The sequence below is a fragment of the Nelumbo lutea genome, chromosome 6, assembly GCF_056320005.1.
Source record: "Nelumbo lutea isolate HS-2025 chromosome 6, American lotus-T2T, whole genome shotgun sequence".
In the NCBI taxonomy this organism is placed as follows: Eukaryota; Viridiplantae; Streptophyta; class Magnoliopsida; order Proteales; family Nelumbonaceae; genus Nelumbo; species Nelumbo lutea.
The window spans coordinates 15,606,600-15,750,778 of record NC_142689.1 but is presented as its reverse complement, the minus strand read 5'-3'; the positions used below and the strand labels follow the sequence as shown (position 1 = coordinate 15,750,778).

Genomic DNA, 144,179 nt, shown 5'->3' with positions numbered 1-144,179 from the left:
TCCCCATTGGAATGAGAAAAATTGCCATCCCTATACCCATCGTCGTTCATCGTTCAAGTGACATTGATCTAGGTTACGGGACTGAGGGCGAATTGTAGTTTTATTATGTAGAAAGATGCTCAGATGCCCACTTCGGTAATGAGGTACATCCTAAGTAAATATGAAGGTTGAACTCCCTGTGTTTGAACCATTGGTTTAGAATCTTTATCCAATTCACGTTTGCTGCGTCTTGAATCAGATGTATATGGGCTTTAGGCCTATGACATCACATAACAGAAATCTAGTTTTTTTTTTAATAAAAAGTTATGTTATATCTTATTTGATGCATAATACATGAAATAAAATGCTACATGGGGCTGTCTGGGCCAGACTTTGCTTAGCTTTTGGCTTATAACTAAAAAAATAGTGTATGGGCTCTTGCCATCATCTATATAAGAATAAACAACTACTAGAGAACAAGTAATTCTTTTTTACTCAGTTGACTCATGTGTCAACTCATGAATACATATAATATATTATATTGAACATTTTATATAAAATGTTTAATATAAAATATAGAATATATAATTAAACATATTAATAGATATATGATATGTATAATACAAGCCGGATTACGGGATTAGGCTTAAAGTTTGGGCCCAATCTCGGCCCAAAAATGTGTGGGCTGAGGACAAACTGGGCCTAAACACAAAAACTTAGTTCCAGGCCTGAAAGTTTGCAGGTTGGGCCAGACCATGTTTCTGGGTTGGTGTAAGAAGGATCATCCCTACCTTTAACCAAAAGTTTATGGGCCGGTCAGTTTCGAACTCTGGAAAGAAATAAAATGCCCATTAAATGCTCATTTATATTCTTTTTCATTGTGAAGGTATCGTCTGTTTTCTGATTTTCTCTCGTCAAGATGCACAAAAAGGCTGAAACATGTAAAAATGATACTTCGCTTGTGTACTCAAGGCTGAGTTTGGAAGGAGCACAAATGCAAAAAGATAGAGTGCAAAACCTTATATTTTGTATGTATTTCTACTGTATATGTTTGTATTTGTACTCCTAAACTGAACCTAAATTACTATTAATGAATTCTTAACAATTGGCTCATAACAAGTGCACATAAATTACTATAAAGTAACTTTTAGGTTGACTTAAAATATTATGATCCAAGTTGACATTATAAAAAGTCAAACTAGAACTAAGAAATCAGACCTTCCAAAATTAGGTTAAGTTCGTTTGATAAAAACTATAATAACACACTAAAGTGCCATGATTAAGCAAGGTTTATTTTGCTTGAATATCATAATACACATTCATACTTATCTATTAAAAAAACTTGAAATGGATGATGCATGGAGAATCCACAAATGAAAACAACTATTTTTGTTGCACTAGTGCAAAAGCATGCGACTGCAAGATGAGTTTGATTTCAAATTTTGGTTTAATTTTAGTATGGGTTTTACTTTGTTTTGTTTATTCACAACGAAGACAAGGGTTCGAATGAATGGAAATTATTGCGATTTAATTACCATTTTAAACTACTTTGATTGCAAAATAGAGCCTGGAGCAAAACAAAATAAATTAAACCCGAAACAAAAATGAACCAAATTTTACATTTTTTTTTTTCTGTTGCACTTTCATGCATTTATAAATAGTAAAAAAATATTGCACTATGTTTACCAAAAGGAAAAAAAATGCACTATAAACAAATAGAGACATGCTAATTATTTATTTATATATTTTTGGAACACGGATTGAATGAATGGGATTGACTTGCAAAAGTAGAAGCAGGCGTGCACGCACATACACACACCACACACATATACAATATTCTTTTTCTTGACATTATCATTTCCAATTTTCCATCTAATGGAGGACATGACGATCACTATGGAATATTGTTTTAAAAAGGCTTAAGCCTTGAGACATGAGTTATACACCTTATAGATTTTGCCTTGAGCCTTAAGCCTTACAACTTTAGTGTGAGGTTTAGGACGTTGTTATAAAGGATCATACACTTTAAATTTCAAGTGTAAAAGGTGTAAATTGTAAGAATTAATGACTATTTAGTGATCTAATACAAAAAATATATTTTATAGTTCAAAATATATAAGAAAAATGCTTTGATAATTATGGGCGAGATAAACAGTAAAATGAAAAACCAATAAAGCAAATCAAACTCTGAGTTAATCTGGTGTTTTAGGGGAGTCCAATGCATAGAACCAATGAATTTCTTATTACTCTAAATCTAACATCCCAAGTTTGTTTGTTTCTCATTTTTCTTTCCAATGGATTTATTTTCTTTTCTTTATAAATTAAATCAACGAAATTCCTTCCTTTATTCTAAATTGTTTGGTGACCATAAATCTAATATCAATTACATGGATAATCATACAATTTTGATAATGGTGAAAAATTTTTGATAATCTAAACCATTATGACCGGTTACTTGAATAACTCGAGAACTTTGGAATTAAATAAAGAGTCTATGACTGTTAGTTAGTTACTTACTTACTTATTAAGTTATGTAACACTTGAAAAGGCTAAAACTTATTGATTATAAACTTATGTATAGACCTGTTCATGGGGCGTGTTTTTACTTTGTATTAATAGATTTTTCTAAGGCCCAGGACCATCAGGCCTACAACTTGGGCCCAAGCCTAGCCCTCATAAAAAGCCCGAAGCCCGAGCTTGGGCCTGAACCCGAAATTTAGCCCATGCTATTACTACTACTGAAGCAGCTGAATAGAGATAGAGATAGAGAGAGAGAGAGAGAAATTATAAAGAAAAATAAAAAATGTATGTATTAAACTATAAATATATATATATATATATATCAATAAATATTATATTATTTATATATTTTTATATAATATATAAAATACACATATTATGTATTTTATAAAATATATAATGCTGAGTCGGGTCGGGCTTTTTTGACAAATCCCAAACCTGTCCCGAAACACAATCGAGCTTACTGCGTTAGGCCCAAGGTCAGGCCCATGGGCATAATTACATGACCAAGCCCGACCGGGGTGCGGGTCGGGCCATTGGGCTACCCGGCCCATGGACAAGTCTACTTATATATCTTCTATATCGTTTTGATTTGGTATATTACATCTTATTTTCTTCATTTATAAATTTTGATTAAAATTGCATTATGTCTCAAATCTTTGGATCATTACACCTCAACTACGAGACTGGATCTGCACTTCACATAGGACATCTCACAGGCACATCCTGGAACATCTCCCGTATTTATAAGTTATTTTTCACCAGAGATATTCCTAATGCACGATGAATGTGCATGTGAGGCGCGCCCAAGTGTGAGGAGCAGATCCCGTTCCCTCAACTACTGACTTTAAAACCAAACGAAAAAAAGAAGTAAATAATGTACTTCAATTGGTTATTCATTAGCTATTGACTTATTGGGCTTTTGTTTTGGATTGAATACAAAAGATTAGTTATATTTTTCCATGCTATAGCCTATAGAGAGAATAACAGGTTTTTCGTTCTCTTCGAAGGTCCACCGAGACCTTGCCATTATTCCAACCACTCCAACCAAGCAGCAAGGAATGAGTTATCGGATAGTGAGCTGTCGATTTGATTGCTGCTTGCTGGATTGATCCTTTGAGTTCGCCGCGGTCATTCTCAGATTCTCATCCGACGGTTGAAAGCTGGTCACTGTTTCATAAAGGTCTCATGAAGTACTAAAATGCTTTATACATGTAACACCAATCCATCCCTTCCGTATTTCCATTTTCCTTGCTAACGAAGTAATTGGAGCCTATAGGTTGATGAGACTTTAAGACACATGGGCCCAACCACTAACATGGATCAGTCGTTCATCTCTTATATCTTCTATTTTCGAAACATTGGATCCCAATTCCCAACCCAATGTTTTTGTTGCACTAGTGGAATGGCATGGGACCCTGAATAGTTCGATTTCAAAAGTTGGTTTACGGATTTTACATTGTTTTATCTGTTCAAAATAAAGTCAAAAGCAAAATAAAATAAATTAAACCCGAAACAAAAGTGAACCAAAATTTACAAATTTTTAAGTTGCACTTTCATTCATTTATACATATGCAACCATAAACAAATTGAGACATTAACTATTTATTTGTGTTTTTCTCTGAGAAAGGATTTGAATGAATTGGGTATGACTTGTACAAGTACTCACAAACATCTTTTCTTTGCATTATCATTTGTTTAGTTTTAGTGGAGGATATGGCAATCAACGAGGAGCATTGCTTTCAAAGGCTTAAGCCCCGTGACAAGGCATGAGCTGTATGTCTTTAGCTAGGTGAGGTTTAAGCCCTTACCTCAAATCTCATAAAAGGCAAAAGCTTTAAGAATTAATGACAAAATCAAAATATATGAGATGAGCACTTTAGTAATTACGGGCTGAATACAAAGAATAAAACTGAAAAACCAATAAGACACATATCTCATATCTCTTTATGTTTTATGAGAGTTAAATGCATAGAACCAACTGATTTCTTAGTTTCTTTTTCTGGTTAAATCAAATGGGATTTTTGTTTCTTAATATTCTAAATCCAACACCCCAACTTTGTTATTGCCTTGTTTTTGTTTTGGATGGATTTATTTTTATTTTCTTCTTCTTATTATTATTTTTGACGTAGATAAAAGTGACTAAGTTGTGTCATTTTTCTAAATTATTGCGTGGTCATAAATATAATATCAATCATATGAATGATTTATCAAACGATCCTATTTGTGAAAACAGTTTTTATAATGGAGAATCTTTGATAACCTAAAACATTATGATTGGTCACTTAAATAATTTCACAACTTTGGGTTTTAAAACTTGCAATATATAAGGTTTACAATTGTTAGTTGAATGGTTATTATTATTTTTCAAAGTGTAAATACTAGAACTTATTGCTTATAAATTTCTATTTTATGGGTACTGAAAAGTAAAGTAAGGTCATGTGCTAAATATATAGATTGACATGTATAATCACATTTAGCTTCTTATTAGCTGAACCAAAAACAAGACAAATATATATCTTATAATAATATAGATTTATATTTTATATTGTTCTAACTCAATATATTATATATTATTCGTATTATTTATATATTTCAATTAACTTTTTCTTTAATTTGGATGCTTCTGCCTATAAATTTACTCTCACCTTTTAGGGCCATTAAGCCTTTTTCTTGCTTTCTTTTTAAAGGGCTACACTAGGGGGTAACCCCTCTAACCCAGGTGCAGGTAGGATTTGATCCTAAATCTCCACTACGACCAATAGGAGACATTACTATTCAACTGCTTGGCACCTTGCAATAAATAATTATTTTAAAAGAATAAAAGAACTAGATGTTTCATAAATATAAATAAAAAAAATATAGATTATAAAATCTTATATTTTGTATTATTTTGCATGAATTTGTAGTGTGTATATTTGTATTTATACTTCTTTTAAAATAAGCCAAAAGAACAAAAGAATAGAAGCCGGAGATGGGGTAAAATCAGACTTGAGAGAAAGAGAGAAAAGAAAGGACCTGTGGTGTTGTTCATTAGCCATTGTGCTTTTGTTTTTGAATTGAATACAAAAAAGTAGTTATTTTCCATGTCATAAAGAGAATAAGAACAGCCTTTTCCTTCTTTAGGTGCTTTGGGTTGAGCCCTACTCTTTAAAAAAGCTACATGTACGTGTGAAAGCAGATTTTTTAGGTCGAAGGTCCACTGTATCGAGACCGAATGTGTTTCTCACACAGGGCGCCTCACACCGATTTCACATACACATCCCACCGTATATTGAAAATATTTCCGATGCTTAATACATTATTATTCACGGGAGATATTTTCAATGTATGTTGAGATGCGTATGTGAGATCGGTGTAAAGCGCCCTGTGTGTGTGAGGAAAAGATCCCAATTCCGAATTCCATTGATATCTATTATTGACTGTTCCTCAAGCCTTTCCCAATTACCATCAGAATTCACATCTGCGCCGATTTCACATCTCCGCCCCACATGCGTGCATTGGAAATTTACCGTATTTATCATTCAGAGATATTCACAATACACGGTTTGAATGTACTTTAGAGCGCTCGTGGGGTGCGTTCTGTGGGCGGCTGGGCGCAGATGTGAAATCGTCGAGCAGATCTGCAATAAACGAATTGTCGAAGATTGAGCCGTCGATTTGATAGTTTGAGTGCGCCACGAACTTTCTCCGATTCTCATCCAACGGCTGAAAGCTCGTCATTATTCCATAAAGGTCTCATGAATCAGTAACGTCTTATCAAGTTCTACCCGGTAAAACCATCCATGTGTTCTTTGTTCTCTCTACTGCTGTTGAGAACCTGAGGCTCGAGACCACGGGTCCCACCACTGACACTGATGACCCATTTGATCCAACGCGATCAATCCAAGCCGATTCTCTCGTCTACTACTCCTCGCCGCTGTTCGTTCTGGATTGAAGTTTTGTATCAAAGAACCGTGCACTTGATTGAAGAAAAAAAGGAAACAAAATCATTTCGATTTTGAACCTCGAGAAGCGGGAGGCGGCGAAAGAGATCGACGAAGTCGAGAAGCATCTGCTATGCACGTATAAACCTCGTCAGTGGCTCAGTGTTCGTTCTGAACAGCTAGTAGCAAGGAGCAACCGAACAACTTGATCAGAATTCACAAGGGAGAGATAGAGAGAGAGAAGGGAGAGCTGGTACCTGCTGGTAGAGGGAACTAATGGGGGTTCCATCGTTCTACAGATGGCTGGTTCATAAGTATCCCAGCACTGTGGTGAACGCAGTAGAGGAAAGAGGACACGAAATTGATTCCAGCAAACCGAACCCAAATGGAATCGAGTTCGATAATCTTTATCTGGACATGAATGGAATCATACATCCCTGCTTCCATCCCGAAGATGAAGTTCGTTAATCATCTTGCCTCTTTTGATTTAGTTCCTTCCTTTGCTTGCTTAAATATGATTTTCTTGTTCATCTTATCTTAGGCGTTTAGAGAACAACCGATTTTTCAAAATTTTATAAGAGAGATTGCTTTTTAGTTTCTTCATCACACAGGCAATCGTAAGAAGTAACCCAGAAATTCCTCTTCTTAGTTACTGTTTCTCCGCTGATGTCAGTGGAAATTAGATGTTGGGCACGGTTCACTTTGCGTTTTGTGTAGATGTTACGAATACTTGCGTGAATATTTCAACACATTAGTGTAGTGTAGTTTAACTCAAACTGGCAATCTGTAATTCTTTGTGCTTTACCCTTACTTGGATTTTGATTTGGTGTAAATTTAATTAATGCAGTTATTTCCACCCACAACCTTCCAAGAAGTATTCGAGAGGATATTTGAATACATTGATCGGCTTTTTGGTATCGTAAGACCCAGAAAGCTACTTTACATGGCAGTTGGTGGGTGGACCCCCTTCTTCTTCTTCTTCTTCTTCTTCTTCTTCTTCTTCTCTGCATGAATTCTCTCTCTCCTTTCCTCTTGTCCTTTTTCTTTGCCTGTATTTCTCTCGCTCTCGTATGGAATAATTGAACATGAGCAGTCCCAGTGTCCGTGTGGACTGCAGTAAGACAGTTGACCTGTTTAAACTCGGCGATTCTACCCGTAACTCGGACGGGGTCGGTTCGGCTCGGGGACAGGAGGAGAAAACTCAGGGCTCATTTGACGTACCCAGAGTTTGAGAGCTCGAAAATCGATTCAAATTAGTGAGAGTTTTCCTTGGTCTACCGTAAGATTGGTGATTTAGGTGTGCCGAGTTGTTGGCCTCAGATGAAATCCAAGGCTCCACTTCTAACGTAACAATGCACGTAGTATATATATATACTCTTTAGTTCTTGATTCAAGTTTCTGGTTCTATATATATATATCTTTAGTTCTTGATTCAAGTTTCTGGTTCATGGTTCCTGACGTTATTATTCTTCGTTGTGTTGAAATGATTCTGGTACGTGATGTTTCAAATAGATGGCGTCGCTCCAAGAGCTAAAATGAATCAGCAGAGAAGTCGCCGCTTCCGAGCTGCTAAAGATGCTGAAATGGCGGTCAGTTTTGTTCACCTCAGTCTGTTATGTAGATTCGTGGCATTACTTGATGTGCTCGGTTTTGTTTCTTTTAGGAGGCTGAGGAGGAAAGACTCCGTCAAGAATTTGAACTGCAAGGGAAGCTTGTTCTTCCAAAGCAAGAGTCTGAGGTTTCAGACTCTAACATCATAACCCCAGGAACCGAATTCATGTTTAAATTGTCAGAGGCTCTGCAATCTTATATCCGTTCAAGGCTGAAGAATGATCCTGGTTGGAATCAGATAAAGGTTTGGATTCTTAACCAAAGTAATTGGTCTTTTTCCCAATAGGCTTCTTCTGCTCTAAACAGGAAATTCAGTTTAAGGTGATTCTACATTTGTTTATGCGTCTATATGTAATTCTCAATATCTAGCATCTAATTTTCCCATATTTTCTTGTTTTGAAGGTTATTCTATCTGATGCAAATGTTCCTGGAGAGGGTGAACATAAGATAATGTCATTTATCCGCTTACAGCGCAATCTTCCAGGATATAATCCAAACACCCGCCATTGCTTGCATGGTTTGGTATGACAAAACTTCTTTCTGCTTCATGATTTTCAATTTGTCAAAATGAAAATTACATTTTTTTTGGGTTTAATAACTGCATTTATAGTTTTGCTTTGTTCACCTTTAGGATGCTGATCTGATAGTGCTAGCATTGGCAACACATGAAGTGCATTTCTCTATATTGAGAGAGGTACATGATGAAGATTATCTTTATAGATTTGGGACTTACACATGGTAAATTTTGATCTTATCTCCTACAATCTCGAGATTCTATTGATTCAGTATGCTATCTATTACCTTCTGTTTTTAGGATCTTGTGACTCAAGAAAAGCAACCAATCTGCTGCATGAAATACTTGGAATCCAGCATTGGTATGTCTGAATCTGGATTAGTGAAGCAAAGTGGATGCTTTCGAAATATTAATGCAATGGAAGGGTGTCGGTTGACTCAAAAAAAGCCTTATCAGGTGCTTTATTACTTTAACCTTCAAATAATCTCAAGGCAATGCCTTTATATCTGCACCTTTTAATGGTTTATACTTTATTTTTCATTATTGTAGTTTTTAAATATATGGTCACTAAGAGAGTATTTGGAGCTTGACATGCAAATATCTGATCCTCCTTTCGAAGTTGATCTTGAGCGCCTTATTGATGATTTCATCTTCATATGCTTTTTTACGGGAAATGATTTTTTACCTCACTTGCCTACCCTAGAAATCCATGAGGTATTTATCATGTCTTTGTTTTATTTATTTTTTCTGTTTCTTGGCTTTATATCTAATTCAAATCATTAGGCTGTGTTTGGTAGCAATGCAAATAAATTTGTACTGATGCAAAATTATGGCAGTGCAAATGATTTGTGTGTAAATCCTGACCTATTTCTGTTTTAAATTTTAGCTTATTTTATTTGATTATTGCAGTGCAAATGAAGATAATTAAGACATGAAACAGAATAAAGTAAAACACAAAACAAAATTAAATGAGAATTTGCATTTTTTTTCATTTGCACTTCCATGCATTTGCACTAGTGCAAATAAAATTGCACTGCAACCAAACGTAGCCTTATGGGAAAACAATTTAAATTGTATGGGATTGAATGGTTTCACCTTTGTTCTTCAATAGGGTTCAATTAACTTGATGATGAGCGTATACAAGGAAGAGTTCAAGAACCTGGGGGGCTATCTTGTTGATATGAGCAGAGTAATTCCTTATCTGTTACATTTACATTTACATTTCAGACCAAAGTAGAGGCACTCATGCAATTTTCTGCTGTTTTAATGCTAAACAGGTAGAGGACAGGAAATGTGGATATGTAAAGTCAAAAAGGGTGGAGAAATTTATCCTTAAAGTTGGGACTTATGAAGAAAAAATATTTAAGAAAAGATCTGAACTACGTGAGCGCAAGATTAAGAAACTCATGCGTGAGAATGCACAAAATGAGGTGAGAACCAAAATATAGTAGGTGCATATACACGTGTTCTTTGATCTTTGAACAAGTGTTTTTAGATGAGTTGGATTCTGCAGCTGGAAGACTCAGTTCAGTTTGCCTCTAGCAAAAATTTAAGGCTCGATGCAAGGAATGACTCTTTGGGAGTTACAAATGAAGCAACCTCATCTCTTGAGGCATTGGGGAATCGTGACGAGGTACTTTTCATCTGGGAAAACAAATTTCAGCAAAGATTTAGCTGTAATGTTTGTACCTTTTGGGGCAAAGATTTCCTTTTTGTTACTTTCTACATTTTAGATGTGGCTTATCATAGATGATGATACACTTCTTTGATGTGCAACAATGGTTGAAATTACTTTCTGACACATCTGATTATTGATTTGTGATAAGTTTTGGAATCAACGGATACATCTGATCAAGTGTACTATTAGGATTCTGCTTTTCCTTTGTCATGTTCTACTGCTCCTTCATGTGATGGTCCATGAATTGAAATATGGAATCGGTCTAATAGTTTTCAACATGCATGACAGTATTTGGAGCACAAATATTAGACAAAATTTATCCCTCACTAACAGAAGAAGTAACATGTTTAAATATTTTTGGTAGAGAAGTATAATATTGTAAGCTATAGTCCAGAATGTTTATTGAAGGACAAGCTACTTTTTGGTTGGTGGCAGTTGAAACTAATTAGTTTTTCTTGCAGGTTGTGCAAAACACCAAGGAGTTAAAACAAAAGTTGAAAGATTATACTCGTGAGAAATCAGACCTATTTAAACAGGGTGGCTTTGAAAAGGACAGGGTTTGTGCTATTTATTGACAATTTTTGGTTTTAAAATGATTTAGGTTTAGATTGACTTTTCCTATTGTTCAGTAAAGATTACAGTGTTGCTGAATTAATTAACTAGATGATATTTTATCGTTGCTTGTTTTTTTCTTGCTTTCTTTAATTAAGTAGATGATTTTTTACAATTGTGTCTTTCTTGTTTTCCTTGTGCCTATTTATAGGTGAAATTGGGCACAGAAGGTTGGAAGCAGCGATATTATAAAGAGAAATTTTCCATGGAGGGTGAAGCTGATTTAGAAAGCAAGAGGAAAGAGATAGTATGTATTGTTGCTTCACATTCATTGACCTCTGGATACTTCGATTTTATTTCTTGTGCCAATCTATTTTCTTTTGTTTCATCATTTATCTAACACTTTCTGTTGATTTAATTTCTCATGTACCAATAATCTGTACTTGATAATTCCATGGAACATCTCTTTGTTAGACATTTCTATGCATTAGATTTTAAAGCTTTGCTCTGTATTTGTTTGCTGTGCAAAACTGAACCAAATGCAAATTTTGCACCCGTTCAGTGTTGCATCTGTTTGTTTATGACTTAAGGTTTGGACCCCCACCTGATGTAAAATTTGCATTCTGAAAAATTGATACAAAATTTTCACCTCTTTCTTCCTACCTTATCCCTATGGGGACAACATCGTTTTGTTTTCCACCTTACTCCTAAATAAATAACATCACTCTTGTCTCCATTATTTTTCAAATAAAGTGGGGACTACATTTTACTTTCTATTTTACACCAATGTAAGTGAACTGGCCTCAAAAGTAAATTGGAATTTACACACAACCCATTTGCATTCCCATGCATTTACACCATTGCAAGTGAAAATTGCACTAAAATCAAGCCATCAAGTTCGTATATTCTTCATTGTTGTTTTTACAGATTGAGAAAAACAAATGCAAATTGGATGGAGCGCAATCCGGTTGGTCCTAACTGTCAATGATCTTGCTTCTGACTGGAGCTAAAGGTGCCTGAAGCGGGGAAGAAAGCGAGTAGTCTCCGGGGAGGAACCCGGTGAGAGTGCTCCGAAGCTCAAGTTAGTATTTTCTCAAAGGCAAGATAAAAAATCAGATGGCGCAAAGTTATCACATACCTCCATTCTTGGGGGGAAGAGGGCCTTTTATAACCACTTTGCGTACTCACTCCCAAGCTCATGTCAGGTCGGGTATCATTACCTCTTCACTTCTGCCTGTTCGGGTGTCATCACCTCTGCTGGGGGAGACAACCGCCACTGCTCTCTTTGTCGGAGCCGTCTCATGTAACTGGAGGTGACGGTGACAGGTGGCCGTTGAAGTGCGGTTGTCAAGCGTCAGATCCTAAGTCAGTCAGGCGCGCCGCCTTGGGATACGGACTCCTTTGGTGTCAGGTACGGTTGTTCAGTTCGGCGGCCTGGAGACGAAGTGCCGGAGTGGTGTGCGAGGTGAAGTCTTGAGCTCGGATAAAAGTGTGGCCCGAACTGCCCTGGGGTGGGCCAGTTCGGGTTGTTGTCCTTTGCGCTTCTTGTAAGGCTCGGGGTCAAAGGGAGAGTTCGGGCTCCTTTTGGGGAGCTCGGACCGCTGGTTCCTCCTCTCGGAGCTCGTGCCTTGAGCGCACTGCCATGCCGAGCTGTCGCTCCTGCTAGGTCACCCTCGGTTGCTTCCACGTGTTGGGTGGCCAAGAGGTCGGGCCAAATCTTCCTCCATCAATTGCCCCCCACTCCTCGCGCTAAGGGTCTTGTCGTAGTGCGGGGAGTTCGCGAGGTAACGGGTGGATTTGACCCGTACTTCAAACCGGTTGAGTGATGGCGTGAAGTGTGCGTACGTCAGGAGATTTTCGGATTCCTCGAGTGCCAAAAAGTCGGAAAACGCGCCAATCTATCTTTAAATGCTGGGAGACGTGACGACGCGCGTTATTTCAAATTCAAAAAATGCGCCATGTTGCCTTCAATGCTGGGAGACGTGCGCCGACGTCGCTTCGTTTTCCAAAGATGTGTGGCCAGTCACGTCTCGGTCTTAGGAAGCGTGCGGTCAGCTTTATTGTCAGCCATTGGATCTGCCTTGATCAGTGCCGTCGATTTTTGGTCATTGTCGGTATAAATAGTGGGGGACCCCCTGTCGCTTTCCATCGCCATTTTCCTGCGTTTGCTTCTTGAGCTCGCGTCCAAGTTTTAGTTGGTGTCAACCTTCCGTAGTCCGTTAGCTTTTTCCGGGTGAGTCAGTACTTTGTTCTTGGTTTTCCTTTCCTCCCGATGTCTACCTTGGACAGCTTAGACAACTTCTTGAGGGGGTCAGATGCAGGTTCTACGAACCGAGCTGCATCCCCCAACAACCTTAGTGAGCTCGAGGTAGAGCTCGAGGGGGAGCTCGAGGAAGAGTTTGAACCCGTAGGCCGAGTCGCCTCGGGTAGTTTGGCATCCTCCTCCCGTTGAGGTCGGACATTAGACAAGTTCGGGCCCTCAACCTTGACGCCTGGGGGGCTTTACTCCCTTGTCACCCAGTTCAATCTACCCGAGGTGTATACTTACTTTATACCCTCGGGCGACTTCCCTTGGGAACACGGTCCTGACGAGATTGTGATATTCTAGGAGCAGCTCGTCGCCGGGCTACGCCTACCTTTCCACCCTCTTATCGTCGAGGTTATGAACCACTTCGGCGTTATCGTCAGTCAGCTCCACCCGAATTTTATTCGCAATTTGGTTGGGACTATCTCCCTCTTTTGCGAACACATTCTGCCTTTATACCTAGAGATTTTTTCTTCTATTCTCATGCTTAAGAAGCAAGCGGGTCCCCTTCCCGAGCGTAGGCGGGTGTCCCCTTCCCGGGCGTACTACTTGTCTCCTCGCCCGGGGTTCAAGCTTTTACATGATCTTCCCAACAAGGTCCTGGCATGGAAACGAGACTACTTCGGGGTACGAAGTGCAATGGGGTGGCCTTTCCAAATCGGGTGGGGGTTGACTGTCCCTGACCCCGGTGTTACTCTAGATAGGGAGACGGCGAAGGGCCTCTGGGACTGGGCCCGACTCGGGCTAAAATGCCACCATTATCTGACGGAGGCCAAGCTCATCCAGGCCGACTTGAGTTCGGGCAGGTCCCTTTGCTCAGAGGCTTGCCTTTGTTTTGCTTTCCATTCTTTCGTTTTCATGATGCCGAGCTCTTTTTGCAAGTGCGATGGACGCAGAAAAGACTCGCGGTGGGAACCTGTTTCATGCCATGAAGAGGAGGAAGCGAGTTGCCAAACGGACTCGTGCCGAACTGCCCCGAGATGCGGAGCCCGAGGTACCGAGCTCTCCGCCAATGGATCCGCCCAGGGAGCCCGGGATGGCCACTCCAGTACAAGCGGCAGGGGCCCCTTACGTCGAGGTTGCTTATATGGGGGCCCCTTACGCTGAGGCTGCTTATACTCGGGCTGGGCCTTTAGGCTCGGGAGGCCAAGGCGAGTTCAGGAGTGTGCTGTTGCCGAACCACGCTCTTCACAAAAGTAGGGAGGCCGTTTACCCTAAGGAGGTCGCGGCGTGGGCCGAGCTTCCTTTAAACCACGTAGTCGGGCGTGCTGCCTCTTATGCCATGGAGGTAAGTCAGCGACTTCTTGTCGGGCTCCTTGTTATTACTTTTCTTGTTATTACTCTTTTAACATTGTCGTTATTTTTCTTTTTGGCAGGTGAACTCCTCCATCCATGCTTTAGCTGCCCAAGCGGAAAGGAGCTCGAGGCGGGCACGAGCTGTCGAAGAGGATTCCCAGGCCGCTGAAGCGGCTTCTCGTGCTGCACAGGCCATACTGGCGAGGTCTCAGAGAGACACCGAGGCCATGGGAGTGGTGGTGAAGCACATGGCGGACCTGAGGCTGGACTTGCATCATCAGGTTGAATACCTTTAGGAGGATATTAGGGAGAAGACTGAGATCTTTTCTTAGGGCATTGAGGATGCCATAAAGAAGGCTATCGATGACTATATCGCCTCGCCACGCTTTGACGACTTGATGGTGGGCCCGTACAGGATGGGTTTTAAACTGAGCCGGTGGATGATCAGGAACACATACCCCGAGCTTGACATCAGCGCCATAACCACTTCGCGCATTACTCAAGAGATGGCCAACGCGGCTGACGGTGAACCGGATTCTGAGGACGAGGCAGGACCCTCAGGTATCGTTGAAGTGCCTTCCGTGGGTGAGGAAGATGTACCTATGGGCTTGTGAGCTCGCTTCTGTTTTTTTTTTTTTTTTTGAAATTAGGCAGAGTATGCTGTAATGAAATGTCCTCCTTGGTTAAGTGTTGTTCTGTCACCGTCTTTTTTCCGAAATGACTATATTGCCGAACTGACTATATTGATGAACTGACTATATGCCTCTGATGATGAGATGCCGAGGTCCTTATCGGCTCGTTGTAAGCACTTTGTCTGTCAGCTTGGTGTTAGCATTTTGCCTTTGTGTGCCCATGAAGAGGTGACTAAGTCTTATGGTGCCGAGGTCCTTGTTAGCTCGACATTCTAGCCCTTAGGCTTTGGTAGCGACTCCTAGTCCACTTCGCTTGGTGATTTATAGGTAGTATCGTCTTAAATTGACGACGTTCCATGCCCGGGGTACTTGTTTGCCCTCTAGGGTTTCGGGCTCGTATGCTCCCCCGAGTGTTCTCTTTACTCGGTAGGGTCCTTCCTAGTTTGGTCCGAGTTTGCCAACGCCGGGCTCGGGTGCCATGATCTTATGGTGGACCAGGTCGCCGACGTGGAAGTTCTGCTTTTCTACTTTGGCATTGTAGTACCGAGCTACTGTTTGTGGTAAGCTGCGGTCCGGATGTACGCAAGGTCTCTTACCTCGTCGAGTAAATCGAGGTTGGTATGTAGCTCATCTCCGTTTGTCTGATCGTCGTATGCTACTAGTCGCAGTGTGGGTACTTTGATCTCCGCCGGTATTACTGCCTCAGTGCCGTAGGTGAGGTTAAAGGGGGTTTCTCCCGTGGCGGTTTTTTCCGTAGTTCGGTGAGCCCATAGAACACTTGGTAGTTCTTCTGCTCATAACCCTTTAGCTCGGTCTAGTCGCGCTTTCAGCCCGCGGAGGATGGCTCTGTTCATAACTTCTGCTTGACCGTTTGCCTGTGGGTGCGCGACCGATGTGAAGTTCTGCCGAATCCCCATATCTTGGCACCATTCCTGAAATTTGATGTCCTCGAACTGCTTGCCATTGTCGGAGATCAGTACCCGAGGTAACCCGAAGCGACATACTATGTTCTTCTAACATAAGTTCTGTACGTTTCGAGCTGTTACTGTTGCGAGAGGTTCAACTTCTACCCACTTTGTGAAGTAATCTATCGCCACCACTAAGAACTTCCTCCCACCTGTTGTTGGCGGGAATGGCCCTAGGAGGTCGATGCCCCATTGCGTAAAGGGCCATGGACTAGTGAGATACTTGAGATCGGCGACAGGCTGATGGTGGATATTGGCATGCTTCTGACACTTGTCGCATTTTCTAACGTGCTCGATGGCCTCTGCCTTAATCGTTGGACAGTAGTACCCTTGTCGAAGTGCCTTCTGGGCGAGGGCCCTGCCCCCCAAGTGTCCGCGGAGTACGAGCTCGGCTTCGGCAGGTCGCAAGCAACGCAGGTAGGGGAGCGTGTAGGATTGTCGGTACAGCCGTTTGTCTATTATGACATATTTGGCTGCCTGGAATTGCACCCTTCTGGCTGCATTGCGATCTATAGGGAGGGTCCCATCAAGCAAGAAGCTCGTGAGTGGGTCGATCCAGCTTGGCTCTGCTTCAAGGACGGGAGCGACCTCCTCTGCCCCCCCGAGAATGCTAGGCCGAGGCAAGTTCTCTATGTACACGGTTCTCATGCCATTGTGACTGGTGCTGGCTAACCAGGACAGGCGTCGGCCTCAGTGTTCTCTGACCTCGGGATTTGCTTGATGAAGTATGACTGGAAGTTGAGCAGAGCCTCTATTACCTTTGCCAAGTAGGCGACCATAGTTAGCTCGCGTGCTTCGTATTCGCCCGTAACCTGATTGACCACAAGCTGGCTGCAGATAACTGTGTTTCGTTCTTACCTCTTGCGCTAGGGCCAGCCCAACTATCAATGCCTCGTACTCCGCCTCGTTGTTGAATGCCGCAAACTCAAAGCGTAGCGCGTATTCCAGTTTCGTTTCACCCGGGCCGCGCAAGACTATTCCAGCCCCGTTGCCCTATTGGTTCGAGGAGCCATCTACGTGAAGGATCCAGGGCTCCTCATCCTAGTTCGCGTTTGGCCTAACTAGGAGAGATGCCACCCTAGCTGCTACCTCACGGGGTTCAGACTCTATTGGCTTGGGAGCTCCGGGCTCACCCGAACTGGGGGTCTTAGGCCCAATTGGCCTGGGGACTTTGGAGCTGAACGTGCACTCGGCGATGAAATCTGCTAAGGCTTGGGCCTTAATAGCACTTCATGGATTATACTGGAGGTTGTACTCGGTGAGCTCGATGGCCCACTTCGTCAGCCGACCGGAAACCTCGGGCTTGAGTAAGACTTGCCTCAGAGGTTTGTCAGTCAAGACGATGACAGTGTGAGCCTGGAAATATGGGCGGAGTTTCCGAGCTGCAATTATCAGTGCGTATGCCAACTTTTCTATCTGCGAGTATCTCATCTCTGCTCCCTGCAAAATTTTACTAACATAATAGATGGGTCGTTGGACCCGATCTACTTCTTTTATTAGTACCGAACTGACCACCTCGTCGCTTGCCGAGAGGTACAGTTCTAAGACATCGCCCTCCTTGGGCCTGGTTAAGACTAGCACACTAGCGAGGTATTTCTTTAGCTCGTCGAACGCGAGCTGGCAGTCTCGGGTCCACTCGAACCCTTTGCCTTTACTTGCCTTAAAGAAAGGCAGGCAACGGTCTGCCGACTTGGATATAAAACGGCTCAGGGCGGCTATGCGGCCATTTAGCCTCTAAACCTCTTTTACTTTTCAAGGTGGTCTCATATCTAGGATGGCCTTTATTTTGTCCAGGTTGGCCTCAATACCGCGCCAGTTGACGATGTACCCTAGGAACTTACCCGAGGTGACACCGAAGACACTTGTTTGGGTTTAGTTTCATGCTAAATTGACGCAGAATTTGGAAGACAGAGTGCAAGTCTTGTATTAATTCATGCGAAAACTGTCTTGACGACCATGTCGTCTACATAACATTCTATTTTCGTGCCAATTAATGGCTGAAACAGCTTATTCACGAGTCTTTGGAAGGTCGTCCCAGCATTTTTCAGTCCGAAGGGCATGACCTTGTAGCAGTACAGGCCGAACTCGGTTATGAAGGTGGTTTTTTCCTCGTCGGACTGGTCTATTCTGATTTGGTTGTAGCCTGAGTAGGCATCCAAGAAGCTTAGCAACTCATGTCCCGAGGTTGCGCCACTTGCCGTTTGCCTTTTTTACCAAAATTGGGTTGGCTACCCAGCTTGGGTAATGAACTTCCCTTATGAAGTCCGTTGCGAGGAGCTTTTCGACCTCCTCATTGACCGCCCTCCAGCGTTCTGGGGCTAAGTTGCGTTTCTTCTGTCTAATGGGTCTGACTACAGGGTCAATATTAAGTTTGTGAGTTATAAGGCTGGGGTCAATACCGGGCATATCGGTCGTGGACCATGCAAAAATATCTAAATTTTGAAGTAAGAAACTTACCAGTTCGGATCGTAGAGGTTCTTGGACGGAGGCACCGATATGTAGCGTTCGAGTTGGGTCCGTAGCTGAAGTTGGGATCATGACCGTTTCTTCTGTGGGCATAGCTCGTTCTTTGCCTTGCTTCGTAGGTTGCTCCAGTTCGAGCTCGTTGGCTACCTTGGTTTTTCCCTTCAGGGCGGCAACATAGCACTTGCGGGACTCAAGCTGGTCGCCCTGCGCTACTCCCACACCGAAGTCTGTAGGAAACTTCATTGCCAAGTAGTAGGTGGAGACCATTGCCCGTAGGACATGAGTGAACGGCCGCACTATTATGGCATTGTATGGGGAGGGGGTCGCGACCACCAGGAAATCGTGGTTGAGTCTGACCGCACAGGGCCATGCGCCGACTTCCACAGGTATTGCTATTTTCCCGAGGGGCCTGACTTCCTCTTCGCTGAAGCCCACCAGAGGAGTGTTTGCGGGTTTCAACTCGCTTCTCTGCAACTGAAGTTGTTTCAACGCCAACTTGAAGAGAATGTCCGCCGAGCTGCCTGAATCAACAAGCACACGCCTGACATCGAAGCCGTTGATCCTTAGTTTTATGACAAGCGTATCATCGTGGGGGTAGTGGGCCCCTTGCGCATTGTCTTCTGTGAAGAAAATCGGTTCCTCCGTCTTCGGCCTCTTCGAAGGGTGCTGCTCTTCTCGGGCAGCTTCGCGAACTGACGCCCGGGCCGTTGCCGAAGTACAACCCGCTACTACCACCGAACCAACCACTATCACGTGGATGGTTCCCCGAACTGGCCTCTCTTCCGGAGGTTGTCTTTGCGATTGTTCGGCCGGCCTGCTGCTGGACTCGGAAGCATCCTTACCGTGCTCCCCTTGCCGACTTGTCTTATTATTATTATTATTATTATTATGCTGTGCAAAATTTCTAAAGTACCCACGACGGATGAGTCCCTCTATCTCGTCGCGGAGATTATTACAATGTTCGGTACTATGACCGTGGTATCTATGGAAACTGCAGTACAAGTTTTTGTTCCTCTCGTTTGGGTTCCCTTTTAGGCGATGCGACCACTTTACGAACGGGCGTCTTTGATCGTCATCAAGATCTCAGCCCGCTTCCTGTTCAAGGTCATGTAGTCTGTCCGACCTGCCATGGGAGCTTGGAACGACTGGCTTGGTTTCGGCGCTCGAGCTGGATCCTTCCGACTGTCTCCTTGATTGGGGAGTTCTTCTCTCTTTCTTTTTTCAAACCCATCCCCAATCTTTTGGTTGATCTCCTCCTCCGTTCGCATGAACTTTTCTGCGAGCTTAAGGAACTCAGCAATTGTCGCAGGCTGGTTGGCCACTATGTGCTACTTGAACTCCTTGTGTGTCACCCCCATCTTGGTCGCCGCGAGCTGAACTGCGGGGTCTAGGCGTGGAATTTGTAGGCATGTGTCGTTAAATCGCTTGGCGTAGCTGTGGATGGGCTCCCCTTCCTTCTGGACCATGCCGAGGAGGTTCTCCTCGGTTCGGGGGCACCGCTTGCTGGTGACGAAGTGCGTGGTGAAGACCTGCACGAACTGGGCCCAACTCCTTATTGACCCGGGGGCCAGGTTCCTGTACCAGGTGCGAGCCACTCCTCTGAAGGTGGTAGTGAAGGCTACGCACATACAGGACTCACTAGCCCTAGTCAGGTGCATCTGGGATTGGAAGGCATCGACATGGTTGCTGGGGTCAAAGGACCCATCATACTTGTCGAGTGGGGGGAGTTTGAAGTCTTTGGGCATAGGAACTGCAAGGAGTTCTGATGACAGGGGGGAAGGGACTGAGAGGATAGGGGCAGCCTTTACCTCGTCCAAGCTCGCTTCTTCACCTAGGAGCTCGGGCAGGACGTGGGTTGCAGTTCGGCGGCTTCGTCGGCGGCGCCTCTGCTGCTTGGAAGGCCCGACGTTGGCGCTACTTGCTTCGGTGTTCCCGAGCTCGATGGGCCTGGACTGTGGGAGGTAGTCTGCGGCTAAGGCGCTAAACCGGTTTTCGGTGTGCAGGGGTCCGTCCTGAGAGCGCCGAGGTGATGCTGACTTGATGGATCGGGTTCCCCGTCCGCCGGCGCGTGGCGAGGCGGGGGCAGCCGCTCTCTCTCTCCTGCCGGGGGATGAAGCCTGGCTTCTAGAGGGGCTTCGAGCCTGGGAGGCTCGAGCTTGGGAAGACTCCTGGTGGGGGCGCCCGCCTTGAGGGGAGGGCTTGGCTCGCCTAACGGCGGGGTGCCGAGGTGGGAGCTGACTTTGAGGCAGTTGAGGGAATTGCTGCTGGTAGTGGTATTGGGATACATGGTGCAGCATCTGCTGTTGGTAGATTTGATGTTGTTGAAGCTGCTGCATTTGGGCTTAGATGGCCCGCATGCCATGTACCAGGTCATCAATCTGGTTCTGGCTGGTTGCCAGGGGAACAATGGTTGGTTCAGCAAAGGTGGTTCCAACAGAGGGAGGAAGGGGGACGTTTATGGCGGGAAGATTCACGGGCGCCACTGTTCGTGGCGCATTCAGGCTGGGGATCCCATCCACCGGAAGGGGGATGGTGAACTGTCTGATGCACACCACGGGGACTTGAAGTTGTTCTCTGGTGGCGTTCATTTCTGTGCTACATCTGGCATTGCTGGAAGAAGCCATGGGTGTTGGGGTTTCTTGGAGAAAAGGTGCTATGAAAGTTTTAGAGGGATCTTTTAGAAGCGTTCCCACAGACGACACCAATTGATGGAGCGCAATCCGGTCGGTCCTAACTGTCAACGATCTTGCCTCTGACTGGAGAAAAGGTACCTGCAATGGAGAAGAAAGCGAGTAGTCTCCGGGGAGGAACTCGATGAGAGTGCTCCGAAGCTCAAGTTAGTATTTTCTCAAAGGCAAGATAAAAAACCAGATGGCGCAAAGTTATCGCGTACCTCCATTCTTGGGGGGAAGAGGGCCTTTTATAACCACCTTGCGTACTCACTCCCAAGCTCCTGTCAGGTCGGGTATCATTACCTCTGCACTTCTGTCAGTTCGGGTGTCATCACCTCTGCTGGGGGAGACAACCGCCACTGCTCTCTTTGTCGGAGCCATCTCTGTAACTGGAGGTGACGGTGACAGGTGGCCGTTGAAGTGCGGTTGTCAAGCGTCAGATCCTAAGTCGGTCAGGCGCGCCGCCTCAGGATACAAACTCCTTTGGTGTCAGGTACGGTTGTTCAGTTCGGCGGCCTGGAGACGAAGTGCCGGAGTGGTGTGCGAGGTGAAGTCTTGAGCTCGGATAGAAGTGTGGCCCGAACTGCCCTGGGGTGGGCCAGTTCTGGTTGTTGCCCTTTGCGCTCCTTGTAAGGCTCGGGGTCAAAGGGAGAGTTCGGGCTCCTTTTGGGGAGCTCGGACCGCTGGTTCCTCCTCTTAGAGCTCGCGCCTTGAGCGCATTGCCATGCCGAGCTGTCGCTCCTGCTAGGTCACCCTCGGTTGCTTCCACGTGTTGGGTGGCCAAGAGGTCGGGCCAAATCTTCCTCCATCACAAATACTTGATAAATTCCTTGAATTTGTTTATTTTCGATTTTGACGAGTGCTAATTTATTCATTAGCCACTGTGGTTTCTCTAATTGATTCATATCTGTTACAATGCTTTCTCCAACAAATTTGTCTAGGCATTTGTATGTAGTTGCTAATTGTGTTTTGCTTGACACTCTTTGGATGTACAGGTAGAGAAGTACACTGAGGGCCTATTCTGGGTGTTGCGATATTATTTTTCAGGAGTCTCATCTTGGACATGGTAAAGTTTCTTTTATGCAGAACTGAACTGGGGATTCATTTTGAGAAGTTCCTGCTTACTAAGACAAGTTTGAAATTCGACTGTTTCATCAGGTTTTATCCTTTCCACTATGGTCCATTTGCTTCAGACCTGAAGGGTTTTGCTCATGTCCACCCAAAATTTAAAATGGATTGTCCTTTTAAACCTTTTGATCAACTGATGGGTGTTCTTCCACCTAGAAGGTTAGACTTTGTTGTTTATTTGTTGTTCAGTAGTGAATTTTTGTTCGAACAGAAGTGACTGAAATTCCCTCCATTAGTTCTTCTGCCCTTCCTAGAGCTTATCGGGAGCTGATGATCTCTGAGGAATCCAACATCAGGGATTTCTACCCCCAGGGTAACTCATTTTATAATATAGTCAATGTCATTCTGTAATTTTGTGAATTTAACTTATTCTTGTGATTTTGATCAGATTTTGAAGTCGATACGGATGGAAAACGGTACATGTGGCAGGTGTTTTTCTGTGTGTGGAAATAATTTTTTTTTTTAATGTAAATTTTTTTATTTTAGTATTCTTAATTGTCCATTTGTCCTTGTTTTGCTGAAGGGAATTACAAAACTCGATTTTATTAATGAACACCGCCTTGTAAAGGAAACGAAAAAACTAGAAGCGGAACTGGAGGTATGTGGTATTTGATAAAGATGCTCAGGCCGGGAAAATCTTCACTTTGGTCAAATTTCTATTGTGGAAAATTACACTCCACTAATTACAGTTTGGAATACATTTGTAGGCAGAGGAAGCCAAGAGGAACAAGGAATCTATTGCTAAGTTGTTTCTCAGGTGTATTGCTGACTTGGGATTGCAAGCCTTGTCACTTTATTTTGAGCAGCAGACGTCATTGAAGAAACTGATAAAATTGAGGAAACCCATTGATATCGTTTCCAGGTATGCAGATCATAGCATTTCTACAGTTTGACATTTTTTTTTTAATTTTCTCGTATAAATTAACCTAATTTCTAAACTGTTATTTGTTTTCATTCAAAATGCATTTCTTAGTTGATAAAGGGTAAAAAGAATGCAATGACAAGTTACTTTGAAATATATGTATATATATATATATATATATTAATTTTTTGTTGCAGTGGTGGGTTAAATGGCTTTATCTGCCCTTGTGAAGAGGCTTCTTTGACAATTAGTTCTTGTTCTATGGAGGAGCTACAAGAAAATTTAGGGGAAGATGTCTTGTAAGTTTTGCACATAATTATACCATGTTGTGATTATTTTTCTTCATTAATCTTTGGTTAATTAGCCAGAGTCTGGTAGGTCTGTGTAGATGTTAATCTAGGTATAATAACCTTCTGGAGTACTAACATCTTACTCATTGTTTTCTCTCACAACTGATTCAGATGTGTTCTATATGAATGCCCGGAAAACCATCCACATATTCCTCGTCTTCTTGAGGGAGTGACAATTCTGGATAAGGTACACCCTTGCCTAATTAAAACTGTTTTTATTTTAATGTTTTCAAAATTGGTGACAAAGGGATCTAATTTATTTATTTATTTTTTGAACACAAGAAAATCAACTGAATTCACCAGCATTTCATGACAATAGATGAAGTCTTTCCATCGGGAAAGAGTTAAAAAGAATGCTTTGGTTTGAAAGGTGGTTAAAACAGTTTCCTTGTTAACTTTCGAATGTCTAATTTGGTAACTAAAACCAAATATTGCTGGTTTTGGTTTCTTCTGTTAAGATCCAGCTGCTCAAAATGCAGTGCAAGTAACATATGGCAAGTCATTGAATTGTAATTGACAATTGTCTCGTTAAGTTTGAGTTACAAAATAGATACTATCTACCTTGCCCATCCTAACAGGATTGATATACAGGAGAATAGCTGTAGAGACCTATCATGGACACTCTTTTGATATTCTTTAATTTTATTTGGTAAATTCCACAAGAATGTATTTCACTATGTGATGACTGGAACTGGAGTCTTGTTCTGCTAGCAACAAACACTAAGCACATCTTCAGTTTGTTCCACCTCCACAACACTTCAGAATTTTCAAATATTAATAAGAATAAATGTATATCCTGACATCCTGTTCAAGTGTTTTGTTAAGATGGCACAAACCTGTGATGTTATTAGCACTCCTGGAACTGTGTGCTGTCACTGGCCCAGTCTACGATTTACTCCAGGATCGAATCGTCATCTTACACAATTGTGCCTGATTTTACTGTTGTTTATGTCCATTGGGTACTGTTAAATAGTATAATGAAGACATTGTGTTCAACTGTTCATCATATATTTGGTTTCTGGTTGGTGATGGTAGAGGTGACTTGTATTCTGATGGATCCTTTATTAAAAAAATGTTTCAAGGGGGCTTTAGAGGTGTGCTTCGGTGTTTGTTTTATATATCTTGGTTGGAGTCAAAGTAGGAATTTGGAACTAGTTCATTGGTAAACTAGCTTGTGTGCTAAGGTTGTATTGGATTTCGATGAATTGAGAATGTGAAATTTTCTAGGGGTTCATCATTGGACATTGGCACAAATTGCTGAACCACGTTAAATTTCTTGTGTTTCTTTCGATGTGTGTTTTAGTGATTCCTTGGTTTTAGGCATGAATTGCAATAATCTAGAACAATGTTTTATAAAAGTAAATGTGAAATTTTCTTATAGAGCTTTTAGCCTTCTATCTCTTACCTGCTTAAGTTCAATGGTGTTTGCAGACAATAACTGAAGATGATATTGTGAAGGAACCTCTTTGGCATGAATACGAGGGTGCAAGACCGCCTTATAGGTGATCCTTTCACTTTAACTACTCACTCTTTGTTTTGCACCTTTTTATCTAACGATTTGTCACCATAACAAACAAAAATGTATTATATCCAGACTGCAGGCTTCAAGGAGATATGGGAAAGAAGTAAACAATACTAGTTGTACTCCAGATTCTTCATCACCAAAAGAAATATTCAAGGCAGCAGGTTCGGGCAGGGGTTTTGGAAGGGAAAGGGGAAGGGAGCGGATTGACTCATTGGATTCTGGCCAAAGATTTGAGCCTCATAGAGGAACTCGATCTAGTGGAAACAGAATTCACTCATTTGGGTCTGCTTCAGTAACAAGAGAATCTGGAGAGACATTCTTGGTTTCTGGTAGGGGGAGTGGCCATAACAGAGCATCAAACTATGACAAGAATTTTGGATGTGGGGGATTAATTAATGTTGGCAACCCTTCAGCTGATCCTTATCTGGCCAACAGAAGTTGGAAGGCTATGGGTACTGGACCTCCAGCCAGAGGCATAGGGAGAGGCAATGGTCCTTCAGGAACCTGGCAACCCAGCCATAGGGACTCGGGTATTGGGTATCATACTGCAGTTGGTGGCAATTCTTCTTCATCTAGTCCATCTTGGCCTTCAGGAACCTGGCAACCTAGACATAGGGACCCGGGTTTTGGGTATCATGGACCTGTTGGTGGCAATTCTTCTTCATCTAGTCCATCTTGGCCTTCTGGAACCTGGCAACCCAGCCACTGGGACTCGGCAGTTGGTGGCCAACCTTCATCTAGTCCATCTTTTGCCAACAAAAGTTGGAAAGCTGTTGGCTCTGAATCCTCAGGCGGAGGCACACGGAGAGACAGAGGAAGTGGGCCTTTGGATATCTGTAAGCCCAACCAGCGGGACTCTGGTTTTGTGTCTCATGAAGCAATTGGCGGCAAGCTGGGCTCTGGACCTTCAGCCGGAGGCGTTGGCAGAGGCAATGGGCCTTCAGAAGTTGGGAAACCTAACCAACGGGACTCTGGTTTCTCGTTGCCGAGAAATAGCTCCCAAACCTCTGGGAGGAAATCTGTTCCACAATTGTCAAGAGGAGCTTCAACTGGTCGGGGGCAACAGTAGTTTTGAGAACCGGCGTTGGTAGTTAAAAACCGTTAAATCTTTACTAGTTACTACCATGGGAAGTGTCTATATTTGGTCTTTTTGCACATTGGGCCATCTACATTTAGTATAAATATCAAATGCCCCGCCTCGTTTTTGTTATTTTGCTTTTTGCTACCTACCATACCAGTTTCTTGTGTTAATACGTAATACAGCCCCACTCCAATGAAGGGGAAAAATGTATACACAATCTCGTTTTTGGCTTCAAATGACTAAAGAGTACACTCTCGGTGAGGTGACTGTTCAGAAGATGCATTGCATATTAATAATTAAAGAGCATTTCTTTATTCGCCTGCCATTCTAAAACTGGTCATCGAAGTATTATTTGTTTTTTCTATTTTTGTGGGTAAAAGAATTAAAGATACCTTTAATTTTCATAAATTGATTTAATAGCCTAAGGGTGTTGGTTCGCAGTCGGAATTGGAATCAGGCATTCCCATATGTTTGATTCAGACAGAAATGAAAATGAGAATTGCAATAAGCAGGAATGGGATTTCATTCGTAAGGGATGGGGTTCCAATTATACCTAACCAAATAGTTGAAATCGGAATAGTCTATTCTCATTTTGATTCCAGACCCCTATTCCCCGAACCAAATGGGCCCAAGTTTTTCAAATAGATGTAAAGATGTTTTATGGGCTGATCCCATTGGACTTGAAGATACCTTCCATCAACATGTGAACTCATTTAAAATTCTACTTGTCCCTTACAGGTAGAAGTTAGCATCAGACACATGGAACAGAAAGAGGTTCTTTCTCCCACCATGGTATTCAGAACAATTTTGGCCTTCGTTAAATCAGTGGCTGTACATTCGATGAAGACATTCTTTGTTTTCAGACTAATTGCAGAATGAGCACCATTGATGATTGGAGGTAAGGACAAAACCGTCCTGCAGAAAGAAAATTTGGTTGTTTCACACTCCAAGGAGAAAAAAGGTTAAAATGTGACAAGAACTATATAATCGGGTAGTTACATAAACAATTTGCCAGAAAGCAAGAGCAGGGAAAGGAATTACAAAATTTCAATATTTCCTACAGTTCTAACAAAGCAAACAAAAGTGTGCACTCAGTATTTTCAGAGGAACAGGTATTTCCTGACAAGAGCGAGGAAAGGAATTACAAAATTTCAATATTTCCTACAGTTCTAACAAAGCAAACAAAAGTGTACACTCAATATTTTCAGAGGAACAGGTATTTCCTGACCCCCCCCCCCCCAATGTCCATAATGCAATGCAACAGAAAGTTAATAAAAAAAAGTATGGAAATAATTGCATCAGCAAGTCAATGAGCAACAAAACTCAATTCATTAAGGTAGGACATTGTTTAGGTAAAAAAAAAAAGAAAGAAAAAAAAAGCATCATACCTGTTGCAATCATATATAACAGGAAATACTGGTGAGCTCTCAATTATGTGCAAGAATTTCTTCAATTTCAGATCTGACTGCAAAAAAATGTTTGGAATTATAGATGTGTCAAGAAATATGTTATTATTAAATCAAGAAGTCCCAAAAGAATATGCTGTTTTCTTGTATGAGGAGAATTTCACAATATAGTCATGCAACTGAAATTATCACAATGCACTTGTAAAGCACTAAAAGTAAGACAGTGTAATTCTCATCCTTGGAACTTGATGTATGACTCATGCATATGAAACCAGAAAATTAGGACTCACTTTGTAAAATTCCATTAGTTGATCAGATCTGAAGCTTTTCACCTACAAAAAAGATGATCAAGTTAAGATTTTCTTTTTCCAGTGGAAAGATGATAAATTGAATAACATTGTGGCATAGTTATAACCAAGGATCAAAATTTCGCAATGTATCACCCCATATTGACCAATAAATATCGTATCGTCAGGGTACCAAAATGCTGTTTTTAGGGTACTTTTAAAAAGTGTTGCTTTAAACGTTAAGAAACATTAAATGCAGCTTCTCTTTAAACGTTAGCAATACACCCCTTCCTCTGTATCTAAGTGTATTGATACTTTGATCCTTGGTTATAACCATAGTCAAATTGGAATAATTGGCAAGGGTGACTCTACCAAGGCAGAATTATTGGTTGTTTTGCAAGGTATAAGAATAACTAAATCCCTAGGTTTTAATGAGCTACTGGTGGAAGGGGACTTTATGTAATTGTGAATTGTTTAAAAAGAACAGGATGGGATCTCGGAAGTATAGATACATACTCTAAGTACAAGTAATAGCTGGGTTTCAAGGTCTGCGAATAGCATGGCAGATGGGTTAGTTCAACAAGAAGTAAACAAGAGCCAATTGTTCTATGGAATGATCCTACAGGAGGAGAATTTATAGAAGAAAACCAGGGAAGGCTAAGGAGGATAGGCTCTAAGTGCAAATTCTGTCCTCCCTTCTTTTCTACCACATATCAGGTATATAATCCATGTTTTAGAAACCTTGTTAAATTTTGGGAACATGTTTGGATGGGCAATTCTCCTTTGAAGGAACAGTTTCCACTCTAATATACTCTTTCTGCAAGGATGAGCCTATTTCCTTTTTCTTGTTTCCATCTAATTCAAGGTCTAGATTTGATAGGGACCTGGAATTTAGAAGGGATTTTTGTGAACTTGAATTAAACAGTGTCTTGTCTTTGCTTCAAATTCTGGAAGGGGTTTTTCTTGATCCTTCAAAAGGGGTCAGTCAGATTTGGACTCCTTCTAGCTCCTTATCTTGTGCCTCCTTTTTTCTGACCTTAATTCAATATCGTGACAGTCAAGGTAGGCCTTTTCCTATCAAAGAGGTTTGGAGTAAACCAATTCCTACTAGAGTTAGAGGTTTTTGCTAGGAAGCCTTTTTTGGAAAGAATTAACACCTGTGATTTAATTCAGAGAAAAGGAGGAAACTGGTGCTTATCCCCTCACCAGTGTTATCTTTGCAAAGTTAATGGCGAGTCTTTCTACCACTTATTAATCTCTTGCCCGTTTGCTTCTTTTATATGGGATTGGTTTTTCTCTTTGTCTGGGTGTAGGTGGACCCCCCCCCAACCAAATTTACAAAGTTTGTTTGCTTCTACTTTGAGACTCTTCTCAAAGAAGGATAGAAGCAGAGAATCCTTAATTGAAGTTAAGGCCATCAGAGTGGTACATTGGGTCAAATCCTTGCCCATTTTTTAGGACATCTCTACTAATGATCTACATAGGAAGTGGAAGCAAGTGGCATACTCAGCTCCTCGTGCTGTTGTTATAGGGGGGTCTTGGTCCCCACTGGCTGAAGGTTTCATAAAGCTGAATTTTGATAGTAGTAGTGAAGGAAATCCTAGTCCTTCAGGCATTTGAGGAGTTTTCAGGACTGATGGAGGAAGAATCCTTGCCTTTTTTCAGGTCCAATTGGTGTTGGTGACTCATTGAGGGCAGAAATCTTGGCTGTAATGGAAGGTGTTATAAGGGCCAAGGAGTTGAATGTCCAGAAGATGATTATTGAAGCATAAGCTGGCTGCAAAGGGATGTAGTAGGATGGTGGAATTATGTTAATGAGAAAAGCAAATTTAAGCGGGTGACACCTGGAATGGAAGTTAGATTACAATGGATTAAAAGAGACGCCAACTCCTTTCCTGAGATCATTTATTTTGGGCTGTGTTGTAATCTGTTTTTCTTTGGGAGAGATAAGAGAGTTTTCATTGGATTAAAAGAGATGACAATTCGTATGGGGTGATAGATATAATGATCAGAAGGTCCTTGAGAACAATCCTAATGCAGCTAAATAGTTCAGAAATCGGAGTTATCATTGGTAAATTCAAAATTCAAAAGTCTTTGCTAGCTTGAAAGGGGGTCTATTTGGAGTTCAGTTTTTTCCTGCTGGTGATGTGAAGTAATTGAGGATCGCTTAGCATGGGGGCTCATTGAAGTTTGGTGCTTTTGGTTTTTGATTGTCTTTGGTTTGTCAGTGTGTTCTGCTAATGGCTTTTGCTGTTGGGTTATTGTTGGGTTGCTTCTTTGAGATTGGGATTGCTTTTTTCTTCTTTTAGGTGACTTCTAGTCACCTTTCTCGCATCTTTCTTCTTCCTTTTAATAAATTTTATTTTATTACCAAAAAATATTGTATGGGGTGCTAGGCACGATAGTGTTGTATGAAATGCAAGATGTATCAATGGTGTATACCATTCTTTTATACACAGTTATGGAATGGGGAAACAAACACGTCAAGATGTAATGTGGTAGGATAGGCAAGATAAAAAGAATATTCTAGAAATAGTGAGTATAGGAGAAGTTAGTGATGCATAGAAACCTCAGCAGTCAGCACATCATAAGTAGTAAAAACTAAAAGTGATGAAATAAATAAAGAGCCCAACTAAGCAAGCGGAGATGCTTGTTGAGTAGACTAACCCAATCTTCCTTCAAGAAATCTAAACCAGAACTCAAAAATCGAGGTTATTCAAGGATCGTGCTGAAGAAGACTAACCCAAGGGCTTCTTACGACAGGAGTCTAGAAGACATAAGCAGTGTTGCACTGACTCTTATAAATGGATTACGTATCCACATCAGATGCACATCAGAATCCAACTCCACAGACTCTTGAGTCTTGAGAACACTTCTATGTAACATTTCCCTTTTTAACTCCTAGCTTATTTGACATAACCAACCGTTAATGTACAAGATGAATCATGAATGTCATTTTGCATATCATATGTTACTTAGTAACAAGAGAACATTTTTTGCAGGTATATAATGTTAGAATTCAAAAAATATTAACTACTTTAATAGCATATACTTTTCCATTGGAGTATCCAGGAGTCAATGTTTTCTCATCTTGCTAAATCAAACTCATGGACACGCATCAGATTCCAATTCCTGCGCCTGTGTCTGTGCAACACTGCATATAAGCCGCTACTTGCCTTTTGGAATTCCGAACAATGAGTGTTGGAGGACAGTTTTGGTGGTAGTCTATGTGACCAGGAGACATTAAAATCTATTGCAAGCCCATGCCAGATACAACCAATTTCAGAATAAATCTCATATACATATTGTATATACAGTATCCTTGAAAAATCTGGGCAACATAAGGGTGATAGCAGTGATTTAAACATGTAGCAGTATGACCAATGCAAGGGGTAACATTGAATGTCAGAAGATGTGGATAATAAAAAACACCTACACAGATGAAGATCAAATTTCTTAAACACGGAAAGTCATAACCGGGAAAGAAATGTTGGAAGGACAAGAGAAGGTAACAATAGCAAAATATTTCTGTCAACAGATAATAGTTATGTACTAGAAATCTGAAAGTAAAAAGTTACCTGTTTCAATGGCACAAAGTTTATTTCATGGGGGGGCAAAGCCTGTAAATAGATAAAATGTGATGGAACAATGTAAGCAGAAATCCAGAAGGTGAGGTAGTCAATACGTGTTTGTGGAAACACCCAACCAACTTAGAATAGAAATGTGATATACAAGATTAAGTGCCACAAAAGAAATCCAACGAAAATACAAGGGTTAGGTAGCAAGGGCTAGCCTATTAAAAGGGGTGCTAGGCACAATTCTGCTTCAAATTTCTGTAACGTTGTTTCAAGTTTTCAGTTCAAGAATTTCAGGAGTTGTGTAAGTATCAAGTTTGAAGTCAAATTGAATGTACATAAATTTGCAAAATAGTTAAACAAAATACAGAAGAGATACAAAGAATAACTTAAGAATTTGCAAAATGTTCTTTGGTAACTAACTTGCAAAAAAGCACATCAATTTGCTTTTGAATATTCAGTGCACTAATAGTTGGCAAATCCACCCCCAGCCCTTTCCCTATCGCAACTCCACCCTGCTTATAATGCTTGAGCGCCATTCAATATTTTCAAAGCCCACAAAAATTCTCTTTTTTCCACAACTATGAATTCAGGATATGTAAGGAAAAGCATTTAATTGTCATAGAGGGGGATTCAAAGGTTGTAATTGAGTGGCTGCAACAAAACAAGCAAGGGCCCTGGCAGTATTGGAACGACTTAACAGAGATGAGAAATATTGCAACAAAATTGGAAGCAGATTTTTCTTGGACCAACAGATCAGAAAATGGGTTGGTCAATGCTTTGGCTAGACAAGGGGTGAATAGGGCACAGTTGTATTGGAATTCCTTACAATAAGGGAACAAATATAGGGTAAGGGGAGGAACATTAGCCAGCCTCCTGGAAAGACTGAACATGTAAATCCCCCCTCCCCCCCACTATGGTCCAGAAATCCCCACTTGTAATACACTCTTCCATGTAAATCCCCCCCCAATTCACTTTAGGTTTTGGCCCCCCTCATAAAAATTCCCTGGCTCCGCCCCTGAATGTGGAATGCAGGAAGGAAAGTCACCAGCACATTTAGGGATGTAATTGGGTCAGATTAGGATCAGACCCAGTTATATCCAAATCTGATCCGACTCTGATCCAAAACCCTATGTGTTAGACTCAAATCAGATCAGATTTAATCCAAACCCATTTGACTATTTGACACAAATAGTCAAACAGAAAAGTAAATCCACCTCAAGTGGTCTGGAATTAATTGCTGCTGAAGCATAAGGAGTCAATATCCAGAACAAGGTAAAAGCCACTACCCTAGGCAAAAGTGCAAATTCTTCAATGCTAAAATGCTATTTAATGTCTTACAATGAACTTATGTATCAAAGAAAAAAAATAGACAAGCTCAAATCATCTGGAATTGATTGTTATTGAAGCATAAAGAGTCAATACCTAGAACAAGGTAAAAACAACTATCCTAAGCAAAAAGAGCAAATTCTTTGCTACAATGCTATTGAGTGTAGTATGACTCATATCATCAATGAATGTACCAAAAAACACAATGAAAATAAGCTTTACCACAAAACCACATAAAGATGGAGAGGTGCTATTAGTGGATAGCTTACCTCATATGTAAAGGGACCTTGTATTGTATCCAAATCATGAGTTCCAATAGCAACCAGGGTTCTCCGCCTAAAACAAAATTTAGAAATAGCATTTCCATTTGAGCAATCATATGACAACAACAACATCGAAAATATTCAAACTCTATAAATACAAGTCACACAGGTGACAAAAATAAAGCAATTATGAACAATTAATGGTACTGATAAGTAACCCCAGCAAAGCATCCAATATGTACAAAAAGATGGATTTGGTCCAATCCGATCTAGAAAATATTTTGTACCAATTCAATTTAATGTTTGGATTGTCCAATCTATTCAAATTCGTTTTAATTTAGATGGTTTTCAACCCAAACCCAGTCGATTGACACCTATATTCTTATCTTATACCAATGAACCAGATATTGACTTAATCCAACCCAATCCAATATAAATTTATTACGAATGGACCTGGTCCAATCCAATCTAATAACTATTTTGGACTGGATTGATCCAATCCATTGACACCCTTACTACTACCTTTTCACTGTTTGGGTGACACCTTAGCTGGCCAAAGCTACCACGTGATCTGTCTCTGTGGCCAGTGACTTCGGACCACGTTGGCACACGTCACCACAACTGTGTCATGAAGAGGCCTCATGAGGAAGCAAAGTCTCACACGGAAAAGGAGATGTAGCCTATCGGGGAGAGTAGGACCTCCTGAGAACCTCGGTGGGTGACCTCATCCCGACAACCCCGTGAACCTCATTCAACTACAACACAGGTGTTCGGTCTATATAAAGGCATCTACCCCTCAAGATAAGCTCACTAGGATCTAGCACACATTACTCTCCTCGACTTGGACCAATTTTCTACTTGCTCAGCCCAACTGATCTCTTTCTCTCTCTCTCTCTCTCTCTCTCTCTCTCTCTCTCTCTTTATTATTGATTTGAGCATCGAAGTGCCTGCCTAGGGATAAATTCCTCGGGCCTCTAATTCTCTCTGTTCTTGCAGACTATGGTGCACGACCTCATCCTTCCACCTTGACCTCGCCCAATTGGCAGGACTATGTGCTGCGTGTTTGATTCGATACAACTCTGATCAAACAACATCATTCACCTCATTCAATTATCTTTATTTAAATCTTACATTTATTTGATAAATGAACAAAAAAAGAAGATACACCAAAAAGATAAAACATTACAAAAAAAAAAAAAAGAATCTAGCCAAGCAGGTAGGTCTATCTATGATACTTGAAGCTTCACAACTTGATTTGATGATATTTGGATGGGGTTTTTTATGTAATCAGATTTGGATTTTGCAATCTGCATCCTATTAATAATTAAATTAAAAGAAAAATAAAAACAAACAATAAAAATATATATTAATATAATTTTTTGATACATTATTACTACCATTATCATCATATAGAATTGATACATGCAAAGTACGTGCATGCTTACTAGTTATATATAAAAGTTTGATTGTAGTATGAAACTTTTTTTTGGACTAAAATACCCTCTATTTCATTGTTTGAGAAAGGGTATAAAAGTCTTTTTTTTATAACTTTAATGTCAGCTTTAATGACAACTATAATGGCCATATTTTTGTATTTAATCCATGTCTAAGTGTAAGGGTTGAAAAAATGCAACTTCAATTATTACTTTCTACCTCATATAATCCTCTCTCATTAAGCCTTATATTTAAGGTTTTAAATCCTATATTTTAAAGTTATTTTCACTAATAAATGCTATTAATTAGATCTATGTCAATATTTTTAACAATATAAATCAATATATTTTAAAACTTACTCAAAAACAAAATCATTCTTTATCCAATCTGTGGCTAAGCAATTCAACCATTCAAATCAAATTGATCAATCTATGAAGCCATAGTTAGGTAATAAAATTTTTAAAATAGAATTAAATATATAAATTTACAAAAAATATACACCTTTATGATAATTTTATTAATCAAATTAAAAGAATAAATGTAATAAACAATAATTATTTTTATTGATAATGAAAATGAAATACATAATTTAGAATTGACAAAAAATGAAATATAAAAAATAATAATAAATTGTTCAACTTTTGAGTTAAATGTGTTAAACTTTAATGCCATAAATAAATTCAATAAAATATAAAAATATAGAAATAAAAAAAGACATAAAATTTGCAAAAAAAAAGCATTTAAGCACATGTATAATATCGTGTATTTATCATATTAAACAAAAAGTAAGTGTGACATATCAGAATTATTTTTACACACGAAAATACAAAAAGATTTTTAAAAAATTTGAACACATCTATAATTCTATAGTTACACTACTGTTAAAAATATGAATAAGATTGTGAACTTTTTTGACTAAAAAAAGATTTTAAAAACCGACCCAGAAACAAAATTGCTTTGGCTTCCGATTTTTGGGTCAATGGTTCAACCATCCAATTTGAGCTGGTTAAACTGATAAGATATAAAATATAAAATGACTTTTTTTTTACCATTAGGTTAGGATTATGTTAAATTCTACTACATATATACCTTATTATGAGGGGAGTGTGGGGCTTTGAGAAGGAGGCGGTTGGTTAAAGTTGAGAAGTGAGAAAGAAGAAGAAGAAGAAGAAGAAGAAGAAGAAGAAGAAGAAGAAGAAGAAGAAGAAGAAGAAAAAGAAGAAGAAGAAGGAACCGCCATCAATGGCTATCTCCATATTCATCATTTCCCCCATCATAACATTGTTTGCCCTCTTCGTACATCTCTTTAAATCTCTCTCAAATCCCAAATCGTTTACTTTATTGGTGTATTTTAGATTTTAATATAAGACTAGTGTTTAATCTCTCATCTCTTGCATCATTTTTTTTCGATTTCTTCATTAGAGTTGCAATTTTTTTTTTGTAGTTACAACTTAAAAAGAATCACAAAAATGAGAAAACTCAAAATCAAAATGGAAAAACTAAAAACTTTCACTAATTTTGGCTATTGGGAAGAATTGAACAAGATTATGAGATATGAAATTTTCATTTTCAAATTTTTTATTTTATAATTTCTATTTTAAAATAAATAAAAAATTTGGAATTAATTTGAAAGCAACCCGAGAATCATTAATCAGGTTACATTTTAATGGTTAAACCATCTTGGTTAGTGATTCTCTAACCATTTCAACTGGTTTTTGTAAAGTAGCAGTTTAGGGCCAAAACGAAACCGGTGACCTAACCGGTTCTTGGGTCAAACAGTTCGACCTTTGGTTTGGTCCAACTTTTAAAACATTGAGTAAAATACTCATTTTTGAATTTATTCCCTATTTAATTATAAGATTTAAATTGTAAATTGAAATACTACTTTTCACTTCATTCAATTCCCTCTATTTAAATCTTACATTTTTTTGATAAATAAACAAAAGAAAAAAAACACAAAAAAGACAAAACGTTACAAAAAGAAGAGTCTAGCCAAGCAAGTAGGCTTGTCAATGATACTTGAAACTTCACAATTCGATATGAGTATCACATATTTGGATGAAGTTTTTTATGTAGTCAGATTTGGATTTTGTAATTTTTATTTGATTAATATTAAATATAAAAAATATAAAAGCAAAAAATAAAAAATACATAAAGTTTATAAAAAAATTTGGATATATTATTACTATAATTATCATCATCTAGAATTGCCACGTGCAAGGCACATGCCCACTTACTAGTGTTTAAAAAACGTGGAACCAAAATTCTATTGCCACCAGGATTGGGGAGGGGGCATGGGTATTAGGGAATGGGCTACCCTTGTTGTGTAAGGCCCATGAGCCATGAAACAAAAAATTAGTTTCCTAAAACTCATTAAATTATAAGAATTATTATAAATGGGAATATGCAGTTATATTAATATGTACTAGGCCCAAGAGGTAAATTTTATTATTATTAATTTAATATTATTTCCCCAATTCATTGTGATATAATAATTCATTAATAAAGTATTATATCGGTGAAATTCCAACATATATACTTCAAGATAAATCCACTTAATCCTTATCAACATTCACTCATCAAATATTCCCTGGCTCATCAAAGAATATTTCCCCAATAATATCCATGTGGATAGATCATAACAATAAGTTCATTTAAATCTAACTACAACCATGCATGTGTTTGGTATAGCTTTTGTTTATTAAATAAACATTTGTATTTGATTTGTCTTCAAAACCAAGAAAAGTACTTGATAAATCATTTATTGACAACTAATTGCCATTAAGCACCACATCAGTGGTTGAGTGAATAAATGCTCAACCATTGGGAGAAGCGTTAAACTGGAGTTTCCCCCATCAGTTGGTACATAAATCAAAACCCACTTTTGTGAATATCAATGCATATGGATGGACAAGATGAGAAAAATGCTGATTTGGTAGTGACATGATGGGTGTTTTGATAAATGCCTATCATGAAACATCCACGGAATAAAACACATGCTATATAGCTTTATTATTGGTGATGATCATACTTTGTTTATATTTATTAGTTTTGGCTTAAAATTATTATGAACACTAGTGAACTGTGGAGTGTAGGCAAGGTTCAAAGTACCGATATGTGTGATACACAAAAATTGTGTATTATGTGATTTAAAGGGGGATATATTAAGATACAAATGTTTTAATCTCCATGAATTGAGTCAGGTATCTGTGAAGAAATCAGATTTGGTCCTCACAAAATAGTCCTCACTGTCCCTTAGCCGTGTCTTGGAAATATCTCCGTATTTGTATGTTTTTAATCATAGAGAGATACTCCCAATAATTGCAAGGGGCTGTGAGGACCAAATCCGAATTCCCTTGGGAAGGGTGTTTATTATCATGTAAAACTGGCCACACGTTTGGATGCAAATCGGGGTAACCGAACCCATTTTGATTTGATAATCTGACGGATCTTATAAAGATTAATCCAAATTCAAATTCACTAAGTGACGAGGGCAGATTTGGCCCTCCAGTGGAATTGTGACACGTGGCACCTCGTGACAACTAGGCAAACACCCAACCAACAACTTATGAAGTTGGTGACCCACCCGGGCACCGGTCTGGCCAGCCTGGCCCGGCCTAGCGCAACCTACGCGTGGCCTGGCGCGGCCTGCGCGACCTGCGCGCGGCCAGCACGACCTGCGCAACCTGCGCGCGACCTGTGTGACCTGGCGCGGCCTGGCGCGGCTTGTGCGACCTGGCCGACCTGGCCGACCTGGATCAGCCTAGCACATGATCCGGCCAAGCCGGCCATAAGACGCCCACCGAAAAACTCGGCGGCATGCATACCCTACGAGCTCGGTAGCTCACCAAAGAGCTCGCCAAAGAGCCAGGCAGCTCGGCAGAGCTCGCCACAAGCAGTTCGGCAGAGCTTGCCATAGGTAGCTCGCCACAAGTAGCTCGCCATAGGGAGTTCGCCCCTAGGGAGTTCACCCCCAGGCAGTTCGCCACCAGACAGCTCGCCATAATCAACTCATCACTTGTAGAGAAGTTCGGTACAGAAGTAGTTTGGCGTATCGCAGGAAGATCTCCTACCTGATGACCTAGCCTAGACACTGACCCGCCGACTGACACAGGCGCCGACCTGACAACCTGGCCCAGACACCGACCTGCCGACTGACGCAGGCGCCGCCTTGACAATCCGTCCTAGGCGCCGACTTGGCCACCCGACACAAGCGCCAGCTTGACGACCTCGAGGAGTTCACCACCGTACCCTGGTTCAGACGGGATGTGATGAGTCTTACCGTTTGGAGGCTTTTCACCCACTTAACCCGCGAGGACTCCGGTATATAAAGACCTCACCCCCCAAAGGGGAGAGGGATGAAAAAAGGGAAGTAATCCCTGCTCTCTAGCTTTCTTGTTTCTCCAATATTATCTTCAAAGCTCTCTACAATTGGAGTGCTAACTTAAGCGTCGGAGAGCCCCCGCCGGGAAAATACCCCCGGGACCTCTGATTCAGTTCTTGCAGGTCCCTTAGCTCCCACCGCCTACAAATAGGAGGAAAAGGTAGAGTTCTCGCAGGTCCCTCAGCTCCCACTGCCTACGAAGGAAAAAAGACCACCTCATGCTGAGGGCAGTCGGATTGCGCCGCACCAGGGAGCTCCACCATTCTCTAAGTTCACCGGCCGCCCAGTAGGGAGTTCGCCACCAGGTAGCTCTCTGCCAGGCAGTTTGCCACCGAGCAGCTCGCCACCAGGCAGTTCGCCACCAGGGAGCTCGCCACCAAGCAGTTCACCACCAGGGAGCTCGCCACCAGGCAGTTCGCCACTAGACAGTTCGCCACCGGGCAGTTCGCCGCCAGGCAGCTCTCCACCAAGCAGTTCGCCACCAGGCAGTTCACCACCAAGTAGCTCATCACTATGGCACGTCACCTCCGGGTCAAGTAACGAGGTACTTAGCCAAAAAATTTGTACATCACAAAATATTGGTACGTGGCCGAAAACGGTTACATCACTAGGGATCTGAGTTATTCGAATCTGATCCAATTCAATTTAATTACCATAGGAATTTAACAAATTATTAGTAGGAAAAAAAAAAAACAAAACAGTCTATACAAAAAAACACAAGCATTTTTTTCAACCATTTTTGTGATATATATTTTAAAAAATGATGGTATAATTAAATTAAAAAAAATGTAATAAGAAGATATGATCCATTCCATTTGCACCTCTAGCCATATTAATTACCTAAATTGGGTGAATTCAAAAACTAATCCGAGTTGATCAATACGTACCAAATGTCTCATACACTGTCCCCGATTTGAACCCGCGTTCAGACAAAAAGAAAAAATGCCATTTATGCCAAATAACAAATACGTAGACTATTTACTTTATGAAATGCAAATAGGGCTATCCGTGTCTGGGTGGTGTAGTTGGTTATCACGCTAGTCTCACACTGGGGGCATTTCTACGTCCTGCCTTTGTCCGTATTTTTTGTCTACGCAATATGTAATTATCTATCACGAGGGGAGGGGGTACTTTCGTAATTCCACACTTTTTTTTTGGACTATTTGAATTACTAAAGTACCTCTCTCGATTAATAAGCCCCCCACAATGTCCCACAGCACATCCCCGCCGTGTATTGTGGGGGGCTGATTTGATCTCGATTTTTTGTGATGTTCCCTATCATTTTCAACATACAGGCTACAGCTTTAAAATTGAACATACTAAAAAAAAATCTTAATCAATTTATGATTGCTTGACTATGAATATAATTGTAGATCTTAACACAAATTTTGGCAGCTAAGCACTTCGATGATATGACATTTGTTCATGTAAGGCGGTGTTTGGGATCAATGCCATTTTTTTAGAAAATGGTGCTATATAAACATACTGTTTTTTCAGGAAACATTTTCTTAACTTTTTTATTGGATACCATTGCTGTTGCTGTCACATATGGGTTTTTCAATGCTATATTGGCCTACTGTTAGCAATAAAAAATAAATAAAAAAAACCCCAAAGAGTTTTTTCTTAGATCATATCTTTTTCGATTTTATAAGGCGTGATCTGAGAAAATGTTTAAAATTTTAACCAAACAACAGATGTTTTCCAAAAAATAGTTTCTGATGTGATGCTGATATAACACTGTTTTAATGAGAAAACAACATTAATGCCAAACACCTAGATAATAATTATTTAAGGGTTTAGTTTCCTTCAGTTTAACTGTTTTACAAGTTGTTAATAAAGACACCAACAACAATCAAGATACCAACTGAGTGGTGGCTTGGTTGGCATGTAACTGGGCAAGTCCCAGACGCAATGCGGCACTATACCATGAAAATTAAATTACGGCCCCTATAGGAGAGAAAGGCAAGTAATCAATACCAAAAAAAAAAAAAAAAACAATAATCTAGATATTTTCTAAATTAAGAAATCTAATAACTTAAACCTTCACAAAAGTCACTTTTTTAACATTTTGTATGGAGGCCATAGTTAATGAAGATCTATCACGTTTATTGCAGTTAGGAAAATTCCATTCAACAATCAACAAAATTAAATCTCATTCAGCACCATAGACCTTGTGAAGTCTAGAGATGAGGACCAGGTCATCATGGAGCGATGATGCCTAATGGTTTAGTGGGCTAGCTCATTGGGCTATCCCGAGATGTATGTATGATGAATCATAGGAGTGGTAAATCCCAAAGGAGAGTTTTACAGTCTAGCTTGGACAATGGTGAGGATCTGCCAAGGAGGTTCCAAATTAATCCAATGAGAGGGCTTCAACTACAGATCTTGCATTACTTTCAGCTGAGATACAGTCCATAAACATAGCTGTAACTAAGCGTAAACCTTCCAGATTTTGCATCACTTTCAACAGATTTTGTAATCAAGGATTAAGGCTTCAACAATGCTTCTACTCTTGTTTAATTTTGATCAGTTGAAGTAATATATATATATAGCGAGTTTATGTTCTTTATATATATATATATATATATATATATATATATATATATATATATATATATATATATATATATTTATCTAAATTCCAAGAAGTATATCTTTAATTGGGCAATTTCTACAAATTTAGTTAAGGAAAATGCCATATAAAACAGTTATAGTCGAAATAGGATTTGGGGTTAAAAGTATGTTTCCAAACCATTGAATCAACCACTGTTTCGCTACTTTGATATTAGAAAGGTTAATTTTCTTGTCTAATTATTACTGGGTAATGTGATATACTAATTAATCTCCAAGGTGCCCACCATTTACAGGAGTCGAAAAACATATTTTCTCTTTAGAGAGATCTGCATGCAATGATACTTGTCCATGTATCATAAACTCTGCAGCCCGCCTTTGTAATCCTAATTGGTCTTTGAAATATTTAGTTTCGAGAATATTGCACCAAACTTTTTCAGGTTCAGACAAAAATCCCCATATCATTTTCAACACCTCAGTTTTATTTTTGAATATGAGCATTTGATTTCAAGTCTGCCAAACTTTGGATTTCATATAGAGATGCTTTTTGTCATTAGGGCTGTGTTTGGTTGAACTGTAAATAAATTTGTATTGATGCAAAATTATGGTAGTACAAATGATTTGGATGCAAATTCTAATTTATTTTTGCTCCAAAATTTACCTTATTTTGTTTGATTGCAGCACAAATGAAGTATTAAAAGACATGAAACAAAATTATTTTTATTTGCACACACTCTTATGCATTTGTTTTAGTTTAAATAAGATCCCTCTCTAACCAAAGACAACCTAAGGCTCAGTTTGGTAGGACTGTAAATATAAACATGTACAATGAAAATAGAAGGTTCAAAAATACCACATGCAAGGTTTAACTTTACACTAAACATATTTCTGTGTACACTTTTTCCCAAATTGATGAGTCCAAGGTTCTAAATATCGATACACATGATATGTTAATAATGGCATATCCGGCAGTATCAATCTTTATATATATATATATATATTTTCAAAACTGGTTTAGAGGGGCGGTTTAAGGCTTCTCCACTCCCTGAATCGGTCAGAACCCCGATACACCCTCCATAGGGGCATATCGGGGTGCTCCCGATATAATACATATCGACCGATGCATGTTGATACTTTAAACCTTAGATAAACCTAAACAACCTCATTATAAATCACAAGCAAACTTGTTTGAAAGTTGAAACATTACAGGGATTCTTTGAGAAGAGAGTGATAGAGTGGCACTGATAGAAGAAGACAACCAAGAAGAGAGAGTGATCGGGCTTTTCCAGCGTTAATTTGGAATGCATAGTGTTCAAAATTAAATCATGAAGTTAACTTCTTTGAATTATATATATAGAAAAAGTGTGGACCACCAAGCCACCGAGAGGTATATATCTTTAATTATTGCATGTCCCTTTCACACCAAGCTCACATAGAATAAGTTTCTTAAATCTTCTGTGAACAGACCTGTTGACATAAATAGATGACTTAGCTCTATTAATCTCTTGGCCCGATATAGGGTAGTTGCTAGAATTGAAGCGTGTGATTCAAATTACGAATTTCATGCATATAGAGCAATTACCAAAGAGTAGCATATCATCAACTCCAGAGTAATATGCTTGTCAGATTCCCACTGTGAAACTTTGATAGGACTTCGATTGTTAAGATAAGTATTTTTGCCTCAACCCTCTCAACCCTCTTGTAGGGATAGAAAACCTCCTTAATGGAGTTTCATTTAGAAGAGCAAGATTAAAATATTAATATGATACATCGGTCTTTTTATAAGATTTGTGTTTTTAGAGATGTGGGTCTCAGCCCTCTAATGATTATAAAATAGAAAAGTAAAAATAAAAAAAAGGGATCGATTATATTGATATGCATCGGTATCCAATTTTGGGTATTGGGCATATTGATGTATCGATAATTTAATCCTTGTTTAGAAGTGTTGCCATACTAAGTAGTAGAGATGCATCGATGAGTTAAGGATATCTTGCAATAGTTGCTTTAATTTATAGATGAACAACCTCTTGAGCAATAATTTTATTATAATTAGTTTGCCTCCGTGGGAGGAAACTATTTTGTTTTGATGATATGAAGCAGTTCAACAAAGGCTTATGTATGGGTTAGAAATGATTTTGCAACAATCTTGTAAAATTACATTGCTAAGTCCAATGGGCCTAAAATCATGAATACTCTCCAACTCTTCAACTCTTTTAATTTCGAGCAAGGCTTGGCTGAATGCGGTGGTTGTTCAGCAGGCTGTGGAACTAATGATAAGGTTCCAGGTCAGTCCATGCATTGCACAGGTCTCTTCTAGAAAGTTCATTTAAAATGGAGTTGTTATTGAATGCTGACAGAATTTGAGAGTGAACTTGTTTCTTGATGAAAAACCCCAAGGCTGTGGTTGGTTTGAAAGAAAAGGTAGGGAGAGGAAGGGAAAGGTTGTTAGGATTTGAGTCTTGGGCTCATGTGCAGTTTAGCCACGTGGCCCACTTGCAATTTGGTTGGTTAACTGGGTTGTTACACCGCAACCGACCATCTTTGTAATCATAAATACCATTGTCTTTCAATAAGAATTTATAGAAGTTTCACATTTCTGATACGCCTTACAAAGGTTTATAGGTTTTCCATACCTTTTCTTTCAAACCACTCACAGCCTAAAATGATTAATCATCAAATGAATGTGGGAATGAATTTATGAACCTAAATGCTGAAAAGAGAAACTTGCTACCTACAAAAAATCGATGAAAAAAAAAAAAAAACTCGAATGGTCTGACTTGTTCCACCTGGTCCCTAGAAACCAATTACACAGCCCCAAGTATTTACCTCATTGTGCTTGAAAATTGGAACAATGTAGAAAAGAAATGGGTGAGCCTGGGCTAGAAAGCGGGCCCAGATTCTATGCTGGCTGGGCCTGGATTGTCGTCAATTTGTTACCTAGCGTGAATTAGTCACCTACTTTCCTACAAGTTGATCTTAGTCATCACTATGTGAATTGTCCAGGCCGTCTGGAGGTTCTAAGAGAGTAGATGTAACTTTACAAAAGGCTGATGAAAAAACTCGCTTGCTCCAATTCAACCAATCATGTAAACATGATAGAAAAACGTCTCTCTCTTTCTCTCTCTCTCAGAAATGAATTAAGGTAGACAGTGACCCAACAATTATCAAAAAGCAACATCATTTCCAAAATCACTTGAGAGTTGAGACACATTCTCGGTTACTCAATCGCAAGTGTATTCCCCTTTTGACCAGGTCCTCTATAGGGCTTGGACCTGGAAAACCACCACACAAGGTGCTGCCTTCCTCTCCTCTAGAACTGAAGTATCACATAAAGAAGTGTCTCTCCTCGGATCCCTCAATCATCACTTTCAAATGATAAAGATTCATTGATATGGGAGAGAGAGAGAGAGAGAGAGAGAGAGAGAGAGAGAGAGAGAGAGAGAGGGTGGCAATATCAATCCATTGTAGCAGTGGCTTTCAGATCCGAGATATTTTCCTTACTTTCATGCAAAATTGAGTGAAAGGGAGGAAGTTGATGGCGACTCTATAAAAAGAGCCATGGTTAACTCCCCTTTCTTAAAGTCTGCAAAAGCTCAAGGTGTGGAAACTTTGTCTCCATGCCTATGTATCTTTTGCAGATGCCAACTCTTCTTTTCTGTTTCTTTCTCTCTCTCTCTCACGTAAAGTTGGTGGTTCAGCAGCTTGTCTTGTTCAACCTTGCCATTAGATCCAAGGAAACCAGCTGCTTTGCCTCTTTTAACGCTAGCTCTCTCTCCACATTTGTTCTCAACCTAGATGTTATACTTTGGTTCTTGTACGACTAACCAACTTCACTAGTTTTTCTCATACTAAGTTAAGGCTTCCAATAGCTAAAAAGTATTTCTCTGAGTCTGAAAAATTCCAACGTAGTAAACTAGATTCTCTCAACAGCATTGCTCAGTCTCAGTACGACACCTTAACACATCTTCTGGTTCTACTTTTATCATGGTCGAGGTCGTAAGTCTGATTACTCAATTAATTAGTGCTTATTAAGTGATACAGATGAAGAATCAATGCAGCAGTGATAGATATAAATATCAACACATTGATCAAATGTTCCAATAACAAATAGATTAATTAACCAATAGCCATTTTATTGGGTCATCACTGCTGGATTAAGATTAGGTTTGTTGCTTTGATTTAGTGATTTAGCTAGTATCTAATTAGGTTTAAAGAATTAGCCTAATTAAGCAACTTGCCTCAGAGGTTCTAAAGGACAGCTTAACTTTATAAAGGGAGAAAAGGCAAGAAATAACAAAGTGACAGCATTATCTAAAGAGAGAGAGAAAAAAAAACCCAGAAAAATGATCTTGTGAAAAACATATATGATTTGAGTTTACTTTTAGGGTTTGAATTATGGTGGATAGAAAGCTATCAAAAGTGAAGAAAACCATGTTCCCGAAGATTAAAAGGAGAAAGAGAAATTCTTGGTGAATCTGATTGGTTCTCACACAAATTAAAGCTAACAAGGGGTGTTGGTCTAATGAGTATGTCTCTCATCCCATTCCCATCAGGCTTATCATTGAAGTTTTTACAACAACCACTACCACTTTGTGACGTCTCACTTTATTGCCCTCATGGGGCCAAAGCTCGAGGCCTTGTCTTCATGTGATAAGGGCTCCACGGCCATCATTTGAACAGCCACTATGAAAGTTTTATGCCCTAGCTATGTCCAACCGAAACATAAATAGGCCCCAGAAAAGAACCTCACCATCATCCTTACCAGATCTCCTCCTTGCTCCTCCACAAAAGAAAAAAAGAAATTAAATTAATTGAACAATATAAATATAATAGCTAATTAAGTGCATAAGTAATACCTCTTTAATTTGCTTTATATCACTTGTTTTCATGTGACAAGTTTCAGTCCAGTGGTGCTTTACCACGTGGCAAAGAGATCCCTTTTTTGTTTTTAATTTCCTTTTACCTAATGCAAATATCATAGTTGAACTACACATTGCTTATTTTTGTGTATTTGGATTATATATAATATGCTAATACATATCCTATATAGCTCTAGCTAGCTAGTACTAGAATAAGACACATAGATGAAGCCAGAGTAGTGGAATTGGGTGATTTGATGCAAACCCATAAGAGTTAAGACCCATCTAGCTATAGCTCCAACCCTAGCTAACCCATGAATAAAATTGGAGGTTACAGAACTGGGTTACACAAGGTTGCAACCATATATACCAACCCAAAAATTGAATATTCCCCTTACAAAGAAAAAAAAAAAGGAAAATTGCTTGCTTTCTTCAACTCCAAGACTAACTAGGGGTGTCCATGGTTCGGTTAACCGAACCATGGCCCCTTTTTGTAAACTGAATCGATGATATCGGTTTTTTCATTTTGCCAAATCGAAATCGAATAGATATCATCGGTTAATTGGTTTCAATTTTTTATATTTATAATATATATTATATAAATATATGTATAATATTATATTATAAATAATAAATGATATATAATATATTATAAATATTTAAAAATATATAATATATTTGTAAATAGATCATTATAAATATAATATAAGTATATATTTATATATAATGAATATATGTTTATATAAAATACATAAAAAATATGTGACATATATTAAAAATGTATATATATATATATATATATATATATATATATATATATATATATATATATATATCGGTCAGTTCGATTAACCAAAAACCAAACTGATCCTTCAAATTTTCAAAAATTTTGAACTAAAACCAAACCGACCGATTCAATTAACCACATTTTGCGATTCGATTTTTTGATTTTTCATGGACACCCCTACGACTAACCCAATAAGAAGCTGTTATTGGATTCACCCCCTCAGCAGTCAGCACCGCTAATACAAAAAATCGTTCCATTCCACTCTACAACCAAGGGTGAGAGTCTTTTAGTAATTAATTGCAAAAGGGTGCAATGAGTTTACATTGGTGGGATTTGTCACCAAGTCCACCTTGAGTTGAGAGGATTCTGATCAGTCTATGGATGGAGATTGGAGAGATTGAATTAAACAAAACCTAATTTTTGTTATTCAACAAACCAGAAAGAAACCATGTGACGAACAATGCAGTATATATTTTAAAGAGGAAATGGCAACATCTGGTCATGGGGAATGGGGCTGACGTGAAGATGAATACGACAATTGGCCCTGGTTGGGATTTGCCATGAAAAAACCCTATTAATTTAATAGTGGTTGGAAACTAGACAGCACGGAATCCATTTGACATAAACCTGTATAAAAAATGGCTGGATACGGGAAGGATGACCTGAATGCATGAAGTGACATTTGGTCAATTTAGGCTTGAGCTACTCTACAATCTCTTCCTGCATAGGCCTCATAATTTGTAGGAAGAACGAATCTGAAATGTGACAAATCACAAAGATAATCCAAACAGAATGTATCTCTTCATGGATAGAAAGTGAATGTATTAAAAAAAGCATTAAGAGATTCCTTTGAAAGTAATGTTCATAGCCAGTACATACATGTATCCTTCACAACATGTCATGTAATGGATGTGGGCCATCTCTTGGATTCAAGATTAAGCCCAACCCATACTGATCAAAGCATCTGGGTACAACTCTGGAGCTCAATTTGGATATAAAAGACAAAAGCCTTTGAGATCTTCAATGGCGATAGAGTCATGATAAAATTATCCACTGGATTGGAACCTTTCTTACAAGATTAATGATGGTCCTGTATATCAAGGAATCCTACTCATTACTCAATCTTTCAAGGAAACCAATGGAGTAGCACCGAACCTTTTTATTTCAGTGCATATGGGTAACAAACCTGGTTAGCTTCTATCAGGACATCCTTTCAATTAATCTTCCATTTGGGTGACATTCGACGTTTTTGAACTCAGTGAAAGCCATCTTGTTTAGGGCCAAAGCGACAGGTAGGGCTGGCAATGGACTGGTTAAGCTGCCCAATTCAACTTTTTAGTTGGGTTGGGCCATATAAGCACTTGAGGCTATGTTTGGTTTGAAGGAAAATGTAGGAAAACGTATATCTTTCCCTACTTTTTTCTTCAAACCAAACATTACCTAAATGAACGACAGAATCTTACACGTGGCCAAAAGGGTGGGGCCCAAAGATCCTACATGCTTGTCTCTCCATCCTTTATCTAAAGGGAGGTTACAGCTCAAAAATGTTACCATGTGTCTAATATACACCATTTTTAAATGGGTATGTTTCAATTAAAATATTTCAACCCTGAACCGTTAACACTCTTTGGACAAATTGTCAATAAAAATGTCAATGTGGCGTATAAGGTGACTTGGATGATGGAATTGAATACATGGCCAATTCAGAGGGTTCTGTCCTTGATGAACGGTTTGGGTCATGGTTTTCAAAACTGGACAGGACGGAAAAATTGGGAACCGGTCAAGCGACTGGTTCCGTTTTACCCTAGAATCGTTATTTCATGAAAAACCATTGATTTGGTTAGCAAACCACTGATCTGGGTGATTAAAATGTTCGAATCATCCAACAGTTTGGCCATTTTTTATTATTTTTAATTTTTTCTTTGTCAAAATGGGCTGCCTGTTTGATTTGGACAATCGGATCATTCAACTCAGGAACCGGACCCTGACCGGTTCATTATTCGGTTTGGTTTTAAAAACCTTGGTTTGGGTCAGCCTCATCATCTTTCTACTACGTGGGAGAAATAGGTTGGGTTGCATGGAGAGATAACCTAGCTAATTGACCCGATCGGTAAATTTTTTTCCTATAAATAAAATAGTTAGACAATATTGAATGTGAGGTATGCAAAAAAAGAAAAAGAAGAAAAAATTGGATGATAATTTGAATATGATCCGTAAAAATAGTAGGAAATTATTGGAGATATACCAAACAAAAGATCATCTTGATTGGATGCCTCAACAGTTAGAAATATCTAAGTTCAATTCAACTCTACTCAACTTTTTTAACTGTCTAACATGTGAAAAGTAAAAATCTGCTTTTTTATTTTTCAAAGACTGTGTAATATTAAAAAGAAAGGAGGGCATTGTATCCTTCAGATTTAGAAGGGTTTTCTATGTTAAAAACCAAGTGTGTGCATTGTTTCTTGTTCTTGCTCTGTTTATTCTCCTCACCATCCCGTTAAGTTCATCTTTTGACTTCAAAATCACGTGCCCTTTCTTAACAAAATGGTATCATTATCAAAGCCTAGGTTCACTATGTGTGAATTTTCCTAGTTTTTAGCGAGATGGAAGAGAGTTCCTACACAATGTCCAACCTTACTACTTCTAACTACACTGTTTGGGAGACAGGGATGGAAATTAAGACTTGTTGTATTGTAAGGAGATCGATGTTTCAGCCCATCAAACTATAGGGTGTCAAACCTTATAACAAGACCAAAGATGACTTGGGGTTGTTAAATAAGAACGTATTCAAACAAATTATACAGTGGGTAGATCGATTAAAGTGTCTTCCACCATGTTGCATAAGAAGTTGATGCATGCATGCATACCAATTCATCTTGTACAAGTTGGAGAACCTGTATGATCAGCGCAAGACCAATGCTTGAGAACATGGAGTACAAGGATGAGAGTAATGTTGCAGAACACCTGAGCAAATTCCAAAAAGTCTTGGATGAGCTATCTAGCATGAAGGTTGTTTTTGATGAAGAGGTTCAAGCATTGTTCTTTGTATCGACTCTAAACATGGTAAATGATAGCATGATCAACGAAGAAACGAGAAAGTAGAGTGACACCTTCTCTTAATCTAAAGCTCTTATTGTTGAGAAGAGGATGATGATAAAGACAAAGACAATCCAGAGGAAGGTCCAAACCATGGAAAGGAGTAAAGTGTTAAGCTTGGCCATATAAAGGAGTGCAGGAGGTTAAATAAGAGAGCAATCCAGAGGAATGGGTAAAGATAAAAGAGAAGACAAATTAAAGGCACAATCGTACGTAGTTACAAATTATGGCGAGGTTGTTATCATCTGTGGTGATGGAGTTGTGAACCTTTGCATGCATGCCAATACTCTAATTGGGTGATAGACTTAGGTGCCTTGTTCTATGTCACTTATTGACGAGATTTCTTCTCATCCTACACTAGCGGTGACTTTGGTTGTGTTGGGTTGAGAAATAATAGTATTGCAAACACTACAGAAAATAAGGGTTTTAGCGACATTAGACAAACGTCACCAAAACTTAGAATGTTGGCATGGGGGAGGCTTGTTTAAAGACCAACCTTGGTTGCAAGCTGCTGCTTCCTCAAGAATGTTATACACGTTCTAGAAATCTGTCACAATCTTATCTCCATTGGTTGTTTAGTTGATGGCTGGCTAAAGGTGAAAAGCTGAATACTCTCTATGCCACACAAGCAACTATCTACAATAGAGCAGTAAATGTTGTTGAAGATACCTTCATTCAGCCATGACACATGAGACTTGGCCACATGAATAAGAAGCTAAAGGGATCAAAACCCATGCTAAATGTATGCATTCGAAAACAAGTTTGACTGTTTAGTTGGCAAGTGACATAAGATCTCTTTCAATAATCTTCTCACAAAAGTCACAATATATATTCTTGACTTAGTTCATACTAATGTATGTTTTATGAGTACTATGGCACTTAGTGGTGCCTTGTACATTGATGACCATTCTAGGAAAGTGTAAGTTTATGCTCAAAAATCCAAAGACCAAAGTGTTGACATCTTTAAGCACTTCCATTTCAGTATAGAGGTCCATTTAATTATTTTTGCAAAGAGCACACTATCAAGTAAGGGTGTCAATGGACCGGTTTTGGATGGATTGGATGGACCAATCTGGTCCAATATATTTATTAGATTGCATTGGACCTAGTCCGTCCGTAACAAATTTATATTGGATTGGATTAGATTGGATTAAGCCAATATCTGGTCCATTTATAATAGTATGTATCAATAGACCAGGTTTGGATTGAAACCAATCTAAATTGAAATGAAATTGAACAGATTGGATGGTCCAGACATTGAATTGGACCGGTCCAAATTGATCCAAAGCATTCATTGGATTGGATTGGACCTGGTCCATTTATAATAGACTCACACTGGACTGGATCTGATTGGACCAAATCCGGTCCAATTGACACCCGTAAGTATCAAGTTGGAGAAGACCATCCTGAAAGAGAAAATCTAGTGCATGCTCTCACAATCTAAACTATATATCTAAACCTTTCTATGAAGAAGCAATGAGGACTACAATTATATATGTTGATTATTGGCTAAGATGTTGAGAAGATTGCGAAGCTGAAAAAGGAGTAGGGCAAATCTTTTGCTATGAAGAAGGAGATTTCATTTCCTTGTTGTGTTTATCTTCTACCAGAAATCAGAGAAGTCGTAATCCCTCCATGCATTAAAAGAAACAGTGGGAGTTTATTTGGACTAATGTTCCATGGTTTTTCCCTTCAAGTTTCAAAAGGTTTTTCACGTTAAAAATCATATGTGCATTGTTTCTTGTATTTGCACTATTTATTTTCCTCTCCGTCTCATCAAATTCACTTTTCAACTTCAACACACCCTTTCTCAACATTAACTCTATCTGTATGACTGTACTCATACACTATCTCAATGTCTTCTTCTTTTATGTCATATTTTCCTTTGACCCTAAGGCTCCGTTTGTTTGTAATACAAACGCTGAACCAGGGTATTTATGTATTACAGTTCACGTTTGTGAATGTTTATTTGATATGTAAAAAAGTCGTGATTATCAGATCAAATATGTATTTTCTGACATTTTTGTATTATGAAAAAAGAGCATTACTATACTTATTTTTTGGATACAATTTTGTATTTTTTGATAATCAATTTTTTAATTAAAGTTAAGGCATTGGAGCATTTAGTGATGGGCCCACACTTAGTACTGATTTCAAACTAACAAGATGAATGCAAAAAAGATTTAAAATCTGAACTGTGTTTATATTCATGAACCAAAAAGAGGATAAATATACAAAGTACATAATTGCGGTTGCATTACAGCAAAACAATATCCTTAAAAAAAAAATGGGATAAAAGACTGAGTGACAGTTGTACAACAACATAAATGGTGTTTAGCAATAACATGAGCACCTTTGTTGTTGTCAATTTGTCATGTCTAGTAGATTTCACCAAGAAATCAGCCTTTTCTTTTCATTGTTTTTTCTTTTTTTTTTACTTCCTCTCTCTATTATATCATTTCTATTGTTTCGGCCAAACATTATTTGGAAAACACTAATTCTTCTCTTCCCTTGATTGAGAGTTTGAAACTCAAAGATTTCTTATATAAAAAAAAGCTATCTCTCTCTCTCTATCATATATACCGGAAATACTTTTTCATCTTAATCTTATCACACAAGACAAGTATAAAAATGTCTCGATTTGACTTAAGTATTGCACAATTAGATAACATATTTATATTTTGTAACAACTATATGATTACATGGTCCATTTTTGAAATCTTCTTGGCTAAAAGTGGTGGTTGTAGTGTATAGCTCTAATGCTTAACAGCTAATGAATAGGGGCAATTGTTAGATTTTGCGCTTAGTGGGATTTAAATTAAAGTAATTACCTAATTATTACTGCTTTTAATTTAAATTAGATCTATGCACTTAGCTAGTGAGACTCGAGTGTTTCTGCAAGCTTTTTGATTGAGCTATCTTCAATTATTAATAATGATGTCTTCTTGATTTTTTCTTTTTTGATTTCATTAGTGAGTTTTGATATTCCCCCTTTTTTTTATATCAATATTTTCTATTTAAATTTAATTAATTGGAGGAACTCATTAAAAAAAAATTACTCCACTTTTTCAACCAATAAGATGAAATGATTGAAGTGGCACATATGTATTTGATGAGGATGAGTGGGCCACTTATGAAAAAAAGGTTAAGTTTGTATTCAGTCTTATCTCCGAGGACCTTGAATAATCATGACCAACATTGTATAATGACCATTGTAACGATTTTTTTTTAATTGGATAATATTTGTAGTGATATATTGATAATTTCCTAAACACCCATTACTGAGGAGTACTTTTCGGTGTATCACAATGTAAAATTCTAATAATTAAGAGATGGAAGGCAATTCATTCAACTAAATTATCATTTAGGCTGTATTGATTGTGATGCAAATGCAAATGCAAATGCATAAATATTCTTTTCGGCTCATGAATGTAAAGCCCAACGTGTTTTTGTATTTTTCTTGTTTGTTTGAAATCAGTGCAAAATGTAGGTCTCATCATTAAATACCTTATCTTTTTTGGTCAAATACATTATTTATAATATAAAAAATGGGTACAGTAATATGCTCTTCTCACGACACAAACAAAGATGTCAGAAAAAATATTTTTGACATCTTAATCATTATATTTTTGTATGGCAACCAAACATTGGCAAGAAAACGCAGCCTTAAGATCAGTTATTAGGAGTACAAATACAAATATGTCGAGTGAAAAACCTTGTATTTTGTACTATTTTATATGCATTTATATTGTACATATTTATATTTGTACTCTTTTAAAACTGAGCCTTATTGGAAGGAGTACAAATACAAATATGTAGAGTGCAAAACCTTTTATGTTGTATTATTTTATATGTATTTATACTGTACAAATTTGTATTTATACTCCTCCCAAACTGAGCCTTAGGGGAACATATGGATTTATTGAATTGGCAGGAAATTGGATTCTTGCACCACCTTTTGTATAGTAAAGCATAATGTGTATATATTAGTGATTTTCCTTTTCCATTCAGCATCTGAAGTACCATCTCAGACCACACGAGATCTGCCACTGTGCATGTATCCCTTGCTATACGATTATTCACATGTCAGTATTCCATACACATGGGCCCATATATTTGTGTATGAAACATTGATGTGTTCAGTTATAATTGGTTAAGGTTGCAAGTGATAAGTCGCACGTTTCGAGCAGTAGATTTGGGCTCAGCTCACACAATGGGCTACTTGGAGTGAGGTAGCTAAGAAGAGGCAAGAGGCAAGGGAGGTTTTTGACCTTGACAATTAAGAGTATAAATGGATCGAATTTGAATTGGATCAGATAATATTTGAATTCGAATCTGATTAAAAATTTGATATTTGAATTTGATTCGATACTCAATGGATATTGAAAATCAATATTTGAATTCAAATCCGATTAAATATTTAAATATTTGATTAATTAATTATTTTAGGTAATTAATAAATACATAAAATAAATATTTTATTTATATAAAGCATATAAATATATAAATTATTTATATAATTTAATTATTATATATAAATTATATAAAACATTTAAAATTTTTATATTATATATAAAAATTAAATAATCGGTTGAATTCAGATATTTTTTAAATCGAATCAGGCCATATCCGAATTCGAATCCAATTAGCTATTCAGCACGAATAGGATATTTGAAATTGACTGATTAAACATTCGAATTATCTGAACTCGTTTCGATTATGTCGAGTATTGAATTCGAAATCGAAATTTTGAATACCATTGACACCCCTATTTACAATAAACTAGGGTTGGTTTTAGATAGAATGAATGCAATCTCATTTTCATTTTTCGAAAAGTTATTCTGATATATTAATTAAGACTGCTCCAGACCTTAGAATGAAAAAAAAAAAATTATATTTAAGAAAATCATCATCATCATCATCCATGCTTTATCCCAATTATACTAGGCCACCTACATGAATCCTGGTTCTCCCATTCCTTATTTAAAGTTATATCTACTTTTAAATTATTAATAATTGATTAAATTATTTGTTATTATTACCCATGTACGCCAAATATTTCTAACCCTTTAATTTTAATGTGTAATAAATCATTTCTTCTGAGGATGCATTTAATTAACGAGATATTTAAAATAAAATTTTAATTTCGTAAATAGAGATATCGCAGGGAAGAGAATGAAATATTGACAGAAAAACTATTTATATGAGCTGTTGCTGTTGTGCATTGGGTAGATGCAGAAACTTAGAATATCTAAACTTGCAGCGTACATGAGGCCGGATTTGAAGAATGAAATTAAATCAGTGTCTAAGCATTTAGAGCATGTGTACGGCATCTGCATCAGTACTAAAGAAGGCCTCCATTGCCCCAATATTGGACCGTCCATAATAAAATTCTCTTGAACCAATGGCTACCACCAACCCCAAGTCGCAGTTGGTCGACGTTCATTAATGGACCCAAAACTAATGGAATTTATCAAGTTCTCCGAATAATCTTAAGGGCCCCGTTAAGATTATGCTGCAAACTTAAATTTAATTCCATTTGATTAAATGATATGTGAAAAGAACAAGAACCCTATCATCAATTTGAGCCCAAATTGAACGGCAATGACTCACGTAGTAAACTAAATACGATGCGCCGGAATTGTTTCCAAGATATTCTCACTAAAGAAAGGGAATAAAGAATTCTAGAAAGCAAAGCTGGGAAAAGTGAACTGGTGACAATTTGTTAATAGAGACTTAGAGAGAGAAGGTAGAAAAGAGATGAGGAATAATGGAGATAGAAGGCCGGATATACATGGCCCAGCCAATGAAGGTTTTTGATATCGGTCAAAAGGGAATAAAAAAGAAGCCAAGGGTTCACAAAAGGCAAACCCACTTTCTGCAACTCATTAACATTTATAAATCCATTATCAATATATATATATCTCACCACGTTTCATGGCTACTTTCCGGCTTTTCAGGTAAATGAGATTCCAAAATTTCCACATTATATTAAATTAATCTTACTTTCTTTTCCTTGTTCCCATAATGGAGGTTGAGTATTTGGTGCACAATCCACCATCACCTAAAATCAATAAGAGAATTAAATAACTTAAAAGCCAAAAGATTATATATATGGATTCTTTCTCTTTGTATCGATAATTTTCTACCTAAGCATGTCTAATTTACTGTTACGTGACTATGAAAGAAACTTAATAAAGAGAAGAACATTATGACATAATAAGTATAAAGGCAAAATTTATGATGCATCCACTACACCATGCAGTAAAAGACATAAAATGATACATCACAACTAATGACTCACCATCTCTTACCTACAAGAATTCTATTCTATTCACACAACACTACCTCCGTGCATTGAAAACATTTCTCCATGCATAAAATTTCCCATATGTGACTGCCATCTCATGTGGGTAAGTGTTGATAGAATCGTCATGGATAGGAGATCAGGGTCTTTAATATTGTTGAAGTCGTGATGGTAAGTATTTCTTGTAATTAAAATGTGAAAGTACATTATGTGGAATATGAACCAATAAAATATAATTAAGTGGGCGTATAAGTATTGAATTCTGGATTTAATATGCAATATAAATACATGAATATATATATAAGAAATATACAGAAAAGATTTTGCAAAATTTGGTATTAAAAAAAGTAAAAAATATTGGATTGTAAAATAAATTGTAATTTATTTCTAGACAACTCCATTAAAGTTACAGTCGTGTTAGATTTTTGGAAGGAAAAGTGTTGGGTAATAACGTGAGAGGTAGACCCAAGCTCTCCAATGATGACTGTCCATGTGCTTTTAAGTGCAAATAACTACTGTTAGGAAAAGTGTTAATGGAAAGAACACCAAACAGAACACAGACAGACACATGCATCTCTCAATCCTGTATGACTGCCGCTGACAATAATGGCAAAGGAAAAGACTGGTTATTCAATCTCTCTTTCTTTTCTCTAGATCTACTGGCAATTTTTTTCCATTTTTCTTTTTTCCTTGTCTAATTTTTTCTGCAAGTGAAACTAGAGGTACAAATCTTGAACTGTTAGTTCAAACCCAGCCTTGAAATAAAAATTGAAGTTGGGGTTGAAAAATAATAGCCCCCCTTGAGCAGACCAACTTAAACTCAATCTTGTATGACTACTGCCGGTGACAATAGTGGTGAAGAAAAGACTGATTTGTGGAGTTCCTCTTTCTTTTCCCTGATTCCTTTTTAGTTGGCCATTTTCTTCATCTTTTTCTTTTTTACCTCAAAAAAATCGATTGGATTATCATCGGCTGATTGAAGTTAGGGTTGAAAAATATTAACCCGGACTTAACTTCAGGATGGGTTCTATGTGTACATGTGTATACATGCATGCTTGTATTTACTGCCAAAATATATATACACTTTTATTAATATAAAGATATATATGATAAAAGATAAAAATATAAGTTAATATTATATAATCAAATTTAACTTTTATGAATTAATATTATATAATTAAATTTAACTTTTATGACTAATCTACTGAATATCCAACTACTCGGATGATAGGTAAATGGTAAGCTGAATTCTGATCAAGCTGAGAAAACTAGCTACTATTTTTAATGAGTCCATGGCATCGATTTTAGAATTCAAACGTACCTTTTGAAACCTTTAACTTAGTTTCCTTGAGACAGTAGCCTTAAGGCATGGGTCAGACCTATAGCATTATTACTCTACTGTTCTTGTCTCTTATTTGATGAATGTAAAATTAGAAAACCTACATAACTAAATAACGTATATCCACGTGATGGGAAGACAACAAAAACTGGGAAAAATACTGTGAGAGATTACATTCTCTGCACATATTATTTGCATCTCGGAATACGAGGGGTATTTGGTCTTTCTTGGAAAAACAACTGTATCTTTGTCTGTTTTAGCTTTTCAAAATCATGGATTATCCCCCCAAACAGAGTCACAGACATATTTATTTATTTATATTTTGGGGGACGTATTTTAACAAGTATTTGTGGCATATTCTTTTTTTTATCTAACATGCGCATGTAGTTCAAGTTTTAACTTATTTGGAGGACGTACCGGTGAATCTATATCTAAGCTAGCTAGCTGTGGATATAATTTGTTGATTAATTGTTTGCATGCATGGAGCAACGTAACCTCATATTCAATATAAACTGTTCATCGTTTATATGAAGTTCAAGAAATGGGCCCACTCTCTTCTTCCATGTGAAGACTGAAAGAGTGAAGAGAAGAGAATAACTTCATTTCTTCAAGACAAAATTTTTAAAGACAACAAAAAATAAAGGAAAAAGCAAAAAAAAAAAAAAAAAGGAAAAGACTAGAGAAAAAGCAGTCTAACTTAGAGAGGCTTCTCCGACTGGGAATAAAAGAGTTACAAAAGAAGTAAACCCAAAAGTAAGGGAGAATATATATTTAAGATGATGGAGAGTTTGAAAAGAAAGCATGTGAGAAAGACGGGAACAATTCATTCATCTAACTCCAAATTTGTGCTTCAAACTTATAGTGCATTAATTCCCCCCCCCCCCCCCCCCCCCCAAAAAAAAAAAAAAAAAAAAACCCTAATCTTTTCAAAATCCACAAGCGACAAATTCCCTACTTACACTTGGGGTTTCAATTTTGAAAGCTGCTTGAGATAATTTTCTTTTTATGATTCTAAAGTAACAACATCGTTAGTGTCTAAAGATGAGATGCTTATTGTATATGAATATTTGGTGCGAGGGGTGCTAATTTTTCCTTTTATTTGTTTTTTATTTAAATCCTTCAACCACTGCTTTTCAAAGATGAGAATGTTTTGGGGTTATGAAATTAAAGAAGGAAAAGTAATTCTTTTCGAAACGCATCACCATGCATGAAAAGTAGAGCCTTTTGATATTTCTTGAGGAAGATTTTGCTTTTTCCTTCTAAAGTGGCCTCTCCTTTGCACAACCCTTACGTTATGGATCACATCTTAATCTTACTTTGTGTGTATTTACTTCATTCCTTTACACTAATTTATCAAAGTTTTTATATGCTGTGCAACCCCATGTTAATTAATTTGTTTAATTTGCTTCTTTCTTTTCCATTATTTTCCTTTGTTTTTTCAACCCATCTATGGGAATAGTCCATATATTGTTGCATTTTATGTATCAATACAGTTTTAAGAATTGAACCAAAACATCACTAACTCTTAGTATTTAGTATTGTATATATAGATTTAAAAAGCGATACATATCATAAAACACATAGACCTACGTACCCTTACACTTTTTAACTTGTTTCATCATATATATTTGACAGTTTCATCATATATATTTGACAGTGTATCTTTCATCTGAATTCAGATCTCTTATCCACAAGAATCTTACACATAACACTACAATTATCATTGGAAACATCTCCCCATGAATAATAATCAATATTATCTGCAAATATAAGAGATATTCTCAATGTAGAGCTGTAGTGAGGTTGTGGGTCGTAGGGGATCGGAGCTCTTTGCATCGTTTATGTTTTTGCCTGGAATCTGTAGAGTAGAGAGTGGAGACAGATTAATATGTGACAATTAAAGTGTTCTATTTCCATCATTATTACAAAACTTTATTACAATTAGAATGTGACAACTCAGAAAAGTGTTTTGCTTTTTTACTTTTGGGTGTGCCATGTCACTTGGGGTTTTGTTACAACACCCCTCCCCCGATTCAAGAAACGTAAAGAAAAAGAGTAGTGATTCATTAAAACGTGCCCACAATTCGAGGCAGGCTGTTGTGTTTCTAGTTTTGCATATATAATTAAACGGCAGGAATTATAAAATTTGTTAATAACTGTTGAAGCATCCTTGTTGATAGAAGCTAGGGTGTCAAACCAACAGCATGTGTTCCACATGTATATAATAATAATAATAATCAGAGAGAATGGCTTCATCATCATCATGTCCCACTTCCCCCATATAAGCAACCATGTATAATGATTCTGTTTGGAGCACCTCCTTAGATTATTCTAGAGAGAATATGAATCATAATCTCATTATTTTCTTCTTCTCTAAGATTTTTGGAAGGGGAGAACTCACTATGATCACTTAACAAGGATTCTGTTTGAGTGATCCAAGAGAAGTACACCCCCTGTCATCTATATAGCAATCTTTGTTGCAGGTTGATGGATGAAATAATTATCCTCATGAAGGTCTTACTACCCAGGACCCCAATGAAGAAGAAGAATAAGAAGAAATGGGGGTTTATTAATTAATTTAGGGCCCGTTTGGTTTTCATCTGGGAATTGAATCCATTATTGATTCATCAGTTCTTGCTAAGATTAGTCAGGAAATGATCAGGACATGTATATAATTGAACTGAATGACTTATTGATTTGTGTTAAATAATAAAGTCTCAGTCCCAAGCAGCTTAATTAGGATATATCTCTTGAAAAAATTGTTCATTAAATGAAAAAACAAAGTGATATGTCATTCACTTCAACCACTCAAGCTGTTATCAAACAACTTCTAACTAGTGATTGAATTTAGAAGGTGCAACTTTCCTCTTTGGGGATACAGATTTTACTGAGGCCCTGTTCTCTTTTTGGTAAATTATTTATCCCGGTAAGTGCATATATCCATATTTTGTTTTTATTTCATTCTCAATCTCTCAGATAAATAAAATAATAATGTCTTTAACTACAAAAATCCATTACTAAAAAGACATTTTTATCCCATTCAAATATTAACAATTTCCCCAACGAAGTGATGAAAAAATTATTTACTCACACACCCAAAAAAAAAAAACTTTCTCCCATCCCACATAAATCTAAAAATAAAAAATAAATTTGTTGATCCCTCTCAAAATCCTAAAAACGAACGCCCCCCAAACTCCCAGAGGAAATGTTTCAAACGTGAATTACATACGTAGCGGATTGAATTTAATAAAAGTTTACCACCCCACATTAATTGATTGCATCTTCTAAATTTTTCTAACACTCCCTTGGGTCATAATAAGCATCTAATTATCTAGGACCCACCAGCCATATGTGCAATCACTTGTCCAAAGTCCAAACATCTCATCACCGTCAAACTCAGTGTACGCCACAAGAGTAGCAATTCAAGGAATTAGTTGACAACTGATAAATTCATCTGAATTGCAATTTGAGGTTGACAATTGTTGTTAAATCCATCTTAATTCGAATAATTCCTAATTCATATATAGCTACAGATTAAATACATATTATAGATAAATTTTTAAAGGCTAAGGTTGTCAATCCAATACCATGGGCCTTGAGATGGTCTTTATCTGATCTGCAGAATAAAGTGAGCCCCAATTTTCTCAAGCTAATTCCTTCATTCCACACTGACCCACAGTGGGTTGAACTCATCCTCATCCACACAAATGCATGCATAAACACGTAGGAGACACTTAGAGAGGTCATCACACGTGTGGACAAATATATATATATATATATATATATGCACGTGTGATTAGGTGGTAAGTGGATGAAGACCTTTGGCTTTGGGCTTGGGCCCATGTAATCATCCATGACAAAGAAACACTGACTTCCAGATTTCCAACCCATATATTTGACAAGAAAGGAACAACAAATGAGGGGAAGAAAATTATTCTTTCAGTTATATGAATGCAACTCATTCACCCAAAATGGATAACAAACAAAAATCTTCCTGTGGAGAGAGACAAAAGGAGAAAATAACGGAATAAACGGCCATTGAATACCCAAAGAAGAAAGAAAAAAAAGGGAGGTCAGAAACCAATTACAATAAGATGATGATGATAATATACATGTAGTTCTACATGGCGAATTCCTTCTTCCATATTCATTCAAAGGAACTATTCAAGAATTTGTCATGGAGGAAAGAAAAAAAAAACTGAATCTCAGGCTAAGAAACAAAACTACAAGCCGAAGAAGATGTCTACACTGGTTCTATTTTTCTTTCTTTTTTTTTTTTTTTTTTTTTTTTTTACAATTGCTGTAATTTGAAAATTATCCGTCTATCTACTGATTCAAGAAGTCCAATGTCGTCAATGGACTGATCATCGATGTTATCTTCTTCGACAGAGAGATTCAAATCCAAGGAGACACATGGGCTTGTTTCCTTCTCACACTCGGCCGCACTCTTCTCTTCTTCTGTCGTCTCACTGGATTTCTGCTTAATGGGAGGAGAGCAGGCTCTCGATCTTGAGCTGAAGCTTTCACAATTCAAAATGACAATGGCATCAGTGAGACGGACTTCTTCACCAATGGAATTTGTGACTCTCCCACTTTCAATTGCATTCTTAATACCCAACTGAGAACAGTAATCAACCTGCTCTACGTCTTCCATTAAAAAGATACGGTGTGGATTTTTGCAAACTGCTTCAGCAAACCTCTCGAGATAGCTGCAACTTGACTCATCTCTAGATCTTTTGTTTCTGAAATCATCCGTGGAATCGGCCCTCGTTGATGAGAATCTGCTCAGACCGATTGAGATAAAGTTATTCTGAGAACCAAAAACAAGGCCAGCCAACTCTCTTGCAATCTTTTCTTTTCCTTCGACATCAACACCATGGAAGAAAAACCAAGTGTCCTCTTTGGCCTCACTGTTTCTCAGCTTCCCTTTCCTTCTTATCATTCCGGACCTGCACTGAAGAATGGTGCTTGCAATTTCAGGAATTATGTCCTTCTGCCATGGAACCTTTTGCTCCAACGCATTACATAGGGTCTTCAGGTTCTCAGCATTAAGTTCCTTGAATCTGTGAAGGTACTCCACTTCCATTGCATCACTAGAAGAAGCTGAATTAGGGGTGGAGTTATGGTTAGAGTTGGGATTGGATAAGAGAGACGGTTTTGGCTCCCTGTGATCTGGAATGTACATTCTTAGATTTGGGTCGAATCTCTCATCAACCCCAGTTTCGCAGATCCAGAAATGGTGCTCCCTCCATGATTGTTTGGGTTCAATAACGACAGGCCAGCCATGGTTAGGCTGGTGCAAGTTAGAGTAGTGCTCATGGGAAGAGACTGAAGTAGAGGAAGAAGGTGAGATCGAAGAAAAATTTAGGGTTCTGTCGGCGGGTGGGTTGTGGTGCTTGTGGATTGAACTGCAAATTGAGTTCCACTTCTTGCAGAGATCTTTGACTTGGACACAGTCCTAATAGAAAGAAAGGAAAAAGAAACCAGATTTCAGACATGCATAAAAATGACATATTTAACGTTTTAGCTTTAAGTAGTAAATTAAGCTTACTAAGATTACCTGATCATTACTGGTATTTCTTTTGCTCTCGTTCTTGTACTGTTGAAGCCATGAAGGTAAGCTTGAGGTGCTGGAAGTTGTAATAGAGTCATGGTTATGGCTACTGCTTGTTAGGCTTCGAACTTCTGTCTCGAACTTCGCTGAGCAATCGCTGCAGCAAGTGAGTTGCTTCTCTGCACCTTCAAGCAGGGGCCAACCGGGAGCATCTACAGTTCTCTTGCTTCTGAATTGGCCTTGCGAGTCACTGAGAGGAAGGATAAGAGCATTTGGTTAGCCATTTTGTACAGAAGATTGACAACGTTGTTAACTATTTCAAATTTTCATATAATTTAATTAAAGAGCAGTTCTTTTTCTTTTTTCTGGGGAGAAATTAAAAATATATATGGCACAATATTAAAACATGAGGACTTGAATACATGTAGTTATATAAATTTAACAAGATCACTCAATGAGCAATTTATCCAGGTAAAATTATTTGAATTCCGTTTTATTTTATTATTAGTTCTTCATATAGTTTAAAAAATATATGAAGCAAGTAAAGGCAAGTTACAGTACTCTTTAAACCATTTGAAATCCTTGATTCCAAACAAATAAGTAAATAAATAAAGATAATAGTTATTCTATTTTTCTTTTTTCATTTATTCAGAAAGAAAGCATGGACGGGTTCCTACTGACTCACTGTGATACATAGAAGCCTACCCTTCAAAAATCTAAAATTATAACCTTCTTCCTATCAATTAAAAAAAAATTAAACATTAAATTTTAATTCTGCCAAAGGGGAGGAAGATGAAAGAATAGCCAGAATACGACAAAATTCAATCTAGACAAAACGTAAATGAATTTTTACCTTTCAGACCTGAGACTTAAGCCCAAGCCTCCTGCAGGAATTGTAAGAGGATGAAGGTTCCAAATAGTCTCCAAGGAAGGCTGGCCAATTCTGCATCTCATGTAAGTCTGGAAGGTTGCAATCCCCATAAGCCACAATCTTCCATTTTCTCCAAATACACACATCAACCTGCCAAGCTCCATGATCATGTGCTCTATAGGGCAGTAGTAGTTCCTACCTTGCTCACCAGAACTAGCCCTAACTTCAGCAGCCCATTTGAGATCTCCCAAATACAAAACGGCTCCTCTATTGACATAGCTTTTCACCAGGCATCTGAGTTCCCCAAGCTTCTGTTCAACTTCCTCCTTTGAGAGATTCCCAAAAGGGTAGAGGGGAAGGCTTATAAACTGCACATCTCTCAAAGCTTCAGGAACCTCTCCCTTCTCAACCTTATCCATCACTCCTCTAACTACACCCTCAGCAGTAGCCAGACACTCTCCTACAATAACCGTACTTCTCCTTCTCCTATGCATCAAAGTCTCCAGGACGCTCACCACATCTTCACTCCTAACATGATCATCTAAAGGTCTTGGTTTGCTGACTTTCATTCCAATAAACGACTGACTCAAAGGAGGAGATTGGGGGACAGTACTCCCAAGGACGACTAGAGAGTTACTACTTTCCTTGGACTTATTACCAACAGAAGGATTCTGAGAGCAGATCTCCAAAGAGACGGCTTGTTCCACATTGCTTTTCACCTGGGTACTAGAGAATCCGGCTTCTCTCATGACTCTACTAACACTTGGGTCATCTAGGATGGAGATTATAAGCTGTTCAATTTCTACTTTGACAGCCAGTAGGGGTTGTTGCTGGTTCTCAATGGAACCGCGGCGCTGGTGGGCTTGAGCCCGTTTGAAGGCCGCAACCAAGGCATTAGAGAGGGAAGGGTGGTGGGAATGAGGACCTAACATGGGGCTAGACGTGGATGCCGGCAAGCGGTTGAGAGCGACATTGAAGCAGAGCTCAAGGGCCTTGCACTGGAGAGGGTGGGAATGAGATTGAAGGCAAGCTGTTCGAAGGAGGCCAGTGGAGGAAGAGAGCATGGTATTCGCTACATGAAGAGGAGTCACTTGGGCATGGCCTCTCCGCCTTGCAAGGTTAACTGCTTGTTTTACGACGGTTGCAGCCTCTGCTGTTAGAGCCTGTTGCACGGTGCAACCTCCTGCTCTCATCTTTCTTTTTCCTCCAACTCCAAGTTGTATAGCACGTCGTACTAGCTAGCTAGAAAACTAGTAGCAGAAGGAGAGGCGCGGCTTATATGCTGACGATCGATCGGTTAAGATCAGGGAAGAGCTTGTTGGGGTTTTATCATAGAAGTACTACTACAAGGTCTCATTAATTTGGATAAGAATCGAAGATAGGCCAGGAGACTAGCTAGGCTGCTGCACAAGGGATGGAATAGATTTGTAAGTATAACTGTTGGGTTATTGGAAACCAAAGGAGAGAAGTGGAGGAGTCGAGAGTGTGTTGATGATTATATTGCAGGTAGATAGATATATAGGTTTTAAATCTATTCGGCTCTGTTATATATTAATTTGTGTGTGGTTAAATTAATTTGAGACTGAGGGAGGGTGTGTGAAATTTTAGAATGGCATGCTGGCTGTTCTTTTCTTGTTGGTGAGGGAAAATTTGGGGTCCAAAGTCGATTTTGTAGTGGAAAGTGGATTGCATGTGCTGACAAGGAGGACGAATGCAGTATCAAAGGCAACTCAGCTTTACCTCTCTCTCTCTCTCTCTCTTTATCTTTCTCTCTCTCCTTCTCCCTCTCCTTTATATATGTAGTATAATATTGTTAAGGAATTAACCTCAGTATTAAACATAAGGCTTTTTCTCTGTATAAACTTGGAACTATCTGTTGGCTTTCTTTGTTTTGTATCGTACCCCAAAGCCCGAAATCTATCATGTATTTATCAGAACCTGAGGAGATTAGTTAAATAAGAGTTGAGCAACTTGTCACACAGGGAGGCGGGCCCAACTTCCCAACTTCCTTTCCATCTCTCTCCTCCGCCAATTCCGAGGACCTGAAAAGAGGCGCGGACTGTCTGTCTGAAGGAATCGGGAACTGTGTACGTTTTCTTCTGGACTCAAATACAAGGAATAAAGCGTCCTTACTATGTTATGTTATGGATCACAAACTTGACACTTGAATGCATGAAAACTCAGATCGAACCTTGCTCTCTCTCTCTCTCTCTCTCTCTCTACATTAGTCTGTAAAGTTTGGCTTTTGGACCCCCTTTGTTTCAAGAGAAAATAAATAAACAGCACCAATGGCTGAAAGAACAACTCAGAAATAATTTCCAAGGCAGCCGGAAGAAGAAAATGTGCCCACCCAATCATGCAGCCATGTATGTATATGTGACCATGTAAGTACATTCTGTACAGACCAAATGCGACTAAGTTTTGTGGCGATTTGATTTAAATCTTTCAAAGGGCCCCTATTGGATAGTCTGATCCAATAATTCCTTCAATCAATTAATTGAAATCATGGTAAATTATTTTTTCCTTTTTTTTTACTTTCCGCTTGATCAATCAAACGATTTGATGCCTGATGATATGTTTATATTCCTAAAACGATGCAAGTAGAATTTGCAAAATTTTTAGAAATCACATTAATGGAAAAAAATAAGACACTAAAAGAAAGCAAGTGATTTAATTGGAACTCCATTACAAAAAAAGTTGATATTTGAACTGACCAATTACTATATAGAAATGGTTTTAATTTGCTCTATTTAATTTGATGTCTTCTTTGTGTGTAATCAGAAATAGTTCTTTCATTGAAGTATACATCTGTAATTCAATCAATATGGGTGATGATTTGTCTTTTCATTAGGGATTTTCCCTATTTGTCAGTAACAAGACCTTTTTGCATCATGATCTCTTGCTAATGTTTCTTGGTTAGACTATTTATAGCGCTGGTACAGGAGATGTGTGGTACCATTTTAGTATATTAACAACAAGGAAATTCTCCATCAACATTAAGGATTCTTTATCACTTTGTCAAACCAATATTTCAATTTTTGTTATCTGTATGATGAAAAGCAAAGGGTAGTAGGTATCGCTCAAAATAAATATATATCCAAAAGATACAATATGATTCTAACTAAAGCATCCTTGAGATCATTCAAGGCAAATGCTAAAGTTGAAATCCTATCCATTGCTTTTATATTTCATTGAGTTACCATCAAGTGATTCTTTATAATAAAAATCTGAGAATGCATCTTGGAAATACAACCCTTGGAACCATTTGGAATGAAATTTATGGTATGGGAAGTCTTTTGGGCTTTATCAGCTCTCTTATTCTTTCTAGCTTTTTATTTTTCTGCTACTTACCATATTCAACATCAATTATATATTATTCCAACTTTGAAATTCCCTTTGGCATTTATACCATTATTTGAGTTGTATTTAACTATAACAATATAATATGATGGCAATAATACAAAGCTGTGCGGTTAAATCCTTTAAAATCTGCATTTGTTATTCAAAGAGTTTCTTTATCTTTTTTTTTCCTGAAAAGAACATTATACAATGAGTGATCTATGAGGTGCTCTCCCCTTAAATAGCATGCCTATCATATCCATTGAATGGGACTTTCATAAGAAACCACTTATTGGAAAAACCAACTAGTTCAGAAAGATTTCACCACCTGAATTGTAAAGAGCTGTAAATAGGGGTGCAACTTGGGCGGGCCCATCCTGAGCCCGAACCGATTCAGCCTAAAATTTTATATGGGTTGGACTTGAATTTTTGGTCCTTGGGCTTTTTTATTTTCCGGTCTGGGTTCGGACCTAGCCCTTAGGTAACCTGAACCCTGCCTGAGCCTGGTCCAACAATATTCATTCATACACACATATGTATATGTATGTAATTTTTCATACTGATATACATATATATTTGCATACATATTGACATATATATATATATAGACATATATGAATACATATTTCCATAAATGCATATATACATATATAATTTTAGAGCGAGTTCATTGACTAACTTGAGCCCAACCTAGGCCTGGGCCCAAGCCCAACCCGATTGCATCAAATTACAGTGTAGGCTGGGCTCGGGTTGAGAAGATTAGACTTGACCTCAGGCTCAAGCCTTAAGCCCAAATTTTAGGGTTGGGCCTGGGTTGACCATATACCTGACCCAGTCTGCCTACTTGCACCCCTAGCTATAAACTATTTTTGGAGCTTTAACAATAAATTAGTTCCACTGATATGGTTTCTAAAAACACATAATAAAAAATAGGAAGAAGAACAACTGAAGTTATCTCATCATGTTGGTTTTTAGAGTTAATTCTCTTTAATAATGTGCATTCCCCTTAGGCTTAGTTTGGGAAAGAGTACCAATACAAATATGTAGAGTGCAAAACCTTGTGTTTTGTATTATTTTGTTTGAATTTGTACTGTACATTTTTGTATTTGTACTCTTTCCAAACTGAGCCTTAATGGCAATACTTCTCAATTAAAATCTTCACTATGTAGAAATGAATCTTTATATTTTAAGTTCATATGACATGTTCTCCATGCATTACTAAGTTCACATAATATCTGTGTTTTTTACTGCCAAACTCACCACTTCTTCATTAGGGATTTTCCTTGTTGTTAATATACTAAAATGGTACCACACATCTCACCACTTCTTTGGTTAGATGTCCAAATATTAAGTTGTTATGAGAGATTTTTAAATTTGGTATTCCAATTTTATTTGTAAATATCTATTGATCTGTTTCTCATCAACTATATTATATCTTTATTAACCAAAAAGGAGAAAACAATCTCCTTAAAACAAACCAAAAGGTAATCTTGATGGAAATAGTAGTGGAAAGTAGGAAACCTTATTGAATGAGGTTTTCATTGATTGAAGAGTACATGGATTTTAAATATGACATTTCTGAAAGAAATAAAAACTTAACGGCTGTATAATTTAAGTGGGTGGCAAACTTAATTATGACTGGTTTACTTTTATGACATATATTCTAAATATATCATGTTAGTCACCTTCTGGGCATGTTACAATATATACCTATCGATTAGAATGCATAAAAACTGGAGAACAAAAATCAAACAATCTATTGATATAAACAAGATCAAACCCAAGTTGGAAGATTATGGTTTGGAGTAGATGGACTAACTAAGAAAATATTAAAACACGCAGAGCTCCATTAACTGAAAAATATGGACCTGATAAGTCTTATAATCAATTATGACAAAGTAGTTTTTCATTGCACTTGGGATAATTAAAAAAAAAAAAAACATTTAGAGAATTTCAACTTTTTTCTTTTTCTTTCTTTTCCCAACGGGTAACCCTCCCCCAAACCCATAAACACCCCCTGAAAACTAGGTGAAGGTGGGATTCAAAGCCAAGTATCTGCTATAGCCAGCCAGATACCTAACCAGAAGGCTAGCAGCTGACACCTTTGGAAACCACATAGTAATTGAAGTAAATGGATATTCCAAATTCAGGTCAATGTCCATAGTTTGGTTTAGCTTATCAGGATGGCATATGGTTGCAAACTAGCTCCAAGTCATATCTTGCTTGCTAATAGTCCCAATTAAATGCTTGAGCAAATACTTTCCTGGATTCACTAGAATACTCAATCTAGATAACACCCTTTTACATAGAAAACATGTTTTATTGCATGGTTATTATATATATTGACAAAATTGAATGGAAACATAAATTAAGTAATTTGCAACCATTTCAAGGAAAAATATAATATCACTATAAAGTTTTCATGTCTGAGTTGATAAGCATTTATGCTATTTTCACCTACAAATGATAGTTAATATTTAAATCTGAATCATGAAAACGAGCAGATATATAGACATATAAATTCTATGCTAAATGAAGTACAGGGTCATAAGTGGACTTATTCAAAGAAACCTAGGAATAATGGGAAAAGCTTGGCTGTTTGAAAAAAGCAGCATGGGCTGTTTTGAAGCTTCATGTGCATGTCATGTTACATGGGTTTGGGGTAAAAAGATTAATTGCAATCCATAATCTTTGATTTTAATTAAAAAGAGAGGTAAAGAACTAAGTGGAGTAACATGTCATGTGCAGGAAGCTTCAAAACAGTCTAAGCTGTTTTTTCCCAAAAGCCAAGCTTTCTTTAGAGCAGCACCAATAAGTGTAAAGTGAGGGGAAATAGAGCCAGATGCATGGTTTACCCACATAAGAAGGAGACTATCCATGGCACCAATTATAATTAAGAAGTGATCTGTTAAAAATTGAAGGACTAGAAGAGCTAGCTGGAGGCAAACAAAGAATAAGGACTTACTTTGAAGTAGTAATAATAAGAAATGTTTTGAGGTCTGACAATTTAAATGGATATAACATTAACTAATAAAATGGAAATGCTGAGTTGGATTTATGTAGCCAACCCAATATAGTTAGGACAAGGCTTGGCTTAGATGATGATATATGTGCAATATACATTAAAAATTATGTAATAGCTTAGTAGTATAAAATTATTGCCTTTGTATGCAATCTTCAAATAATGATAGTAAATATATAAGAATTTGATGAGAAAATATCATTTTGGCGATACTTTTATCATAAGAAAATCCATTCTTGCATTCACATTACCAAAGAGTAACATCATAGAAAAGATTATTTTCTACTTTTGATTTCCTCCAACTCCATCAATGTTCCATATTTCCATTCTTCATATTGTTCACCCTTGACTCAGGTTGGTCCGGGTTGCTTCAAATTAGATTTTTTATCCATTATTTTAACAATTTTTAATTTATATGATCTTGGGCAAGAAAAGCCCAAGAAGGTTTTGTTTTTGTTCCCTTCAATCTTCCCTTAGAATCACATCAGGATCTGCTGGTTACCTGTTAGAATTGGAGTGCACCTTTGAGTGTGTAAATACAGATGTATATTGTATTTACAGCAGTCATTACTTACATGTTTGAAGGTGCGTTCTTATTGGAGATCCAACAATGGATCCTGCTAATAGGTAACCAACAGATCATGAGTGAGAAGATATGAGGCAATTACTTCTAGTGGATCATGATTTAGTACATAAAATAAACTTAACCTTTTCAAAATTAGCTTAATACATGCTTGTTACCTAACATGGAAATCATAAATAAATGTAGTTTCATAAAGTATGGAATTAACATTTATAGAAAGCTTTCTACTCTCAGGGACTTATAAAATCCTTTTCGACCATTGTTAATACACCATATTTGAAGACTTCTAAACAATGGATATGGCATTTGATGATTAGAGAAGAATGCTTAATTAAACAGGATTTCTATAACTAATCCCATATAGTTGGAACTTTGTTGAGTTTTGAGTCGATCGAGAGGCTACTATATAGTTCATGCAATATTACAACAGGCCTACATAATGGGTTTAAAACAGTCCGCACCAACCTATTAACAAACTTAACAGGTCAAATTAAACTTGCAAAGGAGGACCAAAATATGCAGAGATTTCTTTCTTTACATGTTCCTTTTATATCTATTTACTTCTATTAATTTGAAGGAAAAGGCCCAGTTGTTTGCTGTAAGATACTCCTAATTAAAATCACATCAAGATAAAAACTGGATATATTTCATGTACTAATCATGTTTTTTTTTCTAATTAGGTTCCAGTCAACGACAGTGTCCAGATTTTGGACCACATTCCTAATGGGTCTTAACCAATCGTCCTGAATTGGACCCGATTATGACTTTGTGGACTCATTTACTCAAAAAACAAAAATAGTAGTGGGTACAGGGGAAGGTCCACCGGTCGGTTCGTTTTTAAATGAGTCTATGAACCAATGAATCTTCCCCGTGGCAAGATGGTTCAAGGCCAAAATGGGAACCGACCACATTTTCCTCTCCCTATTCACAGAAACCAAACAAGTTTGGTGTTTTTCAATGCAAAATTAAAATATTGAAACTTTTAACCAAGACAAAGTGGATTATGAAGCTTAGGCTTGAGTGAGAATTTTTTGGCAAACCCAGAGGGTCCCCTTACCCTATCCAACAGAGAGATTGAATAGTCCACAAGATTCCTCCATTTGGCCGATTGTGTAAAACAAATGGGGATGGTCTACTCTAGGGAGCTTCTCTCTCTCTCTAATCAATATAGCCCGATTAAGAAAGACAAAAGAAGAACCCATGAAAGGGCTTCCTCTCATTCTTCTGTTGGCTAGCTATGGGATTTCATGGTCGAATCTGCTTTGCTAGGGTCCTCGTTTGGTGACTGGTCTTCTTCCTTGGCGTGCCTTAGCTTTGCATAGAAAGGAGAGCTCCACCACCACCAATACCTTATTGGTGGTGTTAAAGCAAAACCAGCACCAATTGATTATTAATTATATAACAAACTAAGTTCCCTTACACACCAAACGAGAGATCTGGCCTTCATTCCTCAATCATCTTCGGCTTTACTTGTTTCCCACAAGACCCACCGATTTATCACGAGTCCCCACAACAGATTAGTGTGCACCCTAAATCCCAAATGCTGTCGTCCTCAGCTTCCCAGCAGTAGGAGAAAAGTGATTTTTCCAAAAAGAATGAAGAAAACATCATTGAGATGCAATTTTTCAAAGGCCCAACAGATATGTTCATTGATAGAAAAACGGAAATATCTCATGACAACTACGCATGAATAGCACCCAGAAGTTCGTAGCCACTGGAACAACGATATAGGAATGTTTTTTACTCATAGGGAGCCCAAGGAAGCATTAATTAGTACATGTCTTTGATATGATATGACATGACCTTGGCCTTGTAATGGTTGAGAATATATATATATATATATATATATATATATATATATATATATATATATATAATGCTTCCAATTTCCAACTCTGTAATCAATCTCTCTGTATGTCTGTGTGTGTGCGTGCCTTCTTTGCACTACTTCAACTCTGAGACGTACCACTTTAGCTAGGAGTTTGGACCACTATAATTTCTGGGCAGGTCTTCATACAAACTTCTGAGTGTTTATGAGTTTTTAACACTTTCCATCTTATACGCTCATCTTTTTGAGTGTTCACATGCAGCTTAAGCCGGATCAGACCGGAATCTCATGGTTGAAAGTTGAAACACAGTCCACCATCTAAAATCATTTTAGCTCAATGAAGTTGATCAATGGGTTCAATCTCCATGTGCAGCAGGTCCTCTTCTTTACTGGTGAGTCTTCTTAGTCTCAGTCAAAAAGTCTACATATCTCCATTGGTCTAAAAAGACATCAAAAGAACACCAAATAATTTGAAGGCAATTAAAGCACTCTCTGCAGTGCTAGAAAAGGAGTATTTGAACGAAGAAAAGAAGGGAAAGAAACAGTTACGCATTGAGAAACCCTCTTAACCAACTTTTTTTTTCTTTCATCCATAACGGTTGCTTGCCAATATTGTAAGCCTTGGGCCTTGGGGGCACCATGAGATGCGTATTAAAGTGAAAATTATAGGGTTTTCTTTTTTCTTCAGTCTCCATCAAACTTTGCGCAGATCCAAATGACAATAAGCCCTCATCCACTTCTTTCATTTATAGAGTAAAGCATCCTCATAAATGCAGCATTAAAAAGTAAAATATGGCATTATCTGCTATAAAGTAGCGCTCATTTAATGCTTTAGGGTTTCAAATAGGCATCTTTGTGTTTATACGTGGCCATGTGGGCAAAAGCAATATCTTAGAGAGACAGAGAGAGAGAGTACTGTATGTGTTAGTGTTTGGCTGTGCATACTTTAAAGAAAGAAAGAAAAAGGCTCTCTAACTTTGAAATGACAGCCTTGTTAATATAAAGGTGATGAAATTACGTACCACACACTCCTTTCTCCAAAAGCTTACACTATTTTATTTCTAGTTTTTTCACCCATAAACATGCTTGTGTTTCATCACCGATTTAAAAGCCAAAGGACGAGAATATTGTACATGGATACTGTTTGTCTCTCAAAGTTCAAATAGGATAGCCATTTTAACTGTCCAAAAAACCTAAAATATATATTATCTGGTCCAAACTTGGAGTACTATATGATCTACCTTGACCGAGTCTTAATTTCTGCTTTGCTGCTTTCTTATTTCAATGGTGTAGGGAATGGTCCACTACCCCTGAACTGTGGACCTTGTTTTCACTCTGTAAACGCGAATACCATTACAGGCATATTGCATGCAAAGGGGTTATGTTTTGACTAGAGGTTTTCCTAGTATCAACTCAGCCAGATGATCCAACCGTATGAGAGCAGAAATTTTGGTTAATTGGATTTACGAGGATCTAATTGAGGAATGTGAAAATGGTATTCACCTCGATCTTCAAGCAAGTCTGAAGCACGAAACTTCTTTCTGCTTGGGCCTTTGGAGGGACTGTTAATACAGATCATTAAGGGTAGAGAGTCCAATTCTAGCTAGTGAGTTGCTCTAGAGCGAGGCCTTGGGCAACTGGGAACCGTTCTGGGTCCAGTTCCCAGGTAGAATGGTCCGGCCATCTGGTCCAAACAGACAGCTCACTGACAAAAAATAAAATAAAAAGGTAAAAAACTGTTGTCTGGGTCGATAGTTCAATCGCCCAGTTCACTGATTAAATCAACGGTTTTTTGTCAAAAAAGCGATTTTAAGGTAAAACAAAATAGAACCACTCAGGTGACCAGCTCCGGGAAATTAAAATCCAGTCCAGTTTTGAAAACAATTTTCCACATGAAAGATTCCTTAGACACTCAGCCTTTTGCTAAATGACTCAGCTGGTCACATGGCAAATTATTTGGGGCCGGAAATAGCTCTATAGCATCCTTTCCCTTTCATCTATTAATGGGCCAAGTTTAAGCGCTTAACTAGTCCCTGCCACAATCAACTCCCCTTTATGAGAAATTTTGATATTAAATGTTAAAAACTTCAAATGGCCATATTACTTATTCAAAATACAAATAGAACATGGAAGAATCAGTAGGTGGTGAATCCCTAATTGGATCATACAGTAAGCTTGTATATGTTTGTCTCAATTCGATTTCAAATTCAATCCCATGAAGGATATTGATCCGAACTTCATCCTTTTATAATTGGATCGAATATGGATCCACCCCTATTTTATCCAATAAAATCAGATTCAATTCAATTTAAACATGTACACTCATATATAATTAAGATTTCTATTGTATCTATTTGTAAAATTGGTTTGAATGTCATGTTTTTACTAAATTTTCATAGGTTCAAAATTTCATTTATATATTTTTTATTCATTTTTCATAAAATATAATATCATTCATTAATAATTTGATCCTTTTTTTTTATTTTTATTAACACTATTTAACATCCGGCTGCAATTGAAATATAAATCTGATGAATATGATCCGATTTGAATTTCAATATAAAGGAATCAAATTCAGATATATCCATATCCGGTTCATTTGATCTATTTGCAGCCCTACTAGCCACTACTAGCTCGACCAGCATGTGACATCTTCTGGTACATCCTCAGGGGTTGTCTAGTATATATCCTCCTTCCCCATCAAGTTTTTTTTTTTTTTTTGAATAGTTTTACCTAATTTTGAAACAGAAACTAGGCTGGATATGGGCTGTAAAATAGGTTCGGTGAATTTCTAGTCCAGGTAACAGTTAACATGGCCAAATATATTATTGTATATTTTTTGGATGCACAGTTTTTCGTTGCATTTGTACAGTTATTTATTTATTTTTTCATTCTCTTTCTGGCATCTCTAACATACATGGTGGGAAGATGATGAACAAATTATCAAAACGTGAAAGCCCAAGTGTTTTTTCAACTGCTCTTGAGGGTGTTTGGTACGTCTTTCCTGAGAGCTTTTGGTCTGCCGGAAGCTCAAAAGAGAAAAAAATTGGTATATTTTTCTGTTTGGTATCCTGTAGACCGGAAGACCTGAAGACTGCATGCAAAGATCGACATACCTAAAAAACCAAGAAGCTCGAAATCAAGCATTTGGTCTTTCCACACTTAAAATAGCCTTCCAATTGGTTCTTTACAACCCGGTAGACAGAAAATCAAACCGAAAAATGTGATCAACTGGAATGATCAGTTCAGTATTTTTGAAACTGAAGGACCTTCAGTTTTCAGTTAATCTATAAAAAAATTGATGATTAACCAAACTAACCGGTATATATATTTTTATGAATTTATTTATTTATTTATAATATATTATAAATATAAAAAAAAAAACAAAAGCCAAAGAACCAAACTGGTAAAATACCGAAACCGACCAGTGGTATCAATTCTTGGGAGGGGTAGATTGGATATGGTCTTAAGCCTCAGGCATTCTTCTTTTTTATGCACAAAGTGGCTGCTCTGAAGACTTGAACCCATATTCTCATGCTTTCTAGCCCGAGATACACCGAATAATGGCTCCATTTTGTAAAAGACCATCCTCTCTAGTTTGGATGTAAGAGCAAAAACCTTTGTGGTAGAGTTACATATGGAAAAAAGATTTTTTTTTATTTGCTTTTCCTTTTTGGTAAAATACACAGTTTTAGTGAGCCAAAGATACAAAATACAAAAAAAAAAAATGGTTCACTCATTTATACTATCTGACAAATTTCTGAGAGACATCTTGGAGGAGCGGAGTTAGCAAGCTCTCAACAGAGGATCTTTGTTTGCTAATTTCTTTCAGTAACAATGAATGAGCAGCTTCACAAGCCTTGGCATCTGGAAAACCAAGCGTCCATGTTCCATCCATCACATGGTTATTGGAGTCATTTCTGCTGGCTGCCCTTGCATCAAGATTTGGGTCAAATTCTCTTATTCGTAAATGTAACCACATTGGATGATTGTCGTCTACCTTTGGCTGTTTCAGACAATAGAGAGTCAATTTATAGAAGTACGTGGTTTCTTTTGCAGCATTTGTTGCAACTTGTAACTTCTTAATAGTGACAAATACCAAAACTCAAATCCAACAATTTTTCTTATTTACTGCAGGTACTAACCTAGCATAAAAATTACATGGATCCATAAAGGGAAACATGATAGCCAACCGTAATGGGATGAAGGTAAGCATGGGCCTAATATTAAGGAACATCAAGACCTTTTCAATAAAAGATGCATGTATGGACTAATGAGAGAAAACGGCAACCTAGAATTACTTTCCCAGCATAATTGTCAAGGTGCCTAGGCAAGAAGAATTTTATAATACAAAGAAGTAATTTTTGGCTAGTTCCCTAGTTTTATATATATTAATTGAAAAAATAGCAACTCTCTTTATTAAAAACATTAAATTTTCTCTAAAAATGTGGCATTCCATTATACCTAAAAGATAAATAAAATCTTTTAAATTTATTATTTTCATTATTTTCAAAAATAATATTACTATAATCAATTATAAAAAAAATAATACTACTATAATAAGTATTTAACAGACAAATTTCATATCAATTAGCAACTAAAGAATGCTATTAACTTTATATGATAAAAATTCAAGATGGAAAGTAAAATAGAAAAAAAAAGGATGCAGTTGCTGTTTTATTTAATCAAAGAGAAGGAGAATAGAAAAAAAAGAACCTCTATACTTCTATTATTTCTTTTTCTTTCTCAAGCGCTTTTGATCTTTTAAATTTCAATAGTAAAATATCAAAACAAAGTATAAGTGATGTATTTTATATAATAGAATGTATTCACACACATATTAATAAGATGCATCAATATAAATGATATTATAATAAGGTGCCCACATTGTCATTTTTGTTGCCTAGCTGGGCACCTAGTTGCCACAAGTCAAGGCATTTGGGCGAGGCAACCAGCCAAGGGTGCCTAGTTGCCTAGACGATGCCTTGACAACTATGTTTCTCAGGACTGTTAAATAGGAATCCAAGCAAGCACAAAAGTTGGGGCTAATTTGTGAACAAAAGCTAGGATTGATAAATGTTTAGACATCTAATAACTGGACTTCTCTCCAGGAACATAGATCCCATAACAATTAGCAAAATCAAGAGGATTTACAGAATTTAGACTCTTCCTATTTGGTTTCATAAAATTTTTAATTTATTTTAATTCAATTAGGAAACAGAAAGTAAGCAATTTCTATACCGGACAGATCTCTCTGTACCTCAGTTACAAAAACACCATAGATCTGTTAATTTGTGCAGTTGTAATGTTGTAATGCATGTATGGGTAAATGAAGGGCCGTCACTGATGAAAGCTGCAGGTGTGTCAGGCAGTGTCAAATAAAACTGTATAGGGTTGAAGTGTAAGATGCTATGTTCAATATTTTACATGCTTTCGTGGTAGCAATACAGAAATTTTCTGTACCATAGAATGACTTAAAAATTATTAATGATTGACTGTTACTTCATGTAGTTAATTAATTTTCCGTACTAAGTTAGAAAGCATTTTGAGGGTGGGCCTTGGTAGAAACAGTTAAGAACTTAAGATATAAATTTTTATGGTTTGCTATTGGAACTTGTAAATGCTAATAAGTTGTTGTCCTTCTGTTTTTTTATCCATTAAATCAAGTTCTAGTAGTTTTAAAGAAAATTGTTTATAAATACAAGTAGTGCCACACACCCCTCATATATGACTAGACCATATGACGAGAAAGACTTTTGCAAGCAAGTGCAGGATCACTTTAATTATAGTATGGTATCGATGAAAAGGAATTTTGAGTATATATGATTTTTTTTTTGTCTGGAGTCTAAATATGCAAAAGGTGGAGATGCATAATAACAATACGACGACCACCACCAGGTGAACAAATATGAGACAACTTAAAGGAGAGTGATTGTGGGACCCACAGAGTGAAATTGTTTTTTATTTTCTGATTTCAAAATTCAAAAAAGTGACTGTAGAACCCATACTTTGAAATCAAAACCATTGATAAGAATGTTTTTGCTGCTTTTGAACAAATTCCAATCTCAAGAATCACTGTAATTGTAACTGTCCATATTGGCAAATACCACCTTAATATGTTAGTTTCATGAACAAATTTCTCAAAGTGAAATCAAACTTGTATTCAATATCAATGCTTTGGCACTAATACAAAAAGTAGGAACTGACTTATGGACTTACATTTAGCCCAGCCAATGGAGCAATAGCAATCACCACTCTTTGATGTGTATAGAGGGGAAGTTCTTCCGTGAGAAGTAACTTTCCAGAAATTCCATTCACAACTGGCACCATGTAAATCTCCTGAACCCCACCTTTTGAAAATGCAATTTTACAAGGAACTCCAGTACCTAAAACAATTTTGGAAGTCAATTATAGGAAGCAGAATTGTGAAGGAGAAAGCTATAATGAACCAATTAAGATTGAAACCAAAGGTGCCCACCTAAGTGCAGATTTGTCCCAGAGGTTGTGGGAGAAGCATCTACTCTTCTAGATAAACTCATAGAACTGTTTTCCAAGTGTGGTAGAGGATTTTCTAAAGGAACTCCTTTTGAGATAAATGCCTTGAGCTGATTATGGAGAAGAAAAACCTGTATATTTTATTGTTATGAGGACTTCAAAACAACAATAAACCTTGTTTTTGCAAGGGTAAGGTTCATTGGTAAATCAACAATAGATACATGCCTGAGAAAGATGAATGTTGGCAACAATGCTTGAAATAAAAAAGAAAAAAAAAAGAGATTCTTGAGTATTTGGAAGCTAACATACACACAAATAATAATAATAATATTAATAATAAAGTTTTTTGGAAATTGTAAAGTATTTCATTAAAATCAAAAAGCCAAAAAACAATGAAACCCCTGTACAATTAGGAACTGAACAGAGTATATACAATTCTGGTCAATACAACCCAATGCCCAATAATAATTATTAATAATATTAATTATTATTATTAACTATTAATTAATAATATTAATAATAACAATAATGTTGTAATGCTGTATTTTATTTATAATACAAGTGTACCAAGGGACATAATTGTCCTTTTACCCAACTTTATGACACCCTAATATATATTAATTACACTTGAGAACCTTTTCAAACTTTTTGTTTTGTCTTTCTTTTTCTTATGATAAATAAAAAAGAACATTTCTTTAAAATAAAAAAAAAAATATTACAATCAGATATATTGATGAGGAATCATCCAATAAAGAGAAAAGACAAAAAGAGTTCTCTCAACCACCAACCCCTACATTCAGTCTCATCAGAAACTCAAATATTCTATTGTTTTCAACAGTCTTTTTGTACAAGGCAGCATCCTTGGTGCTTTCTCATCCAAGCTCTCCAATTGGTCTACCTGCTGCCAATAGCACTTCAACATAGAAAAAAAAAAAAAACTGCTAGAGGATTCTCCCCTTGTTTCAGATTATTGGTTTCTCCTCTTATTTGATAACTTCTAGCCACATTCACACCTTGGGAACAGGTTTCAGCCATAATTTCCCATATTTCTTTATTGTCTCCATCCACATGAAGTTGCAGCCGATATGTCGCTTTATTGAATTCACAAGCTGGAGATGGCCAAATAATTCTCTTACATCCACTTTGAATGTGAAGAATCAGATTTCTCTGGTTTGGGATGATCCAATAATATATCCCAACTTGCCCCTACCACCAAAATAGATGCAAATTGATTGGGACCACTCTAAGGAGTGTTTCCAATCCCATCCAGCTTTACATTGGTAATTGAGCCCAAGGTCCGAACAACCGATTCCCCTGAAACCATTCCAGCATCCAAGACTTTCTTCAAATCTGTCCCCAACAACTCCATCAGGTCTGGCCAAGCAATAACACCTCCACTAACCTAAAAAGAATGCTACTTCACCATAAGAAGTGACCTACAGTCACCTTACAAGCTTGCACTGACCAAAAACCACCTGAACCAAAACTGGAAAAGGCAAAAAAATGGTGCTGCAGTCAATAGACACTCTAGAAAACAAACCAGTTGCTCTGCTCCTTCCCCAGACTCAAACAGATCAAACAATGCCTAATAAAGGCAGTCAGAACAAGTAATCAACATCCAGAAATCCACGATCAGGAAATCTCTAGTCTTCTTGGGCTCTAGGCAGAAATCTCTAGAGCTCTCTTTAGGCTTCAAAACTCAGACTGAAAAATCTCCAAAACCCTTCTTCCAATCAGATTATTCAATCTGTATTTGATCAGCAACTCACAGCCCTATACACCCTGTTGAAAATGCCCTGCCGCCTACAAGAGTGTGTACAACATAAACATAAGAATCAGAAACATAAACTTCTTCAACACTTCATATGAATGCACCGAGGTGGTTTTGCCTATGTGATCAATCAAATGCTGTCTCATATACTTCAATTCAAGGCTCCCCGTTAATTTCTCTTTCCTCAGTATCCATTGTTCTCTAGTCCTATTTGGACTTTTGGATGTCGTTGCTTTGTTCATGTCTTGCCTCCTTGTGGGAAGCTGGACTCTCATTCTATTTATTGTATCTTCCTTAGGTATTTGACATCTCAAAAAGGGTACAGGTGTTATGACCCTATCTCTCAGAGAGTTTACATATCCATGGATGTTATGTTCTTGGACTGTTAGTCCTTGGCTTTTATCCTGTCTCTCAAGGAGAGAAGTTACAAAGGGAGCTTCAGGACAGGTAAGTTCACCTTTCACCTTTCTCTGCTATCTCTGTGTTTAAGCCCATTTTTGTGTACTCTTGCTGCAAAAAGACTAGCATAAATCTCCAAGTGTGGACAAATCAGAAACAGTGCAACCTATGCCAACATGATCTCACGAGACAAACCTGAAGAGTAGTACATGTCCTATTCAGCTAGGTATTTCTTCTTCTAATGATCTTGATGTTCTTATTGCTCTTCGTAAAGGTACTTAAACCTGTACGACTAAGTATCCAATTGCAAATTATACACTTGTGATAACCTTTCTCTTTTTCATGCCTTTTTTACTATTTCTAGTACCTTCATTCCTAAAAATGTTACAAAGGCCCTTTCACAAAAATGATACATGGGACTTGGCAGATATTTCCTGAAGGGAAAGAGCCTATTGGGTGCTAACCGGTGTTTTCCTTAAAACATTGAGAAAATCGAACAATGGAGAGATATAAAGCCAAGTTGGTTGCCAAGTGTTACTCTCAAATGTATGGAGTTGATTACACAAACTTTTTCTTTGGTTGCTAAGATGAACTCCATACAGGTCCTTCCTCTGGCTGCTAATTTTGGTTGGCACCTACATCAGTTGCACATAAAAAATGCTTTTTTGTTGATGATATTGACATTAGACTCATTGCCAGAAACTGGGAATCTGAAAATCAAAAGGTAAAGGCATTTCTACAGTCACAGTTTTAAGTAAACAATCTAAACTTGCTAAATATTTACTTAGGGTTGAAGTTTCTAGGCTAGATAGGAGCATCTTCATCTACCAAAGTAAGTACATCCTAGATCTTCTCTAGATCACTGGAAAGTTGAGAGTCAATTTAGCTAATAGTACAATTGTGGTTAGTTACAGATTTGGGGAGAATGGATGCTAGGCTCTTGCTGATGCTAAGCAATTTCATAAGATTTTTTAGTAAGCTTCTATACCTCTTTATGACTAGACTAGACATTTCCTGTGCAATGGGAGTCCTTAGTCAATATGAGCACAGAGAATTCCTTTCTCTAAATATGGGCACTTAAGGGTAGAGGCATATATTGATGCAAACTGGGCTGGATTGGTTGATGACAGGAGATCCACTACAAATTATTGTACCTTTGTTGGAGGGAATTTGGTGACTTGGAGGAGCAAGAAATAGAAGGTGGTGGCTTGGTCTAGAGTAGAGGCTAAGTATTGGGCCATAACTTGTGGAGTGACTGAAATTTTATGGCTTAGGAATGTTCTTGCAGAGTTGGGGTTAGATACTCAGCCTTTTATTTTTGGTAAAAGCGCTGCCACTCTACTACAACAACAAAGCTGCTAATAATATAGTTCACAATCTAATGCTACATGGAAGGACGGAGCATATCTAAAGACGATAAACACTTCATCAGGAAAAGATTGGAAAGAGGAGAGATTTTTACTCCTTATGTAGGCTCAAATGAGCAACAAGGTGATGCATTTTACCAAGGGTATATCAAGCATTTAACTCACTAATCTTTGTAACACGTTGGGGATAAATGATATATATGTCCCAACTTGAGGGGGAGTATTGTAATGATGTGTTTTAACCAGTATTTTAAAAATTCCGTTGACCCGGGTGGTCAAACTGTTTGACCTGGAAACCGGTCATGTTCCTGGTTCCATTTATGCCCTAGGCTGATATTTTGGAAAAAAAATTGTTGAATCAGTCAAAACAATCAGTGATTCAAATGGTTTAACCATTGAACCTGATGTAGCACAATCCGGTCACTCCTAGTTGGCACTCGCGTGGCTCCTGAGATGTACCTGAAACGAGAGGAAAGAGAATGAACACTAAGAGAATGTGTGCAGGTTGTGTGCAAGAAGCTGAAGCTGAAAGAGAATGAACACTAAGAGTGCAGGTTGCGCTAGTCATTCAAGATACCTTGTTCCTTGAGGGTAAGCTCCTTATAACTGAATTCCGTTGCTCCAGGCCCTCTGACTTCTGACAGGGCAGGTATAACCGCCACTATCAGCCTACCACAGCCGTTACAGGCAGTGGTAGAGGTGGCATGCTCGGGCCGTCGTGCAGGGTACGTGTCTGTCAGGTGTGGGACGCTTTCCTAAAGGTGGCAGGCGCGGCGGGGGGGCATGCTAGCTGTTCGCAAGTTCGTCGGGTACGGCGGTCGGGCAGGAAGCCCTCCTATGGTATACCGAGTTGTTCTCCTTAATTGCCCTGAGCTAGGCTGTCCTTTGAGTGGCGGGCAGACTGCAGCCAGTTATGCCGAGCTAGTCGACCCAAGGTCTTTGTGCCTCGGGGCGTCCAAAGAAGAATCGACGAGTAGTTTACCTGCCGAGTTGCCGTGCTGAACTCGGTGGGGCTTCCCCACCGAGTTGTGCTCACGTCCGTTGTGCTATCATGCTGAGTCACTATTTGAGCAAGGTCACGCCTACGTGTACCTGAGCTATGAGGTTGGGCCAAATCACCCTCCATCAATTGCCCCCCACTCCCTGCGCTGGCGGCGGTGACCCAGCGCGGGGAGGTCATGACGCGCCGGGTGGATTTGGCGTCGGTGTTTGTGCTGCATTGTCGCGCGTCCCGTCCAGTTGTACCGGTCTAGCGCCTGGCTCGACCAAAAAGAGATCCGAGTCGCGTCCGGATTACGCGCGGACTTCATGCGACTTGGACTTCACGGATGTCAAAAACGCACTAAATCATTTTCGCCTCGAAGAACCCGCGGTTGCGGCAATAAATAAGGGGTCCCTTGGCCATTTTCTTCGCCACAAAACTTTCATCATTAGCGTTTGAGCTCGCGCCAGGGGTTTCTTAGCTCGGGTCCTTTAGTTCGTTCTGTTCTTCCAGTCCAGTTGTGTTTCTTTGGTGAGTCCTCCCGAGCTTCCTTTCTCTTCTAGTCCGTTTCTTTCTGTTAGTTCGGTATGTCGTCTAGTGTAGACAGTCTCAACGACGAGCCCGAGGTAGGTACCTCGGCTCGGGATGTCCCCTCTGCTACCCAGCCGTCCAAAGCACGGGTGGCTTCGGGTCATCTGGCATCCACCTCCCACCGAAGTCGGGAACAAGATCAGTTCGGGCCTTCCATAATGACCTCAGAGAGGCTTCAGGACCTCATACAGAGGTTCTGCCTCCCTAGTGAGTACTCATATAGTCTTCCCACCGGCAACTTCCCATGGGAGCATGGTCCCAACGAGATTGTGATCTTCAGGGAGCAACTGATAGCCAGGCTCAGACTTCCACTTCACCCTTTAATTGTTGAGGTGTTGGTACACTTTAACATTACCCTGGACCAACTCCTCTCGAACTCCATACGGAATGTGGTGGGGTCCATTTCTCTTTGTTTTGACCGTTCCCTTTCCATAGATTTAGATGTTCTTAGTACGATTTTGGCTATAAAGAAGAGCGCTTCAGGCGTTCTCCCCGGGCATAGGCGGTCTTACTACCTGTCCCCCCGCCCGGGTTTTAAACTCATGCACAAGCACCCGAGCAAAGTCCCAGCTTGGAAGCGGGACTACTTCGTAGTCCAGAGCAGCACGGGGTGGCCCTTCCCCACCGATTGGAGGATAGCCGTTCAAGACCCTGGTGCCATCCTGGACGGGAAGACCAAGAAGGAGCTCCAGTCACTGGCTCAGCTCAGGTTGCATTATAAAGACTTCGCTTCTGAGGAGAAGCTCGTCCGAGCAGGCTTGAGTCCGGGTAGGTTTTCCCCACTTCGGCTTTTCCACCAGATGAAGAGGAAGAAGCACGTGGCAAAGAAGGCGTGCCTTGGGTCTCGCAAGCTTCAGTCGAGCCTCGACTTCCACAGACTTCTGCCTCAGGGCCCAAGGTGGCAGTCGTGCCCGTCATCGACTTAGAAGAGGGGGTTGTGCCCAAGGGGCCCGAGGTGATGGCGGAACCAGCCGTTAATCCCACCGAGCCCGTTGCCAAGCCCACCCGACTTGCTAGAGAAAGCGTTGCCGAGGCTAATGCCGCTGCTGCTGGGGCTCATCTTGCAGATGCTACCGGGGCTCATCCTGTCGATGCTGCCGCCGAGACCTCCGAGAGTTCCACTCAAGATGTGGAGATGACGGCTTCCAGTTCGGAGGGTCAGGGGAGCCAAACTGTCTTGAACCCCCAATGCAGCTTGAAGAAGAGTAAGCTGGCTACCTACTTGGGGGAAGTTAGCGAGTGGGCCGAACTCACTCCTGGTCAGCTTGGCACTCGAGCTGCCACTCATACTATGGTGGTGAGTCCCCCTTCTTTTTTTTTTTTTTGGTCTCCCTCTTACCCGGTTCTCTTTTTTGCAGGTGAACTCTGCCATTCACGCCTTGACCCTCCAATCAGATCGACATCTGAGGCAGGCTTTGAAGGCTGAGGAATCATCTCGGTAGCCCATACTGAGTTGAGGGCAGCTCGTTGTCAGGTTCACCGCTTGGAGAGTGACGTCTCGGCTCAAAAGAGTTTCATCGAGGCGTTAATGTCAGAGAAGGGAGAGCTGGCTCGAGATAAAGATGAGGGCCGAAGTGAACGGTCTCAAGGTCAGTCAGGAGGCCTTAGGGCTCGAGGTGAGCAGTCTCAAGGCCAAGCGGGATGCTCTGAGGCTCGAGGTACAAGGCCTCAAGGAAGTGAAGGGGAAACTGGAGAACGAAGTGGGGTACCTCCAGAAGGACATAAGGGAGAAGACTGCAATCTTCGAAGGTGCTCTTGAGGAGGCCAAGACCCAGGCCGTCATTGACTACGTCAACTCTTCGAGATTCGACGATGTGATGGCGGAGGCCTACCGTAAGGGCTTCAAGCTCAGTCGGTGGCTGATCAAGCACCTCTACCCCGAGCTAGACACGAGCGCCAATACTACTTCGCGGATTACTGACGACATCGTGCGTCAGTCAAAAGACGACCTCGATTCCGAGGATGAAGGTCCTGAAGACGAAGCAGAGGATGCCGGTCCAGACACTGTCTCCGAGGGGGTCCCTGATAAAGGCGGCGAGCCCCCGAAGTAGTTTGCTCTTTATATTTGTAATTTAATCTTTTCCCTTTCTGAACTGTGAATGTACCATCCTGAGCCTTTGAGCTTCGGATAAAAATTCTTGTACATGAACTCTCTTTTAAATGAAATATAGCTTCTTTCGAGTATCTCTGAGTGCAAAAATACTTCTAAGTGTGAGTGGACTCCAAGCTGGTCAATTTAATGTATAGGTTACCCGAGCTGTCAAGCTACCGAGCTAGCGGTAAGGGTAACTGAGTGAAGTTGTGTTACTTCGGGTTGCGCGGGTTACCCCGGACTATCGGGTTACCGAGCTGAGTAAGAACAGCAAGGGTACAGACACCGTAGGGTTCATACCCGAGCTTCTTTCCCTTAAGGGTTAGAGATAACCAGGTTTTTGTCAGTTTGCCATGCCGAAGTGGCAGCTGGGGCTTTCTTGTGACCCTTAGGCTTAAGAAGGGACCCGTAGTCTGCTCTTGGATTTTACCTAGGCCAAAGTGGCGATTGGGGTCTTCTTGTGGCCCTTAGGCTTAGAGAGGGACCCGTAGTCCGCTCCTGGATTTCACCCAGGCCGAGGTGGCAACTGGGTCTTCTTGTGGCCCTTAGGCTTGGGGAGGGACCCGTAGTCCGCTCTTGGATTTCACCCAGGCCGAGGTGGTAACTAGGTCTTACGTGCCAAGGTCATGTTAGCTCGGTATTCTGGCCCTTAGGCTTGAGGAGTGGCTCGTGGCCTATTCGACTCTTAGAGATAATATTGTCTTAGGTTGACAATATTCCATGCTCGAGGTATTTGTTTCCCTTCGAGGGTCTCGAGCTCGTATGTTCCTTCCCCGAGCACTCATTTCACTCGGTAAGGACCTTCCCAGTTGGACCCGAGCTTGCCAGCGTTGGGCTCAGTTACCATAACTTTACGAAGGACCAGGTCGCCAACGCGGAGGTTCCGCTTTTTGACCCTGGCGTTATAGTACCGAGCTACTCTCAGTTGGTAGGATGCGGTCCTAATGTACGCGAGGTCCCTTACTTCATCGAGTAGATCGAGGTTGGTACGTAGCTCATCTTCGTTTGTCTGATCACTGTATGCTCCTAGTCGCAATGTAGGTACTTCGATTTCTGCGAGGATCACTGCTTCGGTGCCGTAGGTGAGATTGAAGGGTGTTTCTCTCGTGGCGGTCTTCTTCGTGGTCCGGTAGGCCCATAGAACACTGGGTAGTTCATCTGCCCACAATCCTTTCGCTCGATCCAACCGTGCTTTTAATCTGCGGAGGATGGCTCTGTTCGTTACTTCTGCCTAACCGTTTGCCTGAGGGTGAGTGACTGAAGTAAAGTTCTGTTGGATTCCCATGTCTTGGCACCAGTCTTGGAATTTGATGTCTTCGAACTGTTTGTCGTTGTCGGAAATCAATACCCGAGGTAACCCGAAGCGGCACACGATGTTCTTCCAAAAGAAGTTTTGAACATTTCGAGTTGTGATCGTCACGAGGGGTTCGGCTTCTACCCACTTGGTAAAATAGTCCACTGCTACCACTAAGAACTTCCTTCCACCCGTTGCTGGCGGGAATGGCCCGAGTAGATCGATGCCCTACTGTGCAAAGGGCCACGGATTGGTGAGATACTTGAGGTCGGCAACGGGTTGGTGGTGAATGTTGGCATGTCTCTGGCATTTGTCACATTTTCTAACGAGTTCAATGGCATCTGCCTTCATTGTTAGCCAATAATACCCTTTTCGAAGCGCTTTCTGGGCAAGGGCTCTGCCCCCCAAGTGCCCGCCGCACAACCCCTCATGAGTGTTACGGAGTACGAGTTCGGCTTCGGTAGGCCGCAAGCAACGCAGATAAAGGAGCGTGTAGGATCTCCTATAGAGCCGCTCGTCTATCATGACGTATTTGGCTGCCTGGCGCTGCACCCTTCTGGCTACATTGCGATCTACAAGGAGGGTCCCGTGTAGCAAGAAGCTCGCGAGCGGGTCAATCCAACTCAGCTTTGCTTGAACGACAGGAGCGACCTCCTCTGCCCCCTGAGAATGCTAGGCCGAGACAGGTCCTCTATGTACACGGTTCTCACGGTGATGTCGCTAGTGCTGGCTAACTTGGATAGGGCGTCGGCCTCAGCGTTCTCCGACCTAGGGATCTGTCTGATGAAGTGTGACTGGAAGTCGAGCAGGGCCTCTCTAACTTTGGTCAAGTAGGCAATCATGGTTGGCTCGCGAGCTTCGTACTTGCCGGTGACCTGGTTAACCACAAGCTGGGAGTCGCTGCAGATAACAATGTGTTTTGCTTTTAGTTCTCTGGCAATGGCTAGTCCAGCTATCAACGCCTCGTACTCTACTTCATTTTTAAACGCCACGAACTCGAAGCGTAGCGCGTATTCTAGTTTTGTACCGCTTGGGCCGTGTAGAACTATTCCAGCACCGTTGCCCTGTTGGTTCGAGGAGCCATCTACATGAAGGATCCAGGACTCTTCATCCCAGCTCGCGGTTGGCCGAGCTAGGAGAGATGCCACACTGGTTGCTACCTCATGGGGTTCGGACTCGACCAACCTGGGAGCGTCGGGCTCACCCGAGCTGGGAGCCTTGTGCTCAACCGGCTAGGGAACTTCGGAACTGAATGTGCATTCGGCTATGAAATCTGCTAAGGCTTGGGCCTTAATGGCAGTTTGCGGCTTGTACTGGAGGTCGTACTCGCTGAGCTAAACGGCCCACTTCGTCAACCGACCAGGGACCTCGGGCTTAAGCAATACTTGCCTCAGGGGTCTATCAGTGAGGACGATAATAGTATGAGCTTGGAAGTGTGGACGGAGTTTTCGAGCTACGATTATCAGTGCGTATGCTAGCTTTTCCATCTCCAGGTATCTCGTTTCTGCTCCCTGCAATACTTTACTAACATAATAGATGGGTCGCTGGACCCGATCCACTTCCTTTATTAGTACCGAACTGACCACTTTGTCGCTTGTCAAACGCGAGCTGACAATCTTGAGTCCACTCAAACCCTTTGCTCTTGATCGCCTTAAAGAATGGCAAACAGCGGTCCGCCAATTTAGACATGAAGCAGCTCAGGGTGGCTATGCGGCCGTTCAACCTCTGAACCTCCTTCAACTTACGAGGTGGTCCCATGTCTAAGATGGCCTTAACCTTATCCGGGTTGGCTTCAATGCCATGCCGGTTAATGATGTATCATGGGAATTTACCCGAGGTCACACCGAACACACACTTGTTTGGATTCAATCTCATATTAAACTTACACAAAATTTCAAAAACGGAATGCAAGTCTTGTATTAATTCATGTGAGAATTGAGTTTTGACGACCATGTCGTCTACATAGCATTCTACTTTTCTGCCGATTAACGGCACAAACAATTTATTTACAAGACTTTGAAAGGTTGCCCCTACATTTTTTAAACCGAAGGGCATAACCTTGTAACAGTACAGACCGAATTCCATGATGAAGGTAGTCTTTTCTTCGTTCGTCGGGTCCATCTTGATTTGGTTATAGCCCAAATAGGCGTCCAAGAAACTTAGCAACTCATGCTCTGAGGTCGCGTCCACCAAACGGTCGATTCTAGGGAGCAGGAAGCAGTCTTTCGGGCAAGCCCGGTTCAGGTCAGTGTAGTCGACGCACATGTGCCACTTGCCGTTGGTCTTCTTTACCAGGACGGGGTTGGCTACCCAACTCAGATAGTGGACCTCTCTTATGAAGTCCGCTGCGAGGAGCTTCTCGACTTCCTCGTCGACCGCTTTCCACCGTTCCGGGGCTAGGTTGCGTTTCTTCTATCTAACGGGCCAAACTACAGGATCAATGTTCAACTTGTGAGTTATGAGTTCAGGGCCTAACTTGTGAGTTACGATTGTTCGGCCGACCTGCTGCTGGACTCGAGAGCATCTTTACCATGCTCCCCTTGCTGACCTGTTCTATTACTACTATTATTATTATTATTATTTTGTACAAAGTTTCTCAAATATCCGCAACGGATGAGCTCCTCTATCTCGTCGCGGAGGTTTTTACAACTCTCGGTACTGTGACCGTGGTCTTTGTGAAAACTGCAATACAGACTTTTATTTCTTTCATTGGGATTCCCCCTCAGACGGGGCAGCCACTTCACGTATGGGGCATCCTTGATTGCCATCAGGATTTTGGCCCGCTTTGCGTTCAGTGGGGTGTAATCAGCTCAGTCCGGTGTAGGAGCTCGGAACAATTGACCCAGCTTTGTCCCCCGAACTATTTCCTTTTTTCTTCGGGTGTCCCCTTGACTAGAAGGCTCTCCTTCTCTCTCTTTTTTCGGGTGCGCCCTCGCCCTTCTGGTTGATCTCTTTGGTGGCTATGAACTTATCCGCGAGCTTTAGAAACTCGGTTATGGTCGCGGGTTGGTTGACGACCATGTGCCACTTGAATTCTTTGTGCATCACGCCCTTCTTGGCTGCTGCAAGGCGTACGGCGGGGTCCAGGCGCGGTATCTGCATAAAAGCGTCGTTGAACTGTTTGATATAGCTCCGGATGGACTCTCCCTCTCTTTATGCTATGTTGAAGATGCTTTCTTCAGTTCGCGGGCACCGTTTGCTGGTGACAAAGTGGAACGTGAAGGCTTGTGCGAATTGCGCCCAACTTCTTATCGATCCAGGTGCCAAGTTCCAGTACCACGTGCGGGCTGCTCCCCTGAAAGTAGTGGAGAAGGCCATGCACATGCACGACTCACTGGCTCGCGCCAGGTGCATCTGTGACTAAAAGGCATCTACATGATCATTCGGGTCGAAAGACCCGTCATAATTGTCAAGAGGGGGGAGCTTGGAATCCTTGAGCATCGGGACTGCCAGGAGTTCGGAAGACAGGGGGGACAGAACCGAGAGGAGAGGAGCTTTGGCTTCGGCCGAACTTACCTCTTCTTTGCCCATGAGCTCGGGCAAATCGCGGGTGACGGATCGACGAGCTCGGTGGCGGCACCTCTGCTTCTTGATGGGCTCGACGTTCGTGCTGCTCACCTCTGCGCTGTCCGGAATGGTTTGCGCAGGGCGTAGCCCGGTCTACTGGTGATGGTTGTGGATAGAGGGGTCCTGCTTGGAGACTAATGTCAGGATCTCAAACCGTGTTTCGAGGATCGGGGTTCCAAACTTCGACTGTCAAGGTGACGTAGACCTGCCGAGCCGGGGCCCTCCCGACCTGTCTGCCCGCAGCGAGATCGGGGTAGCCGGTCTCTCCCGTCTGTAGTGGGGGGGAGGCCTGGTTTTTTGGGAGATTTTGGGGGACCTCTCCTCGGCCGGAGTGCTCGCTCTGGCAGCGAGATTTGGCTTGTCGCGAGGCTGAGCGCTGAGGCAGGAGCTGAGGCTGCTAGAGCTGAGTTTGGGGCAGCTAGGGGAATTACTACTGATACTGATACTGGGAGACCTGGTGTAGTATGTGTTGTTGATAGAGCTGAAGTTGTTGGAACTGCTGCATTTGAGCCTGCATGGCCCTCATGCACTGCATCAGGTCCTCTAGCTGGTTCGGGCTGGCCGCTGAGGGCACGACCAAAGGTTCGGTGAACGTCGTTCCGACTTTAGCGGGGAGTGGGGCGATGACAGGTGCCATTGTGAGAGGCACATTCAAGTTGGGGATTCCGTCCACTGAGAGGGGGACGGTGAACTGTTCGATACAGACAATGGGAAGCTGGGGTTGTTCCCTAAAGTAATCCATTTTCGTGCTTCGTCTGACGTTGCTAGAGGAAGCCATGAGCGTTGGATTGTTTCAGGGAAGAAGAAAGAACTGAAAGAGTTTAGAGAGAAAGGCCTTTTGAAGCGTTTCCCACAGACGGCGCCAAATGATGTAGCACAATCCGGTCAATCCTAGCTGGCGCTCGCGTGGCTCCTGAGATGTACCTGAAGCGAGAGGAAAGAGGAACTCTCCGGGGGTTTCCCGGCGGGAACGCTCCGATGCTTAAGTTAGTATTGTGTGCAAGAAGCTGAAAGAGAATGAACACTAAGAGTGCAAGTTGCGCTAGTCATTCAAGATACCTCGTTCCTTGAGGGTAAGCTCCTTATAACTGAATTCCGTTGCTCCAGGCCCTCTGACTTCTGACAGGGCAGGTATAACCGCCACTGTCAGCCTGCCACAGCCGTTACAGGTAGGGCTGAGGTGGCACGCGCGGGGCCGTCGTGCAGGGTACGTGTCTATCAGGTGTGGGACGCCTTCCTAAAGGTGGCAGGCGCGGCGGGGGGACATGCCTGCTGTTCGCAGGTTTGTCGGGTACAGCGGTCGGGCAGGAAGCCCTCCTATGGTATACCGAGTTGTTCTCCTGCGAATTGCCCTGAGCTGGGCTGTCCTTTGAGTGGCAGGCTGCCTGCAGCCGGTTATGCCAAGCTAGTCGACCCGAGGTCTTTGTGCCTCGGGGCGTCCGAAGAAGAATCGGTGCATTCTTGCTTTGGAGTGGCCCGAGGTCCATTGGAAGGAGCTCGGGTCTCAAAAGGGGTCAGGATGCCCCGAGCTCGGGATCCCCCGAAGTGCCTTAACCCCGGGGAGGAGGTGCAGGCGAGGCAGCTTTCGGCGAGTAGTTTACCTGCCAAGTTGCTGTGCTGAACTCAGTGGGACTTCCCCACCGAGCTGTGCTCGCGTCCATTGTGTTGTCATGCTGAGTCACTGTTTGAGCAAGGTCATGCCGACATGTACCTAAGCTACGAGGTCGGGCCAAATCACCCTCCATCAGAACCGTTCAGCTCAGTTAATGGTTTGTAGGTTGCCTTTCAAGCAAAAATAAAATAAATAAAAAATGACTTTATGTCCTACACTATATCCTGTTGAACCTATTCAATTATTCCCATTTGTCAAAAGTAGTTCTACTTTTTGTCTTTTCATTTCTCCTTTTCCAACACCTGTACTCCTCTCCCCCAAAACCAGGTTTACTTTTTTGCCTTTTTATGTTTCCTTTCCTTGCTACCATATTCTTCTCTTCAATTCCACTCTGAACCTACAAGTAATGACCTTTTCTTCCAATGGCGAACAAGACCGATAAGATGGCTATCTCAAGATCTATCAGGGCAAAAAACAGATAAACTGTAGAGTGTGAACGATGACCTGCATTGGTGAACAAAATCGGCAATTATCCTAGAGCACCAAACATAAGTGATAAAGTAGTGACCAAAACAACAAAAGAAAGAGGGTTTTCCTCCGTCTATTACAACTTTACCACTTTTTTAGAAAATCTGTAGTTTGATTGCTTTGATACATTGATTTATATCTTTGGTTAGTCTTACACTTTAGTTGAATGAACAACAATCTTTGCATTTTGTATTTATTTTACATCTTCCATCATTCTATTACATTTTCAATCTGTACGCTTTCTAATATAATTATTTCTGAAATTTTTATAATTTATATTTATAAATATTTTATAATTTTTAATATTTTATTTATGACATCACGAGTCGACTTGGATGGTTGAACCACTAACCCAATAACTGAGGCAAAAATGGTTCTGTTTCTAGGTCAGTTTTAAAACATTGGTTTTAATGCTGTATTTTATAACACAAGTGTAAACAGGGGTATACTTGTCTCTTTACCCAACTTTATGACACTCTCATATATATTAACTAAGGCTATGTTTGGTATCAATGCCATATTCTCAAGCAATGACCACACCTTAGAATTCAGTAAAGTTATTCTAGGTTTAGTACCATTCAATGTTATAAAAGCACAAGGCACAAAAAAAGTGCAAGGGGCAATTTGCACCCAAGGTGCACATCTTTTCGAAGCAAGGCGCAACGATACAAAAAATGCCAAAAAAATATTAAACATAATATTAATAAAAATATAAAATTAAAACTTAAAATAAATGTTTTAAAAAACCTATTATCTAAAATCAAAATACATAAACATAACATGTAAAGTGTATTCAAATGAAAATTTCAAAATAAAATTAAACATAAAAACCTTTTCAAGCATGTGAAACCCACAATCTCATTTTTTTCCTCAATTGCATTACTTCAAATAGCTAATGTGATGGAAAGCATTAGCATTCCTAATTCTACAAGTTGTGTTTGTACCAAGCCCCTCGAGGCAAGCCCAAAGAAGTCCATGTTAGGGTCTTAAGTTCTTAATCCCTACACACAAAAAAAAATGATTTTATAATTTTAATTGCCTTTTAGGAAGATATTTAATTAGGATGAATGAATGAACAACATTAGCAAATATGGGGTTCTTGGAGCTTCGGTGAGTGAAGCGAGCGAACCCCCTATTTGCTAATGTTGTTCATTCATTCAACCTAATAAAGTATCTTCTTAAAAGGCAATTAAAATTATAAAATCATTTTTTTTTTGTGTGTAGGGATTAAGAACTTAAGACCCTAACATGGACTTCTTTGGGCTTGCCTTGAGGGGCTTGCCGAGGATCCAAGGGCAGAACCCCTAACGCAACTGCTAGGTTCAAAAACTAGAAAAGGAGCATGCTTGGGCTGAAGCGCAAGGCACACCAAGTGCATGCTTAGGTGCACCAAGTGCGCACCTTTTGAAAATGTTGCGCCTAGGGCCTAAGCGAGGCACATACCTTAAAATGTGCCTCGCCTGAGTGCCTACGCACACCTTTTAAATCACTGGCACCATTAGGTGCCACATAGGCAAAAAGAAAACAAAAAAAGACACTGGCTCTATTGCAAAAAGCATCAAAATGACGCTTTCTTCAAAAGAGGCTCTCACAAAACCAGAGGTACTAAGTGTTACTTGAAATAGATAGAAAACATCCAACCCAAAAAAAAAAATTAGGAGCAAAGCAAAACGCCTACATGGTGCCGACCTAGTGGAAACACCCTGGAGAAATGGCATTGATACCAAACACATACTAGTGGATGCTGCTAGACCACTTACAACCTTTTCAACTTTGTTTTGTCTCTCTTTTCTCTTCTCTGTTCTTCTAAATTGCACAACAACAACAACAATAAAATTTCTGGGTGAATAAAATCCAGGAAATAATTTAAATTGCTTCCATAAATAGAATATAGAGAAGGAACATATATGGCACTGCTGCAAACCAGGCATTCATCATACAAAAACAACGATGCAAACCTTGACTACATTGACCATCCTTTCCCATGCAAGAGAAGATGTCATATCCTCTGCAATGTGTAAATGTACAAAATTTAGTATTGCAGTAAGACTAAAGTTATGGACTAACTTCCATTTGGCATCTCAGAAGAGATTTTTTTTTGAGAGAAAGTAAAGTATAATTTCATTGAAAAAACCAAAACAAGTATAACAAGCTGCTATACAAAAAATAATAACAATACAAAGCACAGAATATTAAGATAGAAGATGTACTTACCATCAGGCGTGTGGTTCTGAGAAGAAAGCCCAAGAGTAAAAAAGGGATCCTTTAATTCTGATGAGTCTGTGAGAGCTACAATATGATACCAAGAGTAAATCTATTGAAATGCCACAAACTTCATATGACATGATTCTCTGTATTCAAACTTTAGCAATGTGTGAAAACAATAAAAAATTGCCACTCTTCTTTTTCTTTTATCAGTAGCAAAATAAGAAAAAGAATGTTGAATGACTGAATACCTTTTCTACAGTTTTCCCATTCATTCTTCAAAGTAACTGGTATAAAATCAAACCAGAAACTGTTTATCTCTTTATGAAGTCTTTCACAGGACCTCTCATATGAAACCTGTAAATAGAAAGAATGAATTATAGAATTCTAAAAATATTTATATGGTATAGATGTATTTTAAAGGCAGAATGTGCTGATGGGCATATAGAAGTGGTATATCCTTTACAAGCACACAAGGCTCCACAAAAGATGAAAAAAAAAACAACTCATATTAAATGTAGATTTTAATGTTAAGCTCCTGCCTCTGGAAATACTGCAATATATAGGATATTTCTACAAAATGCAGTATTGGAGTGCAATACAGTTTATACAAAAATCTATGACCTATATAGCATCATTTATATCCCATATAAGTGGAGAAGAATATGTGAGATTTTTTACTTAAAGGAGTACAATTGTAATTTTTCATCAGTTATGAATTCTATCATACACACAGATCTGGCCAAATGAGAGTATTTTTTCTGTCATTCAGCAGTTTCATTTTTCTCAAAGTGTGACTGCTCTCTTTACTCAGTTCTCTTCTCCGCTTCTAATACCTGTAACTGAACCTTTACATGATATTAGAGCAAGTTTCAATACAAATAGTGATTCCCTATTTGTATTTGTTGAAGTAATGTGATTCCCTCTGTTTGTTTGAATACAAATAGTGATTAAGAAGATTATGGTGAATAGACTGTTTGTGGGACCAAGAGTAAGATGACCATACAGCTTGTGAGCCACATTAATGCCGGTTGATCCAATTTTTGGTGTGGATTGTGATTCCTATTGAAGAAACCTCTTAGTTGGTGCTGTGTTAATATACTCATGGAGAAATATGGAGTGCCCTGTGACTCCTAAATACTCTGTTTTAGGCATTCTTCCCAAATACCCTGTTTCTGCAGTCCTAAATAACCTACATTAGTGAAATACAGAGTATCCATAAAAATGAAAAACTCTACTTTTCTAGATTACAGAATATAAGCATGAACCATATAAAACTGAACAATAACCAACTACACCACAATAATAAGCACGATATGAAATAGAAGATAGGAAAAACCACAGATTTTCATAGTAAACCCTCCAATGAAGAGGGAAAAACTACGAGGAAATGGTGGATTTTCTAGGTTAGAGAATTAAGCATGAACTGTGCAAAACAAAACAATAGCCAACCACACCACAATAATATGAAAAATATCAAATAGAAGATAGGCAAATCACAACACAGAGGTTTATGTGGAAAACCCTCCAATGAAGAGAGAAAAACCAGGAGGCAATACAGAGAGAAAATCCACTATATCAAATAGTAACAGTACAAAATGTTCTCAAGGTTTTATGCCAAAAATCTTTGGGTTACCACTGCAATGCACCAAATTACTTGCAACTTCCTCACTGGAAGAACAGCTTCTACACACCAATGGAGAAAACCAATCCAATGAACTAGAGTCTAATAGTTCTTTCTGAGGAGCAGGATACCACCCATGAAAGCACCCAAGTCTCTTTGTACACTTCCTTCCTGAGAACAAGAGAAAAACCTACTTTTTCATCCTCAAGAGTAAAAACCCCAAGCCAAACTTAGTATCACTCTCTTTTAACTAGGGTCAAAGAGAGAAACTACTCTCTTGCCCCTTTCTATACTTTAACATAAGTGAGCAATCCTCATGGGGTTGACCCCTGGAATACCTCAATAATCTCAACCCCCCCCCCCGCTCTCCCCATGAGGGAATACAAAGCCAACTAGAGTGCTCACCTAGCATCCATCCTGCCCAATGTTCTATAGAATCCATGCTTCTACTTGGGATCCACATTCATTATCATAACAAATTGATTCCAGTGAGTGATTCTTTTCAACTTACATCAATTGCTCCAAGACATCACATAGACAATGGTAGCATCATCAATATGCTTAGTTCAGGAATGATATGCAGCATTCATGCTCAAGTTTATAAAACTTTTGACTGTCATAGTATACCACATACTTCTCTTGTGACAAACCCAGTTCTTTAAGAAACCTTTTCATCCATAATATTTCTTTTCCAGCTTAAATTGCCTTCCCTTGCAAAAGTGAACAGGTACCCCAAAGTAGATATCCTTGACTCAAGGTCTCATGCTAAATCCGAATCTGTATAGCCTTCCAGAACAGGTTATTTTGAGCCTCCAAAACATAGCCATAACTTAAAAGTACCTCTTAAGTATCTAAAAATCTACTTGATGGATGTTAGTGTTCCTTGCCTAGGTTGGCAAGATACATGCCCGCAATATCGGGTCTTGTGCAACCACTGCATACATCAAAATCCGCATTGTTGAGGAGTAAGGAACAACCTCAACTTCTTTTTTTCCTTACTAGACAGACAAGACATGGAACTTAACTTGAAATGACAGATTTAATATCCTTCATATTGAACTTTGTATGCAACCACTGCATACATCAAAATCCGCATTGTTGAGGAGTAAGGAACAACCTCAACTTCTTTTTTTCCTTACTAGACAGACAAGACATGGAACTCAACTTGAAATGACAGATTTAATATCCTTCATATTGAACTTTGTATGTAACCATTCAATATATTTCTCTTAACAACCAAAGTTTCCTGGATTTCCTGTTATAAACAGTGTTCATGCCCAAAATCTGTCAGGCTGGGCAAAGTCCTTAGTGCCAAAGGACTTAAATAATTCCTTCTTCAACCTGCTAATCATGTCAATATCTCTACCAACAATTAGCATATTATCAACATAGAGCAACAATATAATGATGTTATCGTTAGAGAAATTCCTTACATACACATAATAGTCTAGATCTATTCCTTTATACCCACAGTGTTTTAAAAGCAAAAGACGCAAGGGCCATTTTGCGCCTGAGGCGCAAGGCGCAAGGCGAGACGCACAATTAAAAAAAGCTAAAAAAAAGTCAAAAAATCAAAAAATTATAAAACATAATATTAATAAATATATAAACTTGAATTTTAAAATAAATGTTTTAAAAAACCTATTATCTAAAATTAAAATACATAAACATAATATGTAAAGCATATTCAAATGAGAATTTAAAAATGAAATCAAACATATAAAACATTTTCAAGCATATAAACCCCACAATCTTTTTTTTCTCAATTAAATCAAGTAGCTAATGTGACATATTACATTCCTAATTCTACGAGCCGTCTTTGTGCCACGCCCCTCGAGGCAAGCCCAAACAAGTCCATGTTAGGGTCTTAAATTCTGAGTTTTTCACACAAAAATAATGATTTTATAGTTTTAATTTCTTTTAAGAAGATATTTTATTAGGATGAAAGAATGGACAACATCACCAAATAGGGGGTTCTCGAAGCTTCGGTGCTGGCCTCGAGGGGTGTGTCACGGGGGTCCGAGGGCTCTTTGGTGTTGGGTCGGGCCGGGCCGGACTCGGGCCGGGCTTTGACTCTTTATTAACAGAAAAATGTTTGGCCCGAACCCGAGCCCGGCCCGACCAACGGGCCTACAACTTGGACCTGAGCCCGGCCCTGATAAAAAGCCCAAAGCCCGAAGCCTGACCTAATAAAAGAAATTCAAAATTTTCCCTATTCAAATGGACATTTTCTATTTTAATTTAGATGTTTCTTCCCCTATTTAAATGAACAATGGGCCTACAGGTGAATCAACAACATTCTCAAATCAAAAAATTTATTCAAATGGACATCACATAGGGTTTTTACTTAAGTTTAACTATAGGTCGGGTCGGGTTTACTTAGGTTTAACTATAGGTCGGGTCGGGCTATTTTGGCAAAGCTCGAGCCCGGCTCGAATTTTATGCGGGCCGGGCTTTTTGGCCCGAGGTTAAGCCCGCGGGCCAAAAAGCCTGTTCAAGCCCGTCTGGGGTCAAGCCGGGCCAGGCCAGCCCGTCAGGCCACCCGGCCCATGAACAGGTTTACGCACCAGGCATGTGCCTTTAGAATGGGTTGCACCTAGGACCTGGGTGAGGCGCCTACCCTAAAATGCGCCTCGCCTGTGCACCTAGGCACGCCTGAGGCGCACCTTTTAAATCATTGTATACCCATGACCCATCTTTATGATTCAAACTTCTTAGAGCATTGCTTTGGTGCCTGCCTTAACCTATAAAGGCTTTTATGCAACTTGAAAGTCAAGTGTTCTTTTCCTTTTATTTGAAAACCTTATGGCTGCTCTATGTATATCTCTTCAATGAGTTCAGCACGAAGGAAAACAGTCTTTGACATCTAACTACTCAATCTCTAGGTCTAAGCAAGCTACTAGATCTAGAGCCACTCGAATGAAGGACACCTTCACAGCTGATGAGAAGATTTTGTCCTTTCTTCTGACTAAAGCCTTTCACTACCAAACAAGCCTTGTACTTCACTTGCTTATCACCATCTCTTTTGATCTCGAATACCCATTTGTTCTACAATGCCTCTCTACCATTAGAAAGTTCCACTAACTTATAAATGGTGTTCTTATGCAAGGGCTCCCCCTCATTAATGACTAGAACATACTCTGAGGTGAAATACCTTCTTGACAACTGATGTACTCTTGTAAACCTTCTAAGTTGAGGCTGTTCAGCATTTTCTTGAGGGAGTTGTTCCCCCTGTTCAACATCATCATGACCTTTCATGCAATGTGCTACTATACACTTAAAGGAGTAGCAAGGGTTTTTTTTTTTTTTGTATTTATAGCACTCAAAAACAAAAGAAAAGAGACAGTAGCAATGATTTTTTTCGCCTTCATATATCACTTCCAAAGTTTTTGTTTTAGAACTAAAAGTCTCAAGCATGTAAGATCCAGGTCATCAAGAATTGGATCTTCTAAAATGAAAATATTTGAAACTATCTAACTATAAGCACGTGGACTCCAGAAAGGCAGTGGTCAAACCTTTGAAGGTATGAGGAAATGGCAGTGATTCCATGTTAGTTGCAGGGAGAGAGAGAGAAATCTAGGTCCGGCCTATTCGGGAGCCTGTACCTTTCATATATTACTTATTTCATTAATAATTATTCTAGAATTTTCTAATGTTAAGTTGGTTTAAGTTGCCAGTGGTCAATCACTGGTCAAATGGCCTGATTTTTTATACTAATTTGGACAGGGATGACTTGGTTCAAGTTCAAGTTGGGTCAACCGAGATTATGGTGTTTTATAAGTCCACAGTCTTACACTAACGAAAGGAACGTAAATAAGTATAATTAGGAGAAAAAAAATAAATTGGATAAATACAAGGAAAATAGCATATCATGTAAGTCCTTACATTAAAAAGATCAAGCTCATGATCAGTAAGATTCTTTTCTTGACAATTTAATAACTTCTGCAGAATCCACCCAGCATTCCATTGTGCTATCATTGAGCATGGTGGTTGGCTTGTTATAATCTTCAATAATCCATGTAGGATCTAAAAAATGCAACAGAGAAGTTATTATACATGAAAATTGATGAATAACATGGATATCTTACTTAATAAGTTTCCAAAGAAAAGAAAAGATAGTGAAGAACATTGCAGAACCACCTGAGATTCTATTAAGAGGCATATCATGAACTTTATGTAAATGAGGAATGAAGATATTTTATGAAGAAAATTATATTCAGGAACTTTATGTAATATCAGCTTCACAGGGGGGAGTTGTAATTTTGGATAATTTTAATATTATATGGAGACTTCCTTAGAGAGACAGATTGGCATGTTGAATTATAAGACCAAACAACCTACCCTGTACTTGTTCTCTCTTCTCTTCTAGCTTCTCTTTTCCCTTCTTTCTCATTATTCACAACAAGGGTTACTTGATTAACCAACAGTTTTGAGAAAAAAACAAAAAGAAGCATGGTTTCGATTACAATTATTCTAACATTTGGTTAATAGGCAACCATTGATGGACTTGAGACTTGTCTTTGTCACTCAACCACTTGAAACTTCTGTTTGCCACTAGAAAGGACAGTAGATTAGTAATCTAATCAGGATATTCACTTTATTTGAAAGCACATATTATTTAATAGGACTATAGTCAAACTACTCAATGATTAAAATTCAATTTTTATGAGTTACACTAATAAAAAGTGCATTTACTAAGAAAAAACATAATTTAGTACTATGGGCTCAGTTTGGGAAGAGTGCAAGTACAAATAAGTACAGTGCAAATACAAGGTTTAGAAATACTGTATACAAGGTTTCGCACTGAACATATTTGTATTTGCACTCTTCCCAAAACTAAATTATGGGGAGTGAGTAGTTTAAGAGAAAGCCATATTGATATCTATCTATCTATCTATAAGAGAGAGAGAGAGTCAGACCAAACTTTTTACAAAGCTAGTAGGGATGAATTGGACATATGTCAAGTTAATAGCTTCTTGACAGTAAATCTGATTGAAGGTTACAACAAGAGAAGAGGAGAGGAGAGAAGAGAGGAGAAGAAGGAAGAAAAAGTGTTGAGGCAATGGAACAGTACTGGCGGCGCCAGTTTCATTATAACATATAGGGCGAAAAATAAGTGAAATGACCCTTGTGCCCCTACTGAGTGATAGTACAATAATAGATTAAAATAAAAAAGGCTTTAATCAGCCAAACAGACCCTAACATACAGAAAATCAATTATTTTAACAGTTTCAATACTCCCCCTCAAGTTGGAGCATAGATGTCAATCATGGCCAACTTGTCACACAAATCATTATGCCGCACATGATGAAGGCCTTTGATGAAGATGTCTGCAAGTTGTTCTTCTGAGCAGACATATGGGGTGCACACTTCTCCCTTTACATGTTTCTCTCTAATAAAATGCTTGTCCACTTCAATGTGTTTCGTCCTATCATGGAGGACTAGATTAGCTGCAATGTTGATAGCAGCCTTATTGTCGCAATAGAGTGACATAGGGTTGCGAACTGTAAAACCCAGTTCTCTTAATAGATTTCTTATCCACATGATTTCAGCAACTCCATGAGGCATAGCTCTGTATTCTGCTTCAGCACTAGACCTAGCCACCACACTTTGCTTCTTACTTCTCAATGTGACTAGGTTCCCCCCTACAAAAGCACAATATCCACTAGTAGACTTTCAGTCATCAACTGCCCCTGCCCAATCAGCATCAGTATATACCTCCACCTTTAAATGTCCATGTTTCTGGAACAACAAACCAGCTCCAAGAAACTTCTTGAGGTATCCGAGGATCCTCTCTGCAACTTCAAGGTGAGTTGTCTTAGGATTGTGCATGAACTAACTAAGGACACCCACTGCATAAGCAATATCAGGCCTGGTCATAGACAAATACAAGAGTCTCCCTACAAATCTCTGAAACTTCTTCACATCTTTCAAGAACTCTCCCTAACTGTCTCCCAGATGATGGTTAGGTTCAATTGGTGAGTCAATTGGTCTCACCCCCAGTTTGCCTGTATCTTCTAGTAGATCTAGTACATATTTCCTTTGGGAAATAAAGATGCCCTTGTGAGAGCGGGCAACTTCAATTCCAAGGAGATAACATAAGGGGCCTAGATCTTTCACCTCAAATTGAGTGGCAAAGAACTTTTTTAGTCTCTGTATTTCAGCCTCTCAATCTCCTATGATCACTATGTCATCCCCATACACAATTGTGAAAGGAGAATTCTGATAGAGTTCATCTTGGCTACTGGGGCAAAAGTCTCTGCATAGTCCACTCCATATACTTGTGTAAAACCTTTTGCCACCAGTCTGGCCTTGTACCTTTCAACAGTTCCATCAGCCTGGTGTTTCATTGTGAACACCCACTTGCACCCCATTGGTTCCTTCCCTTCAGAAAGATCCACCAACTCCCAAGTGTCATTTTTGTGTAATGCATCAATCTCTTCCTTCATTGCATCTGTCCATTCAGGTAGTTGAGTCTGAGATTCTTTCTCCTCAACCCTACTCTCCCCCTGAGGAGAAACCAAGAAGAAAGGTTGATTCTCAAAGGACACATCTATCGCGACATAGTACTTACGAGAGACGGGATCATAGCAACGGTACCCCTTTTGAGATAGAGGGTAATCAAGGAAGACACAAGGAATAGCACGAGGATCAAGTTTACCTCGAGTAGGTGACAAGTTAATACAAAGCAACGACACTCAAAAACACGCATTGGAATGGGGAACAACAGAGCTGTAGTAAACAAAAGCTGATGTGGGGCCTTATACTCTAGTAACCGAGAAGGCATACGGTTGATGATGTATGCAGCGCACAGAACAACATCCATCCAAAAGCGCTTTGGAACATTCATATGGATTAACAAGCCATGACCTACTTCAAGAAGATGACGGTTTTTTCTTTCAGCAACACCGTTTTGTTGAGGTGTCCTAGCACAAGAGCTTCGTTGAAGTGGTTCACTCGAAGCAAAGAATTCTGTGAGATCACTATGGAAGTATTCCTTTGCATTGTCCGACTAGAAAATATGGATTTCAGTTTGGAACTAAGTGAACACCATGCGTTGAAAGTCTTTCGTAATTTTAGGCACTTCCTCTCTAGATCGCATAGGATAAACCCAGGTGTATCTAGAGTAATCATCGATCAAGGTAATGAAGTACTTATATCTAGCCTCAGTAGGTAAGGTAATAGGGCCCCAAACATCGGAATAAACAATATGAAACAGAAATTCAGACCTTTTATTTCTCAAAGGAAAAGAGCTTCTATAATATTTACTCAATTGACATGTCTGACACTACAACTGACTCACTGACAAAGACTCAAACAACTTTGGAAACATAACTTTTAACGACTCAAAAGAAAGATGACCAACACGACTATGCCATAAATAGGCTTAACTCTCACTAGACAAACTCAAAGACTCTGTAGCCACAAGACTAGCTTTATTCTCCAACACGTAGAGGCCATCTACCATGCTTCCTCTACCAATCGTCTTCCCCGAGGCCAAATCCTAAAACACACATGAAGACAGATAGAAAGTAACTGAACAGTTCAAGGAGTGAGTAATACTACTAATGGAAAGCATATTTATAGGTAACTTAGGAACATATAGTACATTAGAAAGGGTAAGGCCGAGTGGGAGAGATTAGAAATGGTTCCTTGGCCAGCTATAGTGGAGAAAGTGCCATCAGCTAGTCTCACCTTATCTCTCCCAAAGAGAAGATTGTATGCCTAAAATAAATTTGACTTACCGGTCATGTGGTTTGAGGCTCCGAAGTCAATTACCCAAGGGGAATCAGAGGTACGAGATGACACATGGAAGGCAGTGGCCATGTTACCTGAAGCAGATGCAAAAGAGGTAGGAGTAGGACCAGTATCCATCTGGCGAAGAGTCCTACCATATAACTCCAAATGGTCACGGAAGGAGTTGATGATCTCTTCCTTAGGGTCAGAACTGGGATGCCTTTCCTGAGTTACCATGGGACCAGTCTCTTGAGATGCCATATTAGCTGAGTTATACCTTTTCTGATTCTGCTGACTTGGTTTCTTGCTCTGATCAGTTGTTGACTTCTTACCCAAATCCTGTGCCCATTTAGGTTTTCCATGGAGATCCCAGCAGGTATTTATGGTGTGTCTTGCCTCCTGGTAGTGAGTGCACCAAAGCTTACTCTTATCATCTGTTCTCTTCTGAGAGTCACCCTTCTTAGAAGCACCTCCAACATTAGTATCTGAACTTCCCTGGACAACTAGAGCAACTGGCTCCCCCTCTGTAGAATTCATCACATTTCTTCTACTTTCTTCTGACTGAACTAACGCATAAACCTCCTGAACTGATGGCATGTCTTTACTTCCCAAGATCTACACCCTGATGGACTCATATGAAGGATTCAGCGCCAAGAGGAAGGCAAATACTCGTTGTTGAGATACAAGTGATTTGTATGCCTTTGCATCCTCATCACACTTCTAGTTAACATTCTGATAGTGATCAAGTTCTTTCCATATCGATATCAGATCCGAATAATACACAGAGAGACTCCTTTCTCCCTGCTTACAAGTGGACGATTCAGTTTGCAATTGGTATATCTTGGCATAGTGTCTCTGCACTGAATAGGTGGACTTTGCTTGTTACCATATTTCACAAGCAGTTCCAGCCCACATAAAAGTTTTTCTCACCTGTGGCAGCATGGAAACCAAGAGCCAAGACATCACCATCCTATTTTCTTGGTTCCATCTATCATATTCAGCACTTCCGCATTTCGGTTCCTTCACTTTCCCATTGATGTATCATATTTTTCCCCTAGCAGTAATGTAGAGTTTTATTCCCCTAGACCATTCAAGGTAATTCAAACCATCAAAGGGAATGACAGTCATGGGGAAACTCATATCCATTCCCCCACTTACCCCATTTTGATTTCCAGAAATCCCTGAAGTAGCAGAATTCTCAGAATACATGGTCAACACAGAATTTTTTTATCAAAATACTTCAACTTAGGATCCCTCCTTATATCAGAACAAAAAACTCCACACACAACAAGTGATTAGTCCACCCACACTGCAGTTTTTGGACTTAATTTGAGCACAAGACCAGCACCAATTTCCAGAATAAACAAGATGACAGATCTGATTTTCAGACCTGTATGGAGTAGCAGTCCCAGCCTACTAGTTTTCTCAAAAGGTCTACAAGCAATAATCACAAGGTGAGATCCTTACACACAAGGCATCAAGCCAACAAGTAGAGAAAACAGGTCATACGTGACCTACAACAGCCTTTCACAAGGGTGTGCCAACATTCAGTGGTTCAGGTCCATTCGTTTTCCTCTTGGTACACGACCAAGGGAAGAGAAGAAAAGAAAAGAAAAAAAATGGGGCGGTACCAGTTGTAAGTCTAATTCGAACAACCCAGATGTACTCCTCTGTTCCACCCAGATTTAGCAGCTTGGAGAAGACACTTGATCACCCAGATTCAATGGCCAAGCTCTGATACCATCTTGACAGTAAATCTGATTGAAGGTTACAGCAAGAGAAGAGAAGAGGAGAGAAGGAGAGGAGAGAAGATAAGAGAAGAAGGAAGAAGAGTTGAGGCAATGGAACAGTACTGGCGGCGCCAGCTTCATTATAATATATAGGGTGATAAAAATAAGAAGGGAAATGACCCTTGTGCCCCTACTAAGTGATAGTACAATAATAGATTAAAATAAAAAAAGGCTTTAATCAGCCAAACAGACCCTAACAAACATAAAATCAATTATTTTAACACTTTCAACATGGCTTATAGCCCTACCACCACAAAGGAAAAGTAGGTGAATCAATAAGATAATGGTGATAAAGCAAGTATTGTTTGCAGTACCTACCTGAGGCATGTGACATGCAATGATGGGTGCTTCTACCATTTGTGAAAGTGACATCTCAGAGGCCTGCAAATAAAGATAGGAAGGAAGTCAGATAAAGAAATGGTAATAAAAAGTATTCAATAGAGGCTTTTATAAGTTCAAAACAGCAACAAAAAAAAAACCATGAAATTAAGGGACTATTTGGACAAGCTTTCAAAAGTATGAATGAGTTCAGGGAAAGTTTTGGCTATGTTTTCAGGACCTTAGGGGTTGGTAGATTCACTAAAGACTGAACTGATGGAACTACTGCAAGGATTAAGAATTGCTAAGCAATCAAATTTTCAGCACTTGGAAGTAGAGGGAGACTCGAAGCTGATCATTTCTTGGGCCAGGAGTAATAAGCTTGTGCCATGGATCTATAGGCATCAGTTTAGGGAATTGGGGTGGCAGATACTTCAGCAAAACAAGGGGTATATAGGCAACAATTGTTTTGGGCACTATTGTAATCTTGTAACTTGTTGGGGTTGGATTGGGTCCTTTTGCGTGGTTATACCCTTTCCTTGGAATAACCAGATTCATATTTTAATATAATTCCAAATTTTCTTGCTGATAAAAAAAAAGTATGAATGCATGAAAAGTAAATCTTGGTATTTGGATCAGCGTGATTTGTACTTTTAAAAAATATAAAACGAAAGTACATAAAAGCCCAAATAGACTCCGTGCTTCTGGGCGCTAGATACTTTCTATTGTTAAAAATGTGAGCATCTACAGCACATGTGATATATAAGACCTGATACCACCCCCACCCCCACCCCTACAACATTTTTTAACCCTAACCATGCAAAGAGTCTCTTGCCACCACTCTAGTCATGAGCTCTTGCAAATTTCCATTGATTTCTTCCATTATCGTTGCCAGAGAAAGACATTAAACTCACAAAAGGACATTGTTCAACAGGCTAGTACCGCGTTTGTCTCTATTTTCGAATGGGTATCAAGCACTTTGTTCACATTTCTCATCAAGTTCACAAAGAAACTGCATGGAGTATGGATCTCCATGGTTCATCTAAAGCCTTTTTTTTTGTCACCATAGATTCATGATCATCTTTATCTTGTTGTAGATTCATGTTTACATTTGGCCACAGAACCTAAGCTTAATGCATTAGACATTAATGGGCCAAATTAGAGGCCCAACTACCTAGGAAGTTTTCTCCTTAGGGTAAAACACTTCCAAACAAAACACAGTACCTGCTGTTTCACACAATCACAGGTCTACCAGACCTCTCTAAGGTTAATAGGAGCCACAAACAACATCAAAAGCACTATAGCGCTGCCAACTGAACCAGGTCACTCATGAGTAGAAAGGCGCTGAAATAAAAAATCTGTAAAAGAAATGAATATTTCTTGAAGAAGAAGAGAAGAAATGAGAGATTTGAGAGAGAAAAGAGAGCAATAATGCTGGCCGCCCTCTTCACTATTATTTATAGTTTGAAATAATAAAGAGTACAAAGACAAATATGCCCTTATAGGGGGGCTAACACATAAAATAGCATAAAACAATTAAAGTAACTACTAGAAAAGAACCCAACAAGAGTGTTGTGGTCCCCACTTCCTATCTAAACAATAAATAATAAAAAACTACCACTATAGACTACACGATTTGTCTAAAATATCAACACTCCCCCTCAAGTTGGGAGTAAATGGCACACATTCCCAACTTGCATAGATTACTATTCAAGCTTATTCTTTGCAACCCCTTTGGTGAAGACATCAGCCAATTGTAGTTCAAAGGAGACATAAAGCAAGCAGACTTCTCCAGTTGTCACCATTTCTCTTATGAAGTGCCTATCAACCTCAATGTGTTTAGTCCTGTCATATTGAATTGGATTGTGGGCAATATTGATTGCAGCTTGATTGTCACAATATAACATCATGGGCTCCTCACTTTTATTCCAATATCACTTAGTAGAGATCTCACCCCAAGTAGTTTTGAAACACCATGAGTCATAGATCAAATGGATTAGTTGCCATGGGAAGATCAAGATCAGATGGATTAGTTTCCATTGTAGAAGAGATGGTGTGAAATGCAATGGGCTATACACTTTCTCTTCCCTTTGCGAAGTGCAATGGGAAGATCAAGATCAGATGGATTAGTTGCCATAATAGTGTTAGGTACAGAAACATCATTATCAGAGGAAGTAACAAGCTCAGGCTCAAGGGAAATACCTGGAACTATATCGGCCGAACCTGGGATCTCAGATGGACTGATGAAGAGTGGTGCAGGTTCTTCTATCTGGGCATGTGTAGAGTCAACCCTCTTTTGGTGGCACTGATAGACCTGTGAGGCTAGCCATAGTGGATCAAGTAGTGGGACTGTAGTTGTTAATGGTGGAATAGGTGGATCAAATGGAACGAATGACATTGGAAGAGGGACAGGTTGGAGTTCTCCTCCCAAAACACTCCCCCTGAGGAAAACCACTCAAGAAAAAGAAAGTAGATTCAAAAGAGGTAACATCCATAGTAACAAACCTGCTCCCCGACACTGGATCATAACAACAATACCCCTTTTTGTTTTGAGCATACCTAAGGAAAACACATTTCTTGGCCTTAGGATCCAATTTCTTACGATGAGGACCAAGAATGTGAACAAAGGAAGCACACCCAAAAACTCTCAAAAGTATATGAAATATATCCCCGTCTGGAAAAAGCAAGTTGAAAGGTGCCTTAAACCCCAAAGTGCATGAAGGAACACGGTTAATTAGATACACGGTAGTGAGAACTACATCCCCCCAAAAACGAATAGGAATTGAGGCACACACCAAAAGGCTCCTTGCCACCTCCACAATATGTCTATTCTTTCTCTCTACTACCCCATTCTGTTGTGGTGTGTATGCACAACTACTCTAATGAATCACACCATACTCCAAAAAGCATGAGGACAAGTCCTTTTCAAAGTATTCTCTAGCATTATCTGATTTGAAGACTTTAGTCCTCACTCCAAATTGTGTGAGAACCATTTAGCAGAACTATCGCACCGAAATGGGTACTTCATCATGTGATCTCATCAGATATATCCAAGAATATTGTGTATGATCATCCGCAAACAAGAGAAAATAACGGTAACCACCCATAGAAGAAATGTGGTAAGGACCCCATACATCAAATATGAACAATATCAAAAGCAAAGGAACTTCTTTTATTACTTGGATTAAAAGAATGTCTACAATGCTTTCCCAACTAACAACTTTCACATTCCAAACTAGACAACTGAACAGATTCAAACAACTTTGGAAACCAAAACCTCAATGAAATGAAAGAAAGATGACCCCAACGATTATGACAGAGCATAATCCGATTCACTGACTTTAATCCACTACTAATGTTGCTACTAGCATGATGGCCTTGATGTCTTGGAATCTCATCCAGAAGGTAGACTCCATTAACCTCACGACCACTCTCAATTGTCCTCTTTGATTCCAAATCCCGCAAAACACAATTACTAGGAAGAAAGGTCACTTAGCAGTTCAAATTTTTTATTAGAGAACTTATTGAAAGAATATTAGTGTGGAGTTTAGGGACATGTAAGATAGAGGATAAAGTAATGTCATTAGTCACTCTAACTGTCCCTTTCCCAGCAATGGGAACATGGGAACCCATTGTTGTAGAGACACAATTTCTATTAGAGCACAATTGGTAAGAACTAAAGAGGGTAGATATATTGGTCATGTGCTCAGATGCTTCTCAGTCTATAATTTAGGGAGGTCCCTCCTTACCTGAGGTGGATACATGATTTACAACTGCATATGAACTACTTGTATGAGCAAAGGAAGTAGTATGGTTGGCTCCTATACTGTTCTTCCCATTTGAAGAACTAGAATTGGCTGAATCCTTCTTACTCATAAGCTGTCCATACTTTTCCAATTCAGTTCTCATTGCTATTGCTACAATGGACTCTAGATCAGCCTAAGAGAGGGGTCAAGAAGGGTCTCCTGTAATTGCCACATTTGCATTTCCCTTCTTGTTCTTGATCCAAGCTAGTACGAGATGAGGGTAGAGCTTCCAATAGGTGTCTCTGGTATGCTGTCTTTTTGCAATAGTCACACACCAAGTCCTTCTTGTCCTCCTTCCAAGCATCATTACTCCCCATGTCTCCATTTGGCTTAGATTTAATTTTACTAACCATAGTTGACTGATCAATTCCAAGCTGTCTCAACATGAAATTCCTCCTGCTCTCCTCCCCAAAGACAACGGCATAAGCTTGAGAAAGAGTCACACTTTCTCTAGAAAGGAGATGTTGCCTGGCAATGTCACTCAAATTCAGGGTTCAACCCAGCCAAGAACTCAAAAACCCTATTCTTTTCTAACTTCCCCTAATAGGTTGTTGCATCCTTCATACTCTCCCAAACCACAATTTCTAAGTGGTCAATCTCCTACCAAAGGGTTTTCAGCATGGAGAAATAGGTGGCAAGAGGTTTATCTCTCTGTTTTGTACTACTCACCTAATTCATTAATTGATAGGCTCTATCTACATTTTGTTTATGGGAATAGGTTTTAGTCACTCAATCTCAAATCTCCTTTGCAGTATTAGCCCACAAAAAATTTTTACCAATGTGAGGTAACATAGAGTTACACAGTCAGGTCATCACCATGTAATTCTCCTGTACCCACCGGGAGGGATCTGTATCAGGTTTCTTCTCCCAGTGATGTACCTTAGTTTCCCACGAGCACCAATGGCCATCTTGGAAGATCAAATCGATCTCACACACAAACGTAACAAACCTTTCCGGAAGAAGAAAACCCTATCCGGAGAGAAATCTCTCTCCTCCCACTCTCTCTCACCAGAGAGAAAAGTGAATCGGCCACTTCAGAAGGCCCAAAAAATTCCAGAAACCTAACCACCCCCTATAGATACCTAAAGAAGTCCAACAATACCTGAGCGCCCAAGATCATATCAAACTTAAAGAGTCCAACTTGACTAGGACTCTTCCCCACACTCTAGTTCTTCCGAACTTCGATGCCAAAATATAGATCACCCTCCTAGTGACTAGATCACACCAAAATATCCAAGAACTGGGCAATCTGAAGTAGATCGATCAGCCCTTTATCTCCTCATGCAATCAATTGATCTAGGACTGCATGAAAAAACTTCAAGAAACCCTAACCTTGCTCTGATACCAAGTAGAAAGGTGCTGAAATAAAAAATCTGTAAAAGAAAAGAATATTTCTTAAAGAAGAAGAGAAAAAAGAAGAAAAGGAAGAGAAGAGATTTGAGAGAGAAAAGAGAGTAATAATGTTGGCCGCCCTCTTCACTATTATTTATAGTCTGAAATAATAAAGAGTACAAAGACAAATATGCCCTTATAGGGTAGCTAACACATAAAACAGTATAAAACAATTAACATAACTGCTCAAAAAGGACCCAACAAGAGTGATGTGGTCCCTGCTTCCTATCTAAACAATAAATAATAAAAAACTACCACTATAGACTACACAATTTGTCTAAAACCTCAACAACCTACAATGGTTCCATATGCACACAGTTCTGCATCTTGAGACCCACAAAGAGGGGTTAAACTCCCCTTATGCCATTCAGTCAACACAGACCTTAACCTGTTCTTGGTAACAATACCAAGAACCAAGGAAACAAAAGGCTTAGCTTCTGTCCCTGTTCAGTCTGAGTAGGTTTCTGGAGGTTCCAATCCAAGAAAATAATAAAAAATGAGGAAAATGTAATCACCAACATCTTAAAAAGCTTTAATTAATCACATGCTGACTTCTAGAATCTATTTTATTGAGTTTCGATCAAGAAATAGAAGAAGTGACAGCCAAAGTGTTCTTAGGGCTTGGTCGAACTTACCTATTCCATTCTTTTTTTTTTGGAAATGGTAACATAATTAATATAACTTAAGAATGACTTTCCAGATTTAAGTACAGTTGTCAACTCCTAAGTAGGTGTTGAGCCCCCAGTAATCTTTCTTACAAAACTGCCCAGAACATTCTCTCCCTCACGGTCACTTGTTTAGCCAACATGTCAGCTAAACCACTAGCTGCTCTCCTTGTCCATTTTAAGCATGCATCAATCTCCCTTGTTATGTTGAGGATTTCCCTTATGGGCTGTCTATAAATCCAGGCTCCCAACTTACTAGATTGCAACCACTCAATCAACAATTTAGAGTCTCCCTCTATCTCGATTTGGTGTAACCCCAATTGTTTTGCATATCTTACACCTTGAAGCAAGGCCATCACCTCCACTCTCAATGAGTCCCCCACTCCTATTGGTCCTAAAAACAAAGCCACAATTCTGCCATTTTCATCTCTGAATACTCCTCCTATACCTGAAGGGCCCGGGTTACCTCTTGAACTCCCATCAAAGTTCAATTTCACTCTTTCTTGTGTTGGTGGGGACCGCAATTCCTGCACAATAGGTTTCATGGAAGTTGTAGAAGCCACCACTTCCCAATTCCTGTAAATGTCTTCAACTGAGAAGTCTTTAAACAAATACAAAGTTTTCGACCATTGAATAGTCATAATAATTATCCTTTCTAAATTGCCTCCTTGGATTTCCCCATCCCTTTAAAGATTCTATTGTTTCCTCCCAAACTGACCATAAGATAGCTGCTCTTGTGGCCCTCCACATTAATCTTCCACGTCTCTTCGGTTGCCTAAAAAAGCTTGGGTCAAAAAGGCTTGCCACATCTAGGGGAGGTGTCCACCTACAACCAAAGATAGAAGAGAACCAGGTCTAAATAAAGTACACAAATGGACAAGAAATTAATAGGTGTGTAATCGTCTCACCAAATCCCAAGCAGAGGCTACAAACATGGGGTGATAGGCATACATTTGGCATTTTTCTTTGCAACATATCTAGAGTATTGATTTTTTTTATAACCACCTCCTAACAAAAAGCCCGAATTTTTGGGGGTACAGGCTGACATCAAATCTCCTTTGAAGGAAATCTCCTTACAGGGTTTGATGATTGAATGAGGACATCAAAAAAGGAGGAACAAGTGAACACGCCAGATGAAGAAGGTTTCCAAATTCTACTATCCAAACAAGATTGATATAGGTAGGTTGACCCTAGAAGGTTAATTAATTCATCCACCATTGTCATTTCGACTCCCTTAGACCTCTCCTCAAACCCAAGTCCCAAGAGTTATTAGTAAAAATTGAAGAGATCACTTTTCTTTTATTTTCAAAAAGTGAATAAAGAGAAGGAAACCTTTGATTAAGGGGAATGTCTCCAACCCAAGCATCTCCCCAAAACAACACTTTATTTCCTGCACAAGCATCAAATTTGAGATAAGGAAGTAATGAAGGTAAGATACCATAAATAGCTTTCCAGGGAGAGCATCGGGAAGCCCTGGGGTCAAGCTCCTGATCCCAACCATTGTCTACCAATCCATGAATGCTAATAATCACTCTATGCGAAAGTCTGTCTTGTTCCAATGGCAATATCCATAACCATTTCCCCAATAATGTTGTGTTTTTTAGCCTAAGATTTCCTATTCCTAGCCCCCCTTCATCTCTACTTCTAGAAACACCTCCCACTTCACTAGGTGGTCTCTTTTGCTATCTCCTAGTTCCCAAAGGAAGTTCCTCATAATCTTCTCTAGTTGGTTTGCCACTTTCACCAGTATCCTGAAGGTAGATAGGAAGTACAATGGTAAGTTAGCCGAAGTTGACTTTATTAGGGTTATCCTACCTCCCAAAGAAATGTAGCTTCTCTTCCAATTCGCAAGTCTCTTTGTAAATCTCTCAATCACTGGATACCAGAAACTATCCATATTAGGATTTCCTCCCAAAGGTAGTCCTAAATATTGTAATGGCCAATCCCCTACTTCACACCCCAATAGTCCAGCTAATCGAATCACCTCTTCACTCCCTAAATTTACTCCTACCACACAACTCTTGCCCCATTTAATCTTAAGGTTGGAGATCCTCTCAAATTTATGGACTATCCTTTTTAGGTTCATGAGTTCTTTTGTTTTCCCTTCACAAAACAAAATAATATCATCTGCAAATTGTAGGTGTGTAACCACCACTTCATCCCTTCCAACTCTCCAACCTCTAACCATATTGTTGGCATCTTCCCTTATGATCAACTCACTCAACACATCAGTTACCAAAGTAAAAAGGGAGAAAGAGGATCTCCTTGTCTTAGGCCCCTTTTGGCAGGAAAAAAAAATCTCTTGCTACTTTTTTTTATCAATAAAAAATCTCTTGCTACTCCATACTCCATTTACCATAATTGAAAAATGACATGAAGAAATGCAGCCCTTCACCCATTTACACCATCTCTCTCCGAAACCCCTACGCTTAAGAATTTCCAACAGAAACTCCCAATCCACCATGTCATAGGCTTTCTCTAAGTTCAACTTGCAAACCAGTCCCTTTTGTTTTTTCCTTCTTCTAAACTCTACACATTCATTGGCAATGAGAATTTGATCCATTATTTGTCTCCCAAACATAAAGGCCCCTTGATTTGGAGAAATCATCGAGGGAAGAACATATTTTTTTCTTAGGGATAAAACCTTGGAAATGATTTTGTACATGCTTCCTATCAGACTTATGGGCCTAAAATCCTTCAGTTGGATTGCATCCACTTTCTTTGGTATCAAAGCGATGAAGGTTGCATTTGCACCTGAGTTGAATTTTCCCCTCTCATAGAATTCATCAACCACCTCCATCAAGCCACCCTCAATTATTTCCCAACAATCTTGATAGAAGGTTGCATAGCTTCCTATCAGACTTATGAGCCTAAAATCCTTCGGTTGGATTGCATCCACTTTCTTTGGTATCAAAGCGATGAAGGTTGCATTTGCACCTGAGTTGAATTTGCCCCTCTCATAGAATTCATCAACCACCTCCATCAAGTCACCCTCAATTATTTCCCAACAATCTTGATAGAAAGCCATCATAAAACCACCAGGTCCTAGGGCTTTAGATCTCTCCATCGAGAAGACTGCATTTTTCACTTCCTGAACCTCAAATTTTCTTTCCAAGGAATCCAATAACTCTCTATTCCCAACCCTCTGGTCCAGGCCCTCTAAGTTTTCTCTTGACCTCCTTGGACCCTCATAGAGTGTTTTGAAGTTATTCACAAAGGCTTGGGCTATGTCCTCATCTCTTGTCAATACTTGCCCATTCCATTCCAATTTCAACACCGAGTTTTTCCTCTTTCTCCCATTTGCCAACATATGGAAAAAACTGGTATTGCCATCCCCTTCCTTGAGCCATTGACATCTAGATTTTTGTCTCCAAGTAACCTCCTCTTTTCTTAGAATGTCTTCCAAATCCTTGTTCAATCCCCATCTCTCTTTCCTCTCTTCTGAACTCAAATTTCTCTCAGCTTCCTCACCATCTAGCTCCTCTATTCTACTGAGAATTTCCTGTTTTCTTTCTTCAATCTTTCCAAAACTCTCTTTATTCCACAACTTAATTCTTGCTTTCAGCAATTACAATTTCTTATAGAATCTATATCCCTTCCATCTGAAATCCACTTGATCTTCCTCCCACCACTCCTTCACCTTTGGCTAATTCTTGCTTTCAGCAATTACAATTTCTTATAGAATCTATATCCCTTCCATCTGAAATCCACTTGATCTTCCTCCCACCACTCCTTCACCTTTGGCAAGAATTCAAGGTGCAGAAGCCACATATTTTCAAATCTAAAAGGGCAGGGGCCACCCCCCAATCTCTCTTGGGTGAAACTAATTGGGCAGTGGTCTGAAACAGGTCTCGGCAGAGCTATAACTAAACCCCGCCAAGCCACTTCCCAATCAGTTGTGAATAGGAATCTGTCTAACTTACAGCAAGTGGGAACCTCTTGAAAAATTGACCAAGTATAATTTGCCCTCTTAATAGGTAAATCCCGCAACTCAAAGGTCTCTATGAAGAGGTTAAACTTCCTCATACTCATTGTAACCCGATGATTTGGGTTGTTTGATTCACTCAAAAATCTTATGACATTAAAATCTCCTCTCAAACACCAGGGGCCCTCCCGTAGACCTCTCATTGTTGTTGTCTAACTTACAGCAAGTGGGAACCTCTTGAAAATTTGACCAAGTATAATTTCCCCTCTAAATAGGTAAATCCCGCAACTCAAAGGTCTCTATGAAGAGGTTAAACTTCCTCATACTCATTGTAACTTGATGATTTGGGTTGTTTGATTCACTCAAAAATCTTATGACATTAAAATCTCCTCCCAAACACCAGGGGCCCTCCTATAGACCTCTCATTGCTGCTAACTCCTCCCAAAGTCCCTCCCTTTCCTTGTAAGAGGTGGGTCCATACACATTAGTTAAAACCCATTCCCAGTCATCCATCCTCCTCTTCAACTTGATGGACACTAAATACTTCCCAATTAACTCCTCAGAAAACTCCATCTCTGCATTTTTCCACAAAGTTATAATTCCCCTGAAGTTTCCCAAGATTGTGCGTATGCCCAACTTATGTCTCTCGCTGACCAGATACTTCTTACCCAATTCTTATCTAACTCAGACAACTTAGATTCTTGAATCAACATAATATCTAGTTTTTCTCTTCTCAACAGATCCCTAATCACTCCTCTTTTTCTTGAGCTTCCTAACCCTCTTACATTCCAGCTAATCAATTTCGTGGAAACCACGACAAAATACCCTTTAACCAAACAAACCACTCGCCGCTTCTTCTTCTCCTTTTATTCAACACTCCCTTTATCATAATCCACCTCACATCTTAGCCTTTCCACCTCACTTAATTTTTTCTTTCTCTGCTTTTTCTACACCAGCTCCTTTAGATCTAGGCTCCTCTAGCTTCTCTTTCCCCTCTTTCTTTATATTTGGACCCTTTTTCTTTGTTTTCCCCCTTTTGTTTTTTTGAGCCAGCTTCTGCATTTAATCTACCATCACCCTTTACTTCCTCTTCAACAATAGGATTAGGAGTGTCACCCTCCTCATCCCTTTCAATCTGTTCAGCCATCTCTTCCAAGGACGGAGCCAGGGGGGACCCAGGGGAGCCATGCCCCCCCCATGGTTCAGAAAATCTTCATAGTAATACAATTTTTTATGTAAAATTTCCTCTCCCCCCACTGTCCACCTCAGTGGTTGCCCCTCCATGGGTCCATCTATATTTCATTTAGGTTTTGGCCCCCCTTATAAAAATTTTCTGGCTCTGCCCCTGATCTCTTCCTCCACCTGGATTCTAAACAGTTCCATAAACAGCTCCCAAATTCTATCCCCGATTTCCATGTCTACACTTTCTGAAACTAAATCTCCAATCACCTCTGTTTCCTGTATTTGATCATTCTGATTGGCAGACTGCAAGGTTGGGTTAGTCTCCCCTGTAGGCACAACAAACACAGGACTAGAAGAAACATTAGTAGCAACAAAAATCGGGTTCAAAAGAGACTTTTGTAAACAGATAGGATTTACCGAAAGATTTGGCAACCCTTTAATCCCAATCATTGGGCTAAAGTCAGAGGTGTTACCCTTAGAATCACCCTCTAGATAGTTAGCCGTGGGAACAGGGCAATTTGTAGCTCTACTAAGAGGTTCTGGGTTGACTTTACAGCCCCTACTAATATCCTATATTTGGTCTTGTTCCAAACACAGATATCCACAATTCTTTGTCTTAGATTTTACTTCCTCCGAGGTGGTGCCCAATCTTCCTTCCCCTTTGTCAGGTTGGACTGAGAGTCTAGGAAGTGCAGTAGAGAGATCATCATCAAACAGTAGTTTCAAGCCATCTTCTGCTTCTTCCCCAAGTCGAGAGTGGCACTTGCTTTGAATATTCCCAAGGCTAAAACCTTCAGAGTTCTCTCCTTCCGTACTGTCCTCTAAACTTATCCACCCTGAATCTAATGTTTCACTTCTGTTCTTTGTTCTATTGTACCTTGGATTCAGCTTCTCTGGACTAGTAGAGTAGGAAACCAGTCTCGGCACCCAAGCAAGCCCCAAACTAGAGCCTCTCATCGAGCCTGCAGCTGGAAAGTTGTGTTTGGAAGAAGAAATCGCCGCTGCAACTTCAGTTTGGGACAATGATACACCCAAACAATGGTCCCCCAAAATTCGACCACTTGTTGTAGTCACGTGATCACTTAAGTGATCACATGACTTCCTTTTTAATGGTCCAGGCCTAATTAGTCCAACAGCTCCATTTTCTCCCATTTGAGTCATATTTAATGGGCGAGGACTAATCAGCCCAGCAGCCCCCCCCCCATTATCTACTAAAGTCACGTGTCTATTTAGTCTTTCTTGTGACTAGGCCAAACCATTCGAAGGCCCACCAGGATTTACTTCTCTCCCATTTGCTCCCACCCCGGCCCTTTATTTGAATTTGAACCTGCCACGCCTCCACCTTTTGATTTCATTAAAGCCTGAGCGAAAGTTTTACATCTGCCCGTTGAATTTCTGACCTGCTGCTTCGAATTCCCACACTGAGAGGTAGCTTGATTTACACCTTTCCAATTCTCAGTCTTTTCAGTTTCCTTATTCATGAAACTTCCTAATTTTCTCTGTTCTCCAAGGAAGCAGAGAGAAGAGCTTCGATCAAGAAAATAATTTACAGGGCGCTGTCCCTGCTCTGATATCATGAATTCAGTTGAAAAGAAGAAAGAGAGAAGGGGAAGGAAAAGAGAAGAAAGAGAGAAGGGGAAGATGTCAGAGAGCCAAAAAGATGCGCCGGCAGCGCCAGGCTTTATATTTATAGTGTAGGGCGACAATACAAAATAAAAGAAGAAAAAGATTAAAGTGCCCCTTGCGGCACATAAATAATAATATTACATCACTATATACACTACAACCACCTCTTTTGGCCAAGAGGATTTCAGAATAAGGTAATCAAATTAAAGACATTTAATCAAATAGGTCTAAGAAATATTAATCTGCTATCATAAAGCAAAGGGAAATTCAAAATTGCATGTACCATCATTTGTGTCCCCCCTGTCTTCTTTAGTGGAAGTCCCAGCATAGAAGAGAATAAATAATCAAGCTCTGCAGGTATACAGTAGACAATAATAAATACAGTAAGTTAGCATATTTCTGGGAGGGCATAACAATAAACTCGTTTAAATATACCTTTGCTTTCTGATAGAACTAGCAATAACATCATAGAGGCAAGCAATAGACTTTGACTTTCAGAGAAAATCAGTGAAAGTATTCCAGCCCTGCACAAAGAGAACTTCCTTTCCTCATAATCATAAATTCATAATAAATAAGCAAATGATGAATCTCACAGTTTCTCTTATAAGCAACAAAACATAGAATTTAAATATCCTATTTACACCAACCTTTGCCTCCTTATGTCATCCATAACATAGCTGACACATTGAAAACTAGATGAAAAGTACTCTGACAAATGCCTGAAGAGTGGGTTCTTATTATTGTCTTCTGCTGCTTCTGATTCAGAACTGGAACTGCTTAACTTTTCCATTTCACTTAAATAGTCATCAAAAGAACTAGGACTGGTATCACCAGTTATTTCCCTTTCAATAGGACCTCTCCTACTCAATACCAGATGAGGAAATAGAATTATAAATGCCACAGAATTAACCAACTCTTTGCTATCAACAACCTGAAGAAGACGACAAACTACATACAGGGCAGTGATTGCAGAAATCTGTATTTCCTGAAAATAATGAAGGAAACATCAATAAATAATTTACAATTGGTATACATAGTGAATTCTTATGAAGTTAAAAAAAAAAAAAAAAAAGTTCTGACAGGGAATACTGCAGATGAAAAGAATCTCATAACTGTTTGGCTAATCTGCAGCAAGGGTAGTATAATAGGTAAAACCAATAAGCTGAGAAGATTTCTGATCATCAGTCTACCCAAGCAACTTTCACCTACAAGGATTATGTCCTTGCAGTAGTAGAGATCGTCCACAATTTTATCACTTTCCAAAAGCAACTTTTTCCTCATTTCATGAGTGGAAGCATCTCTGCATCAAATTCAACAATTTCACCATAATATAGAAGATTCTTCAGATGGAACCAGGTAAGATGTACTAAAGCTACATAGATTTCTCTACAAAAATAGAAAGAAGCATACTTTGTAGCATGGACAAGTGCATCTAGAAGGAGGCATTTCCCTCTCAAGTTCAGAACCAAGTCAGAGAAATATTCTGAGACTGGAGGAGTTGTTATGAATTTATAGACCATTTCATCGCTAACTGCATAATAAAAGGATATCGTTGCAAAATACCAGAAAACAACTTTTACATCCAATACTTTACATATTCTTCTCTTCACTTCAGAAACAAAGAAAAGATAATAATAACATACCATTGTATATATTTAGAATCACTGCACGTACTGCTGTCTGGATCATCTTTTCTTCATGGAAAGCAAATTTAAGTGCTTCATTGTACAGTGGAAATGAGACTACAGTGTCCTATTAACGGTAAAGTGTCAAAACATTGTGAAACCATGCCCTAGGTTTAAGAAAAACAGAATTTCAAAGATGCATGCCTACAAATTATAAGAAACATAGGACTAAAGCTGACTTAGCACTCAACAGTATAAAGTATGTGCATGGTAGGTAACATATGATTAGTTTTCATGTAATTTTAGTTCTTTTTGTTATTCACAGTGATATCTCTTCACCTTCTCAGTATCATTTATTTCCAATCAATGAATACTTCCTTATTACTATCAAATATATATTATCAATAAGATCACTTATTCTCTTGGAAAGTGAAAGGCTTAAATGAGAAGGGTAAAGGGTTAGAAAAATGTGGAACACTATTCCAGCTGCGGTGTCTTGGTCCATTTGGAAGGAGAGGAACCAGAGAATATTTCAGAATAGGAGTAGCTCCTTGGAGGATCAAATCAGGAAGATTCTGGGCACCATCCATTCTTGGTTGGCTGCAACAGAGCAATTCAAAGGAGTTGCCCGTCAAAGTTATTTGCATACTGCTGTTTTGTTTTCGTAACCCTGGCAGCAGGGCAGGAGTGATCAGAATACTATCTTGTAAAGATTCACTGTACATGGTTATACAAGTACATGACCTTTTTTGAATGAATACAATCAATGCTTTACCTTTTCTTCAATAATATATATATAACAATTAAAAGAATTCCAGCAGTCCCCATCTATATCTGTATCCACACATTTGAAGCAACCAAAATTAACACTAGGTTTTATGACTTAGGAAAACTGTAGGGAGAACATTTGACTCATCTTCAGTATGCACATGACACTGTCTTCCATATTGCACACAAGTTGGAATTCCTCCTCAACTTGAAGAGGGTGCTGACTTACTATGAAGTAGTGACAGGGTTAAAAGTCAACTTAGGGAAGAGCAGTATTACTGGTATTAATGTGCCTATCAAAGGTTAGTCAAGTACAGCACTACAGCGGGCTGTAAGGGGGAACCTTGGCCCATAAAATATCTTGGCTTACCTTTGGGAGGTAATCCAAGACTTGGGCTCCAGTCATTGAAAAATGCAAGAAGAGACTTGATACTTGGAAAAAATTATATCTCCAAAAGGTTGTAGACTTACTTTGATCAAGGGCTCCTTCTCCAGCAAGAGTAAGAAATCAGCTAGAGAAACAGACTTCTTATGGGAAGGTGGACAGGACTTCCCACTTGGGTATTGGTTGCACCTCTGAGAGGAACACAACTCTTCTTGGCAAGTGGATTTTGACATATAAGAAGGAACCACAATCCCTATGGGCATCTGTAATTTGCAGCAAGCATGAGAGGAGAAGAACTGATAGGGGTAGCTTCCCTTTGGCTAGGACTTCCTCAGCCAGCCCCTGGAAAGGTATTATCCAAACTCTTACCCTTTTCAAACTGAACCTTAGGTTCTGTCTAGGAGATGGGGTAAACTAATAAAACTTTGGACAGATCTTTGGCGGGATCCTTACCCCTTGTCCAGCTCCTTTCCTAACCTTTTCAACCCGGTGTGTGATAAACAAGTCCTAGTGTCTTCAAACTTAACCAATGATATACACAATCTTTCCTTCAATTTTAATTTCCGAAGAAATCTAAATGACCTTGAGTCGCATGAGTTGTCCTTCCTTCTTTTGCTGCTGTCTAATATGTATCTCTCCTCTTCCTCCCATGATCAGTTAATTTGGTCTGGCACCCCTCATGTCTCCTTCTCTGCCAAATATTTCTTCCTTAGCCTGGTCTAAAGGTCCTTTCCTTCCTCTTTCCCATCAAGTAGGATCTGGTTTTCTTCAGTTCCTTTGAGAATATCCTTTTTCTTGTGAAAGGCAGCTCGTGGCAGGATGAATAATTGTGATATCTTGCAGAAGAAAAGACTAGGGCAGTGGTGCATCTCTCCTCATGTCTGCATTATGTGCTTTGAAAATGGAGAAACTATTGACGCCTCTTGATAAATTGTCGGGTGGCCCATAGTGTATGGAAATTTCTTCTAGATTTGATTTATGAAGGCAGCTTCTCTTGAGTCCTTCCTAATACAGTTGGTGAGTTTATCTTGCAATGGAAAGGTAGAAATTTGGGTGAAAGGGATAGGATTTTCCATAAGACTGCAGTTCATGCTACTATGCGATGCATTTGGGAGGAAAGTAATAAAAGGATTTTTGAAAATAAAGCTGCCTTGGAAGTTTGTTTAAAGAAAAGGATTATGACTCAGCTGATTTGTTGGATAAAGACAAACAAAGCCTTCACCGGTTATCACTATGGAGACTTAAGCAGGAATTTGTTAGAGATCCTTCAGTCATCTACTTTTGGCCCTCAGCTTCCCATTTCCCCAAGGCCTGATTGTGCTTACACTCTGAGGTTTGATGGCAGTTTAAGAAGAGCCTTTAACTGTCCTCTGATGGCAGGAATTGGGGGAGTTATTTACAAGTCGGGGTTATTTCTTGGGTTTTCAATGGCCCTGTTTCAGTCCAAGATGCCTCTGAGGCTGAGGTTCAAGCTCTTTTGATGGGTCTACGATTAGCTAAAACTCTACAGGTGGAGTATTTACTAGTGGAAGGAGATTCTAGATTCCTAGAAACACCATTGGGTGGGCCAAAAGGAACAGTGAAGGCCTTTGGAGGATCACCCATTTCTTGCAAGAAACTTTTGATTTGTCTGATTACCTCCATTGCTGCTTCAGATAGATCCCTAGGAACTTCAATGTTGTGGCTGATGCTTTTGCTAAAAGTGGGCTGGGAAGAAATTTGATGTATAGTGCAAATATGTTCCCTATTTCTTGAGAGAGCTTTAGTTGTTTTTTTCCCATGTGCATCGCACTTTTTTTTATTTGAATGTGTAGTGAGAATGGGTTGAATGGGCCTTAGTTTCTTGATTTTATTCAAGTCATGTTTTCTGTTTATGTTCTTTGAGTAGTGGACCTTAGTTATGGGCCTGTTACTTGTTTTTTTATTGTTTCTTTAGTGTGGGCCACCCCATTAAGGGCACTCAAGAATTGTTTCCTTAACTGAAAGGCTCTATCTACATTTTGTTTCTAGGAATAGGTTTCAGTCACTCCATCCCAAATCTCCTTTGCAGTATTAGCCCACAAAATTTTTACCAATGTGAGGTAACATAGAGTTACACAGCCAAGTCATCACCATGTAATTCTCCTATACCCACTGAGAGGGATCTGTATCAGGTTTCTTCTCCTCTCCAATGATGTACCGTAATTTCCCACGAGCACCAATGGCCATCTTGGCTGATTATGCCCATTCTAGATAATTTGTACCATCGAACTCCATTGTTGTAATAATTCTAGACCCAAAAATATCACTACTACCTCCAACACCCAAACCCATGTTACCAGTGGACTTCTACTCGATACTCCAACTCTTCATTTTACTTCAAACAGTTCAAAAGCAAAAAATAATTAGGTAGAGAGCCTCTAGATCAAATCGATCTCACACACAAAGGTAACAAACCTTTCCAGAAGAAGAAAACCCTATCCGAAGAGAAATCTCTCTCCTCTCACTGTCTCCCAATGGAGAGAAAAGTGAATCGGCCACTCCAGAAGGCCCAAAAAATTCCAGAAACCTAACCTCCCCTATAGAATACCCAGAGAAGTCCAACAATAACTGAGCGCCTAAGATCAAATCAAAATTGAAGAGTCCAACTTGACTAGGACTCTTCCCCGCACTCTAGTTATTCCTGATTTGATGCCATAACATAGATCACCCTCCTGATGACTATATCACACCAAAAAATCCAAGAACTGGGCAATCTGAAGTAGATCGATCCGCCCTTTATCTCCTCATGCAATTGGCTAATCTAGGACTGCATGAAAAAACTTCAAGTAACCCTAACCTTGCTCTGACACCAAGTAGAAAGGTGCTGAAATAAAAATAAAAATAAAAATAAAAATAAAAATCTGTAAAAGAAAAGAATATTTCTTGAAGAAGAAGAAGAGAAGAAAGAAGAAAGGAAGAGAAGAGATTTGAGAGAGAAAAGAGAGCAATAATGCTGGTCGCCCTGTTCACTATTATTTCTAATCTAAAATAATAAAGAGTACAAAAACCAATATGCCCTTATAGGGCGGCTAACACATAAAACAGCATAAAACAATTAAAATAACTTCTCAAAAAGGACCCAACAAGAGTGTTGTAGTCCCCGCTTCCTATCTAAACAATAAATAATCAAAAACTACCACTATAGACTACACAATTTGTCTAAAACCTCAACAATGATAACTTCCACCACTGTTTTTGTTGAGTTGTTAAAAACCCTATTATTTCTCTCCAACCAAATCTACCAACAGACAACAAAAGGGACTAGATTCCACAAGATCATACCCTTCTTGTTCAAAGCCTTACTGGCCAAGTTGCTACCAACATGCCTAATTCCTTCGGGACAACCACTTGAAAACCAAAAAGCTTCAAAAAATGCATTCAAATGGTGTAGGAGAAATTACAGTGGACAAGAAGGTGATCCGCTGTCTCCTTTTTTTTTGATAAATAATATTTAACATTTCATTAAAATCAAGAAGAAATTGCAAACCCTTGGGAAGGCACAAGATGTTGCCTCTCCAAAACAGGGAACCCAAAAAACACATAAACCATAAGAACTATGGAAAAGAGTACCAAGATTACAATTTAGCCCAAAACAATGTTTCCCTATTTGTCCCTTGTTTTGCCAAAATATCAGCGAAGGCATTCGATGATCTCCCTACCCACTGTACTATAACAGACATATTCCTTGTCAGCCATTTATATTTCTTTAGCTCATTCTTGTAAATCCATACGACCTCCTCTGAATTATTTAGCCACCCCACTACTATCTTAGAGTCCCCTTCAATCAGTAGCTGCTCCACACCCAATTCTATTTCAAGAAGGACTTCTTGTATGGCAGCTAGCAATTCTGCTTTGACATGATTCCCAATGCCCATTGGACTAGTGTAGAGAAGGATAACCTCTCCAGCCTCATAAATTAGAACTCCTCCCAAGCCAGAGGGCCCTGGGTTGCCCTAGGTGCTCCCAAGCCGGAGGGGGGGCCAGTTTGTAGAAACCCTGTCCTTTAAAGAATAGCAGCTTGCTACTGCTGTCCAGTTCCTCCATAAATCATTAAAAGAGAAAAGCAGTTTGTAGAAACCCTGTCCTTTAAAGAAGAGCAGATTGCTAGTGTTGCCCAGTTCCTCCATAAATCATTGAAAGAGAAAAGGTGAAACAGTTCCATAGATCATCCCTCTTTGGTCTGAAGATGGTCAATTGTTAATATCTCATCCAAAACCGCAAACTAGATGAACAAAATAGCTTTGGACCCACTTCCACTCTACATCAGGCTGCTCAAACTCAGTCAGTTTGGAGGACTTCACTGAAAATATCCCATTGTTGAAAACAATCCACTTCAACGTCTCCTCAGCTCCAAGGCTGATCCCAACTGTAGTTAAAAGATTAAGTAGAGAAGTAATCTCCTCCAATTCCCAATATTTTTTTTTTGAAGATAAATATAGAAGAAAACTTATTGAAAAAGAAAACAAGGTACAATGTCAATGTGATAAGGAGTCACCCAACAACATATAAACTGAAATATAGCAAATAAAACAACAAACATCTCAATCTACCAAGTTAAACATTCGAAGTACACCAAAAATAAGCTGCATAGTCTTCTTTACCAAGGACTTCAAATTCTGGAAGAAGTAGGTAGAACTCAGCCAGTTATCCTTGAGCTAATCAACGCCCCTAATTCTTCATTGCTTTTCATTTTGTCCTCGAAAGTTCTCATATTTCTTTCCTTCTACACTTCCCAGCACACAGCAAAAGGGCAGCCTAGTGCATGAGGCCCCCGCCAAAGCATGGTTACCATCTACAAAAGCTCCTTGAGATGAAGAAATGAGATTGCCCAAGACCTCTCTCAACCTATTAGCCAACACCTTTGAAGTGATCTTGAAGATGCCTCCTACTAAACTTATGGGTCTATACTCCTTCAAATCAGAAGCCCCATAATTCATGGGGATTAAGAAGATGAATGTTGAATTGACTGCCTTGAGGAAATCCCAGCCTAACATAGAATTCTTGCAACACATTCAGCAAGCCCACCTTAATGAAGTTCCAACATTTCTTGTAAAAACCAAAGGAAAACCCGTCCAAGCCAAGGGCTTCATCTCCATTTAGGTCATTGATGATTTACCAAACTTCATTCTCCTCAAATTTGCATTCCGTCCACACACTCACTGCCTCTGATAATGCATCAAAACGAAACTCCATCCAGACTAGGCCTCACCAAATCATGTATTCATGTGTTGCAAATAGTTCCTTGTGGTAGCTAACCACAGCACGGTCAGTGCCTGAAACCTCCAACTCTCCTTCAAACCTTCGATTCCCCACCTTAATACTAGACTCATCAAACTTGCTATTTTGTCAATGAAGCATATATGTCACCCTCCTTAAGCCATTGGACCTTAGATTTCTGTTGCCATTAGATTTCTTCCATCAATGCAAGCCAAAAAAGATCATCTTTTGCAATTTCTCTTTGCCTCTTCTCTACTTCACTAAGACCTCCCCCCTCCTTTGCACCGAGCCTTTGAATCAACTCCAAGGTTTTTGTTCCTATGAGACACACAACCCACCTCATCCTTGCACCAAGCTTTGATATTAATATTCAAATGTTTTGGCTTCTTCCAAAACCTCATGCAAGCAAACCCTGCCACTTGGACTTCATTCCACCACTCCTTTAACTTTTAATAAAAACCTAGAACTTCAAAAAACATTATCTATTTCTTAAAATAGCCAAGCTTGAGATCAACAACACTAAATCTGAAGACGATGGTCCGAGGTTGGATGGGCTAGAGCCACCTACACCGAGTTCAGGAACATGTCACCCACTTGAAATCAATGAGTATCTATCCAATATAGACATAGCAGGATCACCCCTAAAACTGCTAAAGTTTAAGCTGCACCTTTCATTAGCAAGTCTAACAATTGCAATCTATCCCCAAACTCCACCATATCAAACTATAATTCTTCTCTTACCTTTCTTCTCCAAGGCAAATCTTAACAATGTTGAAGTTCCCACCAATGCATACTAGGAGGCCCCAAAATTTTGGGAAAGGGACTCGTTCTCACCCCAACAGTTCCTTCTTTTGGCAACTGACTGTCAGGCCATACAGACCTATGCAGGTCCACTCCTCCCATCTGAAACAACTTTGCACCTAGCAACCACCACAAACTTCCTAATAACAAAATCAACAACCTCAAACACATTTATGTCCCAAATCAAAAGCATGCCATCTCACGCCTCCTATGACACTTTCCAGATATAGCCATTACCTCTCCAACCCCAAACTTCCTCCACCAACTGATTGCTGACTAACTCCTTTTGTCACTAGAAACAAAACCATGCTTGCATGATGATCATCTTGTTCATGCCTGTCAAATGACAAACCAAGAAATAGATTGATATCTTTGATATGCTTCGCCACACAATCTAAAACTCCATCCCCATTTTCCTTAGCACTTCAATCTCATCCACCCAAGTCAAACTCAAATTGTCTAGAAGATTTCGGCCATTTGCCAACATCATAGACCACTGCACTAATTGTCTGCCTACATCACCATCAACTGCAACTGCTTTTTTTTTTATCAATAACAACAGTTTTCATTAAATAGGAATAAGCTTACAAAGTAGAGGAGCTAAAGTATCTTAACTCCCCAAGAAAGTGGGCAGGCACCCAAAAGGAAAAGAACAATTGCAACTGAGCACAGAAACCAGAATCCCTATTCACCCCTTGCCTAGCTAATCCATCAGCAAAGGAGTTTGCATTTCTCTTTACCCAAGTACACTGAACTTCCATGTTCTTGATCAGCCATTTGAATTTTTTCTTTTCATTGCTGTAGCTCCAAAGCTTAGAGGTGTCTTCTCTTTTCTCTTTTCAGCCATTTGAATTTTCTATTTACCCAACTGCAACTGCTATTTGCTCTACATTCAGCACCATTGTCTCACCCTCCACCTCCAACCTAGGCAATGCCTTCTCTCCTTGACACTGGACCGCAACCTGCAGCTATCTCCTTTTTTGACTGACCACTGACGCTGAGTTGCTTTGTATTGGAATAGCATCAGATTGAATCAACCAATTCGCCTAAACCATTGGTCTATTGGTTTTTGGTCAAAAACCAAGTTTTAGGTAAACCAGACCCGGAATCATGGCCAGTTGACGGATCGAACAGTTCAACCATCCAAGTCAACGATGGCTTCAAAACACTGATTTGTATGTTGTGTTGTGATTAGCTGTGGCTAACTACCATCTTTTGGGTTCTACTTCAAATGTAACATTGTCCTTATCATTTTACTGAAACATTTCTATTATCTATCAAAAAAATGTTTGAGGCCAGACCCTTAAAGATACAAAGTAGAATAAAAAACACAGATAAAACAACATCAAATTAACATAAAAAAAGTAGAAACAACCTTCTCACAAAAATTAGTAATTTAACAACCTATATGCTCATTGTTTTATATATTCTATAAAACGAAGTTGTAAAATAAAGGCCTTACTCCCCAAATTGGACTCAGGAATTCATCCCTATGCATCAAAAAAAAATGTTAAGGGTACACCTGCGAGTATAATGGAAAAATCAACGCTGCCGGCAACATAATACCAGAACTCCAAAAGAGCTTTGACCAATCAAACCCCCTGGTGAATTCTAATAAATACCACCTGATTGGTTACCAATTTTATGATACCGGTTTATTGATTACAAGTTCTTCTGGTATCATAGTCAAACCCTAATAAGTATCAACCTATGACAAAATTAGTGCATCAACCACATCAAAGAAGAAATCCAGCATGTGAAGTTTTATTTACCTCTTGAACCTTTACAAGCAGGCAAAGAGTATCTCTGTTCAGTTTTCCACTAACTGTTCTGATATAAGCAAGAGATAAAGTAGTAAGAGAAGCATTCTTCTACTTTTTTAACATATAGTTATACAAAAAAAAAAAATGAAAAACATAGCAGCACTAAGCTATTTTTATATCTTCTAATCAATTGGAATTCACACAGGATTCTACACAGAACCAATAGCAATGAACGGATAAAGAATATTAGCTTGAAACCTTAAAAATGATACGTAATAGGGAACCAGATCCCCCCCATCAAACTTGTACTGGTGCAGTATGATGTTGTTAATATAGTCATTGCTGAAACAATAGTCTGCAACTCAAAAACATTAGGTAAACCATAGGGGATTAGTAATGCAAGACATTGAATAAAGTACAATGGTATAATAAGGAAATGGAAGGAGGTAGAACACTTGAGAAATGAAGAAAGTCATGTTGAAATTTCAGGACTGATTGGAGTTCGGGACTAATTGAGAGGAGAAGTAGGGACGCAAACGGATCGGATCATATTCGAATCAGGGTATATCCGAACCCGATCCAACACTGATACTTGCAAATCCGAACTAATCGGATCTGATAAACATGGATCTGAATTCAAATCCAATGAGGAAATCGGGTTTTCGGATCTGGTCCAATCCGCTTTGATTTTTATAAAAATAATAAATTATTAAAAGAAAATTAAAATATAACAATTTAAATAAAGAAAAACAAAAACTACAAGTATCTTTTCAACTATTTTCATCATATAAATACATGTTTTTCATTAAAAAAACAAATAATATAACGAATTTACAAAAATGCAATATAATAATATATTTATAAATAAATAAATAAATAAATAAATAGCATATATATAAGTGTTATATATTTATATAAATAAATAAATAACATATATATCGGATCAAATCTTCTCGGATCGGATAAGGGTGATCCGAATTCGATCTGATCCAATCCAAAAATCCGAAACAGGGCTATCCAGGTCTGAGAATACAGGATCGGATCAGATCCATTTGCACCCCTAGGGAGAAGTGATCGCTATGGTGGAATCTTGGAAGGTGTGAAGAGAGCAAAAGAAATGAATAATAGAAGGGGATTTAAAAGTGATGGTTGGTGAATTATGAAGCTCTTTATATGTACAAAAACGAAAGTACAAGGGTTATATGGAGGAAAAGGAGCATGACAGTTATAGTGCAGTGGGTTCAGATATTGGCTAACTCGACGGATAAGTTAGCCAAACAAGGAGTTATGAGAAACAATATGTTCTGGGATTAAGTTGTAATATACATGATTGGGGAGAGGTTTAGGTGCCTCTTTAAAAACAGAATGTAAACTTTTATATATAGGTTTTCATATTAATGAAATTGCTGTTAAATATCAAAGAGGGAAAGAGACAAGGTCATGCCCACTACTCAAGTAAACAATCCTTTGTACTGATAACATGAGATTATGAGTTTGATCAGTCAAGAAGAATGCACATTAATGCCAAAGAAAAGAACAAGAACACAAATTAACATGCCAAAAAAGAAGAGAGAAACAAACCAAACAAAGAGAAGACAAAAAAGGAAGAGGTGGATATTAATTGCATTTGGCATCTTACAGATTGCATGTTCACTAGCCAGGTTTTGGATCATTATACTTAGATAGTGAAGCAAAGGAGCTTCAATGATTGAATTTCTACTGATCTTTAGTATGCGGAGAAACTCTGCTAAAATTTGATAATCCATAAATGACCTGCCAAAGAAAGAAAATGCAAATCATACATTCGCTATGATATAACAATGATGAGGATGTGAAACCACAATTAATAAACTAATTATTTATTACTCAAAAATAGATGGGTCATGTTGATCACTATATGTCACTAATTCTACTATTGATTTTAGTAATTCCACAACAAACTCCTGCAAAAGAAAAAATAAAATTAGCCAAAAAATAAAGAATTGTTAATGACTTACAGTAGATCCAATGAGAAAAAAAATAAGGAAATGAAAAGAAAATTAGTTGTTATACCCTGTTCATCATGTTCACAACTTTGATCTCTTGCAGCTCATTAACCAGGTATCTGCATCCATGGGCAAATCAACAAAAGAATCTCAACCTCTTTTTTTTTAAGATAAATAAAAAAATAAAATTTATTCAAGAAAATATGAAAAAAAACACAAGAAAGGTGATGAATCATCACCTGGCCCCAAGACATTGGAAACATAAAATGAAACCAAAAAAGGATAAAGAAAGCCCTCCAATCAAATCCTGAGAAACCATAAAAAAAGCACAGCCACCCACCCCTGCATGAACCATAAGCAACAATAATATAGCTACAGATCCCAACCCAATGCCTCACTACCCCACCTAAAAAAACCAACAACCCTATAACCAATCAGAAATCTTCTGACCTCCAACTTACTACAGAATCGCCATAATTCCTTCCGCAAATTCACCTCGTCCTTGAGGAAAGTGACCTCATTGCTTTTCTCCATAACCTTCTTTGTTTTTTTCACCTTTTTGACTGGTCTCAGACCAAATAAACCTCCTCTCAGTCTGGAAAAAACCTTTGAAAGAACTGATATTTGCAGATTATGTCTTTTTTTTTATCAGCAACACAGAAAAATTTTTGCAGATTCTGTCTTCTAACTCTTCTTGCTGCAACAGGAGCCTTTCCATTAACTGTACATCCTTTTGGTCAGAAACTATCCTTTCTAACTCCAAAACTGCATTTTTCTCGAACAGCCGGTCAGCATCCTCAGTCCTGTAAACTCTGTTGGGATTCACTCCAGACTTAAGCCTTCTCACATTACCATCAGAACAACTTACACAGGGGGTCCCCCTCTCCCCATCCATCTGAACATCTTTTTTTTAAGCTTCGTCTGAATGCTTTAGGATTCTTCCACTTCTCTGAATGTCTTTCTAGCATATTCCTCGCCCCCCAGAAAGAACAACCCCAAGATCTTACTCACCTCCAATTCTTTGTCCACTACCGTCTCCAAGTTAGCAGAGTTTGCTACTTCATGAGTCTTATTGACCCTCACATCTTCATCACTTGAGTCCCCCTTATCGCCTTCTCCCTCCTCCAAATCTTTATCTTTCATCAAAGGCATAGTTCTATACTTGTTCTTTCTTTCATCTTCCCCTTCACAACCTTCCCCTCTATTTCCCCACCCACCTGTCTCCTTCATCTCCCCAGAGTTCATTGCATTGCATCTTTGTACCTCCAAGACCCTTATCTCCATTGGCATCAGCTTCATTGGTCTCCCTCCCCCATCTTAATTTTCTGTCTCCACAGCTCCCTCTTCGTCTCCTACTCGAGGAAAATTATTACCTTCGACTTGAACCTCTACTAATGTCCCTGTTAATTCTTCTCAACCGCCAATCAATGCCTTCCTTGAGACCTCATTATCAAGAATCTAACACTGCTTTCACCCCGAATCTCTGCAATTGCAATTTCTCCTTCCTTTCGCTGACCATCCTCCATGACTTCCCTAATTTCTGAGAAAATGACATCACTATTTCCTTTCGCAAGCAAGGCATCCTCATTTCCCACAAATTTCAGTCTACACCAAACAAAACCCCCCGAGTTTGGTGAAGACAGCTCTGTAATCCTTGTCTTTTCAGTCTACACCAAGCAACCCAACCTCTCATCTTCAATCCTTGTCTTTTCCCAACCTTTGAAGCCACAAGTACGAGACTATTTCTCTCTAACATTTGTACCGAAGCCCTACACTATGTCTCTTCTCATTCCCTGTATTTAAGTTCATTTAATGGGATTGCACACTCCTATTTTGTTAACTCAAAACCTTGACCTTCCATCTCCATGGGGAGTCTATTTTCAATTGAATCCACCAACCATTGCCTACCACATAGCACTTCGAATTCCAACCTTTCGTCTTCCTCCCTGTGACCTTCCCTCCACAACCTAGCTTCCATGGATGTCACAAGCCACACTGAAAACCAACTTCCATCAAAGAAAAGTTTGATATTTCTAGAGATACCTTTAGGTCTTGTAACTCTTGTAAGAACCAGCCTGATAAACAGCTTCCACAAGTGGCAGCAATTGAGTCAAAGCAATCTCGCCTCCACAGATAAAACGGCAAGCCCAGAATTCTCACTATTACTTTTTTCGAAATTAACAAATCTTTTCCATTAGAGCATGGGCTCCATTTTGAAATCAAGAGCAAACCAGCTTTTGTTTGGAGTGAAATTGTCACCACATCCAACTTCAGATCATCCTCCAACAAATCAATGAGGGCGTTATGATTTTCAAATGGGGTTAAATAATCACACCTTTTGTTGAGATATTCAGCAGTTTTTTGTTCCTTTTTATGCAGCATCACTAGTTACTGTTATTGGGCCCAAGGCCCATTAGTTTATGTTTACTTTTAACGACTGTTTTTATGTTATTAGCAGAAACCACCCTATTAAGGGTATATTAGTCATTGTAATCTCTTTTAGTTTGTGGGTATATAAGATAAATGAGTGGGGCAGCCAGATCATTATTGGATTCTCCCGTCTCTTCTTCTCTTTCTCCTCTTCTCTTCTCTCCAAGAAACACTTTTTTCTCTTTCTTTCTATCACTGTTTTTTTAGCAAAGGTAAAGTATCATTGTATTGATATAAAGGTCCTTTGTACAATGAGAATCTGTACACATCAAAACAGAAGGACCTCAAAAAAAGTCCATCCTCAAAATATTACAGTCAGAAATATCCCCTTTAAATTCAGTAAGTATAGATAGCCAACTCCTAACTAAACCTACAGCCAAATTGATGACTTCAGCTGCAGTAGAGGATTTAAGATCAAAGACCCTACTATTTCTTTCTAACCACACCGCCCACATTATTGCTAAGGGAATGGAAGACCAGCAAAATTTTCCTTTCTTAGTCATCCCTCGGATCTGCCAAACCTCCATACAGGCTTTAACTGAGGCTGGCGTACACCAACTTACCTTCAGACTTCTTAAGAAATGGCTCCAGATCTCTGAGGCAAAAGTGCAGTATAAAAACAGATAATTTACTGATTCTGTTTCCCAACCACAGAGGCTGCACCTCAGGCCACTGCAATTAAAACCTTTTCTTGCCAGCATCTCTTTGGTGAGAAATTTCTCCAAGGCTGCCCCCCATACAAAAAATTTTACTTTAGAGGGAGCCACTGTGCCCCAAATGGCCCGGCTTGGGAAGGGTGTTTCAAAACCTCCCCTTACAGCATTGTACAAGGATTTAACTGAGAACTCCCCACTTTTGGTCCCCTTCCATACTAGAGCATCCTCAGGTTGTAAATTCAGCACCTGGGACTGAAGCAACACCAAGAGATTCCCCACCTGCTGAATTTCCCAATCATTGAAGTCCCTTCTAAAGGTAGGGGCCCAGCAAACAGCATTCTCCCTTAACACAAATGAATCTGCCACCACTGCTTCTTTATCTTCAGCCACATTAAACAGTGTAGGAAACATCTCCTTTAGGGAGTTCTCCCCTGTCCAGGAATCCAACCAGAACTTAATCCTTCTCCCATTCCCAGCTTTAAATCTGACTTCCCTTCTGAACAGGTTAGAAGCTTTGCTTATACCTTTCCATAGACTGCAGCCAAAGGTAGACATGGGTGGACTGCTTCCCCAGCCCCTTTCATCCAGCCCATATTTTTCTGCTATGACTACTCTCCATGGGTTATCAGGTTCATTAGCAAACCTCCAAAGCCAACTTCCTAGAAGAGCCAGATTGAAAGATTTTAATCTCCTTAACCCCAACCCCCTTGAGATAGAGGTTTACAAATCTGCCCCCAGTTAACAAGATGATATTTGTGAGAATCCTTCCACCCCACCCACAAAAAATCTCTCATCTTTCTTTCTAACACCTCTGCCACTTCTGAAGGAATAGGAAATAGGGTCATGAAGTACATTGGTAAGCATGCTAGGGCACTCTTGATGAGAGCTACTTTTCCTCCTTTGGAGAGATACCTTGCTTCCCAAGTGGCCAATTTCTGATCCATTCTTTCTAATATTGGGTTCCAAATGGTTTTTGAATTGCATTTAGCTCCCAAAGGCAACCCTAAATAATTTGATGGCAGTTGACCAACCTTGAAGCCTAACAAGTCTGCCATACCCTGAATGTTAGCAACATCACCAACAGCTATTATCTCACTTTTTGCAAGGTTTACTTTCAAACCTGAAATAATCTCAAACCAGTAAAGAATATACTTCAAATTCAGAACTTGCTCTTCTGAGGCCTTGCAAAAGAAAAGAGTGTCATCAGCATATTGTAGAATTGGAATGGCAGTTCCATTGGGATCCACCTGAAAGCCTTCCAGCAGCTCCCTCTCCACAGTTTTATCTACCATCTTATTCAAACCTTCCATTACTATTAAAAAAAGAAGAGGAGACAATGGGTCCCCTTGCCTCAGACCTCTAGAACTCCTATAATATCCTTTAGCTGTCCCATCTACTAGCACTGAGAATCTAGGAGTTGAATAGCAGACCTTCATCCAATTTCTCCACTTGGATGGATAGCAGACCTTTTGAAGTGTTTCTCCACTTGAGTAGCAAACCTTCATCCAATTTCTCCACTTCAATTAGAAAAACTAATATGGGTTCCACATCTTTTGAAGTGTGTTTTTTGATGGATAGCCACATGTATATAGTTGGCACTTTTTCTGAAAGCAGAGTTAACTACTCTCACTTTTTATGAGAGTGGAAAGATACGTGTCTGAGCAAAAAAGCTTCTATTTGAGAGTGGAAAGTACCTATTTCTTGGATATTGTTTTTTCTTAAAAAAAATAGAATGCCATGTATCTGAAGGAGAAGCTCTCTAGTTGGAGGGCTTTCCTTTATATATATATATATATATATATATATATATATATATATAGGGATTGGTACAAAAGATTGTCATATTGGGAGAGCTAGGAGCCCAGCCTCAATGAGTTCCTTCAACTCCATTTGATAGGCTGGAAGCTGAAGGGAACCTAACTACTGAAGTAACATTTGTCAACCAAAGGTCTTCACAGAAAGATTATTGTAAGTAGAAGCCTATCCTATTTCCAAATTGAACATCCCATTATCTTGGATCCCTATGTGAGCTAATATTACTGCATTGCATCAACAAGCCTAGTCAAGTCATGTAATGTTACAAAATGCCCTTATGAAAAGTTCATTGATGTCTTTGCTATTGAATTCTCCTTGAGATTCATGCCTACGGAGAACTTCCTTGTCAGGTGGAAACCATGTTTTGATTCGGGTATCCCAATATCCCTTAATATCCACATAATTTAACATGTTATCCACGTTAAACTATTTTCCATTGAAACAATTGATGCAAAAGTAGAATTAATTCATCAATCTAAGTAGATAATGCAGTGGACGTAGAATTAGTTAAACGAAACTCAAATACCTTAAAATGGGCAGGCATTGAAGGCATAGAAACTCTCTCAAACCCAAAAGTAATGCATGAATGAAGAAGCACAGAGTACCAAGTTTAATTAACTACACATTGTATTTGCATGTATATATTTCATAGAACCAACTAGATCCAAGCAAACCAAGCAGTCTCAGTTTCCCAATAATCAACTAGATCCAAGAAAAGTTTTGCCCAAAAACAAAATGAACATCAATTGCGAGTTTTACGCAACTAGGTCATTTGCAATTTCATAAAAGAAGCAACAATAACTGAGATCCGAAAGATTCATGCATTCATTCGCTTTAAACGTACTTGAAGTGTTGAACGGAGAAGCGATCGATAGATCTCCAAAAAGACCGCCACATAATTAGTGTCCAACAGATCAACTACGAGACCCTGTGTCCCACTACCGTTTGGAATTGGAAGCTCTAGAGAAACCCTAGAGTGAAAACAGAGAAGGTACAAGCAGAAGCAGTACAGTTGTTTAGAAGTCTTCTTCCCCTTTCCAAATTACCCCCGCGCATGAACTGATTCCAGCGCTGGTGGTTCAGTCAAAGCCCGTCAACAAACCATCAACGTTTTTAACTTCCGTTAGTTCCGCTAATCACTCTCTCTCGGTGCTTTTTTGGGATAGCATAGATTCATTGATTATAACGGTTATCAACTGGTTTTCTTAGAACTTTTTAAGGACAACATGGGGATTGTCTGAAATAGAAAGGGATTAAATGGTCAATGCGCAAATAAAGGGAGCTCGTTGGTCGTCCCAACTGTCCAAGCATAGAGAGAATAAAACGCTGGTCTGCAAACTGCGATAAAGCGACGATTCTGACGAAGTAGAGAGACGAATGAACAGCGACGCAATCAATGAAATCGCTAAGAAGGTACTTTTGGAGAAGAAACCTTTCATCTTTCCACGCTCTCTTCCTCTCCCTCTTATTTAATGTAGCTGATGATTGGTTGGTTAGTTCACATCTGCCTCCACAGGATGCGCTCCAAAAACTCCGAGGTCGTCTTCAGTCAGTGAAGGCCCGTTCGAACACTGTTCGAACAGCCTATACAGCCTTGCATCGTGAATATCTCCTTACTTTCTATGCTGAATCCCATCACAAAAACTCATCGCATGCACATCTCAGTGTTTACTGAGAACATCTCCGCCCCAAATTTCCCATAGTACATCCCCACTGTGTATTGGGAACATCTCCCAATGACATTATCAAGACTGATATATAATCAAGATTTGTTCACAATGTGTTGTGGGGCCTTGTGGGGCTGAGATGTGATCTCCATTAAGAGATGTTCCAAATACACAATTGGAACGTGAGATATTTTTAGCACAATTCTATGGGGGCAGATTTGAACTCAATGTTTGGAAGCATTGTCGTTTTCTCAAATAATGGGCAATCCAGCGGTGTTCAACCAAATCGTGAGTTCTTTTTTAAATCAACTCAGCACTATTGGTTTTTGAAATTCTCTTAACCAAAATCGAACTGAATTAATCATTTAATTTTGATTGCTTTTGGTGTTTGACTAGTTTAATTCTTTGGTTTTCGGCTTTCTAAGAGTTAGAGAAATGTGAAGAGAAAGAAGAATAGAAAGTCACTTATCTTTGGTCATAATTATGCTTGTACTTTATCCTGTGGATATTTTGTGATAGGCATTTAACATTTCATAGAGACTTGCAAAAGCAAGCTTTGATTTATGCGTGTCCCTATCATTGGGGGAAGTTTCATTTTAGCGCTTCCCCTAACAGGTAGGCACTTATTCACCGTTTTGCTGATATGGTGCGTAATGCCACCTGGTGGCACCTAAGTACCAATAAACGAGTTCATTATTATTTTTCTTGATTTTGTAAATAAATCAAATATAAACGTTTAGTAAATAAAAGCCCACAATTACAAATACATACTACATGTGTTTGGTTCCGCTTATATTTATTGAATAAACATTTGTAGTTTATTTTTTGGTAAAACCGAGAAATGCAATAATTACAACCGTTTATGACAACTAGGCGTCACATCATCGTAACAGTGAATAAATGCCTGGCCATTTGTGAAAGCTTTAAAAAATAGCTTCCACAAATGGCTGGCAGGCACAAAAACCAAAATTCACTTTTTACATTTTCGATGCATGCAAAAGAACAAAAGAAAGAAAATGTTAAGATGACGCCTATGTGGCACCGACAATAAACATTTATTGAATAAACATAAACAGAACCAAAGCACCTTGACTATAACTCTCTTGTGAATGAAGTACAAGTTAGTATCTTCAAAGAATCCTATTAAGCCTCGACAGTTTATTGTTATAACAACATTGCTCCAAAACCTCATATTTATATTTACTATTGAACGTATGGGGCTTCTTCACTCCTTTGGTCGTCAGATCAATTTCCCAGTAGTCTTCTAAGCGAGTTTGTGTGGTAGAGGACAAGACAAATTACCAATTCATTCCTATGGTAGAAACAAGAGAAATTAGAAATATGGGTAGTAAATGACGAATAAATAGCTAGATTATTTTTTCACCAAATAGCTATGGTCGTTTTTAGTTTTAGACTGTTTAGGTATGACAATCTTCGAAGTGGTATGATAGTCTATGAAGTGTAGACTCCAAGTGATGTGGGGACTTAAATGCATATGTTGAAACTTTCAGCCTTAGGTGGGAAAAGAGTTTGAAAGTAAACATTTGTAATTTATAATATATAATTGGTGGGAGTTAAATGCATATTTCTAATCTCTCTCGACAGAGAGTTATAGACTATGACTTCCCCTATCAGGTGATGTCCTGAAGCACCTCCCCTCTTTTACCCATCTCTAAGTCAGGCTTAGTTTTGAAATAGTACAAATACAAATATGTGCAGCGTAAACATATACAAAATACAAAATACACAGATTTACAAACATTATACATATTTGTATTTGTATTCCTTCTAAATTGAGTCTAAATAACTGTTTGCATATTGACGTCATTGCCTACTGAAATTTTTATAGGAACCTAAAGTTGCCCCATCAAGTTATATTGGTTTTGCTTTGTGAGTTTCTTCTTTTTGATATACTTATCTCCATATTTTGTTTCTCTTTAATTTGCATTCTCTGTTAAAGATATAACATAAGATAAATTTTCATTCGCATTTTTTTTGTAATTGGGGTTACCTAGCATCCCTATTTAATCTAAACTGAGGTTTTGGAAGTTTTTATGGAAAATACGGTAAGAATTAATGCTAGATTTTCCTAATACTCAGGTACTTAATTTTCTTTTTGATTGGGGTATTAATGGTTTGCTTACATTCTTGCCTTTTTATGTAACAGTAGATGCAATTGTTTTTTTTTTCTTCTGAACATTGAATGGAGTATGTAGACTGAAGCAAATACATGACTACCATTAACTGGGGTTGTTTTTTCTTCTTTGGGATTTCTTTTTCTTCTTCGGATCAGAGATGGAATGCTTACTCTCAAACTGACTTTGTTTTTGTGCTACTACCAATAGGCAGTAGATTGGGTGAAGGGCAAAAAGGTTTGGTTTTCCCAAGTGGCAGCAACTACAAATGAATGATGAATTTGATTCAATATCAGTGGCTCTCTTTGAAAATTTGAAAGGTGTTGAAAAGGCAAAATTGTCTTTTTACTAATGGGGTGTTTGGCAAGTCTTTTTGGGAAATTCTTCTAGTAGATTTGACAATCAAAATACGCATTAAGATTTTGCATTAAGATCTGAGTAGCCTAAAGCCCATTCGGTTATAGGGTCAATTATAATCTCAAGAGAGATGGGGCATCAGAAATCTTCTAGGTTCAGGCAACTAAGCACCTCCGAGTCGCGGGTGCTTTGTGGTGAGTTGTGGGCCACTGTTCAACGATGCCAACCACTGGGTGCTTAGTGTCGTCGAAAATCTTTTGGATTTAGGTGACTCACCACTAGTTTGTTTGGAGAAAGAAGATAAATAGAGTTTTTGCCCTTATTTGATATATATTTTAAAAAGTTAACGTATTTTAGAAATTATATTAAAATGATTATTTTTACTGATATTAGGATACAAAAGTTGCCCTTCTCAACTATAATCCCTATATTTTATACTGTTATTGGGTGTTGATTAGGTGCCACATGGGCAAAAAGCTAAAAACATTGTTTCCATTGTAAAAACATCAAAAGTTGTTCTCGTAGAATTCCAGAGTTGTTTTCACATAAATCTAGGCATTTAGTGTTGCTTGAAACTTGAAAATACTCAATCCAACAAGAAAAAGAGACCTATATGGTGCTAACACAGTAGAAATGCCTTGGAAATACCACTTCAATACCAAACATGCACCGCCCTAATTATTGATACTTGAGTTGTTTCCATTTATGCTCTAAATAAGAGTGACCTTGAAAACCTAAACAATTGATTGGTCTTAGGAGTGATGGGAAAATGTGTCATTCTTGTAAAAGTTTGAACTATCTTTATTCATTAATTAATTTGGTTATTGGTGGACCATCATTGTTAAATGTGTTTGTTTGGTTCATTATCATTAGCATTATCATCCAATCCTTATCCAAGGTTCAAAGTATCGGCCCGTATAGGTCGATACGTATCATTCCAGGACCCCTCCGATATGCCCTATAGTGGGTGTATCAGGGGTTTGACTGGTTTAGGGGGTGGAGAAGCCCTACACCAGCCCCTAAATTGGATGTGAAAAAAAGAAAAAAAAACACCAAAAAGCAGTATCGATTCGCTAGATATGCCCCTACTGGCGTATCGGGCATATCAATATTTTAAACCTTGGCCTTATCCCAACTATATGGATTGGATTGGTTGGCTACATAAATCCTATGTCGACATTTCTGTTTGTTAAATACATTTTTTTGTTCATCATCATTAGCACATTATTTAAGCCTTTTCCCAACTATATGTGGCCAAACAAGCCACATAGATCATATATTGGCATTTCTGTTTAGTCATAACTTGCAAGTGATCACTTCTTCTTCCTAATACTTAGATGGCCTTCTATGCACATGAACAAACCATCTTAATCTCTACTTTCTCTCGTTTTATCACCTTTGGAGCTATTACTAGTTTTTTTCAAATGACTTTGTTTTTTACCTTATCCTTTCTATTTTTTTTATTCATTGATCTTAGTATATGCATTTCTGTCACACCCATTTTTGAACAAATCGCATTTTAATTATTCAACACTATGATAACATTTCTGGTCCTACAATTGTTTTTATAGAATTTTCCTTTTAAGTTCAATGGTATTCATCCATCACATAGGACTCCAAATACAGCCCTCCTTTTTCCCATCCTCTTCAATATTTCCCATGTTATTAATTATTGAACCAAGGTAATGAAAAAGATCACATTGAGTTATCTTGATGTAAAATGGAGTAGGAGTCTTAGGTTGCATTTGGCATTCATTATTTTAAGGATTATATTTATCTCCTTTTTTCTAGTTAAGATGCCTCTATGAACACTGAGTTTTTAATTGCAAAAATGATAATTCTTTAAAATAAGGAATGCCATATGCAGCCTTAATAATTTAAGATATAGTGGTGGGCTTTTCATGGTAAAGAAAGGGTTGTAGGTAGAAAAGAAAGTACACAACTTCTTCTACATTTGCACCATATGCCTTAGCCTTCAATCTTGTACTTATTTTTACTCATAAAATCTCATACTTATTTAAAACCTTTTGTTTTTAAGGTATTTGCCCATAAACTTAATTTTACATTTAATCCTTCATTAATATTATTGATCAATACAATGTCATCTAAAAGAAATTAACCCAAAAAAAATGAAATAAGGAAAAGTGGACTAAGATCATTTGATCACATCCAAGAAGACAATCTACAACACCTATAAGAAAAATTGATCTATTGCAAGTTTATGGTGCAAGAAGGGCTAGGGGCAAATAAAAAATGACATAGGTTGAAGTATTGAGAAATAATTTAAGTGTTAATAATTTAACAATAGATATTGCACTAAGGCCATGTGTGGGAGTGCTTAAGTTAAAAATAAGTGCTTATTCAAGCACTTGTTTTTTTAAAATAAGTACTTATTTTATATTGGGCGCTTGGTAGTATTTTTCTCTAATAAACACTTAAATAAGCATTTGTGACTATTTTGTCCTTCATTTTCTTTCAAGAAAGTACTTTTAAGAAAGTACTTTTATGAAAGCATTTTTACAAAAGCACTTTTACAAAAGTACTTTTACGAAAGTACTTCTATGAAAGTGCTTTTATAAAGTGCCTTCATATGTCTTTCATAAAAGTACTTTTATAAAGTGCTTACATAAAAGTACTTTTATAAAAGTGTTTACGTAAAAGTACTTTTATAAAAGTGCTTTCATAAAAGT

General features: G+C 39.0%; 3 protein-coding genes and 1 long non-coding RNA gene across 15 annotated transcripts; 1 reads left to right on the top strand and 3 right to left on the bottom strand.

Annotated features, from left to right (window-relative positions):
• Positions 1-6,260: 6,260 nt before the first annotated feature.
• LOC148847565 (5'-3' exoribonuclease 3-like) lies at positions 6,261-26,376 on the top strand. Of its 6 annotated transcripts, none has more exons than XM_088952592.1 (23): positions 6,261-6,884; positions 7,273-7,378; positions 7,938-8,014; positions 8,089-8,280; positions 8,439-8,558; positions 8,668-8,730; positions 8,851-9,006; positions 9,100-9,264; positions 9,662-9,739; positions 9,828-9,980; positions 10,064-10,183; positions 10,690-10,785; positions 10,992-11,087; positions 22,112-22,182; positions 22,275-22,403; positions 22,481-22,557; positions 22,633-22,673; positions 22,768-22,842; positions 22,952-23,106; positions 23,304-23,405; positions 23,568-23,643; positions 24,888-24,958; positions 25,051-26,376. In XM_088952592.1, exons 1-23 carry the CDS (start codon positions 6,702-6,704, stop codon positions 26,048-26,050), a joined length of 3,402 nt encoding a protein of 1,133 aa, XP_088808718.1. In that variant the 5' UTR covers positions 6,261-6,701; the 3' UTR covers positions 26,051-26,376. The 6 variants fall into 6 exon arrangements, with proteins under 6 accessions (XP_088808718.1, XP_088808721.1, XP_088808719.1 ...); XM_088952593.1 differs by having other exon boundaries at positions 6,396-6,884; positions 7,273-7,779; XM_088952594.1 differs by having other exon boundaries at positions 6,435-6,884; positions 7,273-7,783.
• A 471-nt stretch (positions 26,377-26,847) lies between these two features.
• LOC148847564 (uncharacterized) lies at positions 26,848-32,996 on the bottom strand. The gene is made up of 5 exons (XR_016100497.1): positions 32,929-32,996; positions 31,334-31,375; positions 27,759-27,800; positions 27,451-27,527; positions 26,848-26,977 (listed from the first exon to the last, which is right to left on the bottom strand). It is a non-coding gene; the product is annotated as an uncharacterized LOC148847564 (long non-coding RNA).
• A 28,774-nt stretch (positions 32,997-61,770) lies between these two features.
• Positions 61,771-65,774, bottom strand: LOC148847563 (protein SMAX1-LIKE 3-like). Its single transcript, XM_088948822.1, has 3 exons — positions 64,107-65,774; positions 63,260-63,503; positions 61,771-63,157 (listed from the first exon to the last, which is right to left on the bottom strand). The coding sequence occupies exons 1-3, from the start codon at positions 65,315-65,317 to the stop codon at positions 61,991-61,993; spliced, it is 2,622 nt and encodes an 873-aa protein (XP_088804948.1). The 5' UTR covers positions 65,318-65,774; the 3' UTR covers positions 61,771-61,990.
• A 10,758-nt stretch (positions 65,775-76,532) lies between these two features.
• Positions 76,533-138,969, bottom strand: LOC148847562 (protein TRANSPARENT TESTA 9-like). 7 transcript variants are annotated; one of them, XM_088949113.1, is made up of 20 exons: positions 138,175-138,969; positions 132,497-132,548; positions 132,311-132,387; positions 132,084-132,217; positions 130,703-130,799; positions 130,454-130,511; positions 121,508-121,616; positions 121,275-121,395; positions 120,978-121,164; positions 120,512-120,849; positions 120,300-120,388; positions 120,148-120,215; positions 107,269-107,331; positions 101,309-101,449; positions 96,051-96,156; positions 95,809-95,883; positions 95,553-95,602; positions 79,375-79,522; positions 79,116-79,282; positions 76,533-76,902 (listed from the first exon to the last, which is right to left on the bottom strand). In XM_088949113.1, the coding sequence occupies exons 1-20, from the start codon at positions 138,225-138,227 to the stop codon at positions 76,642-76,644; spliced, it is 2,394 nt and encodes a 797-aa protein (XP_088805239.1). In that variant the 5' UTR covers positions 138,228-138,969; the 3' UTR covers positions 76,533-76,641. The 7 variants fall into 7 exon arrangements, with proteins under 7 accessions (XP_088805239.1, XP_088805240.1, XP_088805241.1 ...); XM_088949114.1 differs by having other exon boundaries at positions 138,763-138,940; XM_088949115.1 differs by having other exon boundaries at positions 121,074-121,164; positions 138,175-138,892.
• Positions 138,970-144,179: the final 5,210 nt, after the last annotated feature.

Bases quoted from the DNA above. Each gene is read 5' to 3' on its own strand.
- LOC148847565 (XM_088952592.1), top strand. From the start codon at position 6,702: ATGGGGGTTCCATCGTTCTACAGATGGCTGGTTCATAAGTATCCCAGC. The intron at 8,015-8,088 runs GTCAGTTTTGTT...TGTTTCTTTTAG, and splicing joins CTAAAGATGCTGAAATGGCG to GAGGCTGAGGAGGAAAGACT. The intron at 10,786-10,991 runs GTTTGTGCTATT...GCCTATTTATAG, and splicing joins GTGGCTTTGAAAAGGACAGG to GTGAAATTGGGCACAGAAGG.
- LOC148847563 (XM_088948822.1), bottom strand. From the start codon at position 65,317: ATGAGAGCAGGAGGTTGCACCGTGCAACAGGCTCTAACAGCAGAGGCT. The intron at 63,504-64,106 runs GTAAAAATTCAT...CCTTCCTCTCAG, and splicing joins TTAAGTCTCAGGTCTGAAAG to TGACTCGCAAGGCCAATTCA. The intron at 63,158-63,259 runs GTAATCTTAGTA...TCTTTCTATTAG, and splicing joins GAAATACCAGTAATGATCAG to GACTGTGTCCAAGTCAAAGA.
- LOC148847562 (XM_088949113.1), bottom strand. From the start codon at position 138,227: ATGTGGCGGTCTTTTTGGAGATCTATCGATCGCTTCTCCGTTCAACAC. The intron at 120,850-120,977 runs GTTATGAGATTC...CATTATTTTCAG, and splicing joins TGCTGCAGATTAGCCAAACA to GAAATACAGATTTCTGCAAT. The intron at 95,884-96,050 runs GTATTCAGTCAT...ATCATATTGTAG, and splicing joins ATGGGAAAACTGTAGAAAAG to CTCTCACAGACTCATCAGAA.